Source organism: Miscanthus floridulus, chromosome 10 (genome assembly GCF_019320115.1).
Source record: "Miscanthus floridulus cultivar M001 chromosome 10, ASM1932011v1, whole genome shotgun sequence".
Taxonomy (NCBI): domain Eukaryota; kingdom Viridiplantae; phylum Streptophyta; class Magnoliopsida; order Poales; family Poaceae; genus Miscanthus; species Miscanthus floridulus.
In genome coordinates this window covers 66,846,401-66,990,579 of record NC_089589.1, presented here as the reverse complement: position 1 = coordinate 66,990,579, position 144,179 = coordinate 66,846,401, and the positions used below count along the sequence as shown (strand labels likewise).

General features: G+C 44.0%; 1 non-coding gene and 1 pseudogene across 1 annotated transcript; one reads left to right on the top strand and one right to left on the bottom strand.

The window, feature by feature from the left end:
* Nucleotides 1-19,465: 19,465 nt before the first annotated feature.
* Nucleotides 19,466-19,574, top strand: LOC136490348 (small nucleolar RNA R71). The gene has a single exon (XR_010767637.1). It is a non-coding gene; the product is annotated as a small nucleolar RNA R71 (small nucleolar RNA).
* Nucleotides 19,575-41,863: 22,289 nt separating this feature from the next.
* On the bottom strand, nucleotides 41,864-116,043 carry LOC136487202 (uncharacterized; annotated as a pseudogene).
* Between the last annotated feature and the right edge of the window lie 28,136 nt (nucleotides 116,044-144,179).

Here is a 144,179-nt window from a genome sequence, read left to right as displayed (position 1 = left end):
GACCGGAGATGGCTTGCTTTGGTTTTGGCCTTGTTCTTCATATGCTTGGGCCCTGAATTTCCTGGTAATGGGCCTTCTGTCCTTTGGGCTTATGTCGGGTATTCGTTTTGTGATGTTTCTTGTATACTTTAAGCACTTTTTCGATGTAATTCCGACATGGCCTCCTATAAATGATAAATCAACAAAAATCATGGAGTTGTTTAGTTGTAAGCCCGGTGTTCATATGAATTCATTTTTTGTGTTATTTGGCGGTTAAAAATGGGAGTTAATAAGGACCGCCAACACGGAGCTTGATGGGAAAACAAGAGGGGGCCATCAGCACTAATTTCTTAATATACATATTTATTGATTTTGGTCACCAGTTTAATAGCTACTTAATGGACTTTTCAATGAGCAAGGTGGGGCCATGGCCCTCTTTGGCTTGCATATAGCTCCGCCAGTGTTGATATCTAATCGTGATCGCATTTTTATCAGTGAGTATGGCAAGAATTGCTTCGATTGGCTGACATTAAACTCAAGATGAGCTCCGCCTACCACCCTCAAATAGACGGTCAAACCAAGTGGCTCAACCAGTGCATGGAAACGTTCTTACTTTGTTTTGTCCATGCCTGCCCCTCAAAATGGTTACACTAGCTGTACTTAGCCGAATTCTGGTATAATACGTCTTGGCACTCAGGTCTCAACACTCCATTTGAAGCTGGGTATAGCCACTCTCCGAAATTGCTAGGTATTGATGATGCTGCATGTACAATTCCATCTCTATCAAATTGGATCCAGGAGAAACACACCATGCAATCTTTGATCCAACTATAGTTAGCTCGCGCGCAAACTCGAATGAAGGAACAGGCCGATAAGTCCCGCACTGAGCACTTCTCGGTTGGTGAGTGGGTTTACCTCAAGCTTCAACCCTATGTCCAGTCTTCTCTGGCATCTTGTTCTAACCAAAAGCTGTCGTACAAGTTCTTTGGCCCTTTTCAAATTCTGTCTCAAGTTGGAATGGTTGCATACAAGCTCAAATTACCTGCTACTTCTCTGATTCACCCTGTGTTCCATGTTTCTCAAGTGAAAAAAGGGGTACAACAAGAAGCTGCTGAACTTCCTTTCCAATTGGACAGTTGGCAAGTTCGTGTGAAAATTCTACAGAAACGAGTGGTGACTTCTTCTGGTGTTGACATTCATCCGTTGGTACAAGTGGTCAGGTATTCCTGTTAGCCTTGCTACTTGGGAAAGTTTGGAGTTACTACAGCAATGTTTTCTTCGAGCTCCTGCTTGGGGACAAGCAGATTTTCTTCCCAGGGAGGAGGGGGGAGATGTTACCAACTCTCTCCTGCTTGGCGATGAAACAGACAGCAAGGGCTCAAGCTGAAACCACAGAGGATGGGCCATGTCGGGGACTTCACATCCGCAAGCCCAATGTTCATGTGAACGAAGAGTGGGCCTGACCCAGGCTGAGCATGTAGCTCTCAGGCCCTTGTGGCTTTCCAGCCATCATATACAAAGAGAGAGAACTAGGACATTATTGTAATAGACAGAACCGTATCTTCTTCCTGCGCAAGGTGAGTACATCGCTCGCTGTCGTCTCCCCAAATTGCTGTCCATTCCACACTTGTTCTTGCTTGATCTGCTTCCTTCCTACCTTCCTCTTCCTGTTAACAAAATTGTACATGCCCTCTCCAAACAATTATATCTAAAGACAGTGACAACTATAGTGAGAGATTTAAAACCTTTGGGTTTGAGATAGACGAGTAAGATTTCATTCTAGTACTAGGTGGAATGTGACCGGTATATCTTGTACCGGTAGGTAAATCGCCATAGAAACAGCTGCATCCTGTATCGGTCTCAATACTAGTCTATACGGGTCGTTCCAGCAGCAATACTAGTCATTTCTGGCATTTCAGTCTATTCGTTTGGTCGTAAACGATCGTAAATTTTCAGTTAGAATAGTATTTTTCTTTCACACCAAACTAGCCAGCAGTAATAATCCACGATCGTATACGATCGTATCAGCACCAGCCGAACAGGCTGATTGTCACCTACCAAAAAAAGTCAAGTAACCCCTTGTTTGATGTGCAGTTTAATAAACTTATTGAACCATATATTATTTTAATGGATGTAGCTCTATATACTTCTAGTATGATTGTGGATAAAGTTATATATAAATATATCATATACAACTATTTATGTAGATATCTTTATATATTTATATTTCACTAAAGTCCGAAACGATACACATGTGTATTCTGGTAGAACAATCTTTCTATACTTAGATGACTGATATTATAAGAGGTGAAACTGTCCTGTATAATGATAACGCCATTTACCTATGTAAAACAATCCTATATAATCTCCTTTTTTTTAACAATTCGATAGGAGAGTTGTCATACCATTTAAGAGGTAAAACAATCCAATCAGTGGCGGAGCCAGGATTTATACTCAGGGGGGGCCAGCCGTCACGAATTATACTTAGGGGGGCCGGCTCGATCTTTTTCATTGCGATAATTTTATTATCTAGTTGTGTTTTGTATGATTATATTATCTAGAAGATATTAATAGGTATATATGACAAGAATTTTATATAATCTTCCTCTTAATATAAATAAAAAATATTAAGTCATACTACTTTTTTTTTTTTGCAATTTTCTTATTTTCAATTCCATTCATTTTTTTTATAGAATACTTTTTTATTCTATATCTATAAAAAAAATAGTATTCTATAAAAAATCTTTATTTTGTAAACTAAAAAATACAATAGTCAATATTCCTTATAATAGATATACTTAATTATATCATAAGAATCTTAAGATATATTTCGAATAGATAGAAATAGTAAATTTGAATTGAGACACATATTCTATGACAGATCTTAACTTACCCTCTATTTGCCAGCCCCCCCTTGGCTCCGCCAGTGAATCCAATCGTTATATACTTGATGACTGATATTATAAGACTAATTACACAAAGAAACCAAACTTCTACACCCAAGCGTGTCCCGTGTCCACAGGTCTGTCGATCTCCTAAGCGCCATTTCTGGTATACATAAGCTATGGTTCTTTGTGCCTGCTTGGTCTGTCCGTCAGTCGCCAAGAGGACCACCAGTCCACCACTGCTCCATCGAAGTGTCTTCATCAGTTGGTATTCTGATCGGGTCCCCCGCCTAGTTTTTCATTCCCTGCCAGACCTCTTTTGCAAATTGGCATTTCAGGCACAAGTGGTGTACTGCAATTATTTCAGGCTCCTGATCAGTGATCACAGAGTATGCAAAATGGTGCTTGACCATAGGCCTTGCAGATTGGGCTCGTATTGAAACTGTAGAAGGACCCAAAAAACTACGCTAGGTTTAGTAGTGTTAGTGTAGATGCCGCATCCAATCCATTACTCCATTTCCATGTGATGTGGTCCGGTTAAAGCCCGTTTGGACGTGGAATTATGTGGCACTGAAAAAAAAACATGGAAATTTTTCTTATATTCCTATTGGAACCAAAAGAATATATACGCTAAACTTTTAAAGAACGTCTCAGCGAGTAGGACCGTCGGAGAAATTCTAGATGGGTGTAGTAGTATTCTTTGGTATCCTGTGGTGCGCTTTTCCATATAAAATATACAAACAAATCGTTTACAACAATTGCACTATGTGTTGGATTTTAATTGGGTATGTCCTGTTTTAACAAAATTAAAATCAAATAAATCTTAAGTGCAATATTAAATTCTATGTGCATTAAAATCTTGGTCTCTTAAGAATTTTGACTAAATATCGACTCAACTCAAATAGGTGATTTGTTTGTATACCTATTGTAAAGTTGAGAGAGACGAAAGACTGACCTCACATGCGCGCCAAGCCGTGTCGTGCCGTGGCATGACTGTGGCACGAGCGTGACGTGTACTGCACCGGCCTCCACCTTCTCTGTTGTTGTTGTTTTGCTCGGTTTTCTTTGTTCCATCACCTTTGCACACAGCTATTGAAAGAGCAAGCCCTCCCGGAACCGCCACTCGTCTATGACTATGGATGAAAACGGTACGGATATTTATTCGACCGTTCGTTCGACCGAACAAATATGAACACTTATCTGGATAGTTACTCGGATATCCGTAATTTTTTTCGGATACGGATAATAAAACGGATATCTTAGGCGGATATCAAATACGAATGTAATATCATCGATATCCGGCGGATATCGGATAATCCGGTTAAGTATTGGATATATCCGGATATTATTCAAACGGATATTATCCGGATACTATTCAAACGACCTTGGATAGAGAAATGATCAAAATAAAAATTGTAGATCTCAAAAGGTTATGAAACTTTGTTGTTTACAACTTTTTCATTTGAAATCATTTAGTGCTTCAAAATGCTATTTGAATTTCAATTTCGAAATGGTTAAAGAACGCCTATTTCTCTTTTTAATCTTTGGCTAAAACTTGTAACTAGTTTTTCTCCCTCGTACTAACTTCAAATTTGATAATTTTTTTTTTCTAAAATTTTCTAAAATCATGTTCTATCAATTTATTGTGTTCTTATAGCTATTATTGTGTTCATCTTTTCATGTGACTGTATTCTATCTATTTGAATTTTGAATTTAAAAAAATAGCAACTTCAAACGTCATTTTCAAACATTAAATGACTTCAGCAGAAAAAGTCATGAACATAAAAGTTGTAAAACTCATCAAGATCTATGACTTTTATTTTGGTCATTTATTCATCCGAGATTGTGGTAGTAACATTGTTCACAAAATTTACATCTCTCTCTTTTAGTTTCATAAACTATAAGAGAGATGTGTGAGATTCGTGAATAATGTTACTACCACTATGTCGGATGAACAAATAACTAAAATAAAAGTTGTAGATCTCATAAATTTATGAAACTTTATAGTTGAAAACTTTTTTATTTGAAATCATCTTGTCAAGGAAAACTACGTTTGAATTTCTCACATTTAAAATTTGGATTTTTCAAACGACCTCAGAATCTCAGATGGAGAAACAACCAAAATGAAAGTTTTAGATCCCAAAAAGTTATGAAACTTTGTTGATTACAACATTTTCATTTGAATTTGTTTAGGGCCCCAAACAATATTTTTTTGTTTTTTTTGTTTTTTTTTGTCTCGAATTGTGATTTTTGGAATTGGGCCAAAATATTACTTCTTGCCCAAACAGCCCAATCCTCTATAACCCTAGCTAAGCTAGCTGGCCCATATATAAGTTCCCACTTGGATATATATATATATATATATATATATATATATATATATATATATATATGCTTATATATATATATGCTGCTTTTACTCAATATCCGAATAGATATTTGTATCCAACCTTCTCCGAATCCGATTCATACCGTATTCGATACTCATTATTCGTATCCGTAACCGAGTCAATCCGTATTCGTATATGTATCCGAACGCTATCCGTGTCCGAATCCGAATCCGAACAGAAATATGAAAACAAATATAATATGAGTGATATCCGTTCGTATCCGATCCGTTTTCATCCATATCTATGACACCTGCTCGGATCTGCAGAAAGATTAAGTTTTTGTGGAGTGATCTTCTTCATGACTGTCGATTACGCATGAGTACTCCCCGGTGACTAGTGAATGACTACATCCCCACAATTAGTGTGAACGACTACTTTCTGGTGGCCGTTCGCAGAACTGCACTTTGAACATCATCTCGCATCAACTGTGGTCCACTACTTCCCGTAGTTCACTATGTCAAATAGTGAGAACGGTAGCTGCCTGTGTCTATGGCACTGGTCCCGCCTCAGGGTATAATATTGTTGTTGTTTTGTTCATATATCAGTATGTTTATTGTCGGAACAACGAGTAGATAACATATGTATATTCTTCTTTTCACAAATCTTTTGTTAATTTTTGGATTAAATTATGCCTAAATTTACCAAATTATCTAATAATCTAAAATTTTTGATAAGAGACACTTTGCGGTGTCTAGTTTTGCTAATAGTCTTAAGCTAAATGTGTTTGATGTAACGAATTATAGGCAGTGGTGTGTTAAGGTGGTCCTATGGTTGACAATTATGAATAGTTATCACATTGCACAGGGGAAGCCCCAACAATTTCTCCTTGGAAGAAGAGAAAATGTTTGACGCTGCCAATTACATGTTTGGAGACGTCATAATTAGTTTGATTGGAGCCATGCATGGGACAACCACCAGATTAGTCTGGTGGTTAGGCTGAGTGAGCACCGGACTATGGTTAGGGGGTTTTAAATCCTAGATCCAATCTGAGCCATCTGATTTGATCCAGATTGATCCGATGGTGCTGTTCGGTGGGCATCGAACCAATCTAGTGCCTACGCAGACAACCCACCAGAATCTTTTCGAACGACTAGTTTTGGTGGAGATTATATTTGTCTTGGACGACTCTTGGTGAGAGCTCTTGGCATTCTAAGCATTCCAGCACTTGTGCGAGCCTCCAAGAACACCTCCCCACTCATCTTCTGACTTCTGGCTTGTGATTGATCCAAAGTGAGATTGTGAGAGATCTAGTGCATTTGCTTTGTTGATTTGCATCTAGTGGTACTAGTTCATCGATTGAGCCTTGGGTTTCTTGTTACTCTTGGTGGTTGCCGCCACCTAGACGGCTTAGTGGTATCGAGATCGTTGAGGGGCTGTTGGTGACTGTTACCACCTCCGATCGAGATTGTCGCAAGGGGCTCTTGTGCTCATCCCCGTGGGCGATCGTGAAGAGAAAATCCAGTGGAATGCTTGTTTCTAGTTGGAGTGCTCCTTGTGCTTGATTCTTGCAGCACCCAAGTCGTTAGTCTAGTTTTAGTGGCTAGTTAGCGAGCAAATCATCACTTAGAGACTTGCCAAAATGTGGACGTAGGTTGCTAGCAAGCAACCGAACCACGGGGATAAATCTTGTGTTCATCTCTTTCCCTTGGTGGTTTTCTACTACTACTAACACTTGTATTTACATTCATATCTTGCTTTTATGTGGTAGTTGTTTGAGTAGATCACTGGAGTAATGCTAGTTGTTTAGTTACTTTGATAGTTTATGTCTCTAGTGTAGCTAGTAGCTCTTGTGTAGTATTGTGATATAGATTAGAACAATTGCTACTAAGATTGTGTAGGGGGTTTGCTTGGGTGTACTAGAGCTAGAGCAATTAGTGTCTATTAGGATCATATTTTCACTGGTAGGGATGTGAACATACATGACGAACAACTTTTGTCACGGTAGAAGTGCTATTCGTCATAAAGATCCCTTTTGTGATGAATTAGTGATGAAATTCGGTTTGTAAAAAATGGAGCGTCATATTGGTCTCATAGGAGTGGCTTGATCCGTGACGAAAAATGACTGTCATAGAACTATTTTCGTATGCCTAGTAGGCGATGGCCACGCAAGTTGATGACGTGTCCGGTGCCATTTGAGTTGGATTGACTATAGGATTGTCAGGTGACATGGTAAGTGTCGTGCTTTTATTGGCCCACGTGGCATGACTAGGATATTCCACATGTCAATTTCTTATTTGAACACACGTCATGATGTTGTACGCCAATTTACCAGCTTTTCAGTGGAACATGTCATGTTGTGGACCACCCACATGCCATTTTTTAATTTGGCAACATGGCTTGACATGTTTCTTCCATGTCTCGGATTTTTATTGGCCCCCACATCCCACATGTTTTGTCCTGGATCTTCCACATGTCATGCACTAGTTCGTCTATGTGTTAAATTTTTATTTGACCACATGGCCTGTGCTGATTCTACCACATGCACAATAATTATTACGTAAGAAAATAATTCCAGATCATCACTTGTTGATGTTTTGTAAACCGGACTAGTAAATTTATATGATTGTCACGCTGCTCTAGAAAGACGATGGTAGCATCCAAAATACATGAGGATTTATACTTGTTCAGGTTGGAGCCCTACGTCTAGTCTCAGAGATGATCGAGTGCGTGTTCCTTGCTTGAATGCTCTGAAGTTCTTAGAATGGGGGGGTGCAAGAATGGTGGAAGAGAAAGAAGTGCTAGAGCTAGGAGATCGGTTGCCTGAATAGAAGCTCCAGGAGCCCTACTACGATAAAGAATGAATGAAATGGTAGAGGATATGAATGTGTCTAGAGAGGGTGGCTAGGCTACTCTTATATAGAGTTCAGGGCCAGGGCATATACAAAGCAGTAGGTTCTCCTGACCGAAGGGTTGTGAGCCTGAGAGAGGGCCTAGCTAACTTGGCTTGCAAGGTACGCCGTCTTGACGTACACGTCTGAGCGTGGTTTTTGTTATGGTCTTGTGGACACATCGTGGCATGGTGTTGCGTGGTGCTACTGTGCTGGCCATGGTAGCACTGTAGGCACGCTGGTGGTTCACCAGCTGTCCTATGCGATGTGGTCTCCACCGTGGTCTTCGTCATCGTCTCCTAGTTTCTTGGGGCATCATACTAGAGTTGGTAGCCACCCCAAGGTCATCGATTGTCTTATTGGCTTGAGGAGCTAAGGTCCACGATCCCAATCGTTGGGGTCATGACTCCAGCCAATCTGGATGGCCTCTGAGTCAAGGCTCTCATCGTGGATCCTATCCCATAGTGGGTGGGATCGTACCCATGTCTTGTCGGTCCATAGTTGAACGGTGGACTCTATACCAGTCGTCACCGCCGTGTGGTGTTGTCTTGTCTATGCAGCGTGGCACAAGGATGGCATTTGACCAGGCCGAGGTGACTATTGTCCCCTTGGTCCTTGCGGGGTCAGTGCGGAATGCCTGTTCTTGTTAGAGCAGGCACGCTTGGCTAGGCTTGACCTCTCCCCGTTCCTTTCGGGGGTCGTGACAGGGGAGTGGTCGTGGTCCTTTTGAGCGTCGTGCGGCTATGGCTAGAGGAAGGGGTCGTGGTAGACCCTGGCCTTAGCGTCTGGCCTAGTTTGCTTGGCTTAGCTAGGCCTCGGTTGTTCAGTCCTTCGCTAGATGATATGTTATGGGCCGCGTGGCCTGCTAACTAATCGATGCCTTGAGACACCCTGGGGTTATGACCTCAATAGTAGGCCTCGAGCATTTTTACGATCATGAAGTGATCATGAAAGTGCTGAGATGCGTGGGCGTTGTGTGTGGGTTTGTAGTCATGGCTTATTCGAGCTTCGTTGCTTGACCCATTGCAGGCTTGGTGCGTTCAATGCAGTAGGTGGCCATTATGTTTTGCCCCGTCAGGACACCCTAATGAGGTGGTATGTGACCGCTGAGCTCTACCATGTTAGTGTGCTATGTATCGGGGTTCGTGACCTAGGCGCGACCGAGCAGTCTCGTCGATGTCGTACCAGTCCTACCCTTGTGAGAGTCTCAATTTTCCCGACCTCACGTGGGCATCTGACATTGGCTGTGACCTCCCGTGGTTCACCACGTGGCATGGGAGTCTCAGGCTATTCGGTCTACCCTTGGGCCTATAAATATGGGCCTTCCTTTTTGTTTGAACCACTCATGGCTGTAACTACAAATCGTTCCCTTCCTTCTTGCTGAGAGAGCGAGGAAATGGGAGAGAAAGGCTCAAGGAGAACCACGCGGTTCCCATCATACATCCCTCTGAGGGTCGATAGGGGTGGCACGAGCCAGTGTTGCCCCTTCAACAACAGGTGCTAGAAGGGATTTTGCGAGCGAGGGAGGATTGAGGCGGTGTTTAGGGCAACCATAAGCCCTTGTGGTTTTAGCTCTTCCCCAAACCTATAGGTTTTGGGTCGCTAAAACACGAGTACAAAGGCCTACAACCAACTGCTCCCAGAGCCTACGGGCTACTCCTAGTAGTTGCCCGTGGTTCGGGGGAGGCATTGCCTTCCCTTGGTGTCCCTATCATGCTTTTCAAAGCATGATGGTGGTGGCCTGTAGGCTTGATCCCACTCTTGTCTTGTCCTCCCCATGTCTTTCTGCTCTAGAGGTTGTGGTGCTACAAGAAGGGGAGTGAAGTGATTTCTCATCTTCTTCCTCCTGCACGTGTAGTACTTTTCCAAGCGACTCAACCGCTCATGTACTTCTAGGGATTTAAACAAAAAGAATGCTCTTTTCTGTGTACTTGGGTTTTCTTTTGTGCCTGTCGCGAGCCCCCAGGAAATGGGGTCAGGATCGCGGCTTTTAGCTTAGTGTGAGAAAATGTTTTCTCGACCTATTTGTGTGCGTTCGTGAGGTTTTCTATGATCGTGCGTTGGCTCGTAGGTTTTGGACTTTTTTGCTTTTTCCACGTGACCAAGCCTGATCACGTTTTGGGTTCCACATCACTTCATATAGAAGTTACTGCTGCATTGCCTAGGCCATCTATTTCATTGATTTCTCCAAGAGAGGTCATGGACCTCTGATGGTTTGTGAGTCTTTGAAGCTAGCCTTTTGTCTTTAGACCTAGAGGTGTCGGGAGGAGTCTCGGTCTTGGTTTAGACCCTTTTATGGGGCCATGGGAACCTGACTCCTATTTTTCTTGGTGCTCCTACTGACCTTGAGATGTCATGATGCCCTGTTATAGGCAGGTTTGGTTTCGCCCCATGCAAGGAGAGGCATGTCCACTGTAACCACACGGTTGGAGCGGTGTGCCTCGTTGGTGTCGATGGGTAATCCGAGCAGGACACGATATCCTCCCCAATCGATGTGGAGTTTGGCTGTGCCTCATCAAGAGACGTCCCATAAATCATCTGCCATCAATTAGGTCAGTCCCCAACCGCCTCCACAGTGGCCAGGGGGCAAGATGCCTCCTCCTAGAGGGGGTCAACCTAGGAGACTTCAAAGCGGACGACTTAGACACAAAGAGAGATGGTCGAGTGGCTCTGCACCACCGATTAGAGCCCTAGGGGCCCATCTGCTCCCTGCCCCTTTCCCTTTTGTGGCCTCAAACCCTTCTAAGGATCAGCCCAAGAGTGGGTTTCCTAAGGATGACGCGGGGTCGTGGTCGTGGTGGGTCACTCCGCACATGATCTCGAGCGACAGTTGGCCTATCGGTCACATCGTGGCATAATGGCGCCCACTCACAAGTAGTCATGTGCCGCGGAACGTGGGCACACAAATTGAAATGATATGAAAAGAGTGGGGGTGTGCGCGGCTTACTTGGTTCACGCCACTGCGTGGGCAACCGTCGTTCCACCTTCCCTCCGATCGCTTCGCCTGCTCTACGGGGTTCTCCAAGCAATTAGTAGATGCGAATGAACGTGTGTTTGCCTTATGTGTCCTTAGTGGCTATAAATAATCTTGGAATGGTACGACAGGGTGGCATTTGCTTCGAGTCGCCTGCTCCACTACTTCCCTGTTCTCACTCTTGAGCGGGTAAATTGCCATTGGAGGAGTCACCGGGAACCAGCGGGGCACCGCCGCCTCTTCACCCTTGCCTGCACGATCAGGGGTAAGTGCATTCAGATGATGTTCAAGTTTGAGGGTTCAACCTATATTGATAGTGAGTGTTCGTAGGGCCACCTCCCACGCCATGTCTGTAGGGGCCAGGATCTATCAAGGAGCCGGTGTTGCCCTCACCGTCCTATAGCTCCACACCGGCCAAGACTTCTGTCAGGTGGCGCCCGGGTTCTTAGACCATGCTAGGCTGGTAGAGTGGGCGAAACTGGTCGGTAGCTTTGCCGCTGACGCAGCCACCGTCGTGGCCACCATGAATGTGGAGGACATCCTCTGTGGCGGTGGCTAGGGACCTTAGGTTGTACCTAGGGTCTTTTGATGAATAAATTTTCTTAGTTTGTATCTCGTGCTTCTTTTGCTTTCATGTGCTCATCGATGGTCAAATCGTTCGAATGCCGTAGTCACATGACCTTGTCTAGGGATCAACCCATGAAGCTTAGCTCAGTGCAACTCCATTTTCGTGACCAAAGCGTTGTAAGACAGACCTGGTGGTAGCACACCTTTCATCGTCCTCTTTCCTTTAGGTTGTGACAATGTTTCTTCTGGTGAGCGTCGGCACATGATGTGCTATAGTGTAGCCCCCCGTGAGTGAACCGTGTTGCCTGGCACGCACCGATCGACATGGGTCACCTAGGGTCGCACACGTCATCAGAGTGTTGCTTCATCGTGCACTCACAGAGGTGTGTTGTGATGTTTGGGCATAGGTAGGATCCATTGGTCATTATATACAAATCCTCAGTTGGCTGAGGATAGCTTTGATGCGAACGCTAAGTGTCCGTGCCACTGGTCGTGGCTTTCATCATTCGCATTGCTCGACTCGGCGAGGCCTAGAGCACATGGATCATTGAAGCGAGGAATGCGCTGTGTCACAAGCCCTCTGGCGCTCATCGATCGTGAATCCTCATGCCACATCCTCGCCTGCCTCGTCACGTGCCGCGGCCGAGGTCGCAGGGCACGACCTCCACATGCTCCCCTACCGTGTAGGGAAGTCATGTTCGGGTTCAACCCCCAAGGGTTGGCATGCGACTGTCATGATGTCATAATTTTCCCATTCACAGAGGTGGGCCTACTAGAGGTCACCTCCTATAGTGATGATTCCATGAGGAACAGGCATTTTGAGTTTTATGTAGGTGTAGTTTGGGACGGCCATAAACTTAGCGTAGTTTGGTCGGCCCAGGATGGTGTGATAGGCACCGGGGAAATCTGCTATTTCGAAGGTGAGCATTTTCGTGCAGAAATTGGCTCGACCTCTGAACATCATGGGTAAGTAAACCTGCCTGAGGGGAATGACCAAAAGCCCAGGTATGACTCCATGAAATGGAGCATCAGATGGTCGTATTACCGCTCACGATAGCCCCAGGGCGTCGTACGTTTTGGCATAGATTAGGTTGAGGCCACTCCTGCCGTCCATGAGGACATGTGGCAGGCGGGTCTTGTCGATGATTGGGTCCACAATGAGGAGGAAGTGCCCTAGTTGCGAAATGTGGTTGGGGTGATCCTTCCTATCAAAAGTGATCGTGGTTTTCAACCATTTCAGGAAAACTAGGATGGCTTCGCCCAGGGTGGCCGCATTGACCTTCCTAGCCATGAGCTTCTACCAGCGTTTGGACTCATATGCCACTGGTCCACTGAAGATCATGAGGCACTCTTTTGGGTCAGGATACGCATACCCCTTCTCTTCATTGCCGGTGCACCCAGATGGTGCGTCTATGCTAGTTGCCTTGTAGTCACCACTAAAGTAGCACTTGATGAGGTTGCACTCCTCAAGGGTATGCTTGATTGGATAGCCGTGATTGCGGCATGGCATCTTGACTCTCTTGTTGAAGCTGACGTGGTTGAGCTTTCCAGTCTTCTGCTTATGGACCCTATCGACCGCTACGATGAACTCGCTATCACGACGCCTCCAGCTGTCCTTCTTGCCCTTCACCCATCAATTACGGTATTTAGCCTCGTCTATGAGTTTGGCTTGAGCCTTACCCTTGTATTTGTAGAAGATTGCATGAACGGCCTCCTCATTGGAGGTGTGGCTTGTCGTGAGGTCAAGCAACTCCTGCGTTGTCCGCAGTTTGCAGCGTCTGAGCTCATGGACAAGTGCTTCATTGGTCGTGCCGGAGATGAAAGCTCCAATCATGTCTGCATCCACAATATTGGGAAGCTCATTGCACTGCTTGGAAAAGTAGCAGATGTACTCGCGTAGAGTATCTCCCGCTTTCTGTTTGCAGGCCTTGAGATCCTAGGAATTTCTAGGGCACACGTACGTGCCCTGATAGTTCCCTATGAAGATGCGCTTGAAGTTTGCCCATGAGTGGATGTTGTTCGTGGGGAGATGCTTGAGCCATGCTTGGGCGCTTTCCTCAAGGTAGAGCGGCAAGTATTGGATGATGAAGAGATCGTCGTTGGCCCCGCCTACCTGACAGGCGAGGCAGAAGTCTTCCAACCACACTGCAGGGTTGGTGTCTATTGGCATTTCTTAACGTTGTACTAAGAACAAGGTTTTGACTTTAATCTCTAGCAACGACGCTAGAAATGCTTATTGGTATTTACTTGTGACTTGAAAGAAAATATATGAATGGAAAGAATCCACATGCGCACAGATAATATACCATTGTAGCACCTCACCTAGGAGTATTTTAGGTATCGTTATTTATATTTTTACCATAGGGAAGGATGGGCAGTTAGAATATATTGATAACTTATACACATGATAGAGAAATAAACCATAACCCAACTTCTACTCATAACAGGGGTAAGTCAATAGATAAATGTATATGATAAGGAATGATAAATGATAAATGATCACTCAGAGTACTCCTTTCTATGACATTAACATTGCTTAGTAGAAATTAGATGAATAATTCCTAAGTCATTCTTAATTACATGTCAAAGCATACATTGATTAGTGCAATTATACTTAGTAGTCATGGTTAAGATCAACTTCATATCTACACATAAGGGATATTACTAAGGACGATTAAGAATAGAGTTTGTCTTCCATTGTAACTAGATCCTACTTGTCCTATATTTGGGGAGTGGACTACAAAGGACTCAATGAGAGTGTCACATCCACGATCTACCACATGGCCCAGAATATAGGGTGCATTCATAGGTAAATAATGTATAAGCACCACGCTTACACAATGTCAACCACTCAATCCTAGTACCTTCGAGTGAGTGCTATATGAAGTTATGCTTGAACATGATGATAATCTAACTATACTTAGCATATAATCAAAGTAGACGATGAACATGATAACTAGGAACATGATTAATATGAAGAACAATGTCATAACAATTGTAGCAAACATATAAAAGTAATGAGAGATACAAAAGAGAGGAGGTACAAAGGCTATACCAAGCCACACTCTTGACATGATCAGGAATCCAAGCGAAGCTTGCCTCCCTCTAGATCTAGCCTAGCTAGCTATGCCCTAGAACATGGTGGAGCTCTAAGGATGATTAGGGTTTCTGTCTTCTCAAATAACTTAATTAGGGTTTGATATGTCAGGGGGTGGTAGGAGCTGGTATATATAGGCCAGAACATCAATCATGAGCCCTTGGATCAAACCGACTTGAATGGATGGCATGGATGCAACCTAGGAGGCGGTGGAGAACCAATGTCACAAGGCGGAGGCTGACATTGGCCCCCATAGACCGGCCAGCCTGTAGGTCCCACCTGGCGGCCTCTCACCCTCCGCCATGGTGTGGTGTCTTCTAGATCCTTCTAGTGTTGTTTATGCCATGGATAAGCATGATTAATTCTAACATATAGGTCCACCTTGACAGTTTCCTAGATAAACCCGGCAGAAAACACAGATTCACCAAAACTAATGAAATTTGTTAGTTTAAACCCCTAAGTCTATGTTGGTGATTACTTTCATGCCCTTACACATGTCATATTGATGGTTTATAATGGTTGTTAACTACCATCAACAAACTTCCCAAAGCTTAACCTTTGCTCGTCCATAAGCAATGCTAAACTCAGCAAATGGATCAAGAGTTGCATCGATGTTTTCACTCCTCAAAAGTACACATGTGTTCAAACAAGAATTCTCCTCCGGATTAGAATAAACCGATCTGACTTTCAAACTCACCCATATTACCTTCAACCATGGGGCTTCTTAGCCTGCACTTAGGTCTTGAGCAATCGAAAGACAGAACGATCAAGTCAAGCACTATGTCTCAAGTTCTTTGCTCAACCATTATTCCGGAGTTTTTAATAATTTTCAAAATAAAACTCAGAGCTTCCATTGTATGACACTTTGAAGTCTCTCAATATATGTGATATTTGTGGATCCTTACCAAGGCAATAGTGATGTTTATGCCTTTCACTTCCTACAACTAAGGCTTATGTGGAGCTCATAGGAGTAGAGAAAGCATGAAAGAGCATACTTGCAATACATATATTGTAAAGTCAAACCTTGGATATAAAGAGAGTTGAGTCATACAATCAAATCAAGATGTGCATGTGTGTAGAAATATTTCATGGCTAACCTAATTCCACTATGCTCTTTGAAACATATCTCTCTTTTGAAACTGGGAAATATTTGCAAGAAAGCATGGACTATCTTATTCATCTCCTTTTTCTTCTTTTTTAGGCGGGCATCTGAGTACCCATTGTTTTAAATATCTTGGACACTTGTCCATTTTTTGCAACTTTCTTCTTTTTTAACTAACTTTTGCATAGCCCCATGCTTCTTTTCTGCAACAAAACTTTTGAGAGATAGCAACAAGAGCTTGGTGCATTTATTTAGTGGATATCCTATCAAACATATTTTTGGTGTTTACTCCCAGTGTAGGAGTAAAACATTTTTGGGTGGACCTAGATGGAAAGCATGTTTTTGCGCCTATCCCTAGTGTAGGAGTAGTGCATATGTGGGTGGTGTGTACGTGATCTTGATTTTAAGAGCATGATAAACCACTCATAAGGGTCAACAAAACTTGACTAAACTCAATGTAAAACAAGCAACATATATGTAGAAGTTTTCCTAGTCTAAATATCATATATGGCTCTAGTAAGAATTCAAGCTTTGTCGTACAGGTGCTCATCATGTAGCATTTTTATGTTTTTCAAAAGACAAATCTCTAGAACTTTAGTATCACTTGGAACAAGATAAACAACAGCTTAGACCTTTTCAATTATCTATACTTAGATCATGCATATGCTACCCATGAGTTTCAAGCTCAGAGTGAATTCTTAAATCAAAGCAGTCTTATCCAAAACTCAGGAGAATTCAAGGCTGAAAACTAGGTACTTGAAAGGAATTACAGCAGAGCAACTATTCACCAATGTCTTCAGAGTCCATTTATTTTATTTAGCTCTTAAGAATCAAACTTAAAACTAGACACGCACTTTTTATTTTGTTTTTATTCTTTTTAGATCACACATTACTAATATATATTTAACACAAAGATAAATTTTTATTTTGTTTTTAATTATGCATCTTTTTTTAGCATGAAGCAAACTCATAGTAGAAGGAAAGAAATACTTAGCTAGATACACGAGGGATGCTCTTCCCCCAAGCTAGATGCTGTCATGGTCCTTCTTAGAGCAGCCTTACCAGCGGATGTCCTTCTCGTCCAAAGGTGGAGTGAGATGAAGTCGACCAGGTGAACTTGCTCTTGATCATGTATATCATCTTGCAAAGTACAAACAAGAACACCAAAACTCATGGAACGGATTAAGATAAAGGGTTAGCAGTCAGCCATCTAGAAATTAGTTGTTCTTGGGATTTAGAAAGATTTTTGTATTGACAAGTCTTTAGCATGATGTCTATCTAGTATTTTTGGATTTTCTGAATATAATGCATGCATGGTATTTTTATTTTTATGCCGCCACAATAAATAGTCTTGGGGGTTTTTACACACTGTTGAAGTATTCACATGGGGCTTAAGATTTTTATAATGCAATAATGAGATTTTTATTTTATTTTCTTTTCTAAATGTAATGCTGATGTAGAAAAGTAAATATGCTAAAGTAAAATAATTCATGCAATGTGAAAAAGTAAATATGGATAATTACAGATTTACCTCTTGGTGAGGGTTCGGATTTTTAAGTCCTTTGGACAAGACTTTTGTCCTATCTTGTTCATTCTTTGGGTGCATCTGTCGGTCTCGAAGATGGAGACCTTGATGGGTGCACCTCGAGTGATGGTGACTCTGATGGTGTCACCTTTTCCTTCCACACTTGCTTGGTTTGTGGATTTAATTTGGGCGGAGTAAGTTCATCTTTCACAACTTCCTCATCTCCCCTCCTATCCATTCTTTGGGGATTGGTTCTTTCGGCGTTGGGATGATCAATGTCTCCTCTTAGAGCAGGACTTCTTGGGGTGCTCATAAGTAGTATAACTATTAAAATAACAACGTACCTTTTCTCCTGGAAATTAGAAGTGGATTTGTCTAGATCCAACATAAATGATCGCATTGGTGGTGTTGAGGAACGGTCTTTCAAGGATGATGGGTATGTCTTTTTCTTCTTCTCTCATGTCTAGAACGATGAAGTTAGTAGGGGCATAGTGATTATGTATTCTTACTATGACATCTTTCGTTATTCCCTTCAGAAATCGAATTGATTGGTCCACCATCTGCAATTGCATATATGTAGGGAACAAAGGTCATCACCAAATAAGTATTCCTATGTTACCTTTGACATTATGTTGACACCTGACCCAATGTCGCAGAAGGTGTTGTGGAATATTATGTCCAATGGTACACTCGATCATCGGCACACTAGGGTCATCCTTCTTGGTAAGGTATGGTGAAGCAAGGAGGTGGTCATACTCTAATCGGAGTGTGTTGATCATGTTAACTGGTTCCTCTTATGACTGCCTGGTCCTGTTCTTCCTTCTTTGGTTCTTCTTCTTCTTGCTTACTGTTGTCTCTTTGGGCAAGTACGGTGTTTGTGGATGACCAGGAGATTGCAAGATATGATTCTTGAAAGTAAACTTCTCCTTCTTGTCCTTGATTGTGAAATAGATCTTTGCACTGTCCGCATAGATGATGGCTTTTGTAGTGCTTAGGAAGGGTCGGCCTAGGATAATGGGTGCCCTTACATCTCCACCTGTTTCCAAAATCACAAAATCTATGGGTATGTATGATTGTCCCACTTGTACACATACATCTTCAAGAATTCCCTTTGGGTAGCAGAGGGACTATTCTACAAGCTACAAATGCATATTTGTGTACAATAAAGTATCTCCATTAATTTTATCATAGATTACCTTAGGCATGATATTGACACTTGTTCCGAAGTCACAGACAGCTTCTTAGAAAATGTGAGGTCCAATAGCTATGTGGATGACAGGTCTTCCTGGATCACCTTTCTTTTCAAGCAAGGAATAATCTATCCATCGTCCAGCTGATGGTTGTATACAGTAGTATGCTACATTGTGAATATCGATAAGATTTATAGTTTCTAGATCTTCCGGTTGCCCCGGAATCTTACCTGTGTTGGTTGGAGGAACAACAGCCACCAGCTGAGCTATTTGTGATTCTATCATCTTATTAAAGCTATGCTGGTTTTTTATGGTAGAGGAGAAGCTATCCATTCTATTATTTATGTTTTCTAAGATTCTATCATTGGAGGCTAGTTTTCTAGATAAGCCCACCATTATTTTAGCTTGGCCAGAAATTAACTCTCTCAAGGGTGGTTGATTATTGAAATTATTATTACCTTGAGAGTTACCTTGGTAATTACCTTAGTAGTTTGGCCTTTGGTGTTGATTCCATCCTTGATTCTATTGATGACAAAAGTAGTTGTTGACAAAGTTCACATCCTCATGGGTTTTAGGATAGTTGCTCCCTAAGTGCCCTGTGTTTCCACATTCTTCACATGTCATGTGGGAATCATGAATGTGCATGACTTCTTGCTTCTCATTAGCTCGGTCTTTGAGCTTCTTCATCAGTAGGTCCATCTTGGCAGACAACATGTCTACCTCCCTGAGTTGATGCATACCTCCATATCTCTTGTGGGTCTGAAGACGTTCTTCATTCCAACCTTGGTTGGAGGCCATCTTCTCCATGAGAGTTGTTGCACCTAGGATTGTGAGTGATAGGAATGCACCTCCAGCAGCAGCATCCATATTCTCATGGGTACTATTGGTCAATCCGTGGTAGAAAGTCTGCATGAGTAGCCAATTCTCCATCCCATGTTGAGGACATTTTGATATGTAGTCTTGAAAGCATTCCCATGCCTCAGGGACAGATTCATCATATTGTTGTTGGAAGCTTGAAATTCTCCCACACAGAGCATTGGTCTTGCCCGTGGGAAAGAACTTCGCTAGGAAGGCCATGGAGCAGTTATCCCATGTAGTATTTCTATCTTTGTTGGCATAGAACCATTGCTTTGCCTTCTCCAAGAGTGAGAATGGGAAGAGGCGAAGTAATATGGCATCTTTGGATACTCCTTTGATGGTGAAAGTTCTACAGATCCCCTGGAGGTGTTGGATATGAGCACTCACATCTCCATGTTCCGCAAAACTGGCTAGCTTGCACCATCTTGATGAGAGCTGGCTTGAGCTCAAACCCATTGTCTCCCACAATGATTGTTGGTCCCATATGGATGTTGGCTGTAGTTGGAGCAGAGAACTCATGGAGGGTCTTATTAGCTATGGCTTCGAAAACTGGTGTTAAGCTGCGCCTTGTCTGGTTTTCTTCTAATTCTAAAGCTGAGACTTTCTTGAGTTTAACTCAGTTCTCCTGATTAATGCTTCTAGATCTTCAACGTAGTTTGTTGCAAGGTCAAAACAAGTCATACATTTTCCTGCATAAGATATAAAAGTAGATAGAACAAGGGTAAGCCTATTTGAGCAGAGGTCAATGGTTATCTCGATCACATCAATAACTATAAAGTTATCAAATTTTCATTTGCCAAGCTACCTTCCCCGACAACGGCGCCAGAAATGCCTGTTGGTATTTCTTAACATCGCTACTAAGAACAAGGTTTTGAATTTAATCTCTATCAACGACGCCAGAAATGCTTATTGGTATTTACTTGTGACTTGAAAGAAAATATATAAATGGAAAGAATCAACAAGCATATAGATAATATACCAATGTAGCTCTAAGGATGATTAGGGTTTCTGTCTTCTCAAATGACTTGATCAGGGTTTGATATGTCAGGGGGGTGGTAGGGGCTGATATATATAGGCTAGAACATCAATCCTGAGCCCTTCGATTAAACTAACTTGAATGGATGGCATGGATGCAACCTAGGAGGCGGTGGAAAACCGATGTCACGAGGCGGAGGCTGATAGTGGCCCCCATAGACTAGCTAGCCTATAGGTGGGATCGTGGTGGCCTCTCGCCCTCCACCACGGTGTGGTGTCCTCTGGTGTCTTCTAGATCCTTCTAGTGTTGTTTATGTCGTGGATAAGCACGATTAATTCTGACATATAGGTCCACCTTGACGATTTCCTGGATAAACCTTGCAGAAAACACAGATTTACCAAAACTCATGGAATTTATTAGTTTAAACCCCTAAGTCTATGTTGGTGATTACTTTCATACCCTCACATATGTTATATTAATGGTTTATAATGGTTGTTAACTACCATCAATAGTGTCCCCAGAGTATTTGACGATGTTCAGTGGCACGCGGAAGCACGCCGGGAATGGCGCCTACTGGATCCATTTTGCGAATGCCTATAGGCCACACGCGTCCGGGCTTAGGTTGCGTCGAGCGTCCCGATCCCTAGGATGCTGGCCATGGTTGTCTGGGTCGCTGTCACTGTATTATAGTTGATCTTTGCCTACCTAGTATGGCCTAGGGCGCCTGGCGCCTTGAACTAGACGAGCAATGTAGTTTCCGATGTTAGGGCTGCATGCTGGGGAGGGTTCTCGCCCACATGCCGCACATGCTTGGCGTGTGGTGCCCCTTGGGGGCACTGTTGACGTTCATTAACACCAATTATAAACTGTCAACATAACCTGCATTTATACTTAATTCCATCACCAAACATAGGTATAGGGGTTAAAACTTATAAATTCCATGAGTTTTGGTGAATCTATGTTTTCAGTAGGGTTTATCCAGAAAACCGTTAAGAGGGACCTATTCGTCAAAGGACATTACGGAATTTCGCCATGTAAACAGTGTGGGAAGATTCTAGAAGACTCTAGGAGGCTCTCCACCAAAGCAGACCCTTAGGGGCTGCCATGTGGAGCCGACCGGCCCCACCTGTAGGCTGGTCGGCCTATGGGTCCCATCAGTCAGCCTTCGCTTCGAAAGTCAGTTCACCACTGCCATTGAGATCCAATCTTTGCCATTTATTCAAGTCAGTTTGATCCAAGGGCTCAGGATTGATGCTCCAACCTATATATATCAGCCCCTACCCCCTCCCTGGAGCCATCCTGATACCCTAATTCATATTCTCCTTGTCAGGATCAAAGCCAGCTATCAGACCTATGCATGCTTGCATATCACTAGCATGTCTGACAAAACCTTAAAATAGAAGTTGTTTCTATTCTCTTTGACAAGAAGAGCTAAACAATGATACAGTCAAACCATAGGAAGTATGCAAGGAGATTGGGAAACACTATGCTCTAAATTTTGTTTACATTTCTTTCCCATCTCTAAAGTGGTTAGCATTTGAAAAGAGGTTCTAAATTTTAGATAACTAGAAGAAGAATCTCTTGGCACATCGTGGGATCATTTTAATGACCTCATCATCACTGGACCGGACCTTGCTATTCTAGACCCAATGCTCCTTCAATATTTTTACATGTGTCTTAGCAAGGATTCCATGGAATCCCTTGATGCAACCTCTAGAGGAGCTTTCCTTCATCCGTCTGCTAGTGAAGCAAGGTCTATGCTTGATAAGATTAGTGGAAAAACTCCATGCACTAGCATTCATAATGAACTTCTCGAGGAAGAGAAGGAATCATCTCCCAAACAAGAAGAGGAAGTTTTGATAGCCAAATCACAACCATTTCAATCCCAAGGTTTAGCTATCAATCCCGAACCATCTATACCCCAAAATCCAAATCCTCTAAAGGAAAAGAAATTCAACCTTTTGAAATTTCTTGTGACGATGATCTTTTTGATGATTTTGGGAAAAGCATAAACTTCTAGTTCCACAAGAGACCTTCGAGCGAATATAATTCAATTCCTCTCAAGAAGGGATCTCTTAGAAAGTGTCCTTATTCCCATGTAGGACATTGGCAAGAATTCAAGAATGGCATGTCTAACGAACCCCTAGAAGGAGAGCCAAGTCATTTAGAAGCAATTCCTATCTTCTCCCCTTATGTGCCCACATTAGATGTCTCATTCAAACCCGTCCTTGACCCCGATGATTCCTCTTTTGCTCTTTCTCCTGAAACTCATGATGATCCTAGAAATCCACCAAGACACCCAAAGCATAGGAGTCATGAAGGCCACAAGGATAACCAAGAAGAGCGACGACAATGGCTAGAATGTATTAAGAACTTATACGCCATTGTTAAAGAATGGATGGACAAGGATGAAGCCTTATGGGTAAAATCCAAATGGTAATCTTAAATCAATCTCTTTAATAAACAAGACTCATCCAAGTTTGGAGGAAGCCTTAGATGAGATCAACCCGAGAGCCACCAATCCATGGGAAATCTTGGACAATAAAACGTCCATTGAATGTCATAGGCATGGAATGATGGAGACAATGTTTCCGCCTATAGGCATTCATGAAGAAACACCCCTAGAGCTTGAAAAGGAAGATGACATCGACGAGCATGGAAGTTATTTTATGAACACCTCATCAAATCCATGCTCACATGAGAAATCTCCTGAATCAATCGACCTTTCCAACATTGCCAAACACGAGATCTTCAACCCACTCATACTTTTTGTTCATAAAGACTTTGAAAGGGTGGTTGTAGATGCATATGTTTATCATAAATATTGCAAATCTCGTTGGCATGAATCTTGAGATAGGCACCCAAAGGTTGGTGTTGGAGGGGAAACCACTTCACCAATTAGAAACGCAATTTGAAGGTTTCCCAAGGACGAGCTTCTATCCTAAAACAAGCACTTTCGGAAGATAATATGAGTTTTCACCTTCTGTTGTGATACCCTTGTGAAATGATCATAGAAATATAATTTTGAAAATATTCCTTCGGGTATTATTGTCACTAACCATTCCAGGTTTGAAGCAAAAAGGATGAACGATGATGACTCAAGGTATGTACAACCAATCATCATGCAACATTGAATCACATCCATCCAAACTTGATTTTGCTTTGCAAAATTCAAGTGTGGGGGATGAACTTCTCTGAAAAATCTTATGCCATGTTGCTAATTCATCTTGGTTGTCTCTACCTTTAAGCCATGCTCAATTTGCTAAATAACAATCATTGTCTTTCATCTCTATTTGAATAAATTTCTATAATCCTTTCATGATACCTTTGTTTACTATAGTATGCTTAAGGTTTGGAGTATGATCTTACATCTTCTAAATTAGGCATGGTGCTTAGTTTAAACTATTTTCTTAAATTAAACTAAACACGGTGTATAGTTTGATTCTTGAACCAAAAGGTGTGCTGATTTTACTTCTAAAGGCTTTTAAATTAAGCGTGGTGCTTAGGTTAAAATGCCTTACTAAATCAAATTAGATGTGGTTTCTAGGTTGATTTTTGAGCCGATAGTATGCTTTAGTAGGCACTGGATATTTTGTGGCTAACCCCTACAGGAAACTCTCACATCAATATTGATAAGTCACGAGATGAATTCAAATAGGAGATGAAGCCAGACACATGATGAACTCCAATAACATTGTGTAAAGAAGACACAACTCATTCATGATGGATGGAAGAACTAGATGAATAAATATGAGCTATGCCTGTTCAAGGTTTGGCATGATTTTATAAACCCAGCCACCACTATAGCTATGGAACAAAGAGGAAGAAGACGAGTGCATAAAACAAAGCGTAAGGCGGAAGGACCCACAAAGTGGCAAGATCAAAGAAGCAAAAAGATAAACTTCAAGCAAAAGGAAAGGACCATCACGAGTCATCTACCCTTTGTCATATGGTGTCTTCATGCTCTAATGACAAAGGTAACATCCTAAGGTAAATGGTCATTATTTAAAAAGCTTTTCTTGATTCTAGTAGGCACACAAATAAGAAACAAACATGATTGAGTTACACTTCCTTGATCCAACCTGATTAACTCAACATGTTTAGTATATTCGCAACACCACTTTCTTGATCTCATAGTCTTAACCAATTGAGCTAAAATATTGCACATCCTATCTTTGGAAGATGATAGTCATAATCATGTAAAGCTTGATCATTATGTAGAGATAGACAATCCATCCATAGGTTAAGCAATTCAACCTTCTTTGTAAATGTACTTAAATGCTACATTCATGCTCAATCTTTCGATCTTGTCACCCATGTTACGATTAAACAAAGAGCATAACATCAACTTCATCTTGTCCCATGTGCCTAAGGTTAGAGAAGAATAAATAAAGTTTTTGGTTCTATTGGTGTTTTCCCACCAACAGAGCCCATGCACTTGATCTCTATCTTGTCTTATGAGTAGGACACACTTCAAGCAAAGTATAAGGGAAAGATAGCCGACTCCCTAATTTCTACAAGTGAAGGCCCTGAACCTGTCAAACCAAAATAAAAACTCAAAACCAAGACATGTTTAGCGGAAGAAGGTGAAATCACCATTAGATGCGCCACCTCAAGAATTCTCATCTTCAGAGCAAACCAAGGTACTTGATCAATGAACTTCACAAGGAGAAGTCCGGTTCAAAGGACTTACAATACCGAACCCTCACCGAAAGAGCTAGCTTGGGGGAGAAGCACTCCCGTGTATCCAGGTAAGTATTCTTTCCCCTTTTTGTTTTAATTTTAGTTTCTTTTTAATAGTTAAAAAATGATGAGTGAAAAACAAAATAAAAATTTATCTTTACATTAGTCATCTATAGTAATAATGTGTGATTTAGTAAAATTGAAAACAAAATTAAAAAGTGTGTCTAGTTTGCTTTAATTTAGTTTTAAGAGTTGAATAAAATAAAGAGAACTCAGAATAATCTCTTAAAATGGAAATGATGAATAGTTGCTATGTTCTAATTCCTTTCAAGTACCTAGTTTTCAGCTTTGAATTCTCCCGAGTTTTAGATAAGATTGTTTTGATATAAGGATTTACTCTGAACTTGAAACTCGTGGGTAGCATATGCTTGATCTAAGTCTAGGTAATTGACAGATATGATATGAGAAGGTCTGAGCTGCTGTTTATCTTGTTCCAAGTGACACTAAAGTTCCGGAGATTTATCTTTTTAGTCTAGAAAAACTTCCACATATATGTTGCTTGCTTTTGCATTGAGTTTTGTCAAACTTTGTTGACCCTTATGAGAGATTTGTCATGCTCTTAAAATCAAGATCACGTACACACCACCCACATATGCACTACTCCTACACTGGGGGTGGGTGCAAAAACATACCTTCCATCTAAATCCATCTAAAAATGTTCTACTCCTACATTGGGAGTGAACCCAAAAACATGCTTGTTAGGTTTTCCATCCACCAAATAAATGCTCCAGGTTCTTATTGATATCTCTCTCAAAGTTTTGTTGTAGAAAAGAGACATGGGATATGTAAAAGTTATTCACAAGTAAAAAAGAGAAAAAGAAAAGAAGAGATTGGGAAAAAAATGGACAAGTATCCAAGATATCTAAAACAATGGGTACTTAGATGTCCACCTAAAAAAGATGAATAAGATAGTCCCTGTTCTCTAGCAAATGTTTCCAAGTTTTAAAAGAGAGATATATTTTCAAGGAGCAAAGTAGAATTAGGTTAGCCACCATTTATATCCACCATATATCCACACACATGCACATCTTGATTTGATTGTATGACTCAACTCTCTTTGGGTCCGATGTTTGACTTTATAATATATGCATTGCAATTTTGCTCTAGCTTTCTCCCTACCTATGAACTCCATATAAGCCTTAGTAGTAGAAAGAGAAAAGGCATACCATCTTTATTGCTTTGGTGAGGATCCACAAATACCACATATATTGAGAGACTTGAGAGTGTCATACAATGGAATCATTGAGTTTTATTTTGAAAACTTATAAAAACTCCGGAATAATGGTAGAACAAAGAACTTGAGACATAGTGCTTGAGTTGATCGTTCTGTCTTTCAATTGCTCAAGACTCAAGTGAAGGTTAAGAAGCCCCATGGTTGAAGATAATGCGGGTAAGTTTGAAAGTCAGATTAGTTTATTCTAATCCGGAGGATAATTTTTTATTGAACCCATGTGTACTTTTGAGGCATAATTGTAGCAACTTTTGATCCATTGCTGAGTTTAGCTTTACTTAGGGACTGGCAAAGGTTAAGCTTTGGGGAGCTTGTTGACAGTCACTAACACTAATTATAAATTGTCAACATAACCTACATTTATACTTAATTCCATTACCAAATATAGGTATAGGGGTTTAAACTAATAAATTCCATGAGTTTTGGTGAATCTGTGTTTTCAGCAGGGTTTATCTAGAAAACCGCCAATGAGGACCTATTCGTCAAAGGAAATTATAGAATTTCACTACGTGAATAGCGCGGGAAGATTCTAGAAGACTCCAGGAGGCTCTCCACCAAAGCAGACCTCGAGGGGCTGCCATGTGGGGCCGTCCGGCCTATGGGTCCGCTAGTCAGCCTCCGCTTCAAAAGTTGGTTCCCCACCGCCATTGAGATCCAATCTGGGCTCAGGATTGATGCTCCGGCCTATATATATCAGCCTCTACCCCCTCCTTGGAGCCACCCTAATACCCTAATTTATATTCTCCTCGTTAGGATCAGAGCCAGCTATCAAGACAAGATTAGTCCTCCATAGGATCTAGTCTTGTAAATAATAGTGAGATGGAGAGTGAGGGAAAAGTTTGGAGGAGATGCTGGCCTATCGGTGCTCTCTCTACGGCCTATACCTTGGCGGATCCAAGTTATATCTGAGTTTGCCTTTGAGATTTCTCTAGTAATCAACTTCTAATTCAAGTAAGCTTCTTGTTTATATTATTCATGAGGTTCACAACTCGTTTGAGTGCTTTATTCTTTATTCGGGAAGAGTAAAGTAGTAATTGTAATGTAAGCATGGTGCTTAGACTTTGGTTACTTATGGATGCATCCTGCATTTCGGATCGGTGGTAGCTCATGAGGGTGACTCTTATAGCCTCGTTGAATCCTCTATAGTCCACCTCCCATTTGTAGGGCAAGTAGGACGCGGTTACTACGGGAAGCATCCTCTACTAGTGTCTTTCCTTAAGTAATGTCCCTAGTTGAATAGTAGAAGATATAGCTTACCCAAGTTAGAACTAGAGAACCTTAGTTTTCCTCTCTATGCTCCTATTTATCTTAACCTTGTTGCTACCCCTAGTTAAGTTAGATTGTAGTTAGTCTCACACGTTTTCCTATGGATACGATACTTGAAATACTTTCAGGTAAAAGCTATAGTGGTATCCGTACGCTTGTGGATTTATCTGTGTGCGTTAAATATACCAACATGCACCACATGCTGAGGAGATGTGTACGAAGCTAGCCTCGGGATGCTACCTCTCTGTGGAGCTTTGAGCCTGCTACACCGCTATAGTTTCTAGCAGGTCTCGCAGCTCCTGATGGACGCACTTTCCCTCATCGGTCGAGGGTTCAGGGGCTGTCCGCATGATCATGGCAGCCGCTATGACATTTTGGCTGGCTCGAGGGAAGACGGGTGTCTCCCTTCTGCCCTATTGGATTTGATCATACAAACAGCATGCCCATGCCCGTGCACCTTCAGTGTCGAGGTGTTGCGGGCTAGGGCATCTATCATCACGACATCCATCAACCTGATCAGCTTCATGAGCCCTGGCTCATTCTAGGCGCTCCTGGTCATACTCGGCCTATTCCTCGGGGCTGCTGGGATTGGATAGGCATCATCCTCTACATCCTCCACCAGCGTTGTGCCATCCTCTGAGAGGTGCAACATGTTGCATTCTCTCAGTAGATGGCAGCTCCCCTCAGAATTAGACTCGGAGTCCATATTCTCATGGGTTGCCAGTAGGAGGTCGTAGATAGACTCTGGATCCTGCTCCATCATCCCCACAAACCCAGAGGATTCCGACGTCATTGATCGAGCATTGCGCCTGGCTAGCCCTCGCTCGAACAGTGCGATCGCGTCCCTCATTTCGAAGGGCAGTGCGGTGCTGGGGTTACAGAATTCGGCCTCTGGTGGTAGGGGCCCACTTCTGGAGAGTTGGGCGAAAGCGTTCGCCAACACATAGAAAACACGTCGGCTTAGCTCTAGCTCAGGATTCGCCCCGAGATAGGCATCGATTCTGCATGCTAGCGCACCAAAATCGACGATCGCGGGACCGGCTCGGGCTGGTCTGTGATCAGGCATCGAGATGTGCGGCGAAGCCACATTCTCTTTGCTCCGCAGCAGCTAACCCAGGCAGTCGGCTACGAAGTCCAGGTCCCTAAAGCACAGGGCTTGACCGCGGAGAAGACCATTTATGGGAGCTGGCCCATCGATGTCGGTGAACTCGAGGCTTCTGAAGCAGATGCGGCCGCCGGGGCCATGCCAAGAGGAAGTTCGACGTAAGTGTAGGGAGCCATCGCTTCATTCTCAACAACGAGAGTGCGTGACTATCCCCTACCTGGCACGGCAACTGTCGGTGTTTTGTAAATCGGACTAGTAAATGTATACAATTGATGTACTGCTCTAGGAAGATGATGGTAGCATCCAAAAGACACGAGGATTTATACTGGTTCAGGCTAGTGCCTTACGTCCAGTCTCAGAGATGATGAGTGCATGTTCCTCACTTGAATGGTTTGAAGTTCTTACAATGGGGGGTGTAAGAATGGTGGAAGAGGAAGAAGAGCTAGAGCTAGGAGATGGGCTTCCTGAAGAGAAGCTATAGGAGCCCTACTACGATGGAGAATGAATTAAATTGTAGAGGATGTGAATGTGTCTGGAGAGGGTGCCCTGACTGCCCTTATATAGAGTTTGGGGCCAGGGCATATACAATGCGGTAGGTTCTCCCGACCGAAGGGTCGTGAGCCTGAGGGAGGGCCTAGCTAACTTGGCTTGCAAGCTATGCCATCTTGAGGTACACGTCCGGGTGTGATTGTCATCATGGTCTTGTGGCCACGTCGCAGCATGGTATGGCATAGTGCAACTATGCTAGCCGTGGTAGCACTGTAGGCATGCTAGTGGTTCGCCAGCCGTCCTGTGCGATGTGGTCTCCGTCGTGGTCTTCGTCATCGTCTCCTAGTTTCCTAGGGCGTCGTACCAGAGTTGGTAGCCGCCCCAAGGTCGTTAATTGTCTTGTTGGTTTTAGGAGCTGAGGGCCACGATCCCAATCGTCAGGGTCATGGCTCCCACAGATCTAGATGGCTTCTGAGTCAAGGCTCTCGTCGTGGATCCTATCTCGTAGTGGATGGGATCGTACCCACATCCTATCTTGTCTGTGCAGCGTGGCATAGGGATGGTGTATAACCGGGCCGAGGTGACTGTTGTCCCCTTGGTCCTTGCGGGGTCAGTGCGGCGTGCATGTTCTTGTCAGAGCATGCACGCTTGGCTAGGCTCGACCTCTCTCTATTCCTTTCGGGGGTCGTGACGAGGAAGAGGTCGCACCCCTTTTGAGTGTCATGCGGCTATGGCAGGAGGAAGGGGTCATGGCTGACCCTGGCCTTAGCGTTCGGCCTGGTTTGCTTGGCTTAGCTAGGCCTCGGTCGTTCGTGCCTTCGCTAGCTGATATGTTGCGGGCCACGTGGCCTGCTAACTAATCGATGCCTTGAGACACCCCGGGTTTATGACCCTGACATCACTGCTGCATAGAATGACTACATAATTATTGAACTTGACGTAGTTCACACATCTCTAGCAAATCAGTACTAAAGTTCACATATCAAGCCATCATAAGAGTTCACTACATCAAACCGGCACACCAGTTCACATATCAAAACACACATGTTCATTGCATTAAGCCCATAGAAGCTCGACACTTAGAGTTACCAGCACTGAAGCGCATGATACACTCAAGGAGCTTATTATTATTTTCCTCCGGTTGTTCTTTCTTGAACTCCTCAAACTCTATTTCAGTCTTTTTTATCTTCCTCTTTAGTTGATCCACTTATTCAACGAGGACATGCAACTAAACTTTTCTGTTCAGCAAGCTGTTCCCGAAGCGCTCTCTCTGCCGATGTCTCTGTTCCGGTGGAGCTTGTTGGGATACCAGCATTCTTCAAAAAAAAAAGGTGTCATAATTACACTGGGAGAGGACCTTGGAAACAACACCACTAGGCATCTGTTCTTGCCCATTGGCACCAGGTTATACTCTATTTACTTTAGTCTTGTAATCTTCTACCCCAACTTCCAAAAAGTTGCTACAGTACCTGTCACATCGAATGTTTGCGGCCCGTGCATGGAGCATTAAATGTAGACGAAAAAAAAACTAATTGCACAGTTTGGTGGGAAATTGCGAGACGAATGTTTTGAGCCTAATTAGTCCATGTTTAAATACTATTTGCCAAATAAAAACGAACGTGCTACAGTAACCCTAAAATCCTAATTCCTACCACTAAACAAGGGCTTTATATAAGTTTTTATTGGTTATCCACTGTCTTTCTGGCCATCTAGATCATTTTAGGCACTCGATGCCTATGGTGTTACGATGGTCTCGCTAGGCTTCCATGTGGTCGCTGACCCTAACAGTGTCTGGTCCTGCCTTCTAACATGCAACTTGTCCTCGCTCACCGACGGGAGCTCGCGCCCTGATCCACTATCCAAGAAGATGCTCTTCATACGCCCTCTGCCAAATCTGTCCTCCACGACCTCATGGTACGGCTCCGTGGAGGTTCTTTTCTCGATACATCAACTGATGACTCAGCCTGTCCAGTAGAGGTCTAGATCCTTGTGCAAGCCAGTTCAGGCTGGGCAACTAAGGCCCGTTCAGTTGGCAAAAAATTTTGCATAGTACCTGTCACATCGAATTTGGCGGCACATGCATGGAGTACTAAATGTAGACGAAAAAAAAAACTAATTACACAGTTGGTCGAGAAATCGCGAGACGAAACTTTTGAACCTAATTAGTCCATAATTAGACACTAATTACCAAATACAAACGAAATGCTACAGTGAGCCAAAATCCAAAATTTTTTGGATCTAAACGGGGCCTAAGGCCCCGTTGAGTTCCCCAAAACCTAAAAATTTTTGCGTAGTACTCGTCACATCGAATTTTGCGGCACATGCATGGAGTACTAAACGTAGACGGAAAAAAAAACTAAGTGACAGTTGGATGAGAAATCGCGAGACGAAACTTTCGAACCTAATTAGTCCATAATTAAATACTAATTATCAAATACAAACGAAAATGCTACCGTACCCAAAACCCAAAAAAAATTCGGATCTAAACGGGGCCTAACCAATCACGCCCTTACAATAGTGGACAAAGCAATTCTTTTTGTGGCCTTGGAACTTGAAGCATTTCTACTTAGCTCGATCCTATATTATAGGCCTTGTTTAGATCACCTCCAAATTCTAAGTTTTTTCACTCTCTCTCCATCACATCAATTTTTTGACGTATGCATGGAGCATTAAATGTAGGTAAAAAAAATAACTAATTACCCAGTTTGGTTGTAAATCACGAGACGAATCTTTTGAGCCTAGTTAGTCCATGATCGGACAAAGTTTGTCAAATACAAACGAAACGTGCTACAATGTCCAAATTGCAAAAATTTGCAATCTAAACAAGGCCATAGTTGCTTTGGTGCCCTCGTTTCAAGTGCTCAAATTTTAAGAAACGAAACGTATAGTATTCTAATGGCATCTAGCTTAGCTATGGTGCATAACAGCAAGGTCATTTTACAGTATGTTTCCTCGTACTAAAACATCTTTTGCAGTACCTTTTGTGGTTTGCCATGATTTGCAGCTGGGAATCATCAACACATCGTAGTGACATTCGAGGGTTACTAAGTCCGAAGCTTCTCAGTTTCGATGTTCTCTTCTTGTGCAAACAATTTACTCACCAGCTAGTGGTGCAAGGGAGGCGCTGCATCCTAGTATTCATCTGTCTTGACCCTTTGTACTGATCTTGTATATTCTATCCCTTTTGCTGATGGTACAACTCTTTTATTAATGAAAATTCTGCTAGAACTACCCTTCCACCGTCAAAGTAAATTTCTTTTTACCGCATTGTAACAATATTGATTATGGAAGTTAAAAAATTACAGTGTAATTCTGCATTCAAATCGGTTTATCAGTACACTGTCATTTTATTGGCAAGGGGTGCCCTCGGTGTTCCTTCTTATCAGAAGGACGAGTAGCTCTTTGTTTATTTCTTCGACGTGCCTATATTTTCTACTAGGCTTTGGAACTTGAGGCACATGATGTTCTTGAGTTATACTACTGTTATACATGTGTCGGAGGTTTGGTCTCACTTCTGCTTTTGTTAGGACAAGGTTTCGACTAACAGTTACTACCCCCATTTCAAAACAAATGCAGCTCTATTGCACTTATTTTTGGATGGAGTTAGAACTCAATAATTATGACAAATATGTGATACATACACATCAGCGGTAACACTCAAATACAAATCTAACAGCATCAAGTTTGTTCAAAAGTTATATACTACTCCCTGATGGGTCCCAAATTATAGTTAACTTTAGGTTTGTCCTAATATAAGTCAAACTTTTATAACTTTCACTACCAAAATGATGAAATTTTCCTAGTGTTTTTAAGTAGTAATAAAACACTACCATTAATCATACCACATGGGAATCCTCACTAGGAGGCATTTGGTAGGGAAAGTTTATACTAAATTTTAAATACTAAAACACTAGGAGAATCTCGCCTCACTAGGAGAAGTGGAAAATTCTTGTTGTGTTTAACAGGTTTATAGAAATGAAATATACTTTTTTTTTCTAAAACTTAATTGAAGTTAAAGAAGTTTAACTTGGGACAAAGCTAGTGCACCTAATTTTTTTGGAGTGCACACTAGAGCAATTGAAGATGATGGGATCACTTTAGAATGACAAAATTTTGTAATTTAGTTGAAGATGATGGGATCATTTTAGGATACTATTTATAGTGGCGGAAATTGTTAACTTAGGTATATATTTGTTTTGTAATGGTAGTGGTGTAATACCCTGGCCTAGTAGTAGAATGGTTGACCCATATAGCCCATGAATGGTTGCGGAGTGGTGGTTTACTACCATCTTGGAAGTTGAGTAGGTGAAGGTGATTTAGAAACTTTGTCGTTCCAAATCTAGCATGTCCAGGTAACCTTTTATATGACACATGGATGTGTATGTAGGAAAGGTGCTATCCGTGGGATCGCTTGTCTGTGTGAGAGCTAGGCTACAAATAGATTTTGGATATGGGGCGTTAAAGATGGTATTCAGATCATGAAGCCTCCATGGATGTGCCTGTGTTCGGTTTGAAGTTGTTTATGGACGGGTATAATGCACACTCTTAGATTGTTAATGAAGGAGCAAAAGTTGTTCATCGATGGTTCTAGGTGTGTTGCATATGTAGTGAGCTACCGGGGCATGACACCTTAAGGTGGTGAATGTAATACCGGATCCATTCGTAGGTTGTATAGGTAGCCAATGTGCACAATATAGCAAAAGGGCATGTGGTCCAGTGGTAGGGCTGTCCAGTCGTTACCGACCAGGGTTCAAACCTTGGTGTCGCACCTTTTTTCTGGAACTTTTTCAGAAAAATTTAGTGTACACACGCATGAGGTACTGTGCACGTGTGTGGAGTGTCGCATGTGGTACTGTGCACGTGTGTGTGGAGTGTGTGGATTGTGTGCCTCCGATGGAGGCTGTAGAGAGTGGTGTGTGGATTGTGTGCCTCCATCAGAGACTGTAGAGCCTCCCAGTCTCTTCTTTGTATGTGTATGGACGCGCACATGTGTATGGTGTGAGTGTGGAATGTGTGAGTTGTATGCATTCAAGTTGTACCCGATAAAAAAGATGTGCACAATACGTGTTAGATTTCTATATGTAGACTACTACTGCGTGTGCAGAGGTGGTTTTGCAGCAAGATTAAAAGTGGGTACGTTGTGTGTGTACTTTGACTACTTCTAGGCCTTGTTTAGATTGAGATTAGGAATCAGTATTTGACACTATAGCACCTTCGTTTGTATTTGACAATTATTGTCCAATCATGGCCTAACTAGGCTCAAAAGATTCGTCTCGTAATTTATAATCAAACTGTGTAATTAGTTATTTTTTTATCTACATTTAATACTCCATGCATGTGTCCAAAAATTTGATGTGATGGAGAGAGAGTGAAAAAACTTACAATCTAAACAAGGCCCTACTTGATTTCTCCATTCCTTTGTCTCTGTGAAGAACAGTGGAATCGTGATCTCCCTGAGGATCGCATGGAGGTGGTATCTGTGCCAGTGTTACTAAAACTAATTAAGGATCGATCGGATCTCCGTATTTGTCCGTCCCATGCATGCATGGGCGCATGGAGGAGGTATCTATGCCAGATTAGTTCAGGTGGAGCTCGCGTCACTATAAAGACTTCCTGTCTTAATGTTCGTGTCCTTCACATCGACAAGAACCTTTTAAAGATCCAGTCAGAATAAGAGTTAGACCAAGTAATCTTCAGGTAGCTCGAAAAGGCTATCATTGCCAGGTTGGACAAATATGTTGAGATACGTGCCACGTGACCTGCAGATATGGTTGTCTAGTGACTTACAAATCTTCAGTCACAGATAATCTGCATGTTTAGTTATGCGACAACTTGGGCACTTGGTATCTGTGATAATCAATGGAAAATTAGCTATACAATATTCTGATTTGCTTGTCCCTTTAGATCATGCATGTAGAGACAAGATTGATGCCTCTTTCTGACTTGTAAAGTTTGTCCGTTGATACTACTGCCACGCACCTATCACCATTATGATCAACAAGCAACGAACTACGGTATTTATATTAGCGAAAACTGTTGCATAAAGGTCTAGTTCAAACTGAAGGGAGTATATTGATTTGTTACTTTGAGCTAGGTTATATGCATGATTTGCAATTGATATATACTAAGGAAAAATCTTGTATCCACTTCATTAAATGTAATTCAACTGTTAGGTAGTGCCAAATAGGCTATAATAATGTTGAAAATAATCAACTTCGATGAAGACGCCTTGGGAGAGATGAGGAACAGAGAAAATATAGAGAGCAAAGAGGTTACACTAACATGTGAGCCTCATCTAGTCACATCCGCGTCATCTCTCAATCAGCATGCCACCTAGGATAGCGGGTTGGACAAGCACACCTGATGAGATCGACACAAAACAAATTTAGGGATCCAAAAATAAAAAAATGAGAGTTTGCCACCAGGATGTCACTGTTCTGCAAGTGTAGGGATCGCCAATAAATTTCACTCTTTTTATAAGGATTTTTAAAAAAAAATTAAAGACAATTATGTCGACTTCATAAAAACATCCTGAAATCACTCCCAACCACCACATATTTAAATGCATAGAGCCTACAAAGTTTTAAACAAAAGTTTGCACACTCTAGTAGTAATCAATCCGAGCACTAGATTATCACCTATGTCTATGTGCCTGCGCCAATTGCTAACATGCCGCTATAACCAAATCGTAGGATTGCTAACATGCTGATATAACCAAATCCTAGAAAGCCGACTTGTGTAGTTAGCCTAGGAATAAAGCTAATGAAATAGTTGTAAAAAATAAGCTCCAAAGAAGAAGACACACATTTTCTTTCTTATGCAAAATATCACTCCCGCGTAGCCGTAATAATGACAAACAATTTGCATCCGCTCCGAGTAAGACTAACGACTTTATAAATGGAGACAGTCGGCTTGTTCGCTGGTTGGTTTCTGGGCTAATAAGCTCGGCTGGTGCTGGTTTGTTGTGAGAGAAAAATATTGTTGGCTGGCTGATAAGTCCTGGCTGAAACCAACAAACGAACATGCTGAGTATTCGTTAGGAGGTAAATTATTCTTCTCATGCCAGTTGGCATCCCGAGTATGTGCTATCATGACCAGCGTTTAGTACAGACACCAAAACCCTAGAGAGACTAGATTCCTAGTATGAGTAGTGAGAAACTGATACTACGCTGGCAGCCTCCCTGGAGCTCTCCCACTCTCTCTATATATACAGGCGCCTAAGCAATCTCTAGGCGTAAACTTCGCTGTCATTTCAGACAATTTCACCCAGTTAGCTTATTAGAGCCTCGCTGATTCTGATGATCTGATCTGTCCTTTGTCCAGATTCTGCTGCGCCTTGCTAAACTCTCTAGTCTCTAGTGGATAATTCTCTCTTGTCTCCAGTTTCTTCAACCTTGATGTTATCGTTCAGATCCAGCTGAAGTCCCTAGCTCCCTACCTAGTTTGGATCGATCTGTGTGCTTCAGATCCCCAGCCGCTTATCATGAAAGAAGTCAGTGTTGTCCTGTGCGGCATCATCAGGATTCACACCGGGGTAAAAACAGTTGGGTGCGTGTACCCATGCACATATGTTGGTCTGGCTCCATCTGCTGCTTGTGTGAGAATCGTGATGATGCTGCATTGGAGAACAAGTGACTGAACTAGCTAGTTGATTTTGATGCGTGAGAATATATATCGACAGGCTTATTACGTATCTGTTATGATATTGTATGAGCAAGCTAAGTGAACACTGATCCAACTTAAGTGGTCAATGCAAGCATATAGTTCAGTCAGATTCAGGTATTGGTTTTTCTTTTTCTAGTTTATGCATTTCTGGTACCTCGCTCATAACAAGGAGAGAATTAGTTCTTAATACTATTCTTGAAACACGTTGAAAGAGGTACTAAAATTGTTTCTCGACAGGTATCAAAATTTATTACTCCATCCATTTCAAAATATAAGACGGTTGAGCTTTTGTGACTGTGTATTTAGATATAATGTATATCTTTGCGATGTATCTAAAATGTCTTATAATTTGGAATGGAGAAAGTACAAACCAAAGTTGTATTTCTACACCCTGTGATATAATGAGTTGTAATAAGTTTTAGTAGTCTTAATCAATAATTAGTTGTACATCCCATGCTATAATCAGCTATACGTCTTACTACAACCTTTCTAAAGACAGCAGGAAACCTCTAATGCGAATGTAAGGCATGATGATTGTTGGATGGTATTACGTGTACACAAATCTTAACGTACTGATTCTGTTTACATCTGTATGAGCTACTATGCGACAACAAAAAGGGTCAGGCACAACTCTAGCTCAAACAAAAAGAGAAGAAACTAAAAATCAAAGAATTCTTGGGGCTGGATATTTGAGACTCTAGAGATTCATGGAGTTAAAGCTTGATATACACAAAAAGAGTATTTAGGCGAGTAATGTTTTGCACTTTATACTAAAATTGATATGTAATATAGTTTATTTAGCTTAGTTACAAGAACTAGATCTGACATGGAACTTGGAGTTGTAAAAATAAATATTTATCACTTTATCAGTCATTTATATAGTACTCCATCAATTCTAAAATATTAGTGGTTCTGATTTTTCTAGATATATAGATTAAACCTAAAACATAATGGATGTCAAGGTATGTTGCAAAAGATACGTATCTAAAAGCAGAACAACTTATAGGCCCCATTTGGATTGTAGAAAATTTTTCTGTTTACTACGTTTATCCTGTGAAAATAAACCGATTCCTGTAAAATTCTTGTACAATTCCTGCGAAATTCATGCATTCCGGGCCATAGTTTGGAATCGAGGAAGTAGTGCCCTGAACTTATCCGTTGATCATCCATCACAGGAACTGTTACCAAACCGCGCCCTTACCAGGGGTGTTCGGCCTGGGTCTCCTCACTTTATCGGTTATGTCACCAACACCTCATGAACGTTTGTCCTTATTATTTAGACGTCTGTAATCAGGACCTGCTAGATTTGATTTATATGGCAGGCTGGTCCAGCTACCGTGCAATCGCAGGCTTGTGTCATTGCTATCTCAATTAATGATTTGCCTGCAGGAGGATATCTGAGATGTTGCAGGTTTTTATTAGATCTGGGCCTTGTTTAGTTTGCAAAAAATTGCAACCCGATGAATAGTAGCGCTTTCGTCTTATTTGGTAAATATTGTCCAATCGTGGACCAACTAAGTTCAAAAGATTCATCTCGTGATTTCCAACTAAACTGTGCAATTAGTTATTTTTTTTACCTACATTTAATGCTCCATGCAAGCGGCTAAAAATTGATGTGATGGAGAGAGAGTGAAAAAACTTGGAATTTGGAGGTGATCTAAACAAGGCCCTGTTGTAGGGGAGACGATGCAATGCAAGATGTCACATGTATGTGTTTTTCTTATAGGAGAATTTTTATTCTGGTCTTTGCAAAACTTCAGCATATAACCAATCTTAATTAAACTTTGAGCCCCTGACTATTTTAAAGAAACCAAACAAAGGGGTGACTAGTTAAAGTGCAAAGGCTCCTAAATGAAGACCGGGCGGTGAGCGGTGGGCGGGGGCGGGGCATCGCGAGGAAGAAGAAGATAGGAAGATAAAAAATCAGGTGTTGGGAGAGCCTAAAACAACGAGTGTTGTATAGACAGATTCTTCTAGAATATCCATCTCCACGGAGCCGGCGACCTCTCTCTAGATCTTTTTAGTGGAGAATGGTGTCAGGGTAATTATCCCTTGCCACCAGGGTAAATAGCCTTCTTCCGCCATCTAGAGGCAGCTGCCGCCCTTTGGAATTGTTGGGCGGCCAGGGCGCCTGTTAGATAATTACAGTATTTATTTTTATTTATTATAAGTATTTGCATGACAAGAGAATAAAAAGACTAGTTCTTAAAAGAGCATCAGTCCTACGACGTGTGTGAATAAAATGATCATTCAATGCCATGTATACGTGCAATTGTACATACCCTCATGTTAGCAAAGCATGGTGGCTCTAGAGAGTTGATCCTGTGATGGGTAAGGAATTGAATACGTACAGTATACCATCAGCTTTCCAAATTTGTTTCCTTATGGGCGTGTTCGCTGGTCTGGTCCATCCAGACCAGCCGGCCGATCCCCCTCAGCAAACACTATTCATCAACCAGCCGCTATAGTATTTCTGTCTCACAAAATTAGTCAGTTTCAGCCAAGTTTCAGACCAGCGAACGGGGCCATAATTTCTTTGACTGTCAGGCTTAAATAGCCCACTTAGCTCAACATGCCTTTTAATGGCAGCAAAGCCTCGAATGCTATTAGCCCATCAGTGGTAAGTCGGTCATAGGCCCTCTTCCCACTCATTTATCAAGCAGATTTCAGCCCAGGAGCTGCACATGAACGGATGGACCAAGTCTCCTGTACATGGGCCTAATACACCAAGCAGTTAAACCCACTTTGTTGTTCATTGTTCATATATATGCCATGGCGTCAGCGTCAGCGTCACCGTGACTTGTGTGGTCACCGAGGTACGGGACTAAGTAAGGTGCGGTATGCATGAGTAGACTAGTACTTGCGCTCTCAAATTTGCATCAGAGCAAGTGCAATGTAGAAAAAATAGATTTTTTGGTAAAAACTATGGGCATGTTTGCCGGAGATCGGCCGCTGCAGACGTGGCCACGGAACTCCAACAAGACCCTATTGCCCCCGTGGCGGCCTCTTCTCCCCTTTCTCCCCCTGCCGTCGTCATGGGCATGGGTGCCCCTACCCCAACCTAGCCTAGCCGCCTCCACCACCACCGAAACCCTAACGCCGCCCACCCGCCGTCCCCCACTGTCTGACTGCTCTACCTCCCCCGAGCCCCTTCTAAGGCCGCCAGATTTAGAAAAGAAGAGAGGGAGAGGCCGGAGATGGAGAAGAGAAAATTTGAGTGTTTTGTATTGCTCCAAAACACTCTGTTGTTCTATAGCTTTTCTCTTCTAGAAGTTGGAGTTTCAGATGTTTGGAAGAAAGTCTACAGAGTGGAGCACTCCCAAATAAATATCTTTTTTTTTGAGAAAGGGCCTGTAGCCTACTGGTTACAACATCCTCAGTAGCACCTCAGATCCTGGGTTCGACTCTGCGTGGGAGTAAATATTTTTGGATTTAACGACGTTTGTGCTTTCAGTGGTAGGCGACATTCCCGTCGACAGCGAGGCGTCTGTGGTGACTTTGTCAATTTCGAGGATTTATCGGCTCAACCTTCGAAGATGCTTATAGGGGTAGGGTTTGTGTGCGTGTGTTCATAGGGGTCAGTGTGCGTGCATTGTGAGCATCTGCGTTGTACTGTGTAATTATTAAAAAATAATATTTTTTAAACTCAAATAATATCCCTAGACTATCTCCAACAATGGCACCCAAAATACAAGATCCATTCGATATTTGGGTAGTGCAATAGGCAAAATGTTCAATGCCCATTTTTTTTTGTCTTATCCAACAATATGACCAAAAAGAGAATCATTTCTGCAAAATGGATTTCTAGGGGAGAGGATGCTTATATTTTGGTCATGCCTCTCCTGCCATCCAAAATGAGTATCCCGTATAAATACTTTGTTGGAGACCTATTTTGGATTTGAGCGCTGTAATAGTCTTCTGTTGGAGATAGTCATATATATAATTCAACAATTCCAAGGGCATCTACTACAGCTTTCAAAATCGTCTTATTTGGTCTGGCCCAGCCTGCTTGCGGAACAGGAGGTTCCTTGATCCATTTTTTCTTCACTTTATGGGCCTAAATATAGTAGGCCTGCTTAGGTTACAATTTGTGACAGGTATCCCATGGGTTTGCTGACAACTCCATCGTTTCCTTCTTTCTAACCCATCAACTTCCAACTACATTAAAAAAAGATCTCATTCAAAAGTCAAAACATATCTCAACTTTAAAATGCGGAATTCTACATAATTTTGGTCCTGTTCTCTTCGCTGAAAAGCCTAGCTGAAAAGTACGGTTCGCTAATTTGTTGTGAGAGAAAAACACTGTACTATGGCTGATAACCCACTCAATGTCAAGCCCTCGTATTACCCTGTCAGACTGAAGGTGCAGAATGACTGGGTTTGCTTGTTCAGGCTATCAAGTAATGTGTCATCTTTAAAGGTTCAAAAATATTTTCTTTATAACTCAGGGTGTCAACTAGATGTAAAATTGCAAACTCAGCTGGTTAAGTTATTTGTGGTGGAATCTGTCCATCATTTTCACGTTTTTCTAGATGTAGTTTAGAAATTAATGACGTGTCCGTCTTTCAATTATAAATGACGTGTCCGTCTACGATGACTTTGTAAATCTCTAAGATCTACTGGTCTTTCAAATATAATGGTACTTGCGTGCATTTACATGTGTGAGTGTACGTATGTGCGCGTTTGTATTTGTACTGTTTTTCTAGGTGTGAAATCAGTTGGTAATCTCGGTAAAATCTGGATGATGAATGTAATTGAACCTGCTGGAGCGATGCCTTTTGGAAAGTAGGCAAATCATGTCAAATCTCGTTAGGAGGCAGATGATGATTTGTATGGCCCCTTTCTAGAAATTCTCAAGGGCCCCTCTTGGATTTTGTGAGTGCCAATGATGAATTGCTTTATATAGCTTGAAGTTGTGGCCACACATGTAAGTTGAAAAGACAATATTTTTTCGCCATCAAATCATCTTATTACATGTATATAACTTTAGTCTTTACGATCCCCACAACTTGCAGTAGGTGCCGCACTGCCCTATAACAGTTAACAGAGTAAATGAAGCACATGACTGAATAGCTCAACAGTATGTCATTCTGACTCTATTGAGGGCATGAGTCCAACTCCAATTAAAGTTTTACGCATTGTCTACGTGGAATTTGCAACACATGTTTATATTTTTAAATATGAATCATGTAAAATGAGCATAGGAGCGATTTCTCCTAGCCGGACTGTTGTAGTTAGTCATCCATATAAAAATTACCATTCTTGATATTTTTAATGGTTTGTTTGTCTCTATATGCAAGAATTATATCAGTATATAAGCTCCGATTGGTTCATCAGTTTTAAAAATTCAAAAGGCATTTCCTGTGTTAATTACCATGATATACATGTCTCTGTGACCAAAATGTTGCCCTTTCCTCAACAAACCGAAAACTGGTTTCTGGATTTGATGAGAGAAGAAATAAAAAGTCTCTCCAAAACCTACTTGTATCAAGCTATACATCATCATATATGAGGCTGTGATGAATTTCACATTTCGTAGTTGAGAAGCATCCATCACATATTCCGCATCAACTTTTGCTTTCGTTATACAGCGTATGTAGGCATGATTAGCTAGTGCTGTTGGTCCCGCAAGGAATTAAATAAATAAGCAAGATGTGACGTATATATCTTAATATATGGAATCTTTGCAACAAAGTATGACAGGAACCAATGGGCATCACAATATTCATTTTCATGAGATCCCTTTATCTACGAAGAAAATAAGATGGACTTTAAATCTGTCATATATCCAATCCTTGAACGAAGAGGATGAAAAAGATGAAACTCACTTTGGGCTATTTGTATAGCTTATCTGGTTTTGTTAGTTGTGTACTTAGTAGAAACGTGTTGATCAAAAAGCTACTACTAGCCCAAAAATAAATATACCAAGTTCTGAGGGGGTGGGATAATAATGTAAGACAGCTTTTGACACCCTATGAAATGAGCTTCCAAATTTTCTTATGTGCTTATTATATTTTTTTTTCCTTTTGTACCCTTTTTAGGGCACTATGAATGAGGTCCTCCGTGACCTCAACCGCTGATTGAAGTCCTGAAGCTACCTCAAGCGGAGAGCAAGCAGGATCATTAAAACATTGCTTTTTTGCTTATGTTGACAATTTGTTTGTTCTAAAACCTACTATTTGTGAGATCGTGGGCTCTTGAAGCCACAACGTTTCTTCGCTTGGTTGATGTCAACCTGTCATGCACTTCATTAGGGACATACCGAGCTCTGTTTTAAGGGCCATGCAGCTTGGCAAAACATAATATTTATCTTTCATCTACGTTATTTTTGTTTTTCTACTTTCGCATCTAGAGCCAGTACATATCATCAGGCTTTCATTATTCAGGGATTGATTATTTGCTGTTTTGGCTTGAAAAAACAGATGTGATCTTCACGAGAAGAACTCCGGTCCCCTCATAGATGCAGGGTTGTTGCTTTGCTTGAAAAGCAGCCGTGGTTCATTGCGTGAACGCGAATCCTAAATCTAATCATGAAGTTTTAGTGTTGTTCGTGTGATTCGTTTTGCATAGCAACACGGTGTCACTGCAACTGAATTGCAGTTACGCTCAAGCTGATGTGATTGGTTGGTGCGGCGATGTTTGCCAGTGTTGTCACCCGTCGAGGATGCCTTCAGAGTCCAGACGCGTACTAGTTGACACGGCCTAGTAGCAAGCCGTTCCATTAAGATCACCAGAGAATGATGTCTTGTTGATTCAAGGAAATGGAGTTTCGTCTGACCGAACCATACCAGCTGATCGCAGAAGACTAGTTAGGGGCCCCCGCTGCCTGTTTGTTTTGTAGTATTTTCTTCCATCCAATCGGGCCCCCTCGACTGGGCCACGTGACCCCATATATCAATTTATGTTGGCAAGGAATCGGAGCATACACATGTAGAAAAAATACAAAAATTGCCTCAAGCTTTTCCATGTAATTGATAAAGTTAGGTTCAAGTTTCCCTCGTACACATGAATCAACGAAGAGCCGCTTGAACGACAACTACAAGAACATTAACTCATCATCCATCATTAATATTGTGCTTAATTTTTATACAACTGAAAAGGTTCCTAAATGGAAAAGGAATTTTCAACTTTTGCCAATGGTAAACATATGAAATCAGCACATATTAAGACTATATGAGCAAGACTTTCTCTCCGCAAAAGTAGGAATATTTGCCATCATCATCATCATAGTTAGGATGGCGCCAACATGGCATGGGCACAGGCCACCTGGAATAATAGTTCAGTAGATATGCATCAGTGGAACTGTTACCCGCTATGAATGAATTAGTTAGATATGCATCAGTGGAACTGTTACCAGCTATGAATGAAATAGTTAGATCAGGATACCCACCTGTTTAACTTAGCCAAGACATCCCTGTCCATCTTCCAGAAAGGCGCACCAGAGGGACCAGCCTTACTGTAAGCATAACATTAAATATTTTATACTTCACTCAACCTTCTTCAGCAAACTTCGTAGAATGTTCAGAAAAATAACATATGTGATATGCACTTACATTTTTTCCTCATATGTGATATGCAAATGTCGTGCCATAACAGGAAAGGGGTTCCGATTTTCTTATCGTAGGAGTTCATGCCAAGAACATCCCCATCCATTATAACAAAAGGGGGCCTCCAATCCCAAACTAGCAAGATGACATGGACAAGTTGTGAAGAGGTATTGCTAGCCATCTCACTCTTATTTATAATAATATGAATAACCATATGCACTAATTAGCTTCACATTTACTTCTTTCAAATACAGATGAAATATTAATTTGCCCTCTCAAGTTGAACCAGGAGAATAGCAATATGATACATGTTTGAGTCTCAAGGGTATGCGATTTCAAGGAGGAGACAGGAAGATGTCATAAAATACCATTTGCCTGTGATTGACCAAAAGGTAAATATACATGTTTTCACCCAATAGCTCTTTGCAAATCTTTTCCTTTTTATCTAAAAAATTATTAATTGAATGCAGGTTTCTAAGTCCTAGCTGCTCTTCTATCCTTTCCTCAGTACCTTACTCGAGCTGTGCACCACTGGAGCAACAAATTGATGATCTACATGACTTTTGTGTTTCACTTCTAATAGATGTTTCTAGATATACTGATTCAGTAAGCTATATGTTGTCAAGATGCATGTATAAATGTGTGTGTGTGTGTGTGTGTGTGTGTGTGTGTTATCAAACATCAAAACATATATATAGTGCGTCCTCTTGTTTCATTTTGTTTATAAGACCGTGACTAAACGAATCAATCTGGAACAGAGTAGAGGTCTGCATGAGAATGGACCAATGCAAGACTGCAAGCTTAAAAGGAAAACACTGGCCTAACATCAAATAAATGGCGCGTCAACGCCACACCCAGAGTTCTAGTATCACTCTTATTTACTCACTATGAAAAATTTGGGAATAAAAAAACATAGGGTTACCTTTGTGATTTTGCACGAGGAACGTACAAGAACGCCGCAATCAAGAGTACCTGTGACCTGTCCAGGGAACCAGATTCCCGCTCACAGCCATTAATGCGCCTGATTTGAAGCAACGCCCTACAGCTGCTACTTCAAAACCCGTGGACAAAGAAAGGAGAGCATTTGCTGGATGAAGATCACGACGATCCTTGACACTGACTAGAGCAACATTATAATGCAAATTATAATGCTCTAACGTCCCTTCTCTGCGTTCCTTGCCTGGAAGCAACACTTCAATCTGAAAATGAGGCCTTGTTTAGATCACCTCCAAATTCCAAGTTTTTTCACTCTCTCTCCATCACATCAATTTTTAGCCGCTTGCATGGAGCATTAAATGTAGGTAAAAAAAATAACTAATTGCACAGTTTAGTTGGAAATCACGAGATGAATCTTTTGAGCTTAGTTGGTCCACGATTGGACAATATTTACCAAATAAGACGAAAGCGCTACTATTCATCGGGTTGCAATTTTTTGCAATCTAAACAAGGCCTGATATAATGATGAGAGTTAAGCAGCACCATAAAAGAACAAGCAATCACAGAATAATGACCACCAACCCTCAAGTTTTTAACAATCTTGTTCTCATCACCAGAATTTCTAATCAAGCTCACTGATGTCAAAATAATTGTAGATACATTCCACCCAATAAAAAACAACGTGCATGCAAATTTTTTTTTTCTCCTGAACCAGATTCTGGTTATTAGCTAGTTGTGATAAAAAAAGAGAGATGAAATAGTAAATGGCAAATAATTATAAAATCACCATTGAATGAAGCCGCGTGACAACATTGCGACCTATGCTAGAAGCTGCTTTTTCACTAAGTTTCTTCCATGCACCTTTACCACATATATCACCAAAAGTCTCCTCAAAAGTATTGACCAAAATCATGCCAGCTAAGAAATATACATTTTATAATATAGTTATTAGTGGTACAGGAGGGCTATAAAAGTTCAGCAAATTTAGAAACGCTGACTCACCACCCATCATGGTTGATGGTAACTTAGGGTAACCGTCCAGATCTAACTGTACCTGGCTGAGAAGATCTGTGTGTGCTGGTGCAACAATGTCAAGTGATCAGCACCGGCATATACAGAATTACTGATACTATATACGGCAAGTAAATTCAGAATTATCTGTATGCACATAATGATCAACAGGTAACGTTAGTAATATTATGATGAGAGCCTGAGCATACCCAAGTATATGTACACAGAATGCAGATGCGTTAACTAAGCACAAGCAATATAAGTACAAGTGAACACTAGTACACCGGTGCTTTCTTCTCGCGCCACCCTTTTTTTTCCCCTGGCGGTTCGGAAAGAGCAGGCGCCACTAGAAATAAAACTGTAGATCCAAATCATGAACTACCAATGTAAATTCATTTTTACTGGCTATTTTATTAAGTTTTCTGCCAGTAAAAATACATGATTTCTACTGACGGTAGCCTTAAAAACAGCCAGTAAAAATATATTTATAGTGGCGGTTTTCATAACCTAGCGTCACTACAAATAGACGCCGAATATTAAAAATTAAGTACTAAAATTTGAATTTTTCAAACGACCTCAAATGGAGAAATGACCAAAATAAAAGTTGTAGATCTCGAAAAGTTATAGAACTTTGTTGCTTACAACATTTCCATTTGAAATCATTTGATGTTTCAAAATTTTGTTTAAAATTCAATTTTATATGGTTGAAGAACTCTGATCTCTATTTTTAATCTCTGGCTAAAACTTGTAACTAGTCTTTCTCCCTCATACTATCTTCAAATTACTTAATTTTTTTTCCTAAAATTTTGTAAAATCATGCTCTATTAATTTATTGTGTTCTTATATCTAATATTTTGGTCATCTTTTCCAGTGAACATTTCAAAATTTGAGTTTAAAAAATGACAACTTCAAACAACATTTTGAAACATCAAATGATTTCAGCTGAAGAAGTCATGAACATAAAAGTTGTAGAACTCATCAAGATCTACAACTTTTATTTTGGTCATTTCTTCATCCGACAAAGTGGTAGTAAACATTGTTCACAAATGACATATCTCTTATATAGTTTCATAAACTATGTGAGTGATTTATGAATTTGTGAACAATGTAGACTATCACTTTGTCGGATGAAGAAATGACCAAAATAAAAGTTGTAGACCTTGATGAGTTCTACAACTTTGTTGTTGATGACTTTTGCAGCCAAAATCATTTGCTATTTTGAAAATCTTGTTTGAAGTTCTCATTTTTTTGAAATTCAAAATTTAAATTGTTCAAACCAAGTCACATGAAAAGATGACCAAAATAAAAGTTGTAGATCTCGATGATTTCTAAAACTTTGTTGTTGACAACATTTTCATTTGAAATCATTTTATCACGAAAAACTACGTTTGAATTTCTCAAATTTGAAATTTGAATTTTTTATGCGACCTCATATGGAGAAACAATCAAAACGAAAGTTGTAGAACTCAAAAAGTTATGCAATTTTATAGTTGACAACTTTTTCATTTAAAGTCATCCTGTCAAGGAAAACTATGTTTAAATTTCTCAAATTTGAAATTTGAATTTTTTAAACTACCTTGGATGGAGAAACAACCAAAATAAAAGTTGTAGATCTAAAAAAGTTATGCAACTTTATAGTTTACAACTTTTTGATTTGAATTCGTTAAGGTCTCAAACAATCAATTTAAACTCAATTGAGGACAATATGAGTAGAAAGAAAATCCATTATAGATGTAAGGGAGTGTGAGGTGTAGTGGTTAGAGGAGTATTGCGTGAGGAGGAGGTCGCATGTTCGAATCTTGTTTCCCATGAAGTGCGCGAAAAATGACGTGACTTGTGAATTCGACAGAGTGGGTGGGTGGCTGACTGGTGGGGCCTCCCCAGATTAATTTTTTTTTTGCTATTTTTGAAAATCATTTATAGTGGTGGTTTTTTTTAAAAAAATAGCCAGTGTAAATCTTTGGTAGTGGTGGTTTTCTTAAGAAAACAGTCAGTGTAAATTATTTGTAGTAGCGGTTCTCTAGAAGACGCCTGTGAAGTTCATGATTTTTACTGACCTTTGCCACCGGCGGTACTGACTGGCGTCTGTAGAAATAGCTTTCAAACTGCCAGTGCTCTGCTGTACTAGAGGAAACAGGAAAACTAGTTGATATAAAAATGTAAAAGTAAACTTGCGCACCTTCTAAATAGATGTCAGGACAAAGCTGCAACAATTTGCACGATACCACGTTGTTACAAAGTCACAAGGAGTGGCTATATGCTCACCTTCCGGATAGCTGTTAGATTTACCACCTACATGTGCTCCTGCAGAGGAACATAACCCAAAATTAAATATCAAGCCACTGTGTTAATACATAAAATGGTGCCAAAACCTACATAACGTAGAATCATATGCCAGCAACAGTATAGAGAAAGTAGGACCTGAAGTTGTATGGATATAATAATGTTTCACGTAAACATGATATAGCACCCTAAAATTTGCTTCTTTTAAAATATAGCTAAAAAGATTTAATTTTGAATTTTTATGCTCATAAAAACATAGAAAATAATTTTTTTATTAAATTAAAATTCACCATAAGGTGTAGCAACACTGTTTTGCATACATGCTGGTGTATTTGTTTCTTTGTACTGAGTAGTTTTGGTTTAAAGTTCAAACCAATTCAAATTGTTTTTGAAAATGGATTTGAAATAAGCTTTGAAAAAGAAAAAGAAAAAGAAAGAAGCCTTCACTTCTCAGTTTGGCCCGAAGGCCTGCTCCCTCCCCTTGCGGGCCATCCCTCCCTCTCTGTTTCTAGGCCGGCAGCGCCCACAGCCCGCTCTCCCTTTCCCCCTGGCCTGCTCCGCTCTCCCTCTCTCCTGAAGGCGGCCCAACCCCGCTCTCTACCGAGCCGGCCCAGCAAGCAGGTCGCGCCGCACCGTGCCTCCTCTTCCCTTGCGCGCAGTCGCTGATAGCCCGGCCCCACGCTCCATGTCACTGCCATCTTGGGCCCACTTGTCAGCACCATCCTTTACCTCTGTCGTAACCGAAGCGGACTCCGCCACCGAGAGTCCGAAGTCGCCCGGCCCGCCTGGTCTGCCTTGCCGTGTGCGCAAAGATGCTCCTCGGGCCATAAATAGCAGCCGTCCGCATCGTGTCGTCTCTCTACTAAGCTCTAGAGCAAGCTGCATCCGCCGAGTCGCCGCGCCTCTACAACCCTAGCCACCGACGCCACCATGCTCGCCTCGCAGTTTTGCCACTCTACCGTTGAACGGGACCGCTCGCCAAGCTTCGCTAGGAGGTACGCAAGCAGATGGTACTGCGCTAGCTCTCTCTCTCGCCTTCTGTTACCGTAGCGCCGGCGTCGTTGTTTCGTCGGAGTCCTGATCCGCCCGATCAAGCTCACGCACACCTCTATGCCTTCGCTTGTCTTCCCGATCCCCTAATCGAGTTCGACTCGCTCCGCTCTCCCTCCCTGTGCTAATCCCGTGGCCGATGATGCTTGGAACGTCGAAAACAACGAACGTCGATGAGGTGCTCTGTTTTCTAGCCATGGCGCCGCCATCCACAGCGCCGCTCCGTCGACCCCCGTTCCCCCATTTGATCTGCACCGCCCGATCTGAGATCAACGACCTAGATTTGAAGATACCCCTTCGCCGGCCGTTTTGCAAAAGAGCCCTCGCATTTTTGTAGAATAGAACCCGCCGTCCCTACAATTTTGTTAAAAAGCCCCTGTCTTTCTTCAAAATAGTATCCGCAGTCCTTGGCTGGTTTAAAATCAGATTTTATTTATTTTAAATTCGAAAATCAAGTTCCATCTATTTATAAAATTGTCACTATCTTCATTAGGCCATATCTTCTCCGTTTTGACCCGTTCAACTTGTGTTAGGTTCATAATTCCATAATCTACATGTTCATACTACTATTGGATATGTTTTCAACTTTTAAAAATTGAGGTTTTATTTAATCTATTATTTTATTAAAGGAAATCTTGTTTAATTCATATCTTCTACGTTTTAGTTCTGATTTGACCTGTTCAGGTTGCGCTAGATTCATTACAATGAGATCTACGCATTAGTAACCATGTTTATCATGTCACTATTTCTAGAATTTCATAATTCAAATCCTAACTTGATTAATAACTATGCAACTAGATTTATAAATAAAGTAGGATTTATTCTACTCTGACTTTCAGATTTAAATCTAAATTTAACTTAATACAATTTAGATAATTCTCTGGAGTATCTTATATATGTTTTATAATTAAAATAAATGGAGTTTGTAGTTTTCCTTATTCTTGAATAAAAGCAAATCTATCGGTAAATGTATCTTTTCACCGTGGCTCCGATTAGTGTACTTTTCACGCTTGTGTGTTCATAGCAACGTGTAGAACATCTTTAAACCCTTTTCACTTGCTATTTCACATGTTTGGTATACTGTTCTAATTTAGTTCTATTGTTTGCTTCGTGCATGATTGCATGGATGCTTGTGTGGTGCTTTATGATCATGTCCAGTCGGTGAGCTTTACGTGTTGATCAAGGAGTTCCTTTGAAGTTTTGAACTTGAAGAAGGATCTAAGTTTAAGGCAAGTATAGCATAGGATCTTCCTTGTTGTCCTATACACCTTTAATCATTTAATTCATACTGCATGTGTCTACCTTGACTACCACTAAGGATTTCCTAGTACTTTGTACCCTATATATTGATACCTATAGGGTATTGCATTGGGTAGTATGATGCTAGTGCTCAAACTATGACCATGATCTTGTAACTTGACTAATGGTATATACAATAAACACTAAAAGATGCTTTTAGCAACATGGAACAAGGGGGCTAGAGCATTGGGCTATTTTATGGTACTCTAGATTCCTCTTCCTAAGGACTTATCTGTAAGTGATCATCCGGAACTTATAGTACAGCTATGAGGGCTATATGGCTCTAGCTTTAGCTCAGTATGAGGACCTTTTCTAGCTTGTTAGAGGTTACCTTTATTGGCGTAAGAATGGCTTGACGAATCGGCTATAGTGCGGCCACTGTCCCCTTGAGTATAGGCTGCGCGTCATTGTGCCATCGGGAAGGGGGGCTCTATATCTATTTGCCGAGTGAATCTAATAGCCCTAACTTGATAGATGAACCTTTGAAAGGCTTCATAGTGAACCCTACTGACCTTCCTTGGTAGTGGGTCAAGAGGCTCGTGACCTCGGGTGAAAGGGTAAATCACGACTCACAGTGAAAGTGTACAACCTCTGCACAGTGTAAAACTAGTATATCAGCAGTGCTCACGGTCACGAGCGGCCTTGGAACATTTATGGAATAGATGATGAACACTGATGATACTGATGATAAAGATGCTCACTAATAATTACTGTTTATGATGTTCATTATTCATGTTTACCTGATCATGTGTTTACATGGGCTTGTGAATAAACTTGTTGCCACCCAATTGCTAAAAGATGACTCATTAAAAGCTAATCGTAGTTAAACCAGTGTTAGCCTTTTGAGCCTCATGAACCTCATGTTATATTTGTTGAGTACGACATGTACTTACGCTTGCTTTACTTTTTAAATCTTTGGAAAAATCCCGGATGGGTACTAGATTGCTAGAGTCTGGAGGAATTAGGCTTGTGATCAACTAGTCAGTTGTCCCTGTGAAATTGGAGTCTTCACCCAAAGATCGGAGTTGTCTTTCTGCTATTTGCTATCTAAGTTTATATTCTTTATACTAAGTACATTATATATTGAGCATTGTCTTTTGATATTACCCTTATTTGTTGGTATATGTGAGATTCGACTTCCTGGGCTCACATATAGTGCGTATCTGGTTTTGTTCTTAAAACCGAGTGCTACAAAGTGGTATCAGAGCAATGTTGACTGTAGGACGCAAGCCTTATAGAAACTGGTCGTTTTAAGGTTTAGAAGTTGCTAGGAAAACCCTTGTTCTATGAACAATGATATTTTCTTCTCTACTATATCTCTACCCTTGCTATTCATCTCTACCTGTTGCTTATTTTAAAACCTTTTTTCTCATCTCCACTCCTTGATTTGATATGCTTTTAGAACTGCTCCTCACCACCTTCTTGCGTAATCTGAAGATGAGTCTTAGGATTGTTACCCCTAGTACAATGAGGATGATAGCATCATAGGTTGAGTCAATGATTGAATTATGCACCTTTATTGCCTTGTTGAATTGTCATTATGTTTCTGCTTGTTTTGCAGCTTTGTAATGAGTGCAATGATCTTATGGGGTTTTTCCACAATTTCATTTAGTTTATAGGCTTAAGGTATAAGGATTAATGAAATAAATAGTCGGGTTTTGGTTATCTTCTGTTTCCCCATCCTGCCTTTCAGAGCAACCTGTCTTTATCGGCTTATATCTCTGTCTTTCGACTATCCAAAATCATAGAGAAATTCTGTACAATAGTAGACTTCAATATCTTTCGCTGACCATAAGAATCAACTTGATAGCTATTTTGGTTATGGAGTGATAAAAATCACAAGACGATGCACCTATGCTGTCTAAAATATGGAGTGGTCTCTGTTGTGCACTGTTTTCGACAACCTAAACTGCAGAATTTGGAAAAGTGTTCTATAAGGAAGTAGTGGAGAATTTGATAAGCTTGCCAATGGTATAAGCTACAACTTCATTGGATTAATAGAATGAGAGTTACCGTTGTTTTACTGCGCTATTGTTTTTTTGCTCGTGAGGAATTCTAGATTTCTTGTTCTTGCCCCTACACAAGAGTATCATTGGGATGTCAGAACGTCTTGATACTAGTTAGCTCATCTGGAAGAAGGAGCAAGCTACCCATTTTATGTCCCCTAGTTGACTTTTTCTTAAGGGGGTAGCCAAGTTGAAAATTTTGCAAGATGAAGTTTCATATGTTCTAGTTATTCATTTGGAGGCATCGATTATCACTGTGATGGTTGTTACCAGGAGAAGTGCTTCACATGATAACCGAAGGAATCCTGCCAATTCTAATCCACTGCCATCAAATCCACCATCTATAGAGCAAGCTTTGATGACGCAGACTCAGTTATTATAGACCTTTGCTCAAAGTGTGTTGAACAACCCACATCAAGCGCCGTGGTGAATTTATGAAGGGATACCCACCGACACTCTCTCATACAAGCAAACCACTAGAAGCTGATGACTGGCATGGAGCTGTGGAGCAATAGTTGGACATAGCTTAGTGTGATGACTATGAGAAGGTGCCTTTTGCGTCTAGCCAACTCCAGGGCGCAACACAAGACTAGTGGGAGTCTTACTAGTATGGATGCCACAACAATGCTGGACAGATCACCTGGAAGGAGTTTAGCAAGAGCCTCAAGTCCTACCATAGTTCGTTAGGTGTGGTAGAACTTAAGCAAGATGAGTTCCTCAACTTGAAGCAAGGATCGATGTTAGTGTCATAACCGGTTCACTCAGTTGTCGTGCTATGTTCCAGGATAAGTGGATAATGGTGCAAAGAAATAGAAACGCTTTTTGAAAGGACTAAATGATGGTTTGCAACTATAGCTGATGACCGTGGTGTATGCAGACTATCAGATGTTGGTGAAGAGAGCAAATGTAATTGAGAACAAGCATCAAGAGATGGAAGAGAAGAAGAGAAACCGTGACCTTCAACGCCAGTTAAGAAATACTCGTCGTCGTTTCGCTATACAACTAGAATGTTAGTCACACCCTATGAATCTGCTTAGAAGTAATGATCAAGATCAGTATCATCAAATGATAAAGTGCAGCATTTTAGCTCTCAAGAGCCATGTCTATCATCTTCCACTATCACCTTGATGAAGACAAATACTTCTACTAGTGAGGAAGGTTATGATTATGGTGAGATTAAACATTATGACAATGACTCTCTTAAGAAGTTTGCTGAGAGTAATCAAAGTCAGAGTCAACAACAGCAGGAGCTTGAACAGAATGTCCATAAGAAGAAGGTGCAAGAAAATAAATTAAAGCGAAACCACATCCCTAGAAGTCTGAACAATGTGGATATTATTACCACTCGGGAAACTAAGGAGGTCGTTTATGGTTTGATTAGAGGTTCAAGGGAAGTTTATCCAAGACCATCAAGATATTGATAGTGTTACTGGAGAAGGTATAAGTTCGGATCAAGAGACCTCAGCTAAGTTTTTGAAGGAGTAAAAAAAGAGAGAGGTTGAAGTAAAACCTAAGTATTAGCTTTGCTCGATCTGGACAAGAGATTTATATCCACTAGGATGCACCCTGTCAAGATGTGGGATGTGTCCTTATGCAAGAAGAAAAAGTAGAGGCTTATGCAAGAAAACATGAGATGGAACATCTGACGTTTGATCTGGAGTTATCCATTGTGGAGCATGAGGTGCTATCTATTTGGGCATAACAAGTGACATCTAGGTGGATCACAAGAATGTACAGGACATCTTCACTAAGATGGTCTTGAGCTTGTGATATCCTCATTGGAATGAAATTGATTATGAATTGGAAAAGTGCTGTCACTTCGAGGAGCAAAGTCATGGCCGATGTCCTTAGCAATGGAGAATTATGCTAAGAAGGTTTGGGTGACACCAAGGACTAAGAATTGTATTCCAAGTTCGAGTAACTTAATTAGAATCCTTAATGTTTTAAAGATTGGTAGTAGAATCTCCTTATGAACAAGAGATTCGTCAGGCTCCGTTGGAAGGGAGTATTTTAAGAAAGAGAATTGATAGTATGTACTAAAAAGGAAAGGTGGCCTAGTGATTGGGAATTACCTGAGTATTGTTTGGAGTATCTGTCAGAATCTTGGAATCAGTTTGGCAAGATACTTGGAGTAAGGTTAATAGGTATGTAAAGTAAAGTTGGATCCTTATCAAGAAGATGGAACTACACGATAGAGCTACACGAGGAAGTAAAGAAGAATCCAAAGATGAAGTATCCCTATCTCCTAGTCGACGTCTTCCGAATCTCAAGGACGAGATTCATTTTAAGGGGGATAAAATTGTAACACCCTAAAATTTGCTTCTTTTGAAATATAGCTAAAAAGATTTAATTTTGAATTTTTATGCTCATAAAAACATAGGAAATATTTTTTTATTAAATTAAAATTCACCATAAGGTGTAGCAACACTGTTTTGCATACATGTTGGTGCATTTGTTTCTTTGTACTGAGTGGTTTTGGTTTAAAGTTCAAACCAATTCAAATTGTTTTTGAAAATGGATTTGAAATAAGCTTTGAAAAAGAAAAAGAAAAAGAAAGAAGCCTTCCCTTCTCAGTTTGGCCCGAAGGCCTGCTCCCTCCCCTTTGCGGGCCATCCCTCCCTCTCTGTTTCTAGGCCGGCAGCGCCCACAGCCTGCTCTCCCTTCCCCCTAGCCTGATCCGCTCTCTCTCTCTCCTGCAGGCAGCCCAACCCCGCTCTCTGCCGAGCCGGCCCAGCAAGCAGGCCGCGTTGCACCGTGCCTCCTCTTCCCTTACGCGCAGTCACTAGCAGCCTAGCCCCGCACTCCATGTCACTGCCATCTCAGGCCCACTTGTTAGCACCATCCTTTACCTCTGCCATAGCCAAAGCGGACTCCGCCGCCAAGAGTCTGAAGTCGCCCCGCCTCATCTGCCTTGCCGTGCACGCCAAGATGCTCCAAAAGCCATAAATAGCAGGCGTCCGCATTGTGCCACCTCTCTATCGAGCTTTAGAGCAAGCTGCATCCGCCAAGTCGCCGCGCCACTGCAACCCAAGGCACCTCCGCCACCGTGCTCGCCTCATAGTTCCGCTGCTCCGCCATCGTCCAAGACTGCTCGCTGAGTTTCGCTAGGAGGTAAGCAAGTAGATGGTACCATGCTAGCTCTCTCTCTCTCTCTCTTGCCTTCTGTTACCGTAGTGCCATCGCCATTGTTTCGTCGGAGTCCCGATCCACCTGATCAAGCTCACACGCGCCTCTGTGCCTTCGCTTGTCTTCTCGATCCCCTAATCGAGTTCGACTCACTCCACTCTCCCTCCCTATGCTAATCTTGAGGTTTTATTTAATCTATTATTTTATTAAAGGAAATCTTGTTTAATTCATATCTTCTACGTTTTAGCTCTGATTTGACCTGTTCAGGTTGCGCTAGATTCATTACAACGAGATCTATGCATTAGTAACAATGTTCATCATGTCACTATTTCTAGAATTTTATGGTTTAAATCCTAACTTGATTAATAACTATGCAACTAGATTTATAAATAAAGAATGATTTATTCTACTCTGACTTTCAGATTTAAATCTAAATTTAACTTAATACAATTTAGAAAATTCTCTAGAGTATCTTATATATGTTTTATAATTAAAATAAATAGAGTTTGTAGTTTTCCTTATTCTTGAATAAAAGCAAATCTATCGGTAGATGTATCTTTTTTACCGTAGCTTCGATTAGTGTACTTTTCGTGCCAGTGTGTTCATAGCAACATGTAGAACATCTTTAAAACCTTTTTCACTTGCTATTTCACATGTTTGGTGTACTGTTCTAATTTAGTTCTATTGTTTGCTTCGTGTATGATTACATGGATGCTTGTGTGGTGCTTTATGATCATGTCTAGTCGGTGAGCTTTACGTGTTGATCAAGGAGTTCATTTGAAGTTTTGGACTTGAAGAAGGATCTAAGTTTAAGGCAAGTATAGCATGTGATCTTCCTTGTTGTCCTATACACCTTTAATCATTTAATTCATACTGCATGTGTCTACCTTGACTACCACTAAGGATTTCCTAGTACTTTGTACCCTGTACATTGATACCTATGGGGTATTGCATTGGGTAGTATGATGCTAGTGCTCAAACTATGACCATGATCTTGTAACTTGACTAATGGTATATGCAATAAACACTAAAAGATGCATTTAGCAACATGGAACAAGGGGGCTAGAGCATTGGGCTATTTTATGGTACTCTAGATTCCTCTCCCTAAGGATTTATCTGTAAGTGATCATCCAGGACTTATAGTACAACTGTGAGGGCTAGATGGCTCTGGCTTTAGCTCAATATGAGTACCTTTTCTAGCTTGTTAGAGGTTACCTTTATTGGCATAAGAATGGCTTAATGAATCGGGTATAGACCGGCCTCTGTCCCCTTGAGCCCTTGAGTATAGGTTGCGCGTCATTGTGCCATCGGGAAGGGGGGCTCTATATCTGTTTGCCAAGTGAATCCAATAGCCCTAACTTGATAGATGAACCTTTAAAAGGCTTCATAGTGAACCCTGCCGACCTTCCTTGGTAGTGGGTCAAGAGGCCCGCGACCTCGGGTGAAAGGGTAAATCACGACTCATAGTGAAAGTGTACAACCTCTGCAGAGTGTAAAACTAGTATATCAGTCGTGCTCACGGTCATGAGCGGCCTTGGAACATTTACGGAATAGATGATGAACACTGATGATACTGATGATAATGATGCTCACTAATAATTATTATTTATGCTCTTCATTATTCATGTTTACCTGATCATGTGTTTATATGGGCTTGTGAATAAACTTGTTACCACCCAATTGCTAAAAGATGACTCATTAAAAGCTAATCGCAGTTAAACCAGTGTCAGCCTTTTGAGCCTCATGAACCCCATGTTATATTTGTTGAGTACGACATGTACTTACGCTTGCTTTACTTTTTAAATCTTTGGAAAAATCCCGGATGGGTACCAGATGGCTAGAGTTGAGAGAAATTTGGCTTATGATCAACCAGTCAGTTGTCCCTATGGAATTGGAGTCTTCACCCGAAGATCGGAGTTGTCTTTCTGCTGTTTGCTATCTAATGTTATATTCTTTATACTAAGTATGTTATATATTGAGCATTGTCTTTGGATATTACCCTTATTTGTAGGTATATGTGAGATTTGACTTCCTGGGCTCACATATGGTGTGTATCTTGTTTTGTTCTTAAAACTGAGTGCTACACATGACCTTGTGCCATCTAGTGTGCACAATAAGACAACATACGACTCTAACAATGGCACAAAAATATGACAAATCTAGTACAGGGCAACTATGATACATGCCTAAGGACAACAAATATTTTGGTTGAGGTGTCAAAGAAACAAGTTAATATTAAAAGTAACATTGAGAAAATGCAGGGCTCACACTAGTGCAGGACTGAGCATCAGTCCCGGTTGGGAAACCCAATTTAGTTCCGGTTTCCCAACCGGGATTGCGAATCCAGGACTAAAGGCCCCCTTTAGTCCCAGTTCTAGGAACTGGCACTGAAAGTGGACCTTTAGTCCTAGTTGCTATTACTAACTAGGACTAAATGGTCCCGTAGACCTTGCCACGGGGCTGGCATGTTTAGTCTGGGTTGGTGTTTCCAACCGGTACTAAAGGTTCTTTTTTTATTTCTTTCCTTTTCATTTTATGGTTTCTTTTCAATTCTATTCTTTTTTGTTTTAATTAGCTTTTCGTATACAAATTCTATGCTGCTAATAACACACTAATATGCATGAAACTATATATATACAAATATTTCAAGAGGTTGTACATGCATGGAATATGTACATAATAAAGTCACAAAAAGCTTGTACTCATACCCTTGGGATTTCATTCAACCCTAATCTTCAGTCATATGGCTACTAGGTAATATTTCTTTTCTGTCATAGTAGTACGCGTCTTTGGGATCTATGACCTCATCCATAAGAAATCCGGACAATGCCTCTTGAATTGCTTTGATCTGGTCAGCTCATAGGACCTTTTCCTTCCTCTATTTAAGCTTCAATTCGAATGAAAGGAAAAATATGAATATATATATATATGATTATATATATCAACACAATGGTAATAAATAAATTATGTATATTTTTTACGTACTTTGAGGATCTCTTCACTTGTTCTCATTGAGTACTGCATGAGGAACTCGCAAACGTAGTATCCTGCAAACACTACTTTATCATCAACCAATGAAGCATGGTAATAATCAATTGAACTAAATAAAGATGCGGTTACCTATCTAGTAGTTACTGGGTATTGGACTACATTTAGAGGCACTTTCTAATTAGCATAATGGTGTTTCTCGGCGAACATAGCCCAAAGCACTACCCAACACAATAAATAAATGGAGTTATATCAATAAAATGGCATGAGAGAGTATAAAGTGTACGATACCGAAATTACTACTGGATAATATGTATCTATCATTTCTTGGTAATTTTCTTGGGGTTTTGTCGCTGAGTCAAAGATTTTTACATGGAGTAGCATTATCCTGTAAAAGCTACATGTTTATACGCAGGCATAACTCATTAACTAAAGTCAACATGGAGTAAGCAAAATAAAATGTGCATAGGACATTAACACTCACTTGAAGTTCTAAGGGAAGAGTATCAATGTCTCGCCATGTTGCTTATCTAAGAACGTAAACAGATTATTCTCCACTTGAGGTCGCCATCTATCATATGGAGTAACCGTGTCCTTGAATGTGCGATTCAGATCGAAGAAACCAACACTAGTCATCCCTTTTTTCTTTAGTTTCAACATCTCATATCTGCATATATATATAGTATAAAAGAATATATATAGTGTGAGGATAGCTATATATAGACAACGAACTAACATGCAAGTTACTTCAATTGTAGAAAGAATCACTTACAGACACCAGCAACTGAGGAGAGATTTGTCGAGAGAGTCTCGGTTTAATAGTTGGTGTAATTCATTGAACTCAATATGTAGAATGTCATAGCCTAAGAAGTAATGCTCTGGTCTAACTCTGACAAGAAACCATTCCTTCACACACGCATTTAAGAATCACTTGTTTAACAAGAACATTTGCGTACCCAGTGATGAATTGGACTTAGGGTTGACAAGACTCCTGCCATACACATAGGTCCGGTAAATATCAAAGTTGGCTATTGGTATCAATCCTCCCCCAACGAGTTATTGAGGTGTGAGACCTATTGTGTCCATGAAGTCTTGGATTGCTTCCCTATCAATTGGGCCGCCTTGTGTGTTTCTATAATCATCCTCAACAACTAGTGGGTCGATAAATTGCTTAGATTGTTGTTCGAGCTATGCAACATCTTTCCCTGGTCTCTTCACTTTTAGCGATGCCTTATATGACTTGTCGAGAGAGAGATCATAGTCCAATAATGGCGAGGGCTTATGTGCCTCACACCGCCTTTTCTCCACTTCAATGACTTTTTTCCTTAGTTCTTGTCGAACTATGTAATGCGGCTTTTGCGGGGTTTTCATAAGTTCCATCCTCTTTGCTTTTGATTCTGCTAAACTTTACCGCTAGTTTTTCAAATCTTTTTGTGTCACCGCTTTTGATTCCTCTTTAGACTTCTCATAAGGTAGCTTCTTAGGAGGGGGCTTTGTTTTATGACGTGTCATGACCTGGTCCTAACACCCTTATGAGCATCAGCATCATGAGGATCCTTGCATTTGAAATCAAATAGTTAGAAACTAAATGCTACATTAAACTACTCACTGTTGAATTGATGGAGAATCTGCCAGCACCATCGGGTTATTCGCCAGTTCATTAGCACGCTGTTCGTCAGTAACCTGACACAACCGGAGAGTCTACCGTCACAACGGATTGTCCGATAGGATCGTCCCATGCAAAAATGTGAGGTGTCACTTTGTGAATCACTGGGTCCCACACTTCACGACAGCTATCCATCTCATGGACACACCAAGGTAGAGAGTCCACCAGCTCACTTACTCACTCTTACACTCCCACTCTCTCTAGTTCACCTCTCTACTCTCTCTCTCTCACACTCAAGCAAGCAAGAGGAGAAGGAAAGGAGGAGGAAGGAGAAGGGATTGGAGCTTGGAAGCAGCAAGAGATGGCCGTGGAGATCACCTAGAGGTCGTCGTCCACAAGAGGTAGGGGTTAGAAGGCTGAGGAGCCCTCTCACCCTTGCCATAAGGAGCTAGAAGGAGAAGGTGGCAAGAAGAAGATTTCCAGTTACCGAGGAGGAGATCCAGCTGCTCCATCCTCTTGGAGAGCTTGGTACCTTGTGTTTGCAGCCCTTGGAAAGGATCTAACCAAGCCAAACCTAGGATTTTGTCTTTAGGAGTTAAAACCTAGGAAACATCGATTTGTGGCCTAGAGTTAGTTTGCACCCAATGTAGTTAGAACTAACCGGCTAGATATGTTCTATAGAACCCTAGTAGTCTACCCTGAAGATGGTTTACACATGCAAGCACCTTGGGTGAAGATTTGGATCTCGAGTTATTATATAGTGTTCACTATCAGTATCGACGGAGGGTCCGACATCACCAATGGAGTGTCCATCAGTACTGAATGTCTTACTGATCACCTGCACAGAACACGTCTATAAACCACTGGAGTGTTCGTCACTACATCAGAGCGTCCGATTAGTTATACGCCCGAGACAGAAGAGTGTCTAGAGAACCTAGATCATAGTTTTTGTACAACGGAGTATCCATCGATATTCTAGAGTGTCCGCTGAATTATAAACTAGAAACCCAATAATAGCCAGTTTCTACTGATGATTTGTCACCCACACGGAGTATCCGATGGAGCCTGAACCCTTTGTAACCCACAACACACTACAAGCCTGATCTGATGGATGGTCTACCATAGTTGTTGGAACCTTCCGATAGGATCACCTTTTATATAGAGAGATTCTCGAGAGCATAGACTTCATATCAGAGGGTCCGATCCTAGTTTGGAGAGTCCGATGGATCCAGAGAGCCAATATCCCACTAAGTCACAGTAACCACCGGACCATCTGACATCCACACCCGATTATCCGATAGTTACCAATCAATAGATAACTAGTGTGTGACTATGCACTCACTCATGTGCCACTAAATCATAAACAACTAAGAATCATTACATAGCATGAGCATGTACTTTACACAGTTCACTCATCAAGCAGCATGCATGTATAGGTGACCCGATTCTTGAAGAACCTATTAAGGAGTAGTAGGAAGAAGCCATCGAGCCTAGCAACGATGTTCAAGGCAGGCCTCTATGCATCCCTATGCTTTACAAATGCATAATGAACTATGTTTATCTACTGCATTGCTATGTTACTATATGACTAGTGAAACAGGAAGGGAATTACCTATGTCAAGCCTTATCCATATATTGACACACCAATCAACCATACATGTCTTGTTTGCCAACCATGCTTAGTATGCTTAGATCTTAGAAGTCAAGCTAATGATGGGTTTCTCATTACTCGCGCGATGATAGGACAATAATCCACTAAGCAACAACTTGGGAAGGGATCAACACTAGTTCCACTTGGGAATGGTATGAACATTGGTCGGCAGTGGGTATGGTCATGGCAAGATGGGAATTCTTGGATGACATGGCTTGCTTACCGGTTAAGGACATTGTATCCGTGGTATTGAGTACGAACATAAAACTATATAGACCACTTGTTGCCAATGGGGGTGACCAGCCAAGTAACTAATTGTGACCATCTTATCCATGAAACTGGCAAGGGGGATGGCATCGGTCAGGAATGTCTCGAACATGGACCGGGCATTGTAGCCGAACCTTTCATCGGACATCTTGGTCGGGTCAGGGAAAGGTTGAGGCATCGAGATATCCCTTCTGTATCGATAGGTCTTATGGGCGATATCCCTTGTATCGAGTGGGGTTAACTTGTAACCCTCTGCAAAGTATAAAACATTGAAGGCAATAACTTCTACTTCTAGATACGGACTAGAGTTGGGCTCAGAGATCAGAACTCATGGAAGATCAAGTTCATGCTTGTTAATGCTTAACTTGATTACCTATGCTATGCTTAATAACTGCTATGTCATATATTACCTTTACTTTACAGCATAAATGCTATGCTTTAGGAGTTGCTACGTGTGCTCCTGGGGACCTTGTTGTTGGTTTGCTTAAATTGAGGGGTCAAGTGGTCGACACTCGATTTAGGTGGATTAATGCGGCAGTTACCCCATAGGCCTGGGGTATTAGAGCATAATTTGAGATGATCTAGAGTCTTTACAACTTTGCCTGGATTGGGGATCGTAAGCAACTAAAATTTTGCTTCACTAAACAAGAAAAGTTTTGGAATAAAATCTAACTTGAGTGCTAAGGTTGCCACTTATTATGGTTACTTAATTTTTTATATCCTAGAGCTAATCCTACCCTTGTCTACATGAGTTGAGTCTTACAAATCAATTGTTCTGACTTCCCCTATTCTATAATCGCTAGATGGAGTTGGGATGTTTGGTGATGGCCACCCATGGGGAGAACATCGAAGGTTTTCTAGCCTTGCTCAATGAGGTGATGTGGAGAGCCAACTACTCGTATCGCCCGAAGTACACAGTGTATGCCCTAGGATTTGGCCATGGAATGATCAATTACACCTGCAAGGTCCGTATATCAAGTCACCTTTGTGACCTAGGATAGGAGTTTGATAGCCTTGCTTGGGGAAAGAGCACTTCAATCGACCTGGCAATTCAAGTTGCGGCCTATCATGCCATTGCGATGTTGAGGGAAGGACTTGTTACCCTAAGCGAGCCGCTGTTCCAGCACTTCCTGGAAAGGATGGACATGAATGGAGTTTTCAAGTTCTCTATGTAGATTGAACCTAGTACTCCATGTGAGAAAAGGATGATGAAATTGGTAATGTGCCGGGCGCACATAATCCATTGTATGGAGGCTGAGCTTTGGACTCCTTGCGCAAGGTTTGTTGGCTTGCAGCGTCGAGTGGAACCATATGTGAGGATGACTACAGTGCCATATGCCATTCTCTATTATCCTCAAGGGGATGATGCCATGGTATATAAAGTGACTGAGTATCCTTACCGCTATCTAGAAGCTCAAGGAGTTAGGGTCCCTCAAAGTTTAATGCGACCCTCAAGGATATCTATGGGATTGCTAGTCAGGCATATGTCCCACATCACTAGTACACTAGAGGATTTTCTTGGAGACACCCAGTGCATCTCCTTCATCCCAAAGCCCTAGGATGTGATGGTGACCCGACGACGTACCTACTCCCGACCAATTATTTCCCAATAGACTTCCGAAGGCTGCCGTATGACTCGCCCATTCCATCAATGAACCTGTCACCTTCCGAAGACCTAAGCAGCATTTGATCTAAGTGGTGATGAGTTGTCATGAGCTTGACTCACATTATCTTCAAAACTTTTATGTGCTGTTAGCTTGTTGTAATGTTGTGAGACTTGAGAGTGCGCTTTTGTAAGAACTAAAAACAACTTGCGTGCTTCGACCGCTTGTTCCTAGTACATGTAGAGGCATATGCAAGTGCACTCATGTCATATGTCCTTGTGGTCTGTGTGTAAGCCGAGACTTGGATGGTAATCTTAAGTTGGTGTTTAATTATGGCCTATGTCACTCCTTGTCATGATACATTATGTGTGGAATATGATGATCCATTTAGGCATGTTGAAGTTTTGTTCCTCTGTGAATGCATATTCCCTATCCAACCCTTTTTGTCTCATCTTGTCTGAAACATATCTAACGATGTGTCTTGGGCAGGATGGTTGACACCCAAGGTTCCGCATCTTAGACAGTACCAACAGGGAGCGGAGGTAACTAGCACAATCCACCACCACTGCCACTGCCAGGAGGGCAAGTGCCAACAAGGGTGAATATACTTTAGAGGGATGAAGCCCATCGTCACGCAACTCAGCAAGTGATGGGAAGAATGGCGCAACTCTTGGAGAACATGCAAGCCAATCAGCATGGAGCTCAACCGCCACTGCTTCATGGGTATCATGGTTTTGGGCGAACCAACCCACCCATCTTTTCTGGAGTTAAGGACCAGATGGTAGCCAATCATTGGCTAAATACTATGGAGCAGAAGTTCACTCTTATCTAGTGTGATGATAATGAGAAGGTCCACTTTGTCGTGCACCAGCTTCAGGAAGCCGCTGGCAATTAGTGGCACGACTATCGGGCTCGTTTGCAGCCAAACGTGCAGGTCACTTAGCAACAATTCAAGGAAACATTCTATGGGTTCTTCATACTCGAGGGAGCCATGCTCATCAAGGCTGCTGAGTTTCACAACTTGGTTCAAGGAGAGATGTCGGTAGTGGAGTAGACTCATAAGTTCAATGAGCGAGCCCAATATGCTCCAAATGAGGTTGCTACCGACAAGGCTAAGAAAGTGAGGTATGAGCACAGTATTAGCTCAATGATGTAGGACAAGTTATGCACTATATCGACTCCCACTTTCAATGAGATGGTGAATGCTGCTATCAAGGCAGAGACCAAGAAGAAGGCGATGGACAAAGATAGCCACAAGAGAGGACCGTACAACACCGGCTATGGATAGGGTACATCCATTAGGTAGAAGACCGGATGAACCCCACCAAGAATTCAAGGCTATGTAACACCGCGTCCTGTGTGGATACAGCCACGTTCACCCCAGTAGTGTTAGCAGTAGGTAGCCAAGCAAATGGCCACAACAACTGAAGCATGTTTTGAGTGTGGTGGCTTTGGCCACTTGGCTCATGAATGCTCAACTAAGCAACAACCGCAAGCCGCACCTCGAGCCACAGCTCCCAAGCACATCGGCAATGTGCCCAAGAAGAATGCATAGCTACACTTTGTGACCGCAGAAGAAGCTTAAGAGGATGATGGTGTAATCATTGGTACATTACCCATGTGACATAACCGCCCTATTTATACAAGATCAAGTATGGCTGTCCCCGTTAAACACATTGACACGCGTATACTTTCACTTATATAAACACGGTAGTCCGTCGAGTGTCACGAAGGACCTCGGTAAATCAACATCATAACCAACATCGCATGATTAAGCAAATACACATCATATACACAGAGTTGTAGCTAAAATAATGTTTATAATGAGTTCACAAATAAAAATACAAGTTTGGGTTTCAAAAACAATTAGTGAAAACAATATAGCTTTCAAATGATTACAATAATATAAGTTCCAAATACATTGCTAGCATAAGTGACATCCTCTGATAAAAGCATATAGATGAGAAAGAAATATAGAGTCACTGAGCCCATCGGTGGTTAGCCACCATCTTCAGCAGGCCGAGAACTTCACCTGCAACATGGTGGGATAAACCCTGAGTACTCAAATATACTCAGCTAGACTTACCCATCATAAACCAGAAATAAAGTGACTCCAAGGATCAAGCAAGGCTTTATAGGAGGAGCTAGCTTGACAAAATTTTGCATAAAAGCTACTAGTTGAGCTATATATTTTATAATTAGGTAACCAAGTTAATTATAGCTATTCATCTCTATATTAGCAACTAACCTGTGCCAAACATGTGGAATATCATTTAGTAACATGCAATAGTAACCATAGTCGGTGTAACATTTCCATATTCATCACAACCATCAAATTCCACAAATTAATGCTACGTTGTCGCTGCTCAGTCAAGTTCTCACTATCTGGGAGAGACGGTGATTCGAATCGATTCCAACCAGCTAGGGAGATTCCTAATACAAACCTAGATATACCTGCGCCAAGGCAGTCTTAGGTCACCTTTGGTATAACTCAGGTACAGTCATGGGTCCGAGCAGTGTCGCACCCTTAGGGATAATACCAGTCTACCAGGAAGTTTTGGCCCGCACATCCTTACTTTCTCCTGTGTGCGCACTTTCACTTATCGGGTCCTGGCATGAGTTGAGCTACTCGGGTTCATGGTCGGAATGACTTATCTAGCTAACTAAGTGCTAGATATGCATTCAACATGACATGAGGACATACAACAAATCGATCCTTAACTGACATAGACAGGAATAAATAGGCAATAAGACCTCCATGCCTTGTTGCTTCTCTATCACAATTCCGCCCAGTCTTCTGGTTCACATAACACTGTCTTCTGGTTCGACTCCATCATCACATCCTTCACATGGTGCATCTAGCGTACCTAGATAAGATGCAATAATGCAAGTGCATGAATGCGAAGAATGGCAATATGGGATGCTTCACATAAAAGTATTCAAGATGGGCATAAGGTTACACCAAATATATATAAGCACTCCACGTTACTTAATTAAACATCCCACAACCTATCATGCTAGGATAGCAAGGAAGGTAGAACCAAGCATGACACAAGTTTCACAAGGTTTTAGGTATAATAACTTAACACCATCACAGGCATGAGCCACACTTAGCAACACAAAAAGCAAAGCAAGGTGAAGCAAACAATTTTAGGTACAAACATAGATTCTGAACAACATCACCTCAGTCACTTATTTTAATCATACCTAGGGTTCTAGGCATGCAAAAAGTGTGGTTTAAGACTTTATGGAAATCTAATTAAATTATCTAAAACTTTTTTGTTAACACCAAAAGCTGATTCAACAAATAACAAGGTCAAAATACATCATGAAGCAGAGCTTATACAACTAAGGACAGAAAACTGATATTAACTTTAGAAATACATAACTGGAGTTCTAGACATTCAACAAACATGATTCTTAACTTTATGGAAATCTTATTAAGTTATCTATAACACTCTCATTATAATTTTAAGATGATTCTATAGCTAACAAGGTCAAACAACACCAAGAAGGCATCTCTGTCCAGATTTGGACATAAATCTGCCATTCCACTTTGAACAGCTATAACTTGAGTTCTAGACCACCAAAACGGGTGTTCTCTAACATTTTGGAAATCTTAGGAAAAGCACTACAACTCTCCTATTATCACAAATACATGATTCCATTTTTCAATAAGTCAACCAAAGCAATCATTTAGATCTGTTCAGAGCACATGCAAAAGTTGACAGCAAACTTGTAACATCTATAACTCATAAACTAGCAGGCCTAAATTCCTAAAATTTTAGGACAAGCAAGATAAGGAAATTATATACAACTTTTGTATTCAATATATTTACAGAAAACATTATTTGATCCATGAAGTTATCATCACAACAAAAAATGCACATGCAACCATTTTAGAATGTGACAATTTGATGTTTCACTTGTTTTGCTAACAAAGAGCATGCACACATGAGCCATTCAAGAACTTCCACCACCACTAACATACTTAGCAACACTTTATTGAACCCAAATCACTCAAAGCATCACCAAATACAATTACAAGGTTTATCTACAATTATGCTTTTATTAATCCTTTTTCCTAATAAACATATATATAATTTTAGTGATATATGAGAACAACTAGTTTGGGGCTAAGACTTTTATGAGTGGTAGATATTATCAAAACATGGCCACTGCACAAATTTCACATGCTCGGGTTTTATAATTTAATTGCTATGAAAAAGACAAATATTAATTATTAATAAATATGTGAGAACAAGATAAATCTAAAGATCATTATTTTCTATAAACATATAGCCATATTAGGGTTTCTTAGGCCATAATATCACCATACAAGGGCAAAGGAACCACATTTCACAGTTTTGCACATATAAACTATTTATAAGCCATTTATCAAGCATTAAACTAGTTAAATCAATAACTCAAACATTCTACATCAAATGACCATGAAATTTTTACCCCGGCACACACATAGTATTAGTAGCCTACCATAAAAATTTCATAGCAATTATGGCACCACAACTTGAGATATGAGAATAACAAACAAAATATGCTAAAATTGCCTATTTAACCAGATTAAATCAAAAAATTATAAAAACAATACACAACTAGCATGTTTAATATTTTTATTAGCTATATAATGTAATCACAAGATTAACACAACTAGAATTACCATTTTTGGACTTCTATAACTCAAGATATGCCTCTGTCTAATTGAAAACCATTTTTAAAAGCTATTTACGAGAATAAATAAAAACAACAGAAACTTTCTACTAACACATATTATATTATGACTCTAATGCATAGATATACTCTCAAGGATTCCAAAAAGTCTTCATTTGATATTTTATGATTTTTCTACGATTTATTATGATTTTCCAAAGTTTCAACCATAAAAGAAAAAAAACTTGCACCGAGGACCCGAAACTTTCTTCAAATGCCGATTCCAGCGGACAGGTCCTTCTAGGCACTATTCAACTAAGTCATAGACTTTGCAGTTAGGTCCTTCCCTTTCGTTGATTTCTTGCGCGAGGTCCTTGTCGTGATTTGGAGCAGGGGACGCGCGGGAGCTCACCAATGTCGGTCGAAGGAGGCTCGTCAGCGGCGGTGGAGTGGTGGTAGAGCACCAGGGGGTCCGTGCGCATCCGTGGAGGGGCTCGACGAGGTAGGGGCTTGCTCATGGTGGCCCAGCCATGAGCGCCAGCTGCTTGCGGCTGCGGCGGCCGTCGGCAGGCCATCTCCGATGAACTCCTGCTTGGCCAAGGTGCGCTAGTCGGAGAGGAGGAATGGCCGGCTACAGACACATTGGAGCCCCGCCTCGGCATGGCTCCTACAGCATGCGACCCACGATGGCCCAGCCTTGTTGGTGCTTGACCATGCACGACCACAGTTCATGCCCGTGCGGCTGCGGCCGACAACTAGCCGCTGGAGCAGGCGGTCGGTGAGGCAGGTGTAGAGGAACACAAGGATGGCTAGTCGGAGATGGCAGGGAGAAGCGACGGTAGGGCTCTGCTCGCCGACTATGGCAACCATGGAGACCGCGCCCGCAAGCAGTAGCAGCATGATAGGGAGAGCACAAGGGAGGGTGAGAGCGAGTGGAAGAGGCAGGGAGTGAGCCTAGGCTTCTCCCCATCGACAAAGGTCCACAGGGGCATGCGGCAGTGGAGGTGGGGAGCAGAGCCGTGCATGGCTGCATGCACAGGGCATGCGTCGCCCTTTGGAGCAATTGCCTGAGCACATGGCAGGCAACGGTGTGGGCAAGGTGGGAGCCGAATTGGGCTAGCTACATGCCAATTTGGACCTTGGGCCCAAAAGCAAAGTTGCAGCCCACTTGATGATCTACAAAACACATTAAGGGTGCTTGGCCATTAGAGGTCTCCATTAGCAGCTACTTAAGCTCCAAGTTGACAGTGTCAATGACTTAACGAAGGTTAAGCCTTGCTCTGCTTGAGCTAGAATTATTTGGTCAAAACAAGGACAAATTTGATCCAACTTTTTGTATCTCCTCCAAGATGTAAACTCCAACTTTTATTTTGGGATCAAGTCATGTTGCTTAACGAAAACATGAGAACGCGACATGCCAACTATCCTTGCCACTAATCTTAGACTTATAATATTTTCCGGGGCTAAAAATAGCAGTTGATTCAAACTTGAGACAACTGTTTGAGCCACTTAGGAGTTGAAATAGGTCTTGGTCCAAAAATAAAGTTTGTTGTACTCTCGTGAAACTTGAACTTTTATTAAATGTCAAACTTCATATCTAGTACAAAAACCATTGCTTCATCTTGGTCAAAGCAGCACCTCGTTAAACCCTGGAATTAGGGTTTTCGACCAATTGAGGCATTTTCTTGACATTTACTCAACACGAACCCTTCATGACTTTTGTTGTAGAGTTCAATTAGAGTCATTTGGGAAAGGTAGCAAGGTTTGGTAGACATCCCATGTTTCCATTTGCTAAATGAAGCAATTTAAGCAAAAATGTAACTTGTCATTTCATGTGACTTTTTGGCTCCAAACTTCATGAAACTTTTCCACTGGTCAAGATGGATGCATGCTGATGTAACATTCATGAAATAAGCATGTTTAACATTACTCATGCCTAATCTTAACTAGGATCCACATGTAAGCAAAGTGTATTGTCCAAGTTCAAGTTGGGGCTCCTTTTCCTAGATTTGATCTCAACACCTTTATCACCACTTACTAGTTTGAACTAGAGCTCTTGATTACCGCTTAACTTGTCATGTTGGAGCTCAAGCCCACTGCTTAACTAGTGATAAACACCTAAGGTGTTACAACCCATCAACTCCATTTCAGCTTGACTATTGTTTGATTCGGATGCATCTCAGTCATTCATTCATGATGGTTTTGCCCAGGATAATAAGTTTCCAACTATGGAGTTTGGGAGGGGATTTCGGATTATTGCACCTGGAATCATGCACAAGTCCAACCAAATAGTTAAACGAGCTTGGATTGAGATAGGATGTTTGGAGTTCCTAGCCAACCTAATTATTTTCAAGCTAGGGAATGATGTAGATGTTATTTTGGGAATGAAGTGGATGGTTAAACATGAGTGTGTCATTCGATGTGTACCTAGATCCGTAGAGATCCACCACCATTCAAGAAAGTTAGCTACCCTTTATGCTTCTCCGAGCCAATAGGTTGCTCTGAAAAGTTTGAGAACCAAAACCAATGTGTCGAAAGGTGTTGAGCTAGTACCAGTCATGTGTGAGTTTCCCGATGTGTTTTCGAAAGAATTAACAGGAATGCCACCAAAAAAAGATGTAGAGTTCCTCATCCAATTAGAACATGGAACCGCTCTAGTGTCTAAACCTCCATACAAAATGGCACCCCCTGAGTTGGAAGAGATGAAGAAACAATTGACGAGTTTGTTGGAGAAGGGTTACATTAGACCTAGTTCTTCTCCATTGGGATGTCTAGCCTTGTTTGTGTCCAAGAAGGACCATAGTCTAAGGATGGTGTAGACTGCTGGCCACTCAACGTGAGGACCATTAAGAACAAGTACCCACTTCTGAGAATTAATATTTTGTTTGACCAACTCAATGGAGCCAAATTCTTCTCCAAGATCGATTTGAGGTTTGGGTACTGACGAGATCCTAACATACAGGTATGTTAAGCCTTGGGTCTAATGGTTCCCGAATGAAGAAGACCCCCCAACCGACCCCTTCAAGATTGTTAGGGGGCTCAAGGGCTATGCCCATCGAGCACGCTCGCGCGTGCCCTCTGGCAAAGAGACTTGGTCGAGCCTGAGGCCCGAGGGCTTCCCCTAGCCCTAGGCTCCCGATCTACGACATGACCGAGCCCGGTCCTAGGCTCCTTCCTAGCTAATAATACCAACCAAGGCCTAGGCACAAGAAGACAAGCCTAGGCTACCGATGCTCGGAGGCTCCCTGGCGCCACTCCCTAGGCATGCCCCTGCCAACAGCTCCTTCGACAGGGTCACATCCGAGGTGTGACACAAGAAGACAAAGCTTCCCATGGCCTCTAGGGGCTCAAGGGCTTTTGGGCACATGCGTAAACCCCTAGAGCCAACCTCCTTCGCCACCAAGAAGACTCCAGAAGGTCTCACCTAGGGGAGGCCAGTCCAAGCTGACACCGCCTGACATGCAGAGTGTCAAAACAGAATAGCCAGACGACGCTCGTGCTTCTTTGGCTCCAAGACTCATTGACGGTCCATGACGCACTGCTGCAAGCCGCTCCTGGACTCCGGTGCACGTAGACCATAGACTAGAATTCCTAAACCACCTTGTACATGACCTATCTCATTATATACGTGATAAGGTCGGACCTAGAGGGGGAGGAGGCAAGTTTGATCACTAGACACTCCATTCCATTCCATCTTCCTCCGCTCTGCACCAAGAGCAGGGCAACCTAGAGAGGGGCACCGAGAGCCTCTCCTCCACCGCATCCCCCTGTCTCCTTCCTCTCTGACAAGAGGGAGACTACACTAGCGGTGAGGCAACCTTAGGATTAGCACTGAGCTAACCCCCTACCAAACTTCTCTTCCTCTACACTCTGTTGTAACCCCCTAGATTTTGGGTACTCTTGAGTATAAGGATCATCAGCTACTGCGCGTAAGGATCGAATTGGCCCAAACCAAGATGAACCATTGTGTCTTCTCTATGTGATTCTTGTGTTCCTGAGTCCACCTAAGCCACCGGAGACCCTGTACTCTGACACCGACTCGAACAACAAGCTTGTCGTGGTTTTGATCTCGCGACAGCTGGCGCGCCAGGTAGGGGGCAGCGTCAAGTGCAATTCTAGCTCTATGGTGGCTGAAGCCACTCGCCTTATCGCCGGAGCAAGTGGCACCACCCTAGATGGCGGTGTCCTCTTCCTCAGCGAGTTCTCCGTCGTGGCTGGCGCCTTCGCTCTGGGCTAGGTCCTCAAGTTTGGGTGCCTAGCCAACATCACGGACTAGTACAGCGAGCTTCGTCCACTCCACGGGGCTACATCAGTGGGCAACGAGCCCCCGGCATCGCCCCCTCTACTAGGACTCATGGGAGCAGATCTCGAGGTTCTAGCCTGTCAGATCTAGCATGGCCTGGGCCCGAGCCCCACCATGTTGGATTACCACCAGATGTTCTACATGATGGCCAACGTCCACCACTAGATCGCCACCGGTGAGGTGCTCCTGCCGCCTAATCACTTCTAGTACTACCTCCTAGACCTGCCTTCTGGGTACAAAACGCGATGGTGTCCTTCTAGTTAGAGCTAGAGCACCTCATCCATCATGAGGTGCCACAGAGCATCATCCTCTCTGGCATAGCAGGGACGGATGTCCCCTCGCTCCCTGCCTTCCTCGAGGTCCTCTTAGGGGATGGACCAGAGTATGACTCCGATGACATCAACTGCGATGCCCCACCAAGCATGTGCTACCACATCGACGGGTGATGATCTTGCTAAGGAGGCGCCTAGGCTCACACCGCCGGACCAGAGTCCCCATAGCCGTGCAGCCTACCTTTAGGAGACCACTTGCATGCTCGGCAAGTGGACATGGAGGATGCCAAGGCAGAGCTTGAGCGCCATAGGCAGGACTTTGCATGGCAACAAGCCCCGCACCCTCTCGAGGACGACGATGACGCCCGCACGGGGGCTCTGAGCGGCCTCTGCTTCCCTCGTGCGGCGTACAACATGGTGGCCGCCCCTTGATGCCTAGAAGACATGTTTGACACACCGGACCCAAAGACCAACAAGTGGCTAAACAAGGTGAAGCGGCTCCTTCATGTCACCCTCAAGTAGTAGGCCGAGAGTTCAGCCTCTCGGCATCGCTCCATGCTCTCCCGGCCATCCTAGACGATGGCCACCGCCAACAGATGGTCCTCTGATGCCCACACCCATAGGCGGTGGGGAGCAGCGGTGACCCCTTCGGCAACAGCTCTGACCGGTTGCGGACCCGGGGCACCAAGCCTCGGCAATAGCGAAGGCGTGACCTTTATCCTCGGTGTCCCCCCATGCGGTACCGGATCAGTGATGACCATGACATTCGTGACACCATCAAGGCCAGACGCCATGCTCAGGCACAGTCCTATACCCCTAAGCGACGGGGCAGGGTCCGTCCTTAATCACTTCGGCCCCCTAGCGTTTGGGGCAGCAATCTAGGCAGCCCCCTACCCTAGGCATTATCAGCCACCGACGCATATCTCCAAGTTCGATGGTGGGACCAACCCGGAACATTGGTTGGAGGACTACCACCTCGCCATGAAGGCTACGGGGTCAAACAATGACTTCGCCGTCCAATACCTTCCCCTACTTCTGTGAAGCTCGATGAGAGCTTGGCTCGAGTAGTTAAGGCTGACAGCATCCACTACTGTGGTGATCTCTCTGTGGTCTTCATCGGCCACTTCTAGGGTACCTACACCCACCCGGGGAACTCCTGGGATCATCACAACTACAAGTAGAGGGCCGACGAGACCCCCTAGGAGTACATTCAGCGCTTCTCCAAGAAGCACAACAAGCTCCCAAACATCACCGACACCGACATGATCAACACCTTCATCTATGGCCTGACTAGTGAGGCGCTCATCCATGCGCTCGGCCACAAGACCCCATGCACGACACGGGAGCACTTGGACGTCACCACCCAATATGCCACTAGCAATGAGGTCGTCGAGGCCAACTTCAGCGGTAAAGCCAAGGCCACCGGCCACCTTAGTGGTGGTGATGGCACCGACGATCCTGCCTCGTACCAGCAATGCCACGATAGGCGGAACAAGGACCGAAAGCGTCGTAGGGAGGAGATGGTCACCGTGGCAAACCACGTTGCCAAACCTCAGCCCCACGGCACGCTACACATTCGGAACACTTTGAGAAGGTGCTCGAGTCCCCCTGCCCGTTTCATGGGGGCAAGCGAAGCATCTTCTCAAGGACTACGCCACCATGAAGGGTTACATCCGTAGCACCCTCAGTCAATGGGGCAAGGCCTAGAAGCCTGCCCTGATGGCTAGTGACCTAGTGGATGGCGCCCAGGAGGAAGACAACACATTCCCTGAGGCCAAGTGTTGCCTCATGATCTTCAGGGGCTCCTAGGCATATGAATCCTACCGGCAGCGCCGCATCACCGAGCAGGAGGTGAACACTATTAACACCCTCGCCACCCCGACACGGCTCCGGTGGTCCCAGACGACCATCATCTTCGACCAAGAAGATCATCTCGAGCGCGTCCCCTATCCAGGACGCTAGCCGCTCATGGTTGGCCCAATCGTGGGCACCACACGCCTCATCAAAGTGCATATCGACGGGGGCAGCGGCGTCAACGTACTCTATGCCAGCACCCTCGACAAGATAGGCATCCCTCGGAGTAGCCTACGCCCAAGCAAGGCGCCGTTCTATGGGATTGTGCCAGGGAAGGAAGCCATGCCCCTCGGGCGCATCTGGCTCAACGTCACCTTCAGCCAGCCGGACAACTTCCGTAAGGAGCCGTTGACCTTCAAGGTCACTAACAGCTGAGAAATCGAGTAATTAAAAAATCAGTACATTCACTGCAAGGTGAAGTGTACACACTTAGTCCCCGAGCCTGCTAGAAGATGAGGAATAAATCTTGTAGCAAGGTCAAAGAAAAACCCTTGAAATTATGCCCCTAGTATGTAGAAACATTTGTGTTTAGCAAACATCCTGTAACAGTCATCGAATCTTCTTGAAGAAATTAGCGCATGAATTAATAGGACAGAATGAAGGACCTAAGCCACCTGTTGTTATCTTTCTGTCGAAGGAAAACACGGTGGGCCATTAGATGGCCAAAACTATGGAGAAGTCAGAACGACAAACAATAATTGTGAGCAGACATGTGCACGTGGCGCATCAATTGTGGGAGCGAGCGCACGTGATGCGACACGGTTTTCCAAAAACCCTAGAGATGAAGGGGCGGGCGTGAACCGTTATAAAGCCCCCCCGCCCGTGGTGCACTCCACTTCATGTGAGCAGTTGCACACTCTACCTCCCATCGTCTTCCTTGAGCAGCCTCTGTCAACCTGCCGCCACCATTTCTTTGTCTTCTCACACCACCACCTGCACCCGAGCCTGAGTGCCCAAGCCCATTGTGAGAGCTAAGCAAGCACAGCGAGTTCCTAGATCCAGATCTGTTGCCATGGCACCCCAAAAGAACACCCGCAAGGTCAATCCTCGGAGCAAGGAGTGGGTCCATCGAGTAGAACTTAGGAGAGGCTAGAGGAGGTGGTGATGGACGGAATCCTTCTAGACTAGGTGATGGGCGGATGACGCCCTACGATAGGTGAACATTCCCCAATCTTTGGGACAAAGAATTAGTAGTCTTTGAAGATTTTTATCTCCTTGGATTTGGGTGGCCGGCGCATCCGTTTTGCCACAAACTTCTTTCGTATTACGGGATTACCCTTGTTCATTTGAACACATATAGCATTCTCCATCTTTCTATCTTCATAAATCTGTGCGAAGCTTATCTTGGCATAGAGCCGTATTTCAACCTCTTCCGCTATTTCTTCCAAGTCAAATCTTTTTTTGGCTCCAAGATGGTCGGAGCGACCTATCTTGTGTTGCGAGATGGAAAGCATCCGAGTACAAGGTAGTCCAGCTTAGTACCTCCAATAAAGGGTGGAAATCCAAGTGGTTTTACACCAAGAATGCAGAAGATGGGCATTCTGAGGATATTGACGCCAAAGCAAATCCAAATCCAAACTGGTCGACGAGGCCAAATAGTGATGACATGGAGCAAGTGGAGGATCTTCTTGACCTTCTTGCTCATGCCAATATCGATGGAGTTGAGTGCACTTAGAACTTTATTGGCTGGCAAATCCAACCCTATAAAGAAAGGGCTCACCCCGCTTATGAGTACTAGTAGGAGGACTTCATCCAATAGGCGTCGCAGAAGCTTAACAATGAAGAGATAGACCAGCGAGTGTTGAAATTCTTCACAATAAAGAAGGTTGACAATGAGCAGAGAAGGAGGCACCCATAAAGGGCATTCGGTGTGATGTTTCCACCCCCACAGGTAATTGTATTCAAGTAGTTCTTTCTTGTTCATCATTGTTTGCTGCATGCCTAACACCAGTTTGTTGATTTGCCAAATAGGACCAGAGGGTGTATATCTCTGAGGCTCCGGACAGGACGTGGCCAACTAGCAAAGACAAGTACAAGCGGCCACGGAGTGCTGCTGACATCACAACGGCGATGAGCAGAGGCGCACCGGTCGACTCGTTCGGATGAGCGGGAGGCCACCCCTAGCCCTGATTGTCACAACCTACGGAGTTGCAAGCAGCCGCTTCATAGGGTGCCATCTGGGAAGAAGAAGAGGAAGGTTGTAACACCACCCTATGGGGTCCATGGGATAAATATCAAAGACTCTCTGCCCCGTAAGTGCTGGGCTTACATCAAGGGGCTGGAGAGTGAAGACGACAACCTGGAGGATACGAAGACGTTGATGTCGAGGACCGCTCATCGAGCGACTACTGCTCCCCCTCCTCTAGTGGAAGAAGGAACTAGCAAAGTGAGGAACACCAAACAAAAAAGGAGTCCACGCCAACGACTGGGACGGGCGGCCCTAGTGGACCGCTCAAAATCAAACGCATTATAAGGCGATCCAACATGTAAGTAATTTTTTGGTGAACTTGCATACTGAAATTTGTAAAGCATGCAGTTGTATAATGAACAATTGTCTTGAAATAGAAAGCCATCTACCGTGCCGTTGCATCTGACTAGCACTGATAGGGGGCACCAGAATGTGACGCCACCGACTAGTCCTATCAGCACTAGAGGCTTTAGCGGTGAATGATCGGCAAAGGTGCCAACAATGGAGGAGACTGCCATGAGCGACAGTGGTGGGGTTTCAAGCACTGCCACGCCTACACCTGGCGCTAGTGATTTGGGGCTAGGACCTTGCGTGGGGCAAGCATTCAATCCCCTAGCACCTCCGACGGTGATGGGCATTAACTCTAGATCAAGTCAAGAGTCTGTTGCTCTAGAGCCCCCAATGGAGATGGGGTTGGGCGCGCCGAGTCGCCCATGTAGGGAGGACAAGCCAGGAACCTCAAAAGGAGCTACCAAGGGGATAGAAGAAGTCCCTCAGGAGCCTCCCCATCCATGGGAGCAGATCTCGAGGTTCTAGCATGTCAGATCCAGCACGGCCTAGGCCCGAGCCCCACCATGTTGGATTGCCACCAGATGTTCTACATAATGGCCAACGTCCACCACTAGATCGCCATCGGTGAGATGCTCCCACCACCTGATCGCTTTTGGTACTACCTCCTAGACCTACCTTCTAAGATATAGAACGTGATGGCATCCTTCTAGGTAGAGCTAGAGCACCTCATCCGTCATGAGGTGCCACAGAGCATCATCCTCTCTAGCGCAGCGGGGACAGATGTCCCCTCGCTCCCTGCCTTCCTCGAGGTCCTGTTGGGGGATGGACCAGAGTATGACTCTGATGACATCAAATGCGATGCCCCACCATGCATGTGCTACCACATCAACGGTGATGATCTTGCTGAGGAGGCGCCCAGGCTCACACCACAGGACCAAAGTCTTCATAGTCGTGCAGCCTACCTTTAGGAGAAGGCAGACCGCTTGCATGCTCGGCAAGTGGACATGGAGGCCGCCGAGGCAGAGCTCGAGCGCCAAAGGTAGGACTTTGCACGGCAACAAGCCCCGCACCCTCTCGACGACGACGACGACACCCGTATGGGGGCTCTGAGCGGCCTCTGCTTCCCTCATGCGGCGTACAACATGGCGGCCGCCCCATGATGCCTGGAAGACATCTTCGACACACTGGACCCAAAGACCAACAAGCGGCTAAACAAGGTGAAGCGGCTCCTTCGTGTCACCCTCAAGCAATAGGCCAAGAGTTCAGCCTCTCGGCATCGCTCCACGCTCTCTCGGCCATCCTAGACGATGGCCACCACCAACAGAGGGTGCTCTGATGCCCACACCCTTTAGGCGAGGGGTGGGGAGCAGTAGTGACCCTTTCGACAATAGCTCTTACTAGTTGCGGACCCGGGGCACCAAGCCTCAGCAATAGGGAAGGCGTGACCTTTATCCTCAGTGTTCCCCCATGCGGTACCGGATCAGCGATGACCATGACATTCGTGACACCATCGAGGCTAGACGCCCCGCTCAGGCGTAGTCCTATACCCCTAAGCGATAGGGCGAGGCCCGTCCTAGATCACTTTGCCCCCCTAGCGTTCGGGGCAGCAATCTGGGCGGCCCCCTACCCTAGGCGTTATCAGCCACCAACGCATATCTCCAAGTTCGATGGCAAGACCAACCCAGACCATTTGCTGGAGGACTACCACCTCGCCATGAAGGCTGCGGGGTCTGACGATGACTTCGCCATCCAATACCTTCCACTACTTCTGTCATGCTCGACCAGAGCTTGGCTCGAGTAGTTCGAGCCTAGCAGCATCCACTGCTGCGGTGATCTCTTTGTGGTCTTCATCGGCCACTTCTAGGGTACCTACACCCACCTGGGGAACTCTTGGGATCTTCGCAACTGCAAGCAGAGGGCCAAGGAAACCCCCTAGGAGTACATTCAGTGCTTCTCCAAGAAGCGCAATAAGCTCCCAAACATCACCGACACCGACGTGATCAACACCTTCATCTATGGCACGTCTAGTGAGGCGCTCATCCATGTGCTCGCCCATGAGACCCCACGCATGACACGGGAGCTCCTAGACATTGCCACCCAATATGCCACTGGCGATGAGGTCATCTAGGCCAACTTCCGCGGTAAAGCCAAGGCCATCGGCCACCTCAGTGGTGGTGATGGTGCCGATGATCCTACCTCGTCCCAGCGATGCCACGATAGGCGGAACAAGGACCAGAAGCATCGCAGGGAGGAGATGGTCACCATGGCAAACCACGCCGCCAAACCTCAACCCCACAGGCACGCTACACGTTCAGAACACTTTGAGAAGGTGCTCGAGTCCCCCTACCCGTTCCATGGGGCCAGGCAAAGCATCTTCTCAAGGACTACGCCACCATGAAGGGCTACATCCGTAGCACCCTCAGTCAATGGGGCAAGGCCTAGAAGCCTGCCCTGAAGGCTAGTGACGTAGTGGATGGCGCCCAGGAGAAAGACAACACATTCCCTGAGGCCAAGTGTTTCCTCATGATCTTTGGGGGCTCCTAGGCGTATGAATCCTGCCGGTAGCTCTGCATCACCGAGTAGGAGGTGAACACTATCCACACCCTCGCCGCCCCAACATGGCTCTGGTGGTCCTAGACGGCCATCATGTTCGACCAAGAAGATCATCTCGAGCGCGTCCCCTATCCGAGGCGTACCCGCTCATGGTCGGCCCGATCGTGGGCACCACACGCCTCACCAAAGTGCTGATCGACGGGGGCAGTGGCGTCAACGTACACTATGCCAGCACCCTCGACAAGATAGGCATCCCTCGGAGTAGCCTGTGCCCAAGCAAGGCACCGTTCTATGGGATTATGCCAGAGAAGGAAGCCGTGCCCCTCGGGCGCATCCGGCTCAACGTCACCTTCGGCCAGCCAGACTACTTCCGCAAGGAGCCGTTGACCTTCAAGGTCACTAACAGCTGAGAAATTGAGTAATAAAAAATTCAGTACATTCACCGCAAGGTGAAGTGTACACACTTAGTCCCCGAGCCTGCTAGAAGATGAGGAATGAATCTTGTAGCAAGGTCAAAGAAAAACCCTTGAAATTATGCCCCTAGTATGTTGAAACATTTGTGTTTAGCAAACATCCTGTAATAGCCATCGAATCTTCTTGAAGAAATCAGCGCATGAATTAACAGGGTAGAATGAAGGACCTAAGCCACCCGTTGTTATGTTTCTATAGAAGGAAAACACAGTGGGCCATAAGATGTCCCATTTAATGAAAACTATAGAGAAGTCAGAGCGACAAACAATAATTGTGAGCAGACATGTGCGTGTGGCGCATCGATTGTGGGAGCGAGCGCATGTGACGCAACACGGTTTTCCAAAAACCCTGGAGATGAAGGGGCAGGGGTGAACCATTATAAAGCACACCCCGCCCATGGTGCACTCCACTTCACGTGAGCAGTTGCACACTCTACCTCCCATTGTCTTCCTTGAGCAGCCTCTGTCAACCCGCCGCCACCATTTCTTCATCTTCTCACACCACCACTTGCACTCGAGCCTGAGTGCCCAAGCCCATTGTGAGAGCTAAGTGAGCATAGCGAGTTCCCAGATCCAGATCTATTGCCATGGCACCCCAAAAGAACACCAGCAAGGTCAATCCTCGAAGCAAGGAGTGGGTCCATCGAGTAGCGCTTAGGAGAGGCTAGAGGAGGTGGTGATGGATGGAATCCTTCTAGACTAGGTGACGGGCGGATGATGCCCTATGGTAGGTGAACATTCCCCAATCTTCGGGACGAAGAATTAGTAGTCTTTGAAGATTTTTATCGCCTTGGATTTGGGTGGCCGGCACATCCGTTTTGCCGCAAACTTCTTTCGTATTATGGGATTACCCTTGTTCAGCTCAACCCATATAGCATTCTCCATCTTTCTATCTTCATAAATCTGTGCGAAGCTTATCTTGGCATAGAGCCGCATTTCAACCTCTTTCGCTATTTCTTCCAAGTCAAATCTTTTTTTGGCTCTAAGATGGTCGAAGCGACCTATCTTGTGTTGCGAGATGGAAAGCATCCGAGTACAAGGCAGTCCAGCTTAGTACCTCCAATAAAGGGTGGAAATCCAAGTGGTTTTACACCAAGAATGCAGAAGATGGGCATTCTAAGGATATTGACGCCGAAGCAAATGCAAATCCAAACTGGTCGGCGAGGCCAAATAGTGATGACATGGTGCAAGTGGAGGAACTTCTTGACCTTCTTGCTCATGCCGATATCGATAGAGTTGAGTGCACTCAAAACTTTATTGGCTGGCGAATCCAACCCTACAAAGAAATGGCTCACCTCGCTTATGAGTACTAGGAGGACTTCGTCCAATAGGCATTGTAGAAGCTTAACAATGAAGAGATAGACCAACGAGTGTTGAAATTCTTCACAATAAAGAAGGTTGACAAGGAGCGGAGAAGGAGGCACCCACAAAGGGCTTTCGGTGTGATGTTTCCACCCCCACAGGTAATTGTATTCGAGTAGTTCTTTCTTGTTCATCATTGTTTGCTGCATGCCTAACACCAGTTTGTTGATTTGCCAAACCGGACCGGAGGGTGTATATCTCTGAGGCTCTGAACAGGACGTGGCCAGCCAGCAAAGACAAGTACAAGCAGCCACGGAGTGCTACTGACATCACAATGGCGATGAGCAGAGGCGCACCGGCCGACTCGTCGAATGAGCGGGAGGGCACCCCTAGCCCTGATCGTCACAACCTACGGAGTGGCAAGCAGCCGCTCCACAGGGTGCCAACTGGGAAGAAGAAGAGGATGGTTGTAACACCACCCTACGGGGTCCATGGGATAAATATCAGAGACTCTCTGCCCCATAAGTCTTGGGCTTACATCAGGGGGCTGGAGAGTGAAGATGACAACCCAGAGGATACAAAGACGTTGACGTTGACATCGAGGACTGCTCATCGAGCAACTGCTGCTCCCCCTCCTCCAGCGGAAGAAGGAACCAGCACAGTGAGGAACACCAAACAAAAAAGGAGTCCTGATCGGTAGGTAGAAACCTCTGCCATCTAGGCTGGTGGTGAAGTCCCCGAGCTTGAGCGAGAGGCTCAAGCCGGAGGAGACACATCTATCGATGCGACGACCCTAGAGGCAAACCCGTTGCCCCTTGGTTTTGAGAAGATGACCATGCCAACAACTAGGACGGGCGGCCCCGGTGGACCGCTCAAAATCCTCCAGCACCTCTGACGGTGATGGGCGTTAACTCTAGATCAAGTCAAGAGTCCATTGTTCCAGAGCCCCCAATGGAGATGGGGTTGGGCGCGTCGAGTCACCCATGTAGGGAGGACAGGCCAGGAACCTCGGAAGGAGCTGCCAAGGGGATAAAAGAAGTCCCTTAGGAGCCTCCCCATCCATGGGATGCCCCTGCCCACATGACACATACCTTCCTAAAGCAAGGTGACCGTGTCGACGTGGTGGAAGAGGAAGATGTTGACCTGCTGGTGAAGACGCTGAAGGGGCACGTTTCATTGGTGAACAATGAATCTCAGGTGAATTCATCTTGAGCCAGTTGATTTTTCTTATCATTCTGGCGGAGTTGTGATTTGCGATTCTATAGGTGGTGTTGAACATTGCCTTGCACTAATGGCAATAGCTGGAGCGGGTCGAGGCCACCCTAAAGGAGAACAAAAGGTTGTTGGCGTTAGTGAAGGCGCTTGAGGAAGAACTGGTCGAGCTCAAGGATGACTAGGGGAGGACACGAATGCTCATGGAGCAACTGGCCAAATGTGCTAATGCTGCTGAGGTGAGAGTTACTGACATCTCCAACCAACTGGCCAGCGTCGATACCCAACATGCCCTTGTGTCCGAAGAGAGGAATGGTAAGACCTTAGGTCTTGCAGCCTACCAACCTATCTTTGCTGCTGCTGTAACGACATTACTTTTGTAAGTGCAGAATTGGTGACTCAGTTGTTCCTAGCCCAGGAGGCAGCAGAGAACTTGGCGAAGGAGAACGCAGCTGCTCAAGAGGTGCAGCAAAAAGCCATAGACGAGCTGCAACGTAAGTTGACATAATGATTGGTTTTCTGTTCTTTGGGTATGATGGTTTTTGACATGTTGTCTCGGTGTTCGCAGTGGTGCACGCCAACTCTAGGGTGTAGTATGAAGATTATGAGCTATGACTAAGGGCCACCCGCGACAAGATAAAGGCTACCATTGTTGGGATAACGCCAGTGCTCAACTTCATCGATGGGAACCCAGCCCCACCCCTAGTTGGAGATCTCAACATCAATCCTCTTCTACCGTACCCCTTTGTGGAGAGGTGCAGGGCATCCTTGGCGAACTTCAGGGCTTACATCCATAGTGTCGTGTGTACCACCGCTAGGCACGCTTTGGCGGTGGTCCGGTCCGTGTATCCAACGGTGAGTTTGGAGGTCATTGACACTGGGTTCATAGCTAGGACGAAAGACGATGAGGCCGAGCAGCTCACGGTGGAGGCAACAAAGTCATCCATCAGGCTCGTTGAGGACCTAGACATATTCGGGGACAAGGAGCAACAAAATCAGAACAATTAGGAAAAAATTTAGTAGAAAACTTTAAGCTTTTGTTGGTCGGAGATGTAACTATAAACATGATGTCTGTTTTGGAGTTTGTCTAGTTCATATGTTAAATATGAGTTAGTTGCTTCCCAGTTGGTTCTATACCGTGTCACCAGCCCTAACTAGCCACCAAGCTCTATAGCGCGGAGTGTCTAGCACCCGTGTGCGCATAAGAGAATAGAGCATCACCAAGGAGCTGCTGCTAACTGTCCATAACGTAGAGCGTGGCTCATGCACGTGTAGGAGCGAAGTCGAGGCCAGGGCTGCTTCCAGATAGCGTGACCAAGAACGTGGTTGGTCAGCGTGTGAGGTGGAGAGTACATTGGAGATATTATGCGTGGAGAATTAGAGAGAATGGCATTATGGAGGTGTATCATTATGGAGAATAACTGGAGAATTAATAGTTGGAGAGACATGGCGACAAATTGGAGAAAACATGAAGAAAATACTTGGAAAACATAACGGTGAAAGAATGTAAAATGCAGTTAGATAACATAATTGGAGAAATCGGTGCAAACTTTATTGAATCATCAAATATGGACAAATACATATCTTTAGTAGGACGCTTCAAGGATAGAAACGCCTAAAGAGCTCGATGTGCCAGGAATTGGGAATGTCTACCCCTTTGGAGTCGCATAGCCTATAGGAGCCTGGTCGGGTGACCTCCTTGATGATATAGGGGCCCTCCCAATGTGAAAAAAGCTTGTACAAGCCATCAAGTTTATGCTTCCTTCGGAGTACCAGGTCGACGACCACAAATGACCGTTCCTAGATGTTGCGATTGTAATAGGCCTTCTAGATAGGTGGTCGTGCGAACACATGTAACCAGGCAATCAACATCTTCCAGTCGGGCGATAGCTGACTTCTCTTCATCAAAATTCTCAACCCTTGGTGCTTGGAAGGCAATATCGTCAAAATGGCCTCTGAGCCATACACCAAGTAGTATGGAGAGATGTCGGTGTTACGACTGGTCTGGGTCTAGAGTCCCCAGACTACGGCCAACAATTCCTTCAGCCACCTGCCCGAATGCTTCTCATCTTTGTGATACAGTCTCTTTTTGAGGGCATCTAGGATCATGCCATTTGCCCATTCAACCTGGCCATTAGCTCTAGGGTGGCGATGAGACGTATTTGATAGAGATGCACTGGTCTTCGCAAAGATCCCAAAAGTCATTGCCAGTGAATGTAGGACCCAGATCGGTTATAATACTATTTGGTAGGCTAAATTGGTGTATGATATCCTTGAACAGGTCGGCTGCCTTTTTCATGGTTGCAGTGACGAGGGGCTTATACTTGATCCACTTGGAGAACATATCGATGGTGACATACACGTATTTGAAACCTCCCGAAGCTAGTTTGAAGGGCTCGATCATGTCCAGTCCACAGAACGTAAAGGGCCAAGATGTAGGGATGGTTTGAAGGGCTTGTGTAGGCACATGTATCTGCTTGGTGAAAAACTAGCAACCCTTACAACGCCGAACGAGCGCTTTAGCATCTGCCACGACAGATGGCCAGTAAAAACTAGCTCGGAAAGACTTGCCAACCAAATTTCTGGAGGCTGCATGATTGCCACATGAACCGGCATGGATCTCGAGCAATAACTTTTCTCCCTCCTCCTAGGAGGTGCACTTCTGCAATAGCTCTTCCTTGGCGTTCTTTTGCATTAGCTTGCCGTCGACTAGCGCATAGTGCTTACTGCGGTGAATGAGTTGTTCCATCTCTGTTTTGTCACTCATAACCTCAGCTATGGTAAGATACTTGATGAACTGGTCTCTCCAATCAGGGCTAGGAGTATGCACCGCCTGGACTAACTGCTTGGCTAGGGGCATTTCGTCAACTAGCGGCCCTTCCCTGATGGATGGAGTCATGAGATCTTGAACAAACACAACTGCTGGGACTTTAGCTCTAGAGGATCCCAGTTTAGACAGGCGGTCGGCTACTTGATTGGTGTCCCGAACGACATGATGATACTCGATGCCGTAAAATTTCCCTTCCAATTTTCTGATCTCGGTGCAATACGCGTCCATCTTCTCGCTAGTGCAGGACCAGTCCTTGTTGACATGGTTGATAACCAGGACAGAATCACCGAACACCATGAGGCGCTTGATGTTGAGTTCAATGGTGATACGGAGGCCGTGGAGAGCTGCCTCTTATTTAGCGGCGTTATTGGAGGCCGGAAAGATCCAGAGTACATAGTGGAGCTTGTCCCTAGAGGGGTAATAAACAACATGCCTATGCCAGCGCCTTCAATGTTGAGTGCGTCGTCAAAGTACATCTTCCAATGCTCAGGGCGGTCGGCAGGTATAGGCTCTTGAACCTTGGTCCACTTGGCGATAAAATCTGCCAAAACTTGCGACTTAATAGTTGGTCAGCTTCTAAACTTGATGGAGTAGGTGCCGAGCTCAACCGCCCATTTGATGATACGGCTGTTGGCTTCTTTGTTGCAGAGGATATCACCAAGAGGAAATTCAGTGACTAGGATGACCTTGTAATACTCAAAATAATGACGGAGCTTGCTGGATGTGATCAAGACTACATACAACAGCTTCTAGACCTAAGGATACTGAGTCTTGGACTCGTTCAGGACCTCACTGATGAAATAAACTAGTCACTGGACCTTGTGTGCATGCCTAGCCTCCTCGTGCTCAAAGACAATAGCCATGCTGACAACCCGAGAGGTCGCAGCAATATAAATTAGTAAAGTCTCATTAGGCTATGGCGCGGTCATGATTGGAGGTGAAGTCAAGAATTGTTTGAGCTCAGCCAAAGCCTTGTCCACTTCCTCTGTCCACTTGAACCGTTCGCTAGCCTTTAGTAGCTTGAAGAAGGGGGACCTCTCACACCCAATTGCGATATGAAGTGGCTCAGAGCCGCCATGTGTCCCGTAAGCTTCTGGACGTCTTTCACACAGGTCGGCCGCTTCATTATGGTTATAGCCAAAACTTTCTTGGGGTTCAACTCGATGCCCTGAGCGCTGATGATGTAACCTAGGATGATATCGGATGGAACACTAAATACACATTTAGGGGGATTCAATTTCCATCGATATTCCATGAGGCTTTAAACATTTTCTCAAGGTCGGTGATGAGTCTATCAGTGGTCTTGGACTTAACCACTACATCATCAATGTAGGCCTCAATGTTGTGCCCCATTTGATCTTTAAGGCAACATTAAATGGCCCTCTGATATGTCGCACCAGCATTTTTGGGTCTGAAGGACATGGTGGTGTAATAGTAGGCATCGTACGGCATGATGAAGGACATTTTGATCTGGTCCTCCTTCAAGGAGATCTGGTGATAACCAGAATAGCAATCTAGAAAGGAAAGCAATTCACAACCGACGGTGGAATCTATGACCTCGTCAATGTGAGGTAGACCGAAGGGGTCTTTAGGGTAGTGCTTGTTGAGATTGGTTTAATCAATGCACATTCTCAATTCTTTATTCTTCTTTTGAATGAGCATTGGGTTAGCTAGCCACTCAAGATGATACACCTCTTTGATAAATTTGGCTGCTAAAAGTTGGTTTAATTGTACCCTAATAGCCTCCTTCTTGTCCTGCGCGAAACATCAGAGCTTCTGCTTGATTGGCTTTGTGGTCGGTGAGACATGTAAGGAGTGCTCGATCGATTCCCTTGGTACTCCAGGCCTGTCAGCAGGTTTCCATGCAAACACGTCTATGTTGGTACGCAGGAAGCTGACGAGCGCATCTTCCTATTTGGGGTCTGGGTGGGCCCCGATCTTCACGGTCTTGGTCGGATCGGCAAGGCCAAGGCTCACCTCCTTGGTTTCCTTGGCCTTGGTAGCTTCCCTGGATGCCTGCATCGTCAGGATCTCCTAATCATCTATGAACACCTTCTTGGATTCGGTGAGGCAGGCCTCCATGCGCATAGAGAGGTCGAAAGCTTCACCGAGGGTGAGGCTTTCCTTCTCGCAATCATGGGCAATGGCGAGGTTGGCCTGTAGGTAAAGGACTCCTCTAGGCACCGGCATCTTTAGCACTAGATAGGAGTAGTGCGGTATGGCCATGAACTTAGTTAGAGCCGGACGGCCAATAATGGCGTGGTAGCCGGTGTCAAAGTCGGCCACAAGGAATGTGATGTACTCAATGCGAAACATCTCAATGGTGCTGAACTGTATAGGTAGTGTGATCTCATTGAGGGGCTATGATGCCCTGCCTGGGACAATCCCCCAAAAGGGAGAGTCAACAGTGGTGAGGTCTTGCCTGGACAAGCCCAACTCCATCATGGCGCTAGCAAAGAGGATATTGAGGGCACTCCCTCCATCGATGGGGACCATAGTGAAGCACACCTTCTAGATGATGGTGTCTAGAATGAGCAGAAAGCATCCAGAGTAAGGAATCTTCGTCCACTGGATGGCCCTGGTCATGGTGATGGGCTGATCTGACGAAGGGAGGTATCTGGGATCGGTGATGGTCTCTATAGCCCTGATGGCTAGAACCCACCGGGCAGTGAGCTTTTGGTCACGCCAATTCTTGGAGGCTGCATAGCCCCCGAAGATCATGTGGATGGTCATGCTGGGGTGTTGGAAAGCGACACCCGCATCTCTGCTGGGCTGACGATCCTTGCCCGTGTCGTCATCGCGGTTGTCGCGCTTCTTGTTCTACTCTTTGAGTAAGGCCTTGGCGAGGCCCATGCACTCCTTCATGGTATGCTTTGCACCCTTATGGACTGGGCAGTGGCCATCAAGGAGCTTGTCGAACTATGCGCTATAGTTGCACTTAGCACGAGGCTGTTCGACTGAGCCGATGAAGTTGTTAGGTCAGTGGCGTCGCAACTACCCAGGGTTTGTAGCCTTCCGATCTATCACGACGATCGCGATGGTCAGAGTGGTGTTCACGGTCATTGTGATGGTAGTCGCGGTGGTCGATGCACCGATCGTCGTGGCGATCGTCGACGAGCTGGTCGATCGGTCTGGGGAACTGGGAGACGTCTTCTTTATGGCGCTGATCGGCCTCTTTAGTATCAGCGTACTGGTTGGCCATCTGGAACATCTCGCCAATCATTGCTGGTGGCTTTCTACTGAACTTCCTATGGAGCTCATCATGATGATAGAGCCCATGGCAGAAATAGGTGATTACTTCGGAGTCGAGGATGTTAGGAATCCAGTTTCACACTTCCGAGAAACGTCGGATGTAGCTTCGAAGGAGCTCTCCTATCCACAGGTAGATCCTGGCCAGGTCATGCGTCATTGTTGGTCGTTCATAGGTCACCTTGTAGTTCTCGATGAACATTCCCTTGAGGTCATCCCAAGAGTCGATGATACCTGGCTGGAGGCTTGTGACCCAATTCATTGCAGCGAGTTGGAGCATAACTCGCAGGTAATTCGCCATTACATTGGTGTTGCCACCGCCGGCTTTCACGATGATGGTATAGCTCATCAGGCACTGCTCAGGATTGGCATGGCCGTCATATGGCTGGACCCCGTAGATCTTGAAGTTGGTGGGTGTTGGTATTTATTAACTTGTCACTTATTTTAATAGCCACCTACTAATTACCTACATCTCCTGACATTACTTTACTAGGTTTTCATCCCTAGCGATGGTGCTAGAGATGCTTGTTGGTGCTGCCTAGCAGCACTACTAGAATGATACTAAGTAGTTCATTATCATCTTATGTGACTAGAAAGAATAAATAGATATGACTGAAAAAGGATCTGCAAGTGCACAAATAATATACCATTATAGCACTTCACCCGAGAGTATTCTAAGTATCGTTATTTATATTTTTACCACAAGAAAGGTCTAGCATGGACAAGTATTGATAACTTATACTATTGATGGAGATGTAAACCATAACCAATATTCTAGTCAAACTAGGGGTAAGTCATAGGACAAGATATATATATAATAAGTATTGATCAATGATAATGATAAATCACTCAGAGTACTTCTTTCTATGGCAATAGCATGGTCAGGTAGAATATTGGAGGAATAATTCCTAAGTCATCCTTAATTATAAGTCAAAGCATACATTGATTAGTGCAATTACACCTAGTAATTATGGCTAAGATCATCTTCATATCTACACATAAGGGATATTACTAAGGGAGATTAAGAACAGAGCTTGTCCCCTTCGTAATCAGATCCTACATGCTACCTACATCGGGGAGTGGACTACAAAGGACTTAACGGGAGTGTCACATCCACGATCTACCATATGGCCTAGAATATAGGGTGTATTCATTGGTAAACAATGTATAAGCACCATGCTTATACAATATCGACCACCCACCCATGTTACCTGAGAGTGAGCGCTATATGAACTTATGCATGCATATGATGATAATCCAACTATACTAAGCATATAATCAAAGTAGACGATGAGCATTATAACGAAGGACATGAATAAGATGAATACTAATATTGTCATAACAATTGTAGCAAGCATATAAAAATAATGGAGATACAAAACAGAGAGGGGGTGCAAAGATTATACCAAACCATGTTCTTGACACGATCGGAAATCCAAGCGAAGCCTGCTTGCCTCCCTCTAGACCTAGCCTAACTAGCTATGCCCTAAAATATGCTGGAGCTCTGAGGATGATTAGGATTTCTGTCTTCTCAAATGACTTGATGACTAGGGTTATGCCTGGGGGAGAGGCAGGGGCTGGTTTATATAGCCCTGAGGGTCCAACGTGATCCCTTCGATCAAATCGACTTAAGCAATAGCTTAGATACATCCTCAAAGGCGGTGGGAAACTGACATAGCGACAAGGTTGACAGGTGGGCCCATGGGGGCTAGGAGGCCTGATAGTGGGGCTGGGCGGCCCTAGATGTCATCCCCTTACTCTCTGTTTTGGTGACGTGGCTTCTGCAGTGTTCTAGAGTCTTCCCACGTAGGTACCGCGGTGGAACTCCATATTTTGCTTTGACAATTAGGTCCTCCTTAACTATTTTCTAATTAAACCCTCCTAGAAACACAGATTAACCAAAACTTATGAAATATATTAGTTTAAACCCCTAGACCTTTGTTGATGATCTCAATTGTGCCCTTATATATGTTTTATTGACGGTTTATAATGGTTGTTAACTACCATCAACAAATTCCCACAAGCTTAACCTTTGCTAGTCCCTTAGCAAAGCTAAACTCAGTAAATGGATCAGGAGTTGCGTCAATACTTTCACTCCTCAAAAGTACACATGTGTTCAAACAAAAATTCTCCTCTAGATTAAAATAAACCGATCTGACTTTCAAACTTACCCATATTACCTTCAACTATGGGGCTCCTTAGCCTTCACTTGGGTCTTGAGTAATTGAAAGACAGAACAATCAAGTCAACCACTATGTCTCAAGTTCTTTGCTCAACCATTATTCCAGAGTTTTTATAGGGTTTCAAAATAAAACTCAGAGCTTGCATTGTATGACACTCTCAAGTCTCTCAATATATGTGGTATTTGTGGATCCTTACCAAGACAATAATAATGCTATGCCTTTCTCTTCCTAGAACTAAGGCTTATGTGGAGTTCACAAGTAGGGAGAAAGCATAGAGCATACTTACAATACATATATTGTAAAGTCAAACCTTGGATCCAAATTGAGTTAAGTCATACAATCAAATCAAGATGTGCATGTATATAATGGATATATATGGTGACGAACCTAATTCTACTTTGCTCCTTGAAAATATATCTCTCTTTTGAAACTTGGAAACAACTTTGCAAGAAAACATGGGCTATCTTATTCGTCTCTTCTTTTTCTTTTCTTTTTTAGGAAGGCATCTGAGTACCCATTGTTTTCAATATCTTGGACACTTATCCATTTTTTTCCTTTTTTCTTTTCATGAATAACTTTTTGCATAGCCTCATGCTTCTTTTGACTACAACAAAACTTTTGAGAGATAGCAACAAGAATTTGGAGCGTTTATTTGGTTGATATCCTATAGTGTATATTTTTAGTGTTCACACCCAGTGTAAGAGTAAAATATTTTTAGGCGGATCTAGATAGAATGGCAAGGCTTTTGTGCCTACCCCCAGTGTAGGAGTACTGCATATACGGGTGGTGTGTACGTGATCTTGATTTTAAGAGCATGACAAACCTCTCATAAGGGTCAACAAAGCTTGACTAAACTCAATACAAAACAAGCAGCATATATGTGGAAGTTTTTCTAATCTAAATATCATATATGGCTCTGGTAGAAATTCAAGCTTTGTCATACAAGGAACTCATCATGTAGAATTTTCATGTTTTTCAAAAGATAAATCTCTAGAACTCTACTATCACTTGAAACATGATAAATAGCAACTCAGACCATCTCATATCATATCCATCAATTATCTAGACTTAGATCAAGCATATGCTATCCACGAGTTGCAAGTTCAGAGTAAATTCTTATATCAAGACAGTCGTATCCAAAACCTAGGAGAATTCAAGGCTGAAAACTAGGTACTTGAAAGAAATTACAATAGAGAAACTATTCATCATTTCCATTATAAGAGATTATCTCAGAGTCCATTTATTTAGCTCTTAAAAATCAAATTTTAAAGAAATCTAGACACACACTTTTTTTTATTGTGGTTTCAAGATTTAAGATCACACCTTAATACTAATGTATATATATAACTAATCAGCTAAGATAAATTTTTATTTTGTTTTAGTTTGTTATGCATCTCTTTATTTCTTTAGCTAATATAAAGCAAACTCAAAAATAGTAAAAGTAAAGGAAAGAAATACTTAGCTAGATACACGGGGATGCTCCTCCCCCAAGCTAGATGCTGCTGTGGTCGATTGTTGAATGTTGAGTGATCCTTCTCAGAGTGGGTTTGCCAGCTGATGTCCTTCTCATTCATCCAGAAGTTGGGTTCCTCATGTGTAGCAAGTATGGCAGTGGTTCATGAAGATGCACTTTGGGTGGATGAAGATAGCCGTGTAAATTTGCTCTTGATCTTATGTGTCATCCTGCAAAATACTCCAACAAGAACACCAAAACTTGTGGTACAGATTAGGATAAGGGGTCAGCAGCCAGACATTCAAAGATTTGTTGTCCTTGGAGGTTTAGATAGATTTTCTAATTGACAAAGTTCTAGCAGGATGTCTATTTAATATTTTTGGATTTTCTATTTTATATAATGCAGAAAGGAAATATGCATGCATGTTTATTTTTATTTTTATGCCACCAAAGTGAATACTTCCGTACGTGTTTACACACCGTAGATTTATTCATATGGGGCTTAGGATTGTCCTGATGCAATGACGTAATGCAATAATGAAACTTTTTATTTTCCTTTTCTACATGCAATTCTAATGTAGAAAAGTAAATATGCTAAAGAGATAAATAATTTATGCAATGCTAGAAAGTAAATATGGATAACTACCATTGTTACCTCACGATGAGTGTTCAAATTTTAAATTCCTTCGGACAGGACTTGACTAGAGAGAAGTCCTTCATACCTTGGGTGCATCATCCGGTCTCAGCGGTGGAGACCCAGATGGCTGCACATCTTGTGATGGTGACTCTGATGATGATGTTACCTTTTCTTTCCACACCTGCTTGGGTTGTGGACTTATCTTAGGTGGAGTGGGTTTATCTTTCACAGGCGCTTTAGGTTCTTCATCTTCCCATTCATTCCATCGGGGTTGGTTCCTTTGACGTTGGGATGATCGATGTCTCCTCCTAGAGCGGCTCTTCTTCGGCTGTTCATAAGTAGTATAACTATTGAAATAACAGCGTACCTTTTCTTCAGGGAATTGAAAGTGGACTTATCTAGATCCGACATAGATGATCGCATTGGTTGTGTTGAGGAACGGTCTTCTAAGGATGATGGGTGTATCGTCCTCTTCTTCTCCCATGTTCAGGACTATGAAATCAATAGGGGCATAGTGATCTTATATTCTTACCATAGCATCCCTTTCTATTCCCTCAAGGAATCGGATTGATTGGTCCACCATCTGCAACTGCATATATGTAGGGAACAAAGGTTCATTACCGAATAAATATTCATACGTTACCTTGGATATTATATTGATGCCTGATCTAATGTCGTAGAAGGTCTTGTGGAAGATTCTTTTTCCAATGGTACACTCGATCGTCGGTATGCCAGGATCATCTTTCTTAGCAAGGAATTGTGAAGCAAGGAGGTGGTCATACTCATATCAGAGTGTGTTGATCATGTTGACCATTTCTTCTTGTGGCTGACTGGTCGTGTTCTTTCTCCTTCTTCAGTTCTTCTTCTTCTTGGTTACTTTTGTCTCTTCGGGTAGGTATGCCTTTTGTGGATGACTAGCAGATTGCATGATGCGGTTCTTGAAAGAGAACTTCTCTTTCTTATCCTTGATCGTGAAACAGATCTTGGCACTGTCCGCGTAGATGATGGCTTTTGCGGTGCTCAAGAAAGATCAGCCCAAGATGATGGGTGCCCTTTCATCTCCACCTATTTCCAAAACCACAAAGTCTATGGGAACATATGATTGTCCCACTCGAACAATGTCATCTTCAAGAACTCCCATGGGGTAGCAGAGTGACTAATATGCATGCAGCAAACGCATATTTGTGTACAACAGTGGATCTTGTAAAATTTTCTCATAAATTACCTTAAGCATGATGTTGACACTTGCTCCAAAGTCACAGATAGCTTCTCGGAAGATATGAGGTCCAATGGCGATAGGGACTAAGGTCTCCCTTGATCACCTTTCTTGTCAGGCAAGGTGTAATATATGCACCTTCCCATTGATGGCTCCATGTAGTAGTAAGTTGCATTGTGAATATCGACAAGATTTGTAGTTTCTAGATCTTCTGGCTACCCTAGAATCTTACCTTTATCGGATGGAGGAACAGCAGCCGCCAGCTGAGCTATTTATGATTCTATCATTTTATTAAAGCTATGCTGGTTCTTAATGGCAGAAACAAAGCTATCCATCCTATTATTTATATTTTCTAGAATTTTATCATCGGTAGCTACCTTCTTAGATAATCCTTCCATAAATCTAGATTGGCCAGCAATTAATTCTCTCAAGGGTGGTTGATTGAAGTTATTATAATTATTACCTTGATAGTTACCTTGGTAGTTTGGCCTCTATTGCTGGTTCCATCATTGATTCTGTTGAGGACGATAGTAGTTGTTGTTGTTGACAAAGTTTACATCATCTTGGGTTTCAGGATAGTTATTCCCTAAATGCCTAGTGTTTCCACATACTTCACATGTCATGCGGGAATCTTGAATGTGCATGACTTCTTTCTTTTCATTAGCTCGATCTTCGAGCTTCTTCATCAGTACGTCCATCTTGGCAGAAAACATGTCTACCTCCTTGAGTTGATGAATACATCAACCTCTCTTGCAGGTCTAAACATGTTCTTCATTCTAGACTTGGTTGGACGCCATCTTCTCCACAAGAGTGGTTGCAGCTAGAAGTGTAAGTGACAAGAATGCATCTCCAACAGCAGCATCCATGGTCTCACGGGTACTATTGGTTAACCCATGGTAGAACATCTGCATGAGTAGCCAATTCTCCATCCCATGAGGACTTTTGATATATAGTCTTGAAAGCGATCCCATGCCTCAGGGACAGATTCATCATGTTGTTGCTGAAAACTTAAAATTCTCCCACGCAGAGCATTGGTCTTGCCTATGGAAAAAACTTTGCTAGGAATGTTGTAACAACCCAAAAATCCATACACCTAAAAATACCAACTACAAAATTTTTCTTAAAAACTTCCATGTGATGATGAGTGTCAGGCATAGTAACCCAACCTAAGAAATGCATTAGGTCTAACCCCAACCCAAGTTAACACATAAGCATGGCATGTCATTAGTTAATTGCGTTTATTTAAATTCTAACAAATAAGTGTTGCATACATTGAATGTGATTTGGATTTCCATTTGAGTTATGATATGCTTAACAACTCCAATAAATTAGGTGCACCAATTTGGAATTCAAATTTTAGAACCAAATTCAAATTCAAACAAAAGAGATGAAATGATAAACAAAATAGAAAAAGAAGAGAAAGGATGTAGGCCTCGCAAACCGCCTCGGCCCGCGCCAGCCAGCCAGCCCAACCGGCCTGCCCATCCTTTTTCCGTCTTCCCAGCGCGCGCGCGGCCCACGAGCTGGCCCAGCGCGTCGCCCACGCTCGCGCACCTGTCTGCCTCGCTCGCAGCCGCTGGACCCCGCATGTCAGCCGCACCCCCGTCTACAGTGTCATCTTCCTCACCTACGCCTCAACTGCCTACGCGACCGGCGCCCGACAGCGGTGGCAGGGGCGGGCCAAGGGGTCATGCCCGGGGCATGACCCTGTCCCCCTTGCGCCGTGCCCACGCAACCCCGCACCACCGTCTGATGCGATGCATCCGCCTCCACCGCACGATGCCATCCGCCCTGGGAGGCATGGCGCTCGGCTATAAAGCCAGCCCGCACGCCGCTCACGCCCAGCGCCCTAGCTTCTCCCTCAGCCTCCACCACCGCTTGGTGGCCCAGCAGCCGCACCACACCGAGAGTAGAGGGCCGAGAAGGAGATCGGGAGAGGAGGATCGAAGCCCCGCACGCTGCCGAAGTCACCGGAGCCGAAGGCAACGCCGTCGTCGTCATCACGATCGCGGGTCGGCACTGCACGGCACTACTTCCAGAGCTACATGGCCGCAACTCGACACTGCACCGCCATCCTTCCTTCCACAGCACCCACGGTGAGCCCCGGTTCATTCCCTGCTCGCCACTGGACCTTGCTACTTCGGCCATGGCGCTCCATACCGTGAGCGCGTAGGCCAAGGCCATCCCCGGCCTCTAGGCACACCAGCACAGCACACTCACTTTGGCCGTGACCACCCCCGAGCCCTTGGACGCTGTAAGGCCCATCCAGGTTCCCCGGGCGCCGTAGCCGAGCACGCATGCCGCGCTCGCAACGCCGCTGCCATGACGCAGCCACAGGTCCGAGCACCCGACCACTGGTCCGAGCACCAGACCATAGGTCCGTGCACCCGACCACTGGTCCGAGCACTAGACCACAGGTCCGAGCACCCGACCACTGGTCCAAGCACCAGACCATAGGTCCGTGCACCCGACCACTGGTCCGAGCACCAGACCACAGGTCCGAGCACCCGACCACTGGTCCGAGCACCAGACCACAGGTCTGAGCACCCGACCACTGGTCCGAGCACCGACCGCCATGGCCAGTACCGCCGGGAGCGCCTGGCGCCTCCTTGACTCGCCCATTCCATTCGCTGAAGCCACGGGTAACTCACGCACACGCCGTGACCACCCCGCCGGAGCCCGTAGTGACCCGCGCGCCTCGCCGTCGTCACCATGTCGCCGTGGCCGTCGGGAAGACCCTACCGGCCACCTAGAAACCAGAAGTCCTGCCCTGAGCTTGGGACGCCCTCGCCGCGTCCACACGGATCCATAGGAGCCTACACGCCCCACTATGACGCCCTCCGAGGCCATAGCCACCACACCGACGCCGTCGGCATGATCGGAAGGCCGTTCGCCATGGCCAAAGCCACCAGAGGCCCTGGAGGACCCCTCGACCTACCCAACATGCCCGCTGGAGCATTGTGACGCCCATGCGCACCATAGAGCCGGCCAATGCCGCTGCACCCGCGCCATTCCCGCACGCCGGTTGTGCTCGAGCCGCCGTTCGCCGTGACCAGTGACTTAGGATGCACCATCCGTCGCCCTGACTCCACCATTGCAGTCACCATGGCACAGGGAGGCTTTTCCCCACCTCTATTGGATGCCTGAGCCATTGCGGGAGCTCGCCGGTGAGCACGTCGCCGGCGGAAGCGCACCGTGGAAGAAACAGAGGAGAAGGGGCAAGGTGAGCAGTGCAGCCCTGCACCCGGTGCACATGAGCCGAGCCGAGGAGAAATGACGATGGGCTCGGTCCTCCATGGACCCTGCCTTAGGACCATGGACCAGGAGCGCTGGTCCACTGTGAGCCACATGGTGTGAGCCGTGCTGCGGACAAAGCCCAATAAGAGCCCACGGCCATGACGTGGCTGCGCCACAATGTGCCACGTGTTCGGCCCAACTCGACCCAGACCGGCCCAACCCGAAGCCCAACCGACCCAGTTCGGACCCAGCCCATATTGACCGTTGACTGGTCAACGCTGACCGTTGACCTAGCCCCACATGTCAGTGACACGGACACCCTGGACCCACACGTCAAATGATGACATCATGTGGGACCCACATGTCAGCAAGCCACGTGGACCAACCACAGCATGACACGTGTCAGCCCAGGATTAATTCAGCCTTTTTCCATTTTCAGAAATGATTTAAACTTCGGAAATTCATGACTAATTCATACGACCTCAGAAAAATACGAAACCAGGACCAAAATTCATCTAAAATCAAGCTCTACGCAATGGACCCATGTTTGAGTGCATTTGGCTCTTTTGAATTCTCATTGCTTCTTTGTGCTATTCTATAGACGTCGCTAACGCGACTATAATGCAAATGTTGCAGACTCGGAGGAGAACCTGACAGACGAGGATCATGAGTACCGTGAGGAGTACGGAGACGACCACACTGAAGGTGCCACATCCCACCCAATCTCGTAGCACCTATTACGCATGGCTAATATAGAAATGCTAATGCTTTACTTTACTGTTGTAACCATACCATGATAGGACTTGCATGGTAGAATGCTTGCTTGAAAGCCTTTACCTTGGCGCAACCTTACCCCTGCATACCCTGCTATTAGGCTAGACACATGCTTACTACTGTACATTTCATTACTCATACTTCTACTACGCTTATACTACGTGCGTGGTGGATACTGGTATTATCTGGACCATGGGGAGAGTGCTGTGTGTGTGACTTGGGTGTGTGGAGGGTGAGGGTTGTGTCGACCAAGTTGGAGTATACGATGAGCCTGGGGCAAGTCTTGCTATGGGATGCTACCTGGGCACCCCTGGAAATGGATACCTGTGGTGGGTAAATGGTATATGAGGTGGACCTGGGTGTGAACCTGTGATGGGAGGAGCCCGGGATGGAGGTGCTGTGGTGGCACGGTAAATGAAAACCCTGATGGAGACATTCTGGCTTGGTCATCCCTAAGGACTTACTAGTACTCAGATTCACCAGGAAGCCTTATGTACCACTCACCCTATATGGTGCGGGACGGCTGGACTACTTGGTAGGATATTGCCACTACTGCTAGGTTGATAGCGGACAGTGTAAGGAGGTACGGGGCGCGGAGGATTTCCCCCACACCCTTCTGAGACTTCATGGAGACCTTGTGGACCTAGCTCATGACTCACAGTTTCAGCCACCCCAGACTAGACTTGGGGTGAACCAGGGCTAAATGGTAGAGTGGCATTATCCTAGGCTAGCAAGCAGTTGGAATCAGCCTAGTTGACGACGGTCAGCAAGGAAGGCGGATCTTGTGGTTATGTAAAACCTCTGCAGAGTGTATGGTTGATCGATCGATACATGTGCTGACCTATCGGCTATGGACCTTTCCTGGGTTTCGCTTAAACTAGATAGTGAGATGAGTCCTTCTCTTCTTCCCCCGTGAGAGAGTGTCGGTCGTAGCCAGGGGTTACGGGCCTTGAGACAGTGCTGAGAGGGAGTTGGCCTGTCGACTGAGCGATGGTATGGTATGGTATGGTATGGTGATGGTATGGAGATGGTGGTATGTCGATCCCAGGATCGAAACTTGGCTCGAAAAAGGGAATGGAGTGGAATGTGTGTGGGAATGGTGTTAAAACTTGACAAATATCACTATTTACTTGATATGCTATTGCATAGGAAACCCCAGCTTTATAGGTTCCTTTGACTATGTCCCACTTGCATCCAATTTCCACAAAGCAATGCTCATAGGGATGGGAGTGGCCAGTACAAATCATACTGATAAATTTTGGCACATAGGTTCTGCTGAGGAGTATAGCTCCGAGGAGTTTGACGGTTGAGGGGTTCGTGCCTACGCTCGAGTTTGGCGATCTTATCTTCAAGCTGTTCTGAATGAATGCTACTTTTGATTCCGCCAATGCGGCGATGTAATAAATTATGTAATTCCGCACTATTTGTACTCTGATATTATCGTTGTATGGATGTGATATTCGACTGGAATTTGGGTAATATGATCTACCACGGTCTTATTACACTTCGACTCTATGGATTTCCCTTCGTGGAAATTGGGGTTGTTTCAAATGTAGTGGAGCAGTTTTCCCATGTAGTATTTATATCTTTGTTAGTGTAGAACCACTACTTCGCCTTCCCCAAAAGTGAAAATGAGAAGAGGTGAAGTAGTATGGCGTCCTTGGTTACTCCATTGATGGTGAAAGGGTTGTAGATCTCCAGAAAGTGTTGGAGATGTGCACTCGCATCTTCATGTGCCTTTCCACAAAATTGGTTCGCTTGCACCATATTGATGAGAGCCGGCTTGAGCTCAAATCCATTGTCTCCAACATTGACATTAGATCCAGTATGGATGTTGGCAATGGTTGGAGCAGAAAATTCGCGGAGAGTCCTGTCAACCATGGCTTCAAATTCTGGTGTTAAGCTTTGCCGTATATGGTTGTCTTCTGACTCTAAAGCTAAAACTTTTTTGAGTTTAGCCTTAGTTCTCTTAAGTAGTGCTTCTGGATTGTCAAAGTAGTTTGTCGGAAGATCAAAACCGGTCATACATTACCCTGCATAAGATAAACAAGTATACAACACAAGGGTAAGTCTGTTTGAGCAGAGGTCAATGATTATTTCGATCACATCAATGAGCATAAGTTTATCAATACTTCCTTTGTCTAGCTACCTTCCACGGCAACAGCGTCCGAAATGCTTGTTGGTATTTATTGATTTGTCACTTGTTTTAATAGCCACTTATTAATTACCAACATCTCCTAACATTACTTTACTAGGTTGTCATCCCTAGTGATGGTGTCAGAGATGCTTGTTGGTCTTGTCTAGCATCACTACTAGAATGATACTAAGTAGTTCTTTATCATCTTATGTGACTAGAAAGAATATATAGATATGAATAAAAAATGATCTGCAAGCGCACAGATAATATACCATTGTAGCACTTCAATTGAGAGTATTCTAGGTGTCGTTATTTATATTTTTACCACAAGGAAGGTCTAGCATGGACAAGTATTGATAACTTATACTATTGATGGACAAGTAAACCATAACCAATATTCTACTCAAACCAAGGGTAAGTCATAGGATAAGATATATATATAATAAGTATTGATCAATGATAATGATAAATCACTCAGAGTACTCCTTTCTATGGCAATAGCATGGTCAGGTAGAATATTAGAGGAATAATTCCTAAGTCATCCTTAATTATAAGTCAAAGCATACATTGATTAGTACAATTACACCTAGTAACCATGGCTAGTAATCATGGCTAAGATTATCTTCATATCTACACATAAGGGATATTACTAAGGGACATTAAGAACAGAGCTTGTCCCCCTTCCTAATCAGATCTATGTGCTACCTACATCGGAGAGTGGACTACAAAGGATTCAACAGGAGTGTTACGTCTGCGATCTACCACATGACCTAGAATATAGGGTGTATTCGCAGGTAAACAATGTATAAGCACCACGCTTACACAATGTCGACCACCCACCCATGGTACCTTAGAGTGAGCACTATACAAACTTATGCATGCATACGATGATAATCCAATTATACTATGCATATAATCAAAGTAGACAATAAACATTATAACAAAGAACATGAATAAGATGAATACTAATATTGTCATAACAGTTGTAGCAAGCATATAAAAATAATAGAGATACAAAAGAGAGAGGGGATGCAAAGATCATACCAAACCACGCCCTTGACATGATCAGAAATCCAAGCGAAGCCTGCTTGCCTCCCTCTAGACCAAGCCTAACTAGCTATGCCCTAGAATATGCTGGAGCTCTAAGGATGATTAGGGTTTCTGTTTTCTCAAATGACTTGATGACTAGGGTTATGCCTGGGGGAGAGCCAGGGGTTGGATTATATAGCCCTGAGGGTCCAACATGAGCCCTTAGATCAAACGAACTTAAGTAACGGCCTAGATGCATCCTCAAAGGTGGTGGGAAACCGACATAGCGATGAGGCTGACAGGTGGGCCCATGGGGGCTGGGCAGCCCCACATGTCATCCCCTTGCTCTCTGCTTTGGTGATGTGGCTTCTAGAGTGTTCTAGAGTCTTCCCACATAGGTACCATGGCGGAACTCCATATTTTCCTTTGACGATTAGGTCCTCCTTGGTGGTTTTTGATTAAACCCTGATGGAAACATAGATTCACCAAAACTTATAAAATTTATTAGTCTAAACCTCTAGACCTTTGTTGGTGATCTCAATTGTGCCCTTATATATGTTTTATTGACAGTTTATAATGGTTGTTAACTACCGTCAACAACGGGCCATTGTACAGCGCGTAGCCTTGTCATGAAGGCTCATAGGCCATCGACATCACCGATGATGGCGACATCATTAACGGATGGTGGAGCAACGGCTCTTGGGGCTTGTGGAGTGGCAACAGCGCCGACAGCAGGTCAGACGATGTTGCTAATGGCCGGCCGAGCGACGTTGCCGGAGGTGGGTCGAGCGGCGTTACCAGAATTAGCCGACTCAATCGGCTAAAGAGCAGCCTTAGGATCGCTCCATTCTTAGTCATACTCTTGTCGGCAGAGGATCTCATTGCATGGCGCAAATTACAACTTCTGTTAATGCACCGGCGAACATCGTGGAGCTGATTGAGGTGACCTCGAATGTCTCCGCCAGGTTGGTTGACCTCCTAGTTAGCGTTGGGGTTGGCGTAGTGTGGCGGCTCTCTAGGGTTGACGACGTAGTTGCCTCTCGACCCCTTTTGAAGATAGGGGCCACTGGCCCTAAAACGACTCCCGCTAGGTCACTAGGATTGGGCCCACCATGGCTCGGTGCATCAGTTCGACCCGGTGGAGTGAGATGGAGCTTGATTTTCATGAATATCAAGGACCTGAACTACCGCTACTTTAAGCATGGCAGTGGCCTTTACGAGCATGGGAGCCTGCTAGAGCCTACCTAGCTCGTTCATGGCCATGACGAGGTTTGCACTCGATGTTGGCTAGACTTCATGCTCATCAACTTGGAGAAACTCATCATCGAGGTTGCGAGCAAGGTAGCATCCTCCTTGCTGGTCTGCGTCACCGCCACCGATGGCTGCGCAACCACCGGCTACTGCTATAGCTGCGACAATGCCCTTTGCCATGCGATGTCTGGCGCAATCAGCATTCATATTTTCCTAAGCGATGCGCTGGGAATTGGTTTCCCCGTCCCGAGGGGGGCTATCACAGCTGATCATGAAATGCTCCCTAGGGAAACACCTGGGCGGCGATGGAGTCTCGACGAGGATGTCGGTGATGTTCTCGGTGACGGTCTTGGTGGAGCCTTCTGATTCTGCCCCTGGATCTTCCTCCAAGATTAGGAGTATGGAGTCATCGTCGAGTTGACAGGCCTGCACCATGTTGATTGCTGGTGCAAACTAGTCGGTAATGGGCAGATCGGGCTCAAAGAGCGGGTGAACGTGACCGGTTTAGTCAGCATATAGATCACGCAAGGCGTCCTGGTAGACGGCGACCGCATTGGCCAACCTGTAGGGCTAGGGTCCGTGAAACCTTGCGCTGGAGCCTTAGGCGGACCAGGTCTAGAGATAGGTTCGTGCTGCACCATGCACCCTTCTAGAGTCGTCGTGATGGTTAGATCTTTATCTTGCCACCTCAGGTGACGTTATCGACCAAAACGCCTAGTTCTGACCGCCGGGAACTACTGGAGCGGTGGGAACTCATCGTAGTAAGGAGACCGATTCCACAAGCGACAAGCACTCGGCTAGCTTTTCATCGACCCAATCTATAGAGGAGATCAGATCGTCTTGCTGGATAGGCTTCCTCAACCGGTATGGCACTGATGGGTGAGTTGTTAGAGAGGAAAGCAACCACAGGAGAGATCTCAAGATTGGATCTGCTGGTGCAAATGCTGATGCGATCGGTGTAGGGTTGCCCTATGCCGACTGAACAACTTCCCCATCGTCGTTGGCGTTGATGACCCAGGTGATGGATTTGACCGTGAAGGATTGGCCAGGCCTGGGAGCGAACGGAAAGCTTAGGAGACGTACCATCTGGCTTGCCGTGGGATCAAGCGCACACCCCTACCTAGCACGCCAACTACCGACTAAAGATGCTCGGCAGTCCAACAAGGAGGCTACCCATGATGGTAGATTGATTGGAGAGGTGCACTGAACAACAACTAGATGGTGATAGAGACACAAGATTAGACAGGTTCAAGCCGTTAGCTCGACGTAATACCCTAATCTTGTGTTTTGCCGATTTATATTGGCTATCGTATGATATGAGATGTGTTTTGAGGGGGTCTCTTACCCGCCTTATATAGCCCGGGGGTAGGGTTACATACCGATCAGTTCTAAGTCTAATCGGGTAACAGATAATCTTTACATGGAATCATACATTCGGCATATCCTAACAGATTCTATGTGATCGTCAGGATGTCACCGAGTTGCCGTGCGGCATAGGTCGAGCAATGTCGTGCGCCGCAATCCTTCGTCTTGTGGGCTGGACCGCCCCTGTTGGTGCGGCCCATGTGTATTGCCGTGGGTACCTATGGCCAAATCCCCCACAATTGGTGTATATAAATATATGAAAATTCATGTCACACTAATGTCAATATATCAAAATTCAGATATATATATATACCAAAAAATTCATAGCACTAATAAAATCAATCCTTTTAACTATGAAGATTTAAATATATTTCTTCAATATTATTTTCTACAACTGTATTGTTTATTTTTCTACAATTTTTCTCTCTCTCTCTCTCTATATATATATTATAGTACACCACAATATTTCTATCAATTTTTTCTATGCCGAAAAAATAATATGCACATCACACACACACTCACTCTCACTCACTCACTCACTCTCATCACACACAGTGTAATGATCATCACTCACACACATCTACATGGTCATCAATATATCACACACATATATACACTATATACTCGCCCACCACTCCGGCAAGGACGAGGACGGAGAGGATGACGACGTACGGTGACTTTGGCGAGGACGAGACGTGGACGCGGTACCTGAGCGCGCCTGACGATAAAGAAGGGGTATGTCAGAGACGTCGGCGTGTGCGAACGACGGTGGTGAGGCCGGCGGGGTGGCGAGGTGAGGCCGGCGTGGCGTGACAAGGCGAGGCCGGCTAGGTGACGAGGCGAGGCCAGCTCGGAGTGATGAGGCAAGGCCGACAGGATGACGAGGCGAGGCCGCACGTAGGGTTGGGGCTGGGGGCCACGCATGGCGTGACGATGCGAGGCCGTCGGCAGGGGGGCGATAGGACGGAGATGAGGCGGTGCGCGCGAGAGCCACGTGGACGACCACGACGAGAGCCTCCACACAGGTGTGCGCGGCTAGATTTGGGGGAGCAGCCACAACGTGACGAGGCACGGCTGGCGGCAGGGACGAAGGGTAGCGGAGCGGTACGGTCTGGACGAAGGCAGAGCAGCCGTGATGTGATGAGGCGAGGATGGCGGCGAGGACGAAAGGCGGAGCGGTCTGGACAAAGGCAGAGTAGTCACGACATGATGAGGCGAGGCCGGCGACAGGGACGAAGCAAGGCGAAGCGCGGTCGCGGTGCTGGATCCGACGAGGACGAAGGTGGACTGGCCGCATGCAGCAGGGTCAGGGCCGAGCGTCGCGGCGTCATGAGGTTAGGCCGGTGGGGAAAATGAACGACGTGGGGTCAGCGACGAAGAACAAAGAGGCGCGGCAGCAGCACGGCTGACACAGATCGTGTGGAGATGGCAGGAGGAAGAACAGGTATATAGAGGGGGCAGTTTTACTCCCGGGTGAAACCACGGCCCTGGACTAAAGGTGCTTTAGTCCCGGGTGGTGGTTACAACCGGGTCCCGTGTGCAGCCACGGCCCGGGACTAAAGGTATTTTTTGGTGGGCCACGAAAACGCAGCCCATCCACTTGGGACTAAAGATGGGCTGCAGTTTGGCTTCTTGCCAGTTTCTAGTAGGTTTTCTTTTCTTTATATATTTTTTTATAAATATGCAAAGAGTTGTTAATTGCCTAGTAAATAAAATATTAGCCAAAAAATTACAAAAAAATTGACCCTAGTTTTGCATTATTGTACACAAGAAAAAACTGTAACCTAAACTCTTTTGTTTTACCGTATAAATATTTAACATAGTATAAATAATAACCATAATTTTGACCATGCAAAAATGTACTACTTAATTAAAATCATTAAAAGTATTGCTTTTCGACAGGAAATTAGTCTTCACATCTTATTAACGTTGATCAATTGGTTTTTCATCACACATTCTCCACGGGAAGTCCAACGTCAAGCAGAAAATTCATTTAGACCATAGAAAATATGAAAACACGATAGAAAAATCTAAAAGTCACAATTATTACATAATAGGTCTAATACGTCACCATATCAAGCGGGAACAGAATGAACTTCTTCTTAACATACGTCCCTTGGTTATGATCGCGCCGTAACCATAGAGTGTCCTCATTATTTAGCAGGATGCTTGGGTCACTGTTCACTGTGAAGGGCGGAATTCCATCATTCTTTTCATAATCTTCTGACATGTCAGACCTGTCCTCGATTCCCATGATGTTTCTTTTCCCTAAAAGAACTATGTGGCGCTTTGGCTCATTGTCTGAGTCGTTCTTGTTTTTCTCTTTGTTTGGTTTGGTAGACATGTCCTTCACATAGAACACCTGATTCACATCCTTGGCTAAGACAAATGGTTCATCTCTGTACCCAAGATTATTGAAGTCCACTATTGTCATTCTGTACTGATGATCCACTGTTACCCCACATCCGCTCACCTTCACCCATTGGCACCGAAACAAAAGGGGCCTTAAAATAAGGTCCATAGTCTAGTTCTCATATCTTCTCTATGTGGCCATAATATGTTTTCTTATTCCCATTTGGGTCTGTGGCATCTATGCAGACACCACAGTTCTGATTCATGCTCCTTTTACCTTGGGCTATCGTGTACAATGTATTGCCATTTATCTCGTAACATTTGAATGTCAGGATATGCCAAGATCGTTCCTTAAACAACAAGTATAGTTGCCCATCAAGACTCTCATCACCCTGACATTGTTTTCGCAACCAACCACCGAAAGTTTCCATGTGCTGATGCGTAATCCAGGCTTCAGTCCTCCCTAGGAATTCAGATCATACAATGTCCTTGTGTACCTTGATATACGGATCCACGAAGGAGGAGTTTTGCAGAACTATGTAGTGTGCTTTACAGAAATAATCGTTCTCCTTACCAATATATGCTTTTTTTTCCTAGTGTTCCCTTTCCACTTAGTCTCCCCTCATGCCGTGATTTAGGAACACCAATCAGGTCGAGGTCAAGAATAAAATCAACGTAGAACTCAATGACCTCCTCTATTCTATAGCCCTTAGCGATGCTTCCTTCTGGCCGAGCACAGTTGTGAACATATTTCTTCAGGACTCCCATGAACCTCTCAAATGGGAACATGTTGTGTAGGAACACAGGACCGAGAATACTAATCCCTTTGACCAAGTGAACTAGGAGTTGCGTCATAATATTAAAGAAGGATGGCAGGAACACCAACTCAAAGCTGACAAGACATTGGACCATGTCATTCTGTAGCTTTGCTAGATGCACTAGATTGATTGCCTTCTGAGAAATTACGTTGAGGAATGCACATAGTTTCACGGTGGCTAATCATACATTTGGAGGTAGAATCCCTCTCAATGCAACCAGAAGCAATTGCGTCATAAGCACGTGTCAGTCAAGAGAGTTTAAGTTTAGGAATTTATTCTCTGCCACATTTATTATCCCCTTTACATTCGAGGAGAAGCCAGACGGGACCTTGATGCTGCTTAGGCATTCAAACATGCTTTCCTTCTCTTCTTTGCTAAGAGTATGCTAGCAGGACTTAAGTAATGGCGTTCATCATCTACCTTCTCTGGATGCAGGTTCTCTCATTCTTTCAAACACTGGTCCTGTCTTGCATCTAGTGTGTCCTTAGCCTTCCCATACACACCCATGAAGCCTAGCAAATTCACACAAAGATTCTTCATCCGGTGCATCACGTCGATCGTGTTGCGGACCTCTAGGACTTACCAATAGGGTAGCTCCAAAAACATGGACTTCTCTTCCACATGGGTGCGTGTCCGTTAGCATCATTCGAAATAGGTTGGCTGCCAGGTCCCTTCCCAAAAACTACTTATACATCCATGACCATATTGAATACATCCTAACCACTATGGTTGTTAGGCTTTGTTCGGTGCTCTGCCTTATCTTTAAAATGCTTGCCTCTCTTTCTTAGGGCGTGATTCAATGGAAGAAATCGACGATGGCCCATGTACATGACCTTTTGACATTTTTTTCAAAAATATACTTTCCATGTCATCAAAACAGTGCATGCATGCATTATATCCCTTGTTTGACTATCCTGAAAGATTACTAAGAGCAGGCCGATCATTGATTGTTACAAACAATAATGCTCGTAGGTCAAAGTGTTCCTGTTTGTACTCATCCCACACACATACGCCAGTGCTGTTCCACAAAAGTAGAAGTTCCTCAACTAATGACCTCAAGTACACATCAATGTCATTGCTAGGTTGCTTCGGGCCTTGGATGAGCACTAGCATCATAATGAACTTCTGCTTCATGCACAGATATGGAGGAAGGTTGTAGATACATAGACTAATAGGCCAAGTGCTATGACTGCTGCTCTGCTCCCCGAAACGATTCATGCCATCCGCCTTAAGTTTCTTGCGTCATCTGCAAACTTTAGGAATTCTCTGTCTATTGCTCTCCACTATGACCCATCAGCGGGGTGTCTCAACATATTGTCTACCTTATGGTCTTATTTGTGCCATCGTAGCAACTTTGCAAGCTCTTTATTTCTGAACAAACATTTCAAGCATGGTATTATAGGAGCATACCACATCACCTTGGTAAGGATTCTCTTCCTGCGACGTTCACCGTCGCCCCAACATCACCAGGTCATCTCGCTTGATCTTATACCACGATACCTTATATACCAGGCATGCATCCAAATTCTCATACTCGCCTCGGTAGAGGATGCAGTCATTAGGACATACATGTATCTTCAGGATTTCTAATCCCAGATGGCAGACGGCCTATTTTGCTTCATATGTAGTGGCGGGCAATTTGTTTGCCTTCGAAAGCATCTTCTTTGCGATAGTCAGTAACTCCCCAAATCCCTTGTCGGATACACCATGCTTTACTTTTCATTGCAGCAATTCCAGTGTGGTACCCAACTTTTTTGCCCCTTTTCGCAAGTCGGGTATAGCAATTTCTTGTGATCCTCTAGCATGCGCTTGAACTTGATCTTCTCCTTCACTTTCGTATTCTCTATATGCATCACGGATGGCTTGACCAAGATCATCAGCAGGCTTATCTTCTGTTGCTACCTTTTCTTCAGCCGCTACCTCTTCTTCAACTTCCCCCATTGCAGTATCAGCAAAGGCACCGTATTCAGCAAAATCACAAATAATAATGTTGTCATCATCCCCTTCTTCTTCATCATCTTCTTCTATTATAACACCTCTTTTTTGTGCTTAGTTCAACAAATATAGTTTGGCATAAAACCCGACGTAAATAGGTATTCGTGAAGGATCCTTGAGCAAGAATAATCCTCCTCATTCTTACATAGAACACATGGGCAACACATGAAACCATTCCGCGTGTGTGCCTTGGCCACATTTAAGAAATCATGCATGCCCCTCATGAACTCTAGAGAGCGGCGGTCAGCATTGTACATCCATTGTCGATTCATCTGCATTACATGACGTACATCATATCAAAAACTTGTAATAACCCATATTATACAACATGCATGATTAGTAGTTAATTAAAAGATCCAAAATACCACACAACTGTTTCACTCTCGAACATTAATTTATTAAAGCCTTGATACAATGTAGACAATCCCAACTAGCACTAAACAAACTAAAACTACATTGCACTTCAGCCAAATAAGGATTTCAAGACCAATTCCAACTAAAATAGACAGATCATTCTTCTACTGGTTCACTGCCTCATCATACACAAGTGCACTCTCATCAGCCGCCTCAGTCTCCTTTGTAAGAGATTTTTGGACGTGCACAACATACTCTTCCTCTCAGTACCAACCGTCACATGATCCAATGCTATCCCACTAAAATTACAACAACAAATCAAGAACTTTAATCAAAATCATCAATAAAAATGGCTACAACCCATAACAAAACATGACAAAAAAATAACTCACTTCGCGATCCGGACACGTGTAGAAGATGCGCTCTTGGTTGACACCATTCTTCTTCACACCCTGTACTGTCTCACAATCTTCTACCCACACTTGCCGCACGCAATTAATTAGAGGGAGGTCTGGCCTCAGTCGGTTAGAGACCCTGTGCGAGGCCGAGGACCCGGAACCAGTCGCCATCTATGACTCTATACTCATTTTCATCAACTACTATAAATTTCTCATTTTATGAATTATGAAATTAAATGAGCTATATACTAAAAAATCTTAAATTTCTCTATTTCTTAACTATGAAATGAGGTAATGAAATGTGCATACTAGTTTTGATGAGCTACTATAAGATTCCTTCATCTACATATGCAGATTATCAAGTGATTTTGAGCTCAAATGACATATAAATCAAAAATATCCACCATTATTTTCCAATCTAGAAAACTAAAAATTTCTCTATTTATAGACCATGAAATGAGGCAATGAAAGGTGCATACTAGTTTTGATGAACTACTATAGGCTTCCTTCATCTTCATATTCAAACTATCAAGTGATTTTGAGCTCAAATATTATATAAATCAGAAAAATCCACCATCATTTCCAATCTAAATAACCACAAATTTCTCTATTTTTATACCACGAAATGAGCCATGCTAGTGATGAAACATGAGAGGATGAAGTTGCTAACCTTTAGAACCGAAAAATGGATAGAGGAATTAAGTCTTCACCAATCCCGCAAGCATGAACTCCTTCCACGTGCAAGAACACAGAGCAGGCAGGGAGCTTGAAATTGCTCGGGCTAGGGGAGGAAGAATGAGAAAGTATATAGCCCGGGGCATGTAATCCCGGTTTGTGGTGTAAGCCCAGAATACTGGTGGAATTCTAGTATCAATAGGAACCATCAACCGGGATTAAAGATTTAGTCACGGCTGGTAGCTCCAACCAGGACTGGAGGGTGGCCTTTAGTCCAGGTTTGAGCCACCAACTAGGACTAAAGGCCCCCTCCTGCTTCCCTCCTACAAAAGTTGCAGCTCTAGCCGTTGGGCAGGGACTTTAGTCCCGGTTGGTAGCTCCAACCGGGACTAATTGTTTCTTTAGTCTCGGGCCCAAAAATAGTCGGGACTAAAGCCTAGAAACGAAAGTCTATTCTCTACTAGTATCAGATGCCAAACAAGATAAGTAAACGAGCATCAAATGATCCAGATTATCACATACATATGCTATCTGGAACACAAAAAGGCTTATAAGCTCATGTAAGGGAAGGTGAAGTGAAGTAGAATGGTGTAGTTGAACTAATGAAGGGCATATATCAAATATAGACATACACATACCCATAAACCTTCATACGTGCAAGACCAGTTTCCTCCAGACGCTTGGAAATTGTGCTCCATGGTAGGAAAACAGCTCTTCCCGTAACCAAAAAAGGGTTCATGCCAACAAATTTCCCATCAAAAGAAAAAACGGATCCACCTTCCCAAGCCTAATAACACAATAAAGGTGACAGGCAACGAGGGTTAGATTTGAACAAAATGTAAATGGTATGGAACAAGAGTTGAATATAAAATAATATTCATTTTTACTGCCTACATGCTACAATAAAGGAAATGGAATAAAATGGTCATATCGTCATGCAAGTGCACCTCTGAGATTTTACTGTCAAGATCTTTACCATTCTTTGATACCCTTAATTCACCACCCAATTCCACACTCCTGGCCATTAGGTCACCAGAGACATCATGCCCAACTACACATGCCTCACCATAGGGAGATTCCAGCACACCGTGGAAAATTCCAACATGAACATCGAGGAAGCTATCGAAGTTGACAACAGCAAAGTTGTGATCTAAATCATGTTCATCCAAAAAAACCCTGTACACTTTCTTGCCTTCATGGCGCACTTCAATCTACAAAACAATAATAATGCAAGAAATGGTCACGCAATGATCAGAAGCAAACAAACTAGTAAAAGGATGAATGTCAGAGCCAACCTTTAAGTCATATAGTGTTCGTTTGTTTTACCATCAAAAGCTCTAACCAAACTTGCTGAAGTCAGAAACCTTGTAAGGTTGTGCCCCTGGCGTGCTATAGCAACGCCCGAGCATGAAAACAAGGTTATGTCTCCTACAGAAGATAGCAACTAGAATCATTTAACTGGTAGTGTTTCAATATGTATATTTGTTAAAAAACTAAGTGTCGGTGTTTTGGGTCCGGCGAGTCCTCAACCGACTAGTGAAAGTGTACTGCGTGCCCCTAATCCCGGATGGTGATGCAAAGAGACACAAGATTTATATTGGTTCAGGCAATAGGTGCCCTACATCCAGTCTGAGAGAGTGATCTTGTATTCCTTGCACCGAGGTGCTTGTAGTAGGGGTTTACAAGCTGAGCGAGAGAGGGAGCTAGTCCCAGGTCTCTGCGTAGAGTGGCGTGGCTTGCTTGAGATGTTGATCTCTTGCAGTGAGAGAGCGTGTGTATTACAGAGCGTTGTGCGTTGCTTGCATGTCTGAGTCTCCTTCCAAGAAGCGGCCCTGGTCACTCCCTTTTATAGTTGAAGGGAGGCACAGGGGCGGTACATGGATTTGCTACGTGGCGTTTTGTGAGCAGAGGCGGCATGTCCGAGCCCTGTAGCTCGTCACTGTGGCAGCATGGTCGGTGGAGCGGCCTTGTCCTCGGTGCACTGGAGCGACGCGCCGGTCACGCCTGATCCTGTGCGACGTGGGAGCTCCTGTGGTGGCATGCACGCCTTCTTCTGTTGGAGACGCGCTGGTCACTGTGTGTTTGACCGGCGCGGAGAGCCGAGGCTGGGTAGAGGCGACGGCGTGGGTGTGTTGACTCCGAGGATACAGGAGCTTGGCCCTGTGCACGACGTGGGAGCTCCTGCAGCTTGACGCAGGGTATGGCGCGTACTATGGACGACGTGCCGGTCCCAGAGTGCTGACAACGTGGAGAGCCGAGGCCCAATCGGTGCAGAGGCTAAACCATTGTGGGGGGCACGGCGGGCACGAGTCCCGAGGCTACAGGAGCCCGGAAGCGGATAGCCGAGGCTCGGAGGGAGCAGTTGGTCTTGTACGCTGATTCCGAGGCTACAAGGACCCGGACTCGACTTTCCACGCCGCGCTGTCCACGGAGCAGGGGTTAGGCAGCACAGTGCAGCACGAGTGTCAGCCGTGGGCACAGTGCCGAGCACAGCGGCCGGTAACCCCTGCCCCGTCCTGTCCCGGACGGCATGGCGTCGATGTGACTCTCATCTCGTCGGCCACTCCGCTATATCGAGCCATCGTTCGACTGACGTCGCGGGAGTGGTTGGATGCGTTGGTTGGATGTGACGTCCTGTCAGAGAAGTCGGTCAAGGCGGAAGTGACGGGGTTGATGCCGAGCCGGCCTCGAGCGAGTCGGAGAATCGGTACCTCGTCCGAGGCCTTGCGGGGCCTCAGGCGAGGCGGAGAATCGGTACCTCGTCCGAGGCCTTGCGGTGCGGGGCCTCGGGCGAGGCGGAGAATCGGTACCTCGTCCGAGGTCGTGCGGGGCCTCGGGCGAGGCGGAGAATCGGTACCTCGTGCGAGGCCTTGCGGCACGGGGCCTCGGACGAGGCGGAGAATCGGTACCTCGTCCGAGGCCTCGTGGTTTCATTCTGGGCCGAGCCCGCTTCGGGTGAGCCCGGATACTGTTCGAGGTGGGCCGGGCGGTCCAGCCGAGCCTCGGATAAGGTGGGGGTTTGCTGGTGGTTATCTCTTGACTTCGATATTTATAAGGTCTAAGCGATTTTTTCGGTTCTTGCTTAGGGGACCCCTTTTTATGGTACCCGACACTAAGAAGACTACAGTAGCATTATAATCACCATTGCACAAAGAAATTGAGACGACACTTTTACAAAAATCTGATTTAACCTGATCAGATAGCTTAGTGAAAACATCTTGATTACAGTCCTCATCATGCAAGCGACCTAGTTGAAGAAAAGAAAACATTAAGGCAACTGAGAATGCTCAGATGAACTGTGGAAATGTGGGGAAAACAGAGGAAGAACTAGCAGACCTGAGACCCACTCGGTCTTGCAAGCTCTTCTGTTCTTATGAAAGCTTCTAGTGAGATGACCACCGCTCCTCTTGGCTTTCCGCATCGTTTTCAAGGCTGAAGCAGGATTATTTTAGAAATATAACGAAGGGGCAAATATGGGGGTCATAAGCAGTAATAAAGCAACAATGTAAAACTATAACCAACCAACCAATCAAATCAAAGGAATGCTAATAAAGCCCTTATGTCAGGCCTGAAAGACCAACGTTGCTCATTTTAATCGGGGTCCCCAAAGAAGTTGGCCAAAGAGCATAATTTCTTAGCTCAACTATCAACTATAGCATTGAGTGCTGACATGAAAATGCCTGATACACTCTACACTGTTACACCTGATGTATTGGAAGATTTTGTCCAGCTGTAGTTGAAGTGTCAATTTGCTCCCGAAAACATACATCAATGGTATCCTGGAGGAAACGGCATTACCGCATACACCTGAAAGAAAAGAGCACACTTAAGCCCATATTTGGTGGTGCAGATTATAGTACACTGGTCTTAAGGTAGTCAAAACTAGGCTTTACCGTCCACTGGACTATATGTTCTCTACTACTACTGGACATACAGAACTACCATAGAAGCAGTCAAGAAGCCATATATATATATGCAGCGCACAAATGAACAACAACTTTCTCACTTTAAAGATTTCCTCGTCTGCCTAAAAGAGGCCATGCAAACATGTAGGGAGATTTCGTAACAGAAAAAGGGAAGCGGAACCATGTAATAACCTAGTAAGAAACAAGGGAGGCAAGGCTGAAAGCCATGCTAAAACCAAAGACAAAAAAAAAAGGGACAAGAACGTGTGTTTGGATGGAGGGGTGATGTGGGCTGGGGCAGGTTAGACCCACATTTAGCAGTGTTTGGTTGGAGGATCAGGTGGTTTGGGTTTGTCCCCCGTAAGGAATATGCCGTGCAGATGTGGGTTCGATTGATTCCTCGGAAATGAAGGAATCGGAGCGACCTACTTCGCTCGTCACGCGTCTTGCACTCTTGTGCAGTGGTGGCGGGGCTCCTATGCGGGCGAGCAGCACCTTCTGTGCGGGCGACCAGCCTCCTGAGGGCGGTGGTGGCGGAGCTCCAACGAGCAGCGACGGCAGAGGTCGAGGAGCGGCGGGCGGCGCGGTCGAGGTCGTGCTCTCGCGGGCGGAGGTCGCGCTCCTGCGAGCGGCGGAGGGCGTGACTGCTCGGCGTGCACGGGGGCGCAGGACGGCCCGAGGAGCCTCGGCGCGTGGTGGCGTGGGGCCGGCCCGATCTGTGCTTGGCCAGCAGCAAGCGAGCATAGGACGCAGCCACAGCGGTGGCCAGCTCGCACCAGGGGCGGGGAAAGGGAAATGGCAGAGGAAGGGGGAAGAAGAAGAGCTGACAGTACAATGTGCGGGTCCCACATGTCAAGTATCAATCCCACCAAACCTTATCCCTTCATCCAAATAAAAAACTAGGATAAACCCAACCCTGCAAACCAAATTAAAAATGGGTGGGTTTGATCCAATTCATCCTCTTTGATCTAGAACCAATGCAAACACATGGTAACTCTCCAACTCTACCTAAGTCTGGTTTTTTATTCTGAATGAAAAAAACCCAACATACTTCACCTATCCAAACTATATTCAATTTATTTATCTCCGACGCTGGGTTTCATGGAGTTTTTTTTTTGTCGAGCCACGTCAGTAATTGTTTCATAAATATATCAGTTCACTATTTTTATTTACAAGTTACCGAATTTTCTCAGAACCTTGCGGTGTTACTAAATATATTTCCATGCTAACCATGTCACCTGACCCTTTTTTGCACATAAACAATGGTGTCACTATTTTTCTTCTCAAGTACGCCAAGATGCTAAATATTTTCAAGTGTACCCAAGTCGCAAAAAATTCCCAAAGTGCGCCATGATACTAATCTTTTTGTCATATAGTCAGCCATATTTACTTAAATTTTTCATGCATGGCTACTTTTGTGTTGAAACCATCGCTAGCTACATTAGGGAATGGCTTTGGCAACAATGGAGTAAATTTCGCTTGTGTATCACTCAACCGGTAGAAAAATGTCACGTAGAAAAAAATAGGACATGAAAATTGCATGACAACACAAACAAAAACAATCGATTCTCAAAGCAGCTGGAAAAATACACAAATCGATTGAAAATACATATGACAACAACCGAAAGGTGTCAGACACCTCCACACCAATGTTTTCCTAAATGCTAAACGATAAACAATCAGTGGAGAACAGCAAGAGTTTTGATCCCGATCAATCTATTTTTTAGACCCTTAACTTGAAACCATTTCAATGGGGCCACTTACCATCAGCAACTCGATTTTGAGTTAGCCCCTGTGTATCCACATGCTCTCGCTTCGCTCTCTCAAGTTGAACGCCTTGCCCCGCCCCCGCCCCCTTTAATAGTACAGCCAAAAGAACAAAAAACAAAACCATAATACACAATACTAGTGAATGTTCCAATCCACATGGCCTACATTCGCTCTAGAGTATCCTAAGTCTTCACAGATATCGTTTGCTCCATATATTGAACAATCACCAGGTCTTGGTGCCAAGTCATTTGTGGGCATTCTCAGTACGTGTGAGTAACTCAATTATGTTAACCTTTAAAGAATACATGTTTGTCACAATACTTATGCTCATCAATCATCAAAACCCCATAAACACCACAATGGGACCTAGAAGCTTTAATTTCAGAGGTGGAGTAGGTGCCTGGAGAACGTGGACTGCTCATCGGAAGATGGGTTACGATGGAGAAAAGAGCAGAGGCAATGAAAGAGAGGAAAAACGATAAGGGCAACGTGTTAAAAAAGAATGTATCAACTTACACATGGGCATACATGTGAGCATAGGCAATCAAGCTAGTGTGGCTGGGTACGAGAACATAAAGTTCTTTGAAACCATCTAGTTATCATTTTAAAGGTATTAGGCACTTTAAGGTCTATAATACTGAGCTATATAATTTAGAGGTTATATAGTCAACCATCGATATGTTAGGGGTTATATGACTTTTTTCTATCAGCCATGTCGTCATCCATATAATATGCCACATTAGCAAAAACTGACTTCAAAGTCATCCTATTTAATACTCTCTATGCCCCTAAATAAATTAATTCCTAGAGTTGTCTTAAGTCAAATATTTTCAAGTTTAGTCTAATTTATAGAAAAAAACGCCAAGATTTATAACACTAAAAAGTATCATTGATACATCATAAACTATATTTTCATAATATGTTCATTTTGTGTCATAAATATTTGTACATTTTTCTAGAAATTCGGTCAAATATAAAAAAAAATAACTCAAGCCAAACTCTAGAAACCTATTTATTCATAGACGACGGAGTACTTTAATATGTAAAATATCTGGTTTTCTATGTCAGACAGCGAAATAGATGAACGCATGTTTCTACAAAACCAAGAGGGGCCGAGGATATCATGCATTAAAACCATCCTCATGATCTCACTCAAGCTTTGTTTCTACAAAACACAAGTTGCTCATGATCTCATTAGTCAGCAAAACTAAATTATGGGCCAATAGTTGCTTTCAATTCCAAGAGATAGTGACGGTACATGGCAGCATATAGCATGTTTGGATCAGTTAGAGCTAGTTACTAGTTGAGACTACAAAATTAGTCTAAATTAGATGTGGTTAGTTAATAGTTGGTTAACAACTGGTTAAAGGTTTAGATAAAAAAAATAGGCTATCCATTTATTATAAGTTATACATTCACAAAAAGTTATTGTCAAGTTTGGCAGAGGTCCTAATCGATGGAGCTATGTATTTACTCGGTAATAAATATAGGCTTCTCCACGCCACGCTAGAGCCAGTAGCGAGTATATACAGTGGACAACGAAGATCCACAAAACAAAACCACGGCGCGTATACAGGGACGCCCGCCGCGGCCAGAAGTGTCCCAGGCTGGGGCGCTGGGCAACTGGGCAGGCAAGCACAGGTGTTTGTGTGCAGTCGTTGGCGATGCACAGTGCGAGCACGTGAACAATATGTGTCCAACTCTGATCGACTTTGTGTTTATGTGCAGCGCAGCCTGTTAGGCCTTGTTTAAGGTCTGTTTAGTTCCAAAAAATTTTGCGTAGTACCTGTCACATTGAATCTTGCGGCATATGCATGGAGTACTAAATGTAGACGAAAAAAAAACTAATTGCACAGTTAGGTGAGAAATCGTGAGACAAAACTTTTGAACATAATTAGTCTATAATTAGACACTAATTGCCAAGTACAAACGAAAGTGCTACAGTAACTGAAACCCAAAAAAATTTAGATCTGAACGCGCCCTTAGTTGGACGAAATTTGGAAATTTGGCTACTGTAGCACTTTCGTTTTTATTTGACAATTAGTATTCAATCATGAACTAATCAGGCTCGAAACATTCTTCTCGCGATTTCCAACCAAATTGTACAATTAGTTTTTTTCGTCTATATTTAATGCTCCATGCACGTATCGTAAAATTCAATGTGTTTGCTACTGTAGCATTTTTTTGAAAAAACTTTTTAGAACTAAACGTGGCCCAAGGCACTAGTGGGGTGGCAGTGGCAGGTACTAGCGAGCGACCTAGCTAGTGGGTAGTGGGTAGTGGCCGATCCAGCAACTTGCCGCCCCACTTGTGTGCGCCGCCACGCGCGCGTCACAGGAGTAGCACACGGGCTGATCGATCCGTCCGGCCAAAACGTGGGCAAGGCTACCTCGCCACGCCGGCAGACTGCAGACGCGCAACGTGCTGCTACCTCCAAGAGAGAAAGAACAAAAATCTGGTTTCATCTCTAAAAAAATTTTAAAAATATAAATGAAAAATTGGTACTAGCTTCAGATTTTTCAAATTCACGTGGAACCTGTAAACCCAGATTTAAATCCTCGATTTACCATGAGTGCTCTCGTTCTAAGATTTACTCTAGGACATAATATTTTTTTTTAGTGATAGGTGCGTGCCCATTAACAGTGATGCGTCGCAGTGACTTTGTCAACTTATGCTCAATTATTCCGAGGAACACATAGAAATAGGTTTTGTATGGGCATAATTCAGGAAAAAAAGATTAGTAACCTTTCTATGTCCCTCGAACAAGATTTACTTTTGTTTTTAAGTAGTACCAAGGCCAACACACCTTGTGTGTAACCCCACCTACATTATTGTTATGGTAGAAAAAAAAGAAGAAGAAACATTCCACAGCGCCACATGATGACATGAAAAGCAAGTGGATTATTGGAGCAGGTCAACCACCCGCAACGTCGTAACAAGACGGGATTGAGGAGACATTCTAGAAAACGAATCCACAGGTCTACGACTCAACGTAACCGATGATTTGCCCTTGCTGACTCTTTCAGCTACTGCAATCGTCCACACATGATATGCTCTCTAGTCAACCTTGCTAGCTCCGTGCTTGGCATTTTCCCCTCCACTCTCTGCTAGCTAGACTCGTTGTAGCACGCGCAAATTTAAAATAAAAATGGACAAAATATGAGGCGGGTGTGCAGGTTGGTTGTATTGGATAAATCTGGCAGATTGGGCGTCAATATGACAACATATGTCGCCGTCTCGTGTTGCTTAAAATTTGTTCTTTTCTGATAATAAATCATCATCGTCAACCCAACCTGATTAGGAGAATCTCTTTGCTTTGATTAAAAAAAACTCGGCCCCTAGAGGTAAGACCTCCATTAAGGCACTAACGGAAAGGTAGAAGATTCTCTTCCGCGGGGTCGAGAAAAGGCTACGAACCCCAACTACTCAGGACGTGGCACTAACAGCGAGGACACAGTTGTAGCCACGTATTACGCTGCAACCGCTAGTGAACCACGTATTTTATTGAAAACAACACGAGGAGTGCCTTTTTTTGGTGAGAACCGGGATTTGAACCCCGACCTATAGGTTACACTTCTGCTTTCCCTACTACTCCACTAGGTGCACGTTCTCTTCGCTTTGATAAAAAAACAATTGATGCAAACGATAATTTCTTCAATCTTTTTTATTTCTATGGACCTCTTTGGTCTTCGAAATCGTTAGGACCACCTGGGGTTCATACGGTGAAATCTTAAAAAGTTAATCCTAATTAACCTTATTGCATCAACACCTAACTGATTAATTAGGACAAATTGAATTGACCTTGATTAAGGAAACCTTCTAGATCCTAGCGAAGACATGTATGTTGGACAAACTACCCCTTGCCTACTTGATACATGCATGTTTCACCAATGTCGATGTAAACTTGCCTCCAACGGTGTGGTTAGGAGATGGTGAGCAGCGGCACTGGAGGGTGGTTACTCAGGCCTTCAATGATGAGCACTCACTGGGATGCTCTAGATCATATTATTAGGGCTTTAGTAAGAAAGAGGCACTTGGTTTTAAGTCAGTCTCCCAACCTTATAGCTTAGGTTAGCAGCTTGGGACCAAACCGCTATGTCTACTGAGTCCATTGATTTGATCTGGTCAAAGGTCACTAGCGACTTGGTCTTTCTTAACCAAGCCAGAAATAATTACTCACACATACAACTACAAAGTTATTCGATTGTAGCGAAAAATCTATGAAATCACGATCAATTTATATGTTTATAAGACTAGAAAACCGTATGATGTGACCATTTATAAGAACCTTCGGTGGATACGGCTAACCTCTAAATTTATCTATTTACAATGTGAAACCTAACAAAAGAGTGACAAATTCAACAAACATTAACCACCTCAGATGTTTACCAATCTTTGAATTATGACCAAATTCCCCATTTCAATTATTTGCATTTTCACCCTAAATTCATATCTGGTAGCTCGGTTGATTTAGCCGGTTTAATGAAATCTATCCACGTTTGTTAATGTTCTAGACTTGTCACCAGTGATCTGGGTTATTCATTATGTGGTAGGTGGTATGTTTGTCGAGAACAAATTGTGCATGGCAACTTTTTTGTCAAATAATTTTAGATCTATTAGCTTAATCATCCTCTCGGGGTGCCAACATACCGCTGTCTGTGCATAGAGCTAGTGCGGTTGTGTTCTGTACCAGGTTTCGATAATAAAAAATGAACGTATTTGCATCGTTAAAGTCACTAATCCTTGTATTAATTAAAATTAGGAATATATGTTCCCTCGGTTCCAAAATAAGTCTCTGTCTCATATTTCAAGAAGTCAAACAAATTTCAAACTAAACTTAAAGAAAATTATATCAGTATTTATATCTTTAAATAAGTTTACTACGATGACATAAGACTTGACTAATCCAATGATGCTTACTTTTTTTAATGCTTACCTAGTATCATAATATTAGTATTTTTAAGTATATATTTGGTTAAATTTGAAATTATTTGAGACTTTACTGTGGAACCGAGGGCACATGTCATTTGTGATGTGACAGGATGAACATTCCATTGGGTCGTGCGCGTGCGATTCGTCGATGAGGCGTCACCATCACCGCTGGATGATGACAGAAGGCGACGCGTAGGCACAGCTAGCTGGCTGTGGGTGGTTCCATCCATGGAAAGCTCTGTTTCCTTGTGATGTGATATACTGAGAACGAAGAGGTTGCTTTGCAGATGGGGTATGTGCGTCATCCGTGATGCTGCGATCCCTGCCGAAACGGCTGCGCCTACACGCACGGTGCACCAAGAGAAAAAAACGACTAGCACATTCGATTACCAATTAATGTTGTGTGCGTTGAACTTGTCATACTTCAGAGTGTTAATTTCTTGCTAACTACTGTAAGTATAGCTGCATCTGTTGTCGCGTAGAAATGCAGAGAAGCTGCTGTCCCCAGATTGAAACCTTTCGCCGACGTATCGATTTGCCTGACACGTGTTTTAAGTTTTAACTATAGTCATCAGGTCGGTTATCAAGGAGAAGAATTATTTGAATAACTTCTTAAGAAAACTCGCACAAGCATTTTCTGCCAAAATCTTGTATAGTTTAAGAGCCCGTTTGGCCGGGCTCCGAGAGCTCTGGCTCCTTTGACTCCTCTCCTGTTCATCTCCTGTAGCAACACTGTTCACCAGAGCCATTTTTCTCTCTCCTCCTTTCCTCTATCACTGACAGCGCCGGAGCCGAAGAAGCTCGTTTTTTTTTGCTCCTCTGGCTCTAGCTCCTGCGCGCTACAGTATGGGAGCCAGAGTCGGCGGGAGCCCAGCCAAACGCGCCCTAAGTTCTCCCAAAATCAACTTATGTCAAGAAGCTGTTTTGGTGGAAAACATATGTGCCTGAGTTGTTTGAAATCCTTTCAAAATTTACAAAGTTGCAAAAAGTTAGAAAAGAATGAGAAAAATGAGAATTACACATACATAAAAAAAGGCAAAAGGCCGAAAGGAGGCCGTCGCGCAGGCAAGCAGTGAGGCGGTGCGGTGTTCGCGCAGCTACTTTGTGGGCGTAGTATGCAGCAACAAACACCGGGCGGGCAGGCGGCCACCGGCACAGCAGAGCACCCGAGACGAACGGTGCAATCCACGACCGCTGAACCAACGCGCTTACCAGGCGGCAGGCGCGGAGGCTGCCGCAGCCAGCAGTCCCCACCCCGAGCAACGGCAGAGATCCGATCGGGCTTCCGACGCGGTGCGCTGCATCTTCCCCGGGGCGGCGGGCTGCGCGCAGTAGGAGTAAGGATGAAAACGGAAACAAAATATCTCGAACCGAACCATATCGTTTTCTACATTTCACCTAAGCGAATTCGTATTTTTAAATAAAATACAAAATACTAAATTCAAATTCAAAATACGGAATACTAAATTCAAAATCGGATCGAATTCGATTTAGGCTTTGTTTGACCGATTTCCTACTGCACGCAGCAAAGGTGCACCGGCCACTCTACTGTAGGAGTACTTAACATTCCCTGCACCCAAGGCTAAGGCTGTCTACGTGGACGTGGCGTGTGGTCGCATTCGCACGCACCGGCCACTGCCCGCCAGAGCAGAGCAGAGCAGCCACCAGCCAGTAAGGATGGCAACGGGTCGGGTTCGGATCGGGTGGAGTCTCCGTGCACCCAAAACCGAAACCCAAAATCGAAACCCGAATCCGCTCCGAAAACCGATTCGGGTGGAAATCCATCACTAAAACCAAACCCGCGGATACCCGAAACCCGAACGGATACCCGAAACCCGAATGGATACCCGAAACCCGCGGATATATATACACATATTCACATGTATAAACAAGAGGCAACAAATAATAAATATTTTCATGAGTCAACTTTAAATAAATTTAATAATCTAAGTAAACAAATTATTATTAGTATATTATAAAACATGAGTTTTAATTCCAAATGATTTATTTCGGATATCCATTGGATATCCACGGGTGGAAAACCAAACCCGAAACCGAACCCGATTGATTTCGGGGCCCCGAACCCGAAAACCGTGGGTGAAAAACCATCTCCAAATCCAAACCCACAGAACCCAAAACCTGCGAATATCCACCCCAAACCCGATCCGTTGCCATCCTTATCAGCCAGCCAACAGGTGCACCACGAGCCAAAGAACGAGGGCCCCCCGTGACCTGCCTCCGCTTCCTTCTCTCTCGCTTATCCGGATTGTTACACATTTGATCCGGCCCTGTCGCTGTCAACCGCTCCACAACAAAACACCAAACACGGCCGGGCTGGGGCTACCGCCTTCTTCTCGATGCTTCTTCCTTCATTCATGCATCCAAAAGTAAGTGCCCGCCCAGACTTGTTTTTCACGTTCTCTAGACAAAAAAACCAGTTCGATTATACTGGTTTATGTTGGCATACAGTACAGGCGTAAAAAGAGTATTAGTAGTTTTATTTTGAAATTTTCTTTTTTTTCATACGGGAGGTGGGATCGCTTCAGAACAATAATAAATCCCAGCCAAATTTGAGTAACCAATCATGTCCACATACGCTCTGAATATACTAGATCATCCTTACAATTGAGTTTGAATATAATAAGCACTACACATTATCAATCGACCTAGGTAGGGGGCTCTAATAAATTGAATATACTCATATTGTAACACAAGTGTTGTGGAACCCATGGCCAACACAACATGTAGTACGTCATCATACAGTACGCATGATGTGTTCTGGTACGTTCTAACCTGGCCAGACATTTCCAACGCGAGGAGCTCATCAGACTCCATTTTCTAAAGCACCACAGTACACACTTTTTGGTACCGGTACCGGCACGTGATGGTTTCGATGGAAAACAAGAGGCCGAGGTGCTACGCATAATAGCTTTTCACGCTGATAAATGCGCCCCGTCCCTAAATGTCTATCGTTTTTGTTTTTCGAGAAATAATTTTAACTAAATATATATTAAAAATATTAATATTTATGATATATAATTAGTATCATTAGATAGATATTTGAATCTAATTTTTAATAAAATTATTTAGAGAAAATATTACATGTATTTTTTATAAATTGGGTTAAAGTTATCAACACGTAAATCGACAAACATTTTAGGACAGCATGCGTGTTAAACTCTCTATCCATCCCATGGTTGCATGTCGATGTATCTAGGGATAAACAGCAGCCAGCAGGATATCCTATCCGACAACAAGGATGGATGGATGGATGTGATAGGTAGATACAGTAGTTGCCTCTCAGGGTGCGTTTAGATCTAAAATTTTTTGGATTTTGGCTCACTGTAGCATTTCGTTTGTATTTGGTAATTAGTGTCTAATTATGGATTAATTAGGTTCAAAAGTTTCGTCTCGCGATTTCTCGACCAACTGTGTAATTAGTTTTTTTTTCGTCTACATTTAGTACTCCATGCATGTGCCGCAAGATTCGATGTGACAGTTACTATGCAAAATTTTTTGGCAACTAAACGGGGCCTCACTCTCTCGGCCTTTTTTTGTGCTGCTTTTTATTATTCTACTGTCTTTGATTGGAGTAATATATATATATATTGATAAGATAAATTCAGCAGAGGCATGCGTGCACGTCAGCACGTCTATTAACTCTACTAGGGCGTTGTTTAGTTGTCCAAAGTTAGCGCCGCCGGAATCACGGTGCGGGACTGTAGTATACTGTAACATTTCGTTTGTATTTAGTAATAATTGTCCAATCGTTGACTAATTAGGTTCAAAACGTTTGTCTCGCAAAGTACAACTAAACTGTGTAATTAGTTTTTGATTTCGTCAACATTTAGTACTCTATGCATATATCACAAATTTAATGTAACGATGAATCTTCTTTTTGTATAGTGCCAAAGTTTAGATTTTGGAGTAACTAAACAAGGCCTAGATGCATGTTGGTGGTGGAGCAAGCTGACCGACCACCACCTGCAGCTTTTATAAAAATACATATACTAGCATATCCAAATGCTGGTACGTGTCTGGTTCCTGGAGAATATTCACGAAAAGTGCATCAAGAAAGTGGCTGCTCGGGGGAGTAATCGAGTGGCAAAATGTCACCGGACCGGCCGGAACAACCAATGCAAATCAAACAAATTAATAAACGCAACCGACTCCAAAAAAGTTTAAATATATATACCACAAATAAAAATAGGCTAAAGTTAAGCGATGATTTTAGCCTCAAATGTTGTAGGTCCGGTGGCCCTCTTCCCCACCACGGCGAGATCCATAGAGGTGGCATAACGGTGTTGCAGGAGAGTGGATGGCTATAGGGGTATGGCCCCCAATATCCACAAGACAAGACATGGACCGTACCATCAGAGGTGGCCCAGCCCATAAAATCAAGGCATGCACGGCACTGGTCGACGTGCACCGTAAGATATTGTATAGTACCAAATATGATATTTTTCTTGTAACCCTACCACTTCAGAGTATATAAGGAGAGACAGGGGTCCCTTAGTCGACATCTCCATGGATTTACATACATCTCATATTCAATACAATACACCAAAAACATAGGACGTAGGGTATTACGTCGATCAGATGATCCGAATCTGTCTAAATCGCTGTCTTCGCGCCTTGTGCCACCGTCTGATTCCTGATTACGCGCACCCCCACTGACAAATCTACCATCGCGGGATACCCCTCGGTAGACTGCCGAGCATTTTTTATCGACATTTAGCATGTTAGATAAGAGCTCGTGCGCGCTGATCCTGACGAACCAGATGGACCTCAAAATCACCGCCATCCGTGGCAATTTGGCTTCTGGTGGTGGCGCCCTTCATCTATGATGGAGCCGCCGGCTTGAGGCTACTCGCAGCGGCTCGACGTCGCTACGCAACTCGCCGCGAATTCGCAACAGCACGCTTCGACATCGTGGTCCTATTTTCCTCCTCGATCTACGTCCAGCTTGATGCGTCATCAGCTGTGGCCTCAGGCTGCGGAGCTCGGAGTACTCAGCGGCATCACGCGTGACAAGATCCCGTCTCACGTGGAGCATGTACGGCAAGAAAACCAATCAATGCGGGGTGGTGATAGCCGCTACGTGCATCAGCACTAGAAGCCGAGGCCTTTCTAATCAACAATCAAGCAAACGAGGCCATGTCACTCAGATAAGGAGCTGACCAATAGCGAACAAGCAGGTAAGAGACGGCCGCGAGATCAACATGGCATGCAAGCTAATTAAGCATTGAGGCTTGTATGCATGTGCACATGCACGGATGCATCTAACATGCATGCAACTATCTACGTATGTCTCCCCACGCGATGGACTTCGTCAGGCTACGTCTCGACTGCGCATGTCCGTAGGGCTCCGGCCCTCGGTCCGACTACGACTACAATCAGCGCGCCCATCCGACTGTATCAAGCCGCCAAGCCAGCCATCCGAGCAGTCAAGCGAGCCGCTAAGCGAGCTGCCCGCGTCGCCGACCAGATAACGTCATACGTCATCGATAAGACATTCTGTTTAAAGCTAAGTCACACTTTAATATTTTTCTAAATATTCTCCAATCTTCGTATATCGCCATAAAGTTTCTCAGAGCTTTTTTTCTCCATGTTTGCTCTCCAAATGATTTTCTGAACCCCCGAACTGTCATGTTGACGCTCGGATATCCCTAGAGACGGCCCAGTCTCTGGCTCCTCCCTACACGTGCACGAGCGTCTGCCCTCTGCGTTATGGGTGGTCGGCAGCGGCTCCTTAGCGACGCTTTGTTCTTCCTACACGCACACGGGCTCCGTGCTCTACGTTATGGTTAACGGGCTAGCTAGGGCTGGAGACTCAACTACATACTAACTGTTCGGACGGTTTATATTAAATATAAATACATCTTCACACCAACTGATCACTGAGTTACATACGCTATTTCATCGCCATTGCTGATTTTTCTTCGGAGTTCATATATTTTTACATCATGTACTACCCGTTCTACATATTTGTATTGCAGGATCATCGTCCAGCTGATCGGACCACCTAGTGCTCGGACTTCTCCACCGATCAACTGGTGAGCTTAAGTCAATCTCCTTAATAAACATGACTCACCCAGGTTTGGAGGAAGCCTTAGACTAGGCATTTTCATGGTCAATTTAATCAAGAAATAAAACATCAGCAGGTTCATGACGACGTATATGTGCATGTGTATATCTCTAACAAGCGCTACAACATGCAAGTATGACATACAGATTGATACAGTAAGAACACAAAGTATGGTAATCAAAAAATTAAGATTATACCCAGCGGAGGGTCCCATGCCAAGGGCATCAGAGGCTCCATTCGCACTAGTCGATATAGTGCGTTGCTCGAAGTCGTGGATCACAGTCGATGCAGGAAGATGTTCGCAGTGCAGTCCCACGAACAGTCACCAGGAAGAAGACGGGTTTCGCGAGTGATCACCAGGAAGAAGACGTCGGACGAGCAGTCGTGGATTCACTCCCTAAAAACCTAATCGCCACACATCCCGTGCAAGGTTCATTGGCAAACAAGGGTTTCAGAGGCACCTGCTCTCCCGCTACTCCATGCGCGCAGAGGTACGGGATGGGGAAGACCTAAGGGCGGCTGAGATGTGGTCTCTCTCGGAAGCGAAGCGGGAAGAGAAGAAGACTGAAGGAGGATTTCAGATTTATGGCTGCGACGGGAAGGGAGAAAGGCAGCGGAGGATCCAAGGAGACAGAGATATGAAGAGGCGGTAACTCGCGCAATCAGTTTGCCTCCACCATAAATGAGAGAAACTCCCATGATTATGTGGATTAAGTGGCAAAACCTAGCCACGCCCACCCGCTCGCCTGCCTGCCTGCCTCACCTCGCCTCGCCACGGCCATGGCCTCGGCCTCGGCCCGCGCCCGCGCCCACGCCCATGGCCCGGCCCGGCCCAGCTGGTGGCAGCGCGCGCGTGTGACACTCCTTTGTCCTTTTTTCAGCTTCTCAATTAAGATGGATAATTTCCAACCAAATAAGCAGAGTAAACGTTCAGTCAAAATCCCATACGGTATTAAACCATACAACGCTTAATGTTACGTACCATAGAGTTTTATTTGATTTATTAAATTTTATACGGGCCAAGCCCATAATATATCCGACAATCCCCACCAAACTCTAGGGTTTATAACAAAGTAGTCTTAGAACCACATTTCTTTTATATACTAGTGTTTCGATGGAGACTGTTAAGTTAAACATCCATCTAGAGCAATAGTTTCACTCAGTCACAACTGAACAATGGACTAAGCCTTGAATTGATAGTTTTGTGTGAGGTGAATGCCACTAAAGTCCTTAGCTGATACTAGGCTGGAAAAGGCATCCCCACTGTTTGAAGCATATAAGTCATACTCTAGTGCCTTTCATGAGTATTTAGAGATCACCCAAATCTCATAGACTGTGACCAGCAGTCTGACTCATATAGGTGTGTTCCTCAAAAGATGTTCTGTAGGACAACATCTTTGCTTTAGCAAGCCACTTTGAACACATTAAGGTAAAAACCAACCTGCCTTACAGAAAGGAAAGATATGCATCAGAAATGAGTCTTACTAAGGATCTTTCCTCATAATTTACTACTAGCTTGTTTCACCATCCTACTTCACAGGCTCTCCGATCACATAGAACATGTTACCACTATAGTAAATTTCAAGTGGGTCTCAGACCCATCTCTCTCAATGCACTTTCTATCACATTGCGTGACAGACCCTTAGTGAATTGATCTGCCAGATTGTTAGATGTGTGAACATAGTCCAACGATATTACTCCGGAGTTTCTTAAATTTCTGATAGATTTTAGTCGTCTCTTAACATGCCTTGTAGACTTCATGCTATCCTTAGAACTGTTTACCCTCGTAATCACAGTCTGGTTATCGTAGTTCATAGAAATAGCCGGTATAAGTTTTTCAATAACCGATAAATCCATAAGGAGATCACGAAGCCACTCGGCCTTAGAGCCAGCGGTGTCTAATGCTGTGAGTTCTGCTTCCATTGTAGACTTCGTTAAGATAGTCTGCTTACAAGACTTCGAGGAAACAGCACCACCTCCAAGCAAAAACACATATCCACTTGTGGTATAAAGCTCATCAACATCAGAGATCCAGTTGGCATCACAATAGCCTTTTAGCACCTTCGGGTGTCTGGTATAACGAATACCATAGCTCATAGTGCCTTTTAGATAGCGCATCACTCTCTTAAGAGCACGCTAGTGATCATCTCCTGGGTTTGACACAAACCGACTCAGCTTGCATGCAGCAAATGAGATGTCAGGCCTTGTTGCACTAGCAGATACATGAGCGAACCAATGATCTAGGAATATCTCAATTGATCCCTTGCTATTCTTTGATTTTTCCTCAATAGCACACTCGGGTCATAAGGTGTAGGAGCAGGTTCACAGTCACTAAACCCAAAGCGACTCAGCACCTTTTCCACATAGTGGGATTGTAACAGAGTTACCCCACCATCACCTTCTCTCAGAAGCTTGATATTAAGAATAACATCAGCCTCTCCCAAATCTTCCATTTCAAAATTATTAGATAAAAATTCCTTCACCTCCTCAATCACTTTGAGGCTAGATCCAAAGATCAGTATGTCATCAACATATAAGCACAAAATAACTCCTTCACCCCCACCATACCGATAGTACACACATTTGTCAGCTTCATTCACAACAAAGCCAATAGATGTTAAAGTTATGTCAAACTTCTCACGCCACTGCTTAAGAGCTTATTTTAGGCCATATAATGACTTTAATAATTTACACACCTTGCCTTCTTAACCATTTGCTACAAACCTATCCGGCTGATCCATATAGATCTCCTCCTCTAACTCTCCGTTTAGGAAAGTTGTCTTAACATCCATTGATGAACGATAAGACCATAAGTGGCAGCCAGGGAAAGCAAAACTCGAATTGTAGTCAATTGGGCAACTGGTGAAAGAGTATCAAAGAAATCCTCACCTTTCTTTTAAGTATAACCCTTGGCCACAAGTCTTGCCTTGTACCTCTCGATAGTACCATCAGGCCTAAGCCTTTTTCTGAACACCCATTTGCACCCTATAGGCTTGCACCCATAGGGACGATCAACTATTTCCCAAGTTCCATTAGACATAATAGAATCCATCTCACTCTACACTGCTTCCTTCCACGAGTTAGCATCAGGAGAGGAATATGCCTCATCAATGGTCATTGGTGTGTCATCCACAAGGTACACGATATAGTCATCACCAAAAGACTTTGCCATCCTCTATCTCTTAGTTTTCCTAGTGACTATAGAGTCATCCTCCTTAGGATTTTGCATATAGGGTTCCTCAATTTGTTCTATTGGAGTAAAAATTTTATGCTCATGGGGAATTATAAATTCATGACTAGTCGTGCTAGGTGCATTTTTCATGGGAAATTCATTCTAAAAAATGTAGCATCTCTAGATTCCATGATTGTATCAACAGCCATCTCAGGAACACTAGAATTTATAATTAAAAATCTATAACCCACGCTGTGAATAGCATAACCAAGAAAAACACAATCAACGGTCTTTGGACCAAGCTTTCGCTTTTTGTTTATTGGCACATTCACCTTTGCCAAACAACCCCAAGTTCGCAGGTAAGAGAGATTTAATCTCTTCTTCTCCCATTCCTCGAATGGTGTAATTTCTTGGTTCTTTGTGGGCACCCTATTCAGGACATGATACGCTGTCAATATAGTCTCACCCCACCATTCCTTAGATAGTCCCGCAGTCTCTAACATGGCATTAACCAAATCAGTTAGAGTGTGGTTCTTTCTCTCTATAATCCCATTGGACTGTGGTGAGTATGGTGGCATCTTCTAATGAATAATTCCATGCACCACGCAGAACTCAGAAAATTCATTTGAGAAATATTCTCCCCCGCGATCAGACCGCAAATGCTTGATTTTCTTCTCAAGTTGATTTTCTACCTCAGCTTTATAGACTTTAAAATAATGCAACGCTTCATCTTTAGTTTTCAATAAATACGCGTAGCAAAAACCTAATGTTAGGCAATTTTCTGTCAGTGGTTTTGCTGTTGCTTTGAAGCCGAACAATTTTGATGGCAAGAATTTTATGATATGGCGTGCAAAGATGGTGTTGTGGTTGATTGCTATGAATTGCTATCATGCCGCACAGGGGAAGCCTGAACAATTTACTCCTGAGGAGGAGCAAAAGTTCTTGGCTACCGATAACCTATTTCGAGGCGCCATAATTAGTGCACTTCCTCCTAAGTATGAGAAAAACTATATATCTTGCACATTAGGCAAAGAGTTACGGGATGCTCTTGAGGCAAAGTTTGAAGTTTCTGATGCTGGTAGTGAGCTGTACCTTATGGAGCAGCTGTATGACTACAAAATGGTTGAAAACCGTTCTGCAGTGTAACAGGCTCATGAGATATAGGCGCTAGCAAAGGAACTAGAACATTTTCTATGTCTGTTACCCGACAAGTTTGTGGCCGGCGATATAATAGCTAAGCTGCCACCTTTCTAGAGGGATTTTGCTACTTCTCTAAAACACAAGAGACAAGAGTTTAGCGTGGCTAAGCTTATTGGATCTCTTGATGTTGAGGAGAGGGCGAGAGCAAAAGACAATCATGGAAAAGGAGTTGAGTCTTCCGCTGCCAATATGGTGCAGAAGAAAAACTCATTTGCATCTCGTAATGAAAAGAAGAAGAACATGCAAGAGAACAACAATACAAAGCCTAAGCAAACTGCATAGCTTAAGAAGAAAAACAACAAGAAAGGTGGATGTTGCTTTGTTTGCGGGAGTGATGAGCATTAGGCAAGTGTGTGCCCAGACCACAAATATAAGCAAGAAAAGAAATCAGCAAACATGGTGATTAGCGAGACTGGAGCAAGAACATCTAGGTATGGTAATTCTTTACCTTTTGTTATTTTAGTTTGTCTTTCACTTGAGTGGTGGATGGACAACGATGCTAATATTCATGTGTGTGCTGATGTTTCTTTGTTTACTTCCTATCTGGCCGGCAGGACTGGAGCCTTGCTGATGGGAAACGGTTCACATGCCTTGTAGACTTCATGTTATCTTTAGAACTGTTAACCTTCATAATCACAGTCTGGTTATCGCTGTTCATAGAAATAGCTGGTATGGGTTTTTCAATAACCGGTAAATCCATAAGGAGATCACGAAGCCACTCGGCCTTAGAGCCAGCGGTGTCTAATGCTGTGAGTTCTGCTTCCATTATAGACTTCGTTAAGATAGTCTGCTTGCAAGACTTCTAGGAAACAGCACCACCTCTAAGTGAAAACACATATCCACTTATGGCATAAAGCTCATCAGCATCAGAGATCCAGTTGGCATCACAATAGCCTTCCAGCACCTTCGGGTGTCCGGTATAACAAATACCATAGCTCATAGTGCCTTTTAGATAGCACATCACTCTCTCAAGAGCACGCAAGTGATCATCTCCTAGGTTTGACACAAACCGGCTCACTTGCACATAGCAAATGAGATGTCAGGCCTTGTTGCACTAGCAAGATACATGAGCGAACCAATGATCTAGGAATATCTCAATTGATCCCTTGCTTTTCTCCGATTTTCCTCAATAGCACACTCGGGTCATAAGGTGTAGGAGCAGGTTCACAGTCACTAAACCCAAAGCGACTCAGCACCTTTTCCACATTGTGGGATTGTAACAGAGTTACCCCACCATCACCTTCTCTCAGAAGCTTGATATTAAGAATAACATCAGCCTCTCCCAAATATTTCATTTCAAAATTATTAGATAAAAATTCCTTCACCTCCTCAATCACTTTCAGGCTAGATCCAAAGATCAGTATGTCATCAACATATAAGCACAAAATAACTCCTTCACCCCCACCATACCAATAGTACACACATTTGTCAGCTTCATTCACAACAAAGCCAACAGATATTAAAGTTCTACCGAACTTCTCATGCCACTGCTTAAGAGCTTGTTTTAGGCCATATAATGACTTTAATAATTTACACACCTTGCCTTCTTGACCATTTGCTACAAACCCATGCGACTGATCCATATAGATCTCCTCCTCTAACTCTCCGTTTAGGAAAGCTGTCTTAACGTCCATTTGATGAACGATAAGACTATAAGAGGCTGTAGGGAAAGCAAAACTCGAATTGCAGTCAATTGGGCAACCGGTGAATAAGTATCAAAGAAATCCTCACCTTCCTTTTGAGTATAACCCTTAGCCACAAGTCTTGCCTTGTACCTCTCGATAGTACCATCTGGCCTAAGCTTTTTCTGAACACCCATTTGCACCCTATAGGCTTGCACCCATAGGGACGATCAACTATTTCCCAAGTTCCATTAGACATAATAGAATCCATCTCACTCCATACTGCTTCCTTCCACAAGTCAGCATTAGGAGAGGAATATGCCTTCTCAATGGTCGTTGGTGTGTCATCCACAAGGTACACAATATAGTTATCACCAAAAGACTTTGCAGTCCTCTGTCTCTTACTTTTCCTAGTGACTATAGAGTCATCCTCCTTATGATTTTGCATATAGGGTTCCTCAATTTGTTCTATCGGAGTAAAATTTTCATGCTCATGGGGAATTATAAATTCATGACCAGTCATGCTAGGTGCATTTTCATGGGAAATTCATTCTCAAAAAATGTAGTGTCCCTAGATTCCATGATTGTAACAACATCCATCTCAGGAACACTAGAATTTATAATTAAAAATCTATAACCCACGCTGTGAATAGCACAACCATGAAAAACACAATCAACTGTCTTTGGTCCAAGCTTTCGCTTTTTGTTTATTGGCACATTCACCTTTGCCAAACAAACCCAAGTTCACAGGTAAGAGAGATTTCATCTCTTCTTCTCCCATTCCTTGAATGGTGTAATTTCTTTGTTCTTTGTGGGCACCCTATTAAGGACATGACACACTGTCAATATAGCCTCACCCCACCATTCCTTAGATAGTCCTATAGTTTCTAACATGGCATTAACCAAATCAGTTAGAGTGTGGTTCTTCCTCTCTGCAATCCCATTGGACTATGGTGAGTATGGTGGCGTCCTCTCATGAATAATTCCATGCACCGCACAGAACTCAGAAAATTTATTTGAGAAATATTTCCCCCCGTGTTCGGACCACAAACGCTTGATTTTCTTCTCAAGTTGATTTTCTACCTCAGCCTTATAGACTTTAAAATAATGCAACCCTTCATCTTTAGTTTTCAATAAATACGCGTTGCAAAAACCTAATGTTAGGTAATTTTCTGTCAGTGGTTTTGCTGCTGCTTTGAAGCCGAATAATTTTGATGGCTAGAATTTTATGATATGGCGTCCAAAGATGGTGTTGTGGTTGACTGCTATGAATTGCTATCACGCCGCATAGGGAAAGCCAGAACAATTTACTCCTGAGGAGGAGCAAAAGTTCTTGGCTACCGATAACCTGTTTTGAGGCGCCGTGATTAGTGCACTTCATCCTAAGTATGAGAAAAACTACATATCTTGCACATCAGGCAAAGAGTTATGGGATGCTCTTGAGACAAAGTTTGGAGTTTTCTGATGCTGGTAGTGAGCTATACCTTATGGAGCAACTGTATGACTACCAAATTGTTGAAAACCGTTCTGTAGTGGAACAGGCTCATGAGATACATGCGCTAGCAAAGGAACTAGAACATTTTCTATATTTGTTGCCCGACAAGTTTGTGTCCGGCGGTATAATCACTAAGCTGCCACCTTCTTGGAGGGATTTTGCTACTTCTCTAAAACACAAGAGACAAGAGTTTAGCGTAGCTGAGCTTATTGGATCTCTTGATGTTGAGGAGAGGGCAAGAGCAAAAGACAACCATGAAAAAGGAGTTGAGTCTTTCGCTGCCAATATGGTGCAGAAGAAAAACTCATTTGCATCCCGTAATAAAAAGAAGAAGAACAAGAGAACAACAATACAAAGCCTAAGCAAACTGCTGAGTTTAAGAAGAAAAACAACAAGAAAGGTGGATGTTGTTTTGTTTGCGGGAGTGATTTTTCTTAGTGTTGGTACGGTCATTCTGAAGTTTACTTCAGGAAAGACAGTGCTATTAAAGAACGTGCAACATTACCCTCCATCAAGAAAAATCTTATTAGCGGTTCTCAAATGTGTCGCGATGGCTTTAAAATTGTGCTTGAGTCCAATAAATGTGTTGTGTCAAGACATGGAACATTTGTTGGAAAAGGTTATGACTGTGAAGGCTTATTTCGCTTATCTTTGCTGGATGATGTGTGTAATAAAGTAGTGAACAATGTTAATGTTTCGGATGAGTCGAATATATGGCATTCATGACTTTGTCACATTAATTTTGGTTGTCTCATGTGGCTTGTAAATCTGAATTTAATCCTGAAATTTAACTTAGTCAAAGATTCTAAGTGTTAGATGTGTGTGCAATTGAAGCAACCGCGCAAGCCTCACAAGGCTGCTGAAGCGAGGAACTTGGCACCATTAGAACTCGTTCATTCTGATTTATGCGAAATGAATGGCGAATTGACTAAAGGCGGTAAATGACACTTCATGACATTTATAGATGATTGTACTAAATTTTGCTATGTGTATTTATTGAAAACTAAAGATGAAGCGTTGCATTATTTTAAAGTCTATAAAGCTGAGGTAGAAAATCAACTTGAGAAGAAAATCAATCGTTTACGGTCCGATCGCAGGGGAGAATATTTCTCAAATGAATTTTTTGAGTTTTGCGTGGTGCATGGAATTATTCATGAGAGGATGCTACCATACTCACCAAAGTCCAATGGGATTGTAGTGAGAAAGAACTGCACTCCAACTAATTTGGTTAATGCCATGTTAGAGGCTGTGGGACTATCTAAGGAATGGTGGGGTGAGGCTATATTGACAACGTGTCATGTCCTGAATAGGGTGCCCACAAAGAACAAAGAAATTACACCATTCGAGGAATGGTGTAAGAAGAGATTAAATCTCTCTTACCTGCTAACTTGGGGTTGTTTGGCAAAGGTGAATGTGCCAATAAACAAAAAGCAAAAGCTTGGACCAAAAACCGTTGATTGTGTTTTTCTTGGTTATGCTATTCACAATGTGGGTTATAGATTTTTAATTATAAATCTAGTGTTCCTGAGATGGCTGTTGATACAATCATGGAATCTAGAGACACTATATTTTTTAGAATGAATTTCCCATGAAAAATGCACCTAGCACGACTAGTCATGAATTTATAATTCTCCATGAGCATGAAAATTTTACTCCGATAGAACAAATTGGGGAACCCTATATGCAAAATCCTGAAGAGGATGACTCTATAGTCACTAGGAAAAGTAAGAGACAGAGGTCTGCAAAGTCTTTTGGTGATAACTATATTGTGTGCCTTGTGGATGACACACCAATGACCATTGAAGAGGCATATTCCTCTCCTGATGCTGACTTGTGGAAGGAAGCAGTACGGAGTGAGATGGATTCTATTATGTCTAATGGAACTTGGGAAATAGTTGATAGTCCCTATGGGTGCAAGCCTATAGGGTGCAAATGGGTGTTTAGAAAAAAACTTAGGCCTGATGGTACTATCGAGAGGTACAAGGCAAGACTTGTGGCCAAGGGTTATACTCAAAAGGAAGGTGAGGATTTCTTTGATACTTATTCACCGGTTGCCCGATTGACTACAATTCGAGTTTTGCTTTCCCTAGCAGCCTCTTATGGTCTTATCATTCATCAAAGGGATGCTAAGACAGCTTTCCTAAATGGAGAGATAGAGGAGGAGATCTATATGGATCAGTTGGATGGGTTTGTAGCAAATGGTTAAGAAGGCAAGGTGTGTAAATTATTAAAGTCATTATATGGCCTAAAACAAGCTCTTAAGCAGTGGCATGAGAAGTTTGATAGAACTTTAGCATTTGCTGGCTTTGTTGTGAATGAAGCTGACAAATGTGTGTACTATCGGTATGGTGGGGTGAAGGAGTTATTTTGTGCTTATATGTTGATGACATACTGATCTTTGGATCCAGCCTCAAAGTGATTGAGGAGGTGAAGGAATTTTTATCTAATAATTTTGAAATGAAAGATTTGGGAGAGGCTGATGTTATTCTTAATATCAAGCTTCTGAGAGAAGGTGATGGTAGGGTAACTCTGTTACAATCCCACTATGTGGAAAATGTGTTGAGTCGCTTTGGGTTTAGTGACTGTGAACCTGCTCCTACACCTTATGACCCGAGTGTGCTATTGAGGAAAAATTGGAGAATAGCAAGGGATCAATTGAGATATTCCCAGATCATTGGTTCGCTCATGTATCTTGCTAGTGCAACAAGGCCTGGCATCTCATTTGTTGTGTGCAAGCTGAGTCGGTTTGTGTCAAACCCAAGAGATGATCGCTGGCATGCTCTTGAGAGAGTGATGTGCTATCTAAAAGGCACTATGAGCTATGGTATTCGTTATACCGGACACTCGAAGGAGCTGGAAGGCTATTGTGATGTCAACTGGATCTCTGATGCTAATGAGCTTTATGCCACAAGTGGACATGTGTTTTCGCTTGGAGGTGGCTTTGTTTCCTGGAAGTCTTGCAAACAGACTATCTTAACTAAGTCTACAATGGAAGCAGAACTCACATCATTAGACACTGCTGGCTCTGAGGCCGAGTGGCTTTGTGATCTCCTTATGGATTTACCGGTTATTGAAAAACCCATATCGACTATTTGTATGAACTGTGATAACCAAACTGTGATTACGAAGGTTAATAGTTCTAAGGATAACATGAAGTCTATAAGGCATGTTAAGAGACGACTAAAATCTATCAGAAAATTGAGAAACTCCAGAGTAATATCGTTGGACTATGTTCACACATCTAACAATCTGGCAGATCAATTCACTAAGGGTCTGTCATGCAATGTGATATAAAGTGCATCGAGAGAGATGGGTTTGAGACCCACTTGAAATTTACTATAGTGGTAACCTGTTCTATGTGATCGGAGATCCCATGAAGTAGGATGGTGAAACAAGCTAGTAGTAAATTATGAGGAAAGATCCTTAGTAAGACTCATTTCTGATGCATATCTTTCCTTTTTGTAAGGCAGGTTGTTTTTTACCTTAATGTGTTCAAAGTGGCTTGCTAAAGCAAAGATGTTGTCCTACAGAACATCTTTTGAGGAACACACCTATATGAGTCAGACTGCTGGTCACAGTCTATGAGATTTGGGTGATCTCTAAATACTCATGAAAGGCACTGGAGTATGACTTATATGCTTCAAACAGTGGGGATGCCTTTTGCAGCCTAGTATCAGCTAAGGTCTTTAGTAACATTCACCTCACACAAAAGTATCAATTTAAGGCTTAGTCCATTGTTCAGTTGTGACTGAGTGAAACTATTGCTCTAGATGGATGTTTAACTTAACAGTCTCCATCGAAACACTGGTATATAAAAGAAATATGGTTCTAAGACTACTTTGTTACAAACCCTAGAGTTTGGTGGGGATTGTCGAATATATTATGGGCTTGGCCCGTATAATATTTAATAAATCAAATAAAACTCTATGGTACGTAACATTAAGCGCTGTATGGTTTAATACCGTATGGGATTTTGACTGAACGTTTACTCAGCTTATTAGGTTGGAAATTATCCATCTCAATTGAGAAGCTGAGAAAAGGACAAAGGAGTGCCACACGCGCGCGCTGCCGTGGGCCGAGCCAGGCCGTGGGCGTGGGCGTGGGCATGGGCATGGGCCCGGGTATGTTCGGGCCAAGGCTGAGGCCGTGGTCGTGGCCGTGGCGAGGCGAGGCGAGGCAGGTGGGTGGCGAGCAAGCGGGCGGGCATGGCCAGGTTTTGCCACTTAATCCACTTAATCACGGGAGTTTCTCTCCTTTATGGTGGAGGCAAACTGATTGCGCGAGTTACCATCTCTTCGTATCCTGGGATCCTCCGCTGCCTTTCTCCCTTCCCGTCGTAGCCATAAATCTAAAGTCCTCCATCAGTCTTCTTCTCTTCCGCTTCGATTCCAAGAGAGACCACATCTCAGCCGCCCTTAGGTCTTGCCTGTCCTGTACCTCTACGTTCACGGATTAGCGGGAGAGCAGGTGCCTTTGGAACCCTCGTCCACCTACAAACCTTGCACATGGTGTGCGGCGATTAGGTTTTTGGGGAGCGAATCCGTGACTGCTCGTCCGACGTCTTCTTCCTGGTGATCGCTCGTGGAACCCGTCTTCTTCCTGGTGACCGTTCGTGGGTCTGCACTGCGAACATCTTCCTGCATCGACTGTGGTCCATGACTTCGAGCAACGCACTATGTCGACTAGTGCGAATGGAGCCTCCGATGCCCTCGGCATGGGACCCTCCACTGGGTACAATCTTAATTCTGTGATTACCATACTTTGCGTTCTTACTGTATCAATATGTATGATATACTTGCATGCTATAGCGCTTGTCAGAGATATACACATGCACATATACGTCATCACGAACCTGCTGATGTTTTATTTCTTGATTAAATTGACCATGAAAATGCCTAATTATCTAACAAGATCAACCTAAGAGTCACCAATCCAAGTGAAATTTTGGACATTCATGAAGAATCAACCTTGGAGCTCAAAAAGGAAGATGACATCAATGAGCATGGAAGCTACTTCTTGAGAACCTCATCAAATCCAAGCTCACGTGAGAAAACTCCTAAATCAATTGGTCTCCCCAACATTGCCACACATGAGATCTTCAACCCCCTCGTGCTTCTTGTTCACAAATTTTTTTAAAGGGTGGTTGTAGACACGTTTGTTTATCATAAATATTGTAGATCCAATTATGTTATTGGCTTAGATCTTGAGACAGGTACATAAAGGTTGGTGTTGGAGGGGAAACCACTTCACCAACTTAAAGCGCAATTTGAAGGTTTCCCAAGGATGAGCTTTTGTCCTAAAACAAGCACTTTCGGGAGATAATATGAGCTTTTACCTTTTTGTTGTAATGTCCTTGTGAAATGAGCATAGAGAGATAATTGTGAAAATACTCCTTCAGGTATTTTTGTCACTAACCATTGTAGGTTTGAAGCAAAAAGAATGAAGGATGACGACGCAAGGTATGTCCAACCAATCATCATGCAACATTGAATCACATTCACACATGAGAGTTCTATCATCCAAACTTGATTTTGTTGCAAAATTCAAGCTGGGGAAAAACTTCTCTAAAAACATTTCATGCCATGTTGCTAAATTATCTTTGTTATCTCTACCTTCAAGCCATGTTCAATTAGTTAAATAACAACCATGCTCTTTCATCTCTATTTAAATAAATCTCTATAATGCTTTCATACTACCTTTGTTTGCTATAGTATGCTTAAGGTTTGGAGTATGTTTATACATCTTTTAAATTAAGTATGGTGCTTAGTTTAGGAGTGTCGATCTTACTTCCTGTTGGTGTTTCAGACCGGGGGGTCCTCAACCGACTAGTGAATTTGTTCTGCGTGCTCCTGATTCCGGATGGTGATGCAAAGAGACACAAGGTTTATACTGGTTCAGGTAATCGGTGCCCTACGTCCAGTCTGAGGGATAGAACTTGTATTCCTTGCACCGAAGTGCTCGTAGTAGGGGGTTACAAGCTAAGGGAGAGAGGGAACTTGTCCCAGGTCTCGGCAGGGTGTCATGGGGCCGTCTGAGACGTTGCTCTCAAGCGGCTGGAAGGTGTGCGTGCGTGTGTGTTCTCGGGGCATCCCCTCTAAGTGGCCCAAGTCCTCTCCTTTTATAGTTGAAGGGGGGACAAGGGCAGTACATGTATTACTATGCGGCGTCGTGCCGACAGGGACGGCATGTCCAAGCCCTGTGGCCTGTTCCTGTGGCGGCGTGGTCGTCGGAGTGGCCCATCCTTGGAGTACTGGGACGGCGTGGTCATCCCATCAGATCCTGTGCGTCGTGGGAGCCCCAGGAATGCCTCGGAGTGGACGTGGCGGCGACCGTAAGCCGCTGGAGACGGACTATGCACGAGGCCGAAACTTGGTCGGGGCCGAGGCTGGTACTGCGGTGGGGGGGTCTCGGCAGGCGTGGACCCCAACATTGCCGAGGCCCTGATGTACAGTGCCGAGGCCTTGGTGTACAGCGCCGAAGCCTTGAGCGGGCGGCTGGTCGTGGACACAGTGGTAGGACACAGTGGTAGGACACAGTGGCCAGTAACCCCCGCCATATCCTATCCCAGGCGCTGATCGTGGTCACAGTGGTAGGACACAGTGGTAGGACACAGTGGCCAGTAACCCCCGCCGTGCCCTGTCCCGGCCGGTATGGTGCTGATGCGACTTCGGGTCACGTCGGTCTTTCTGTGACGTTGAGCCGCTGTCCGGCTGAGATCACGGGAGTGGTTGAAAGCATTAATGGGACGTGACCGGCTGTCGGGAGGGTCGGCCGAGGCAGGGGGCGACGGACCGCGGGCGAGCCGGCCTCGAGCGACACGGAGAATGGGGCCTCGCGTGAGACGGAGATCAGGCTCCTTGCCGAGGCTTCGCGCGAGAGGCCTCGCGCGATACGGAGAACGCGCCTCCTGCCGAGGCCTTCTGTGGAGAGCCTCGGGCGAGGCGGAGACGGCGTTCCCTGCCGAGGCCTTCCCTGGGGAGCCTCGCTAGGATGTCGAGACCTCCTTCTCGGGGCTCAAGGTGAGGAGGAGGAGGACCCAGTGGGCCTGGTCGCGACGGGGAGGGGCCCACGACTTACCTTTTTGCTTTTATCATTATTTTTTAGATGGGACTTGGGCAACCCATTTGATGTTTTGCTTGGGGTACCCCATTCTGAGGTACCCGATAGTAGCCCCCGAGCCTCGGGGGGAGTGCGTGCACTCCCCCTGAGGGTTTGCCGAGGCTTGGCCCATACCTGCCCTGTAGGAATTGGGGTTTGTTTTTTGAGGTTCTGGTGGGTGCGCGCGAGCGCACCCGCCGGGTGTAGCCCCCGAGCCCCTGGGGGAGTGGAGTTACTCCTCCAGGGGCTTTCTTCATTTCCATGTCTGAACAAGTAGTTCTTATTGCATTTGCCAAGCCCCCAAGCGCAAGTTCGGGTTGCGGGGGTCTCGGTGAGGCTGCAGGGAAAAAAGGCCTCTAGCCTCTGCGCGGAGCGAGAGGTTCGTCAGGGGCCCCCTGACTTTGGGTATGATCCTCACGCTTCCTTTCGCTCAGAAGGAGGGGTGGAACGTGCCATGCTACCCTCGATGGGCACGAGCGTGGACACTTCCGGTGAGCTGTTAGCGGGTAGTCCGAGTGGAGGCCCGAGCCCCGTTCGCTGGGGGACGGCTAGTGGTCCAGGGACGCACTCCAAGAGTACCAGGGGGTTTCTCTAGTGGGTGCCGAGGCCGTTCGCGGGCCTCGGTGGCTCGGTGCCTCCCTACGGTGGGATCCCATTCGGATACTTCCCCGCCGGTCTCGGACACGACTTAGGACGCCCTGAGCGACCGTTCGCTCGGGTCTGGGCCATTCGTAGGCTCGCCCCGATGTCGTCCCTGACTCTGTTGCCCTGGGGCGGCTATCGAAACCTTTTGGAGGCCCAGCCTTCGAACCCCTGGACCGTAACGGGCTCGGCGCCCTTTTATCGTGTTTGTAGCGAAACCTCTAGCGTGGTTTTGGACTGTTTGTCTTTGTCTTGGGTGTTCTGGCCCTTTCATCTGGTCTTCACGTGTCCTTTTCGTTCGGACGGAGGGTTAGTTTACCGAGCCCATTCTGGTCTCGGCAAAGTTGCAGGAAGAGCCCCTAGCCTCTGCGTGAGAGGGCCGTCGGGAGTTCTCCTGACTTTTTATACGCCCCTCGCGCATGAGGGTTTGTTTGCCGAGGCCCCTTTGGGCGCGAGCCCAGGTCGTGAGGTCTCGGCATATTTGCAAGAGGAGCCCCCTAGCCTCTGCATAGGGCGAGAAGGCCGTCAGGGGTTCCCCTGACTTTTTATGCGACCCTCGCGCTTCCTTTTCGCTCGAAAGGAGGGGTGGAACGTGCCTCGCTACCCTCGATGGGCACGAGCGGTGGCACTTCCGGTGAGCTGTTATCGGGTAGTCCGAGTGGAGGTCTGAACCCCATTCGTTAGGGGACGGCTAGCGGTCCAGAGACACACTCCAAGAGTACCAGAGGATTTCTCTAGTGGGTGCCGAGGCCGTTCGTTGGGCCTCGGTGGCTCGGTGCCTCCCTACGGTGGGATCCCATTCGGATACTTTCCTGCTGGTCTCGGACACAACTTTGGGCGTCCCAGGCGTTTCGCTCGCTTGGGTCTCGGCCCCATATAGGCTCGCCCGCAGTCGCCCCTGACTCTGTTATCCTGGGGCAGCTGTCGAAACCCTTTGGGGTCCAG